Source organism: Thunnus albacares, chromosome 17 (genome assembly GCF_914725855.1).
Source record: "Thunnus albacares chromosome 17, fThuAlb1.1, whole genome shotgun sequence".
Taxonomy (NCBI): domain Eukaryota; kingdom Metazoa; phylum Chordata; class Actinopteri; order Scombriformes; family Scombridae; genus Thunnus; species Thunnus albacares.
Genome location: NC_058122.1, coordinates 5232121 through 5376299, shown reverse-complemented (window position 1 = coordinate 5376299; position 144179 = coordinate 5232121). Strand labels below are relative to the sequence as shown.

General features: G+C 38.7%; 4 protein-coding genes and 2 long non-coding RNA genes across 13 annotated transcripts; 2 read left to right on the top strand and 4 right to left on the bottom strand.

Moving 5' to 3' along the window:
* Positions 1-10178: 10178 nt before the first annotated feature.
* Positions 10179-36787, bottom strand: LOC122967458. 3 transcript variants are annotated; one of them, XM_044332132.1, is made up of 15 exons: positions 36456-36787; positions 34249-34288; positions 31063-31131; positions 27824-27889; positions 26466-26519; positions 26244-26327; positions 25894-26008; positions 24063-24092; positions 23800-23838; positions 18253-18276; positions 17675-17695; positions 13905-14008; positions 13639-13698; positions 12727-12777; positions 10179-11311 (listed from the first exon to the last, which is right to left on the bottom strand). In XM_044332132.1, exons 3-15 carry the CDS (start codon positions 31093-31095, stop codon positions 11219-11221), a joined length of 774 nt encoding a protein of 257 aa, XP_044188067.1. In that variant the 5' UTR covers positions 31096-31131; positions 34249-34288; positions 36456-36787; the 3' UTR covers positions 10179-11218. The 3 variants fall into 3 exon arrangements, with proteins under 3 accessions (XP_044188067.1, XP_044188066.1, XP_044188068.1); XM_044332131.1 differs by lacking the exon at positions 34249-34288 and having other exon boundaries at positions 36456-36786; XM_044332133.1 differs by lacking the exons at positions 34249-34288; positions 36456-36787 and adding an exon at positions 35576-36094.
* A 4864-nt stretch (positions 36788-41651) lies between these two features.
* Positions 41652-79977, bottom strand: cpt1a2b (carnitine palmitoyltransferase 1A2b). The gene is made up of 19 exons (XM_044332109.1): positions 79796-79977; positions 72378-72520; positions 71221-71360; positions 69178-69355; positions 68796-68897; positions 67114-67251; positions 65163-65240; positions 64712-64819; positions 63889-63976; positions 63454-63649; positions 59254-59442; positions 57018-57123; positions 54966-55082; positions 48708-48872; positions 45343-45471; positions 44965-45120; positions 43731-43844; positions 43546-43638; positions 41652-43109 (listed from the first exon to the last, which is right to left on the bottom strand). The coding sequence occupies exons 2-19, from the start codon at positions 72516-72518 to the stop codon at positions 42981-42983; spliced, it is 2367 nt and encodes a 788-aa protein (XP_044188044.1). The 5' UTR covers positions 72519-72520; positions 79796-79977; the 3' UTR covers positions 41652-42980.
* A 4931-nt stretch (positions 79978-84908) lies between these two features.
* Positions 84909-112912, bottom strand: brsk1b (BR serine/threonine kinase 1b). Of its 3 annotated transcripts, XM_044332104.1 has the most exons (22): positions 111766-112912; positions 111213-111307; positions 109243-109328; positions 108777-108917; positions 107414-107530; positions 106761-106794; positions 106611-106679; positions 105696-105842; positions 102525-102556; positions 101059-101223; positions 99436-99533; positions 98551-98701; positions 98271-98331; positions 96485-97097; positions 96067-96115; positions 94326-94449; positions 94090-94191; positions 93171-93279; positions 91748-91858; positions 86825-91647; positions 86190-86290; positions 84909-86052 (listed from the first exon to the last, which is right to left on the bottom strand). In XM_044332104.1, exons 1-20 carry the CDS (start codon positions 111851-111853, stop codon positions 91424-91426), a joined length of 2616 nt encoding a protein of 871 aa, XP_044188039.1. In that variant the 5' UTR covers positions 111854-112912; the 3' UTR covers positions 84909-86052; positions 86190-86290; positions 86825-91423. The 3 variants fall into 3 exon arrangements, with proteins under 3 accessions (XP_044188039.1, XP_044188038.1, XP_044188040.1); XM_044332103.1 differs by having other exon boundaries at positions 84909-86290; XM_044332105.1 differs by having other exon boundaries at positions 84909-86290; positions 91769-91858.
* Positions 112913-123272: 10360 nt separating this feature from the next.
* Positions 123273-136046, bottom strand: LOC122967466. 4 transcript variants are annotated; one of them, XR_006398602.1, is made up of 4 exons: positions 135919-136046; positions 133280-133425; positions 124746-124858; positions 123273-123618 (listed from the first exon to the last, which is right to left on the bottom strand). It is a non-coding gene; the product is annotated as an uncharacterized LOC122967466 (long non-coding RNA). The 4 variants fall into 4 exon arrangements; XR_006398603.1 differs by lacking the exon at positions 135919-136046 and adding an exon at positions 133906-133920; XR_006398604.1 differs by lacking the exon at positions 135919-136046 and adding an exon at positions 133741-133755.
* On the top strand, positions 124868-127899 carry LOC122967467. The gene is made up of 2 exons (XR_006398605.1): positions 124868-127327; positions 127625-127899. It is a non-coding gene; the product is annotated as an uncharacterized LOC122967467 (long non-coding RNA).
* A 4610-nt stretch (positions 136047-140656) lies between the features above and the next one.
* prl (prolactin) lies at positions 140657-143943 on the top strand. The gene is made up of 5 exons (XM_044332139.1): positions 140657-140771; positions 141735-141847; positions 142418-142525; positions 143344-143526; positions 143620-143943. The coding sequence occupies exons 1-5, from the start codon at positions 140657-140659 to the stop codon at positions 143806-143808; spliced, it is 708 nt and encodes a 235-aa protein (XP_044188074.1). The 3' UTR covers positions 143809-143943.
* The last annotated feature ends 236 nt before the right edge of the window (positions 143944-144179 follow it).

Here is a 144179-nt window from a genome sequence, read left to right as displayed (position 1 = left end):
TTAAAGGGGCTCTCACCTCAGGTCCGGCTTTAGCACACACACACTGCAGGTGGGTGTCTGTCCACTCCTGTACGTCCTGTGTCATCCTGGGCCAGTAACAGCGCTGTCAAGGTTCTCTTGCCACTAGGATGGCCCATCTCCTCGTGGTATGTCTTCCATATGTCCTTGGCTTCCTGCTTTGGCACGATCACTTGACCCAGTTGGAATCCACCGGTACCATTTTTGTGTTCTGCTCTGGTAACCAGGACAGGGCATCGGCATTCCAGTTTTGGGTACCTGGGTGGTACTTGATGGTGTACTTGTTGCAAGCTGTGCCGCCCACTGCTGCTCCACTGCTCCCAGCTGAGCGGTCTCAAGATGCACCAAGGGGTTGTTATTTGTGTAAACAGTAAACTCCACACCATAAAGGTAATCTTTAAATTTTTCAGTAACTGCCCACTTCAGAGCCAATAGCTCAAACATAAAGGAGCTGTAGTTCTGGTCATTGTGCTCCACTGGGTGTAGGCTACGGCTGGCATAAGCAATTACCCGCTCCTTGCCTCCTTGCGTCTGGGCCAGCACTGCTCCCAACCCCTCAAAACTGGCATCTGTGTACAGTCTGAAAGGGAGAGAGAAGTCTGCATATGCCAAAATAGGTGCATTTAACCATGCCTCTTTCAGATGCTCAAAAGCCTGTTGGCACTCTGGGGACCAGACAAACAGAGCAGTCTTTTTCTCTTGTACAGTGGTGCCATGGGTCAGGGCATTCAGTGGGGCTGCAATCTTTGAGAAAGCAGGTATGAAGCGGCGATAATAGCCAGCAAAACCTAGGAAAGATTTTACCTGCTTCACTGTCTGGGGCACAGGCCAGTCCCTCATGGCCGCGGTCTTAGTTGGATCTGTAGCCATGCCTTGCTCACTGATGACATGCCCCAGATAGGTCACCTCTTGCTGGAACAGATGGCACTTCCTGGGCTGTAGTTTCAATCCATGCTGATGGAGTCTCTGGAAAACCTCTTCCAGGTGGCGCACATGGCTGTCAAAGTCAGGAGAAAAGATCACCACATCATCAAGATAAATCAACAGTGAATCATTTACCATGTTTCCCAAGCAGTGTTGCATCAGCCTTTGAAATGTTGCTGGGGTGTTGCACAAGCCGAACGGCATCCTTTCGAATTCGTACAAGCCGAATGGTGTTGTGAAGGCTGTCTTCTCCCTGTCGACGGGGTCCATTTCCACCTGCCAATAGCCGCTCACTAAATTCAGTGTGGAATACCATTTGGCTGATTTTAGCCCGGTTAGTGATACCTCAAAACGGGGTAAGGGATAGGCATCTTTGTGTGTCAATGCATTCAATCTCCTGTAGTCTACACAAAATCTCCAGCTTCCATCTTTTTTTCTGACAAGCACAATAGGGGCCGCTCAAGGAGTTGCACTTTCTCTCACCACACCACTGTCCAGCATGTTCTGCAGCAAGGTTTGTGGTTCAGCATACAGACTTGGGGGGACAGGTCGGTACCTCTCACGGCTTGGGGTGCCGAACTGGTAGGAATCTGGTGTTTCACCACACCAGTGCGGCCAAAGTCCTCATCATGGCTTGAAAACACCTTTGTCCACCTCTGTAGCAGGCTCGTCATCTCCCCCTGCTGGTCAGGTGTCAGTCCATCACCCTGTAGGGACATCACAGGATGCGACTCAATATTGCCTGCCTCTGCAATCCCCACCCTCCTTACCTCCACCTCCACAATGTCTGGGGCCACACTGCTGAGAACCAGCTCCTGTTCTCCCTGTATATTAGCTTTGGCCACCTCTGTTACCTGGGCTAATGGCTGACCCTGGGGAATTTCCACTGGGTAAGGGTTGGGGTTGAAGATCCGGCAGGGCACTTGTCCTCCATTTAGAGTGGCCAGAGTCCGCCCCACATGCCACTCCGCATCACCATCAGGGAGGGGTTCTACTATCACATTGCAGGAGGGTTTGGCTGCACCTTCAGACACCTGTGTCCAGAGGACCATCTCAGAGTGAGGTGGGACAACAACTGGTTGCTGCCGTGGTAAATTTTGCCACACCCTGGTATAGTGGGAGAGGACCTCTGGTGGTGACTCGTTGGCACTCTGCAAATGCTTCATCCCAGGCCTTTCCTGCTGCAAGAGGCATGGTGGTTTTGAATGCAGACAGCTCTAGGTGGTTTCCCTGAGTGAGAGCAGACCGTCGCATCTGACGGTTCAACTCCTGCTTTATGGGTCCAGCTGCGAGTCCGACCATCAGCTGGTCAAGCAGCAGATCATCCCCTTCTTCAGCTTCAACTCCCACTCCTGCCATCTGCAAAAGAGTTCTCTCAGTCTTAATATAAAAGCATTCACAGTTTCGTCGGCCCGCTGCCTGCAATTAAAGAAGCTGGCTCGTAGTCGTGCTTTAGTGGCTGGTTTGGCATACAGTTTTTCCAAGACATCCAGAACTTTTTGTCCAGTGTCTCTATCCCTTGGGTTAACTAGCTGCAGCTCACACTTAGCCTCCCCCTCTAGAGCACCCAACACAAAATCAGTCTGTTGTGTTTGGTTCAGTCCCTGTGCTCTTATCATGGCCTCCACCTGAGCACTCCATTCTGTGAATTTTCCTTTTTCAATACCAAATTTGGGAATCCAAGCAGCCCCCATAAACCATGGCATAACAAACTGTGCAGTTATGGGTGCATGAGCATTAGTTTGCCGTTCCGCGTCCATTTTTTAACAGTGGAGCTGGTATCCTGCCAACAACGCCAAAATAAAATGTCACACAAGTGTGAGGTTCTTTTAAAAATACCAGCCTAAATTTCCACTGTTAAAAAAATACAACGCACGCACAGTGACAGTTCAGGAATTTTATTCACAAGTTATTAAAACAGGGCGAAAAATGAGATATTTTAAAAGAAGCTTGAGGTAACCAAAAATATTTAAAATGCAATAAAAAAGTCCTTAAAATGTCTGTTCCAATGGTGAGGGCCAATAAATAGGTAGGGGAAGGGGGATACTCAAGTTCTCTGTGACACGAGGGGGAAAGGAAGTCCTGCAGCTCTTTTCTTCCCTTCCTCGTCCACTTTTGTTCACCTCTCACACTCAGCCAAAAATCAAGGAACTCAGTCCAGTCCGCCAATCCTGAGTGAAGGGGGGTGTGTCATCCAATCACTCACTGGTGTTTTCACTTAGTCCATCACTTGATCAATCAGAGTTCTATTCACTCAGTCCAAGTCAAAACACAATATCAGAAAATATAAAACCATATAAAAAAGCATGCAGGGCAACTCACTAAAACCAGATGCATATAATAAAAATAAGACATGCAAAATATAAGATCAAGTATGACTACAATTATGTCTCACTTTGACACACACACTTAGTGCAGAGACGCCCATTCACGTGTGTGTGTGCTACACACACACACATAGTACAGAGACGCCTACTCGAATTTGGTCAAAGTCCAAAATTAAGTGAAATTAACAAATGTCCTATTCTTCTTTAGAATTTGAAGGTGCCAAAGAGTCTGGCAAAAACAGGATGAGACTTGTCACGCAACACGAACACATACACACACATAGCCTGTCTTCAGTATAAAAAGGCATGTCATGTTCTGTAATGTTGGAATTCTGTCTGTCTACGTTGTTGGTGAGCTGTTGTGAAATAAAAGAGATTCCCCATCTGACACCTGTGTCTCGACCATCTGATTCCTCTGTCGTCCACCTCTTTCTGCTACAACAGTCCCTTTCAAAATATACTGCAGTTGGTGTGAAAGGAGAAAGGGTGGATGTTTCTACTTGAGGTTTGTTTGTTTCTGATAGAAAGCATTTACAGTGGAGATGAGAGAGGAGAGCCAAAAAGGTAGTTGATCTTTGGGATACTACTCATTTTCACTGAAGCTATTTGGCTAAAAAGGAATACCAAACAAACAACATCAGAATAGAATGACTTTATTTATTAAACATTGTCATCCTTTATACACGTTTTAAAGCCATTATACATAGAATGTGATAATTTTGACTTTGACCCCCAGTGGTAGGATCAAGAAAGACACTGCAGCAGTTAGTAATGTTAGTGACCCAGTTACACAAAAGTGAAACAGCTGAAACCAACACAGACTATAGGCTGTGTCAATTCCCACCACTCATTTTTCTACACATTGTAAGTTTCATCATCAGCAAGAATACATTTCTTCACATTTTTACAAAAAAAAAAAAATACAACACAAACAATGCCACAGAAGTTAAATAATACAAGTAGGGACCAGTTTTAATTTACAGCATGATGAAGCACTGTCTATTTTATCTCTGAAATGCTGCCAAAATTATTGTTATTCAGAAATCTTCCTTTCCGAAAGTTAATTTTGAGTCTTTATAAGTAGGAAAACTACGGATAAAACTGATGAAAATTACTACTATTTAAGCCTATAACAATACCTCTTGGTAGCTGGAATAATATGGAATAAGAAGAAGAATAATTTAACTGACTTTTTTTTTGGTAATTCATGCTCCACCCACTGAAATTATCATTACCTCCAGGGCAGCTCTGGCTCCGCATCTTTCTCTCACTTCAGTCTTTACATGAGCATTCAACATCAAGCATTATGTACAGTACACAAATCCTAGCTGCAAGTGTAAAACCACAACAAAATACGCACACACACACACACACACACACACACACACACACACACACACACACACACACACACACACACAGAAACACTGTAACAGTCCTATTCTATAATAAAACACCATAAATAAATCGGATGACTAAAAAAATATAAAAGCATCACTCTTATTAAATGGTTGAACATGAATTAAACCATGAATGTATTCAAATACAAAAACTGTAACAAGCACAAGACAGACATGACTATAAGACTATACATTATTCCAAATACAATGAGGGCCAAATGGGATGTAAAATTACATGTTTTTATTATTATAATGTCACAACAGGCTGATAAGATGTTGGAAATATATCTGGAAGGCAGAAAAGAGTTATATATGTAATTCATATGCGATCATATATGTTTGAGAACCTTTGTAACACACATCCAAAGAACAGAAAATCAGGTTAAGTGGATATGCACAATATACAAATATTTAAGTATTTGACACTATATTGGTCATCAACAGTAAGTGACAAAAATACTGTTGCTGACGATCTCTAGTTATTTTCTAACTAACACAAAGACTGTGTGTTCTGTATTCATGTAGCTTGTCAGGGAGGGAACCTGTCCAAAATAAGTTTTAAATATGTTCTCATAGCTCATAAAATAACTGGTTATAATGTTATGGGGAAAGAGATAGCAACAATTTGTTAAAGCTGCGAGGGCAAAATACTTTGCTGATATCATTTCAAGGAATTCCCACTCTCCCAAAGTACTCTTCGACACAATTAACTCTGTCCTAAACCCTGATACTTGCCCTGTGCCCTTGCTGTCCAACAGCAATCACCTGCGATGAATTTTTCACAAGTAAAATGAATAACATCCGTTCTGCTATTTCACCTCCTGCCTACAATGCTCCCGCCTTCCCTCGTTATTCTGCTGTCCTTAGCAAGTTTGAGCCTGTGTCCCTCGATCATATCATAGACATAGTAACACACACTGAGCCACCTTCTTGTCCTCTGGATATTCTCTCACCATGCCTTTTAAAGGAAGTGTTTGACACTGTTGGTCCTACAATATTATGCATCCTAAACAGTAGTCTAGAAACTGGCTCTGTTCCGTCCAGCCTTAAACATGCAATAGTACATCCCATTATTAAAAAGCCCAACCTCGATTCAACCATTCTAGATAATTTCCGGCCTATTTCAAAACTGCAATTTCTATCAAAAGTCTTGGAAAAAATTGTCTACTCACAACTCCTGTCCTTCTTAGAAAATAACAATATGATTGAGAAATTTCAATCAGGTTTCAGGGCCTGTCACAGCACAGAGCCAGCTCTGCTGAAAGTCTCCAACGATCTGCTCTTATCTCTTGACTCTGGAAAATGTGCCATCCTGATTCTTCTGGACCTTAGCTCCACTTTTGACACAGTTGACCACACTATTCTCCTGCACCGTCTTGAGCATCAAGTCAGTATTCAGGGCAGCACTCTCCAGTGGTTTGCCTCCTACCTAGCAGACTTCTCCTCGTCTGCTCCCATCACCTGCGGAGTCCCTCAAGGCTCCATTTTAGGGCCCATCTCATTCACCTTATACATGCTCCCTCTTCACTCCATCTTCAATAAGTACAATATCTCCTATCATTGCTACGCAGATGATACACAGCTATACCTCCCATTAGAACCTGGTGATAACAATGATAACGCAGTTAGGTCCCTTCTTGACTGCATCTTGGATATACAAAATTGGATGGCACAAAACTATCTTCAGACAAATGCTAGTAAAACAGAAGTGGTTTTATTTGGTCCCTCCAACTCCAGCGGGGGTATAGCTAATCTCTTAGGGCCCCTGGCCCCTTACCTTCATTCTCATGCCAGAAATCTTGGTGTTATTTTTGATTCGGCTCTAAAATTTGACAAACAAATTAATTCTGTTGTCAAAGGTTGTTTTTTCCACCTACGAAACATTGCCAAATTGAAACCACTCCTCTCATTCAACGACTTGAAGACTGTCACAAACACTCTGATTTCCTCTGGTCTGGACTACTGCAATGCCCTTTATTTGGGTGCCAGTCATCCCTGTCTCGCTTGCAACTAGTGCAGAATGCTGCTGCTCAGCTAATAACTGGCACAAGGAAGAGAGATAGCATCACACCTATACTGGCCTCCCTGCATTAGTTACCAGTCAAGTATAGGACTGAGTTTAAGGTACTTTTATTTGTTTGTAAGGCTCTACATGGCCTGGTGCCCCAGTACATCTCAGAGCTCATCTGCCCCCTTCACAACACCAGATCTCTTAGATCCTCTGGCCAACTGTTGCTCGCTGTCCCTCGATCACAGCTGAGGGGCAAGCCAAGAGGGCATCTAGGGACCCTACAAGCTATGGTGTGATTGATGTTGAGTAACACTGTGTTACTGTCACAGTTCTTCTGCATGTGCTTTTTTATGTATTTTGTTTTTCCTATCTGTCCATTGTTTAGCCCTTGGAGCCTAACTGTAGCATTACTGTTACACTTACTTTTGTTGTTCCAATGCATTAAGTGCTGAGAAGACCTAGTCATCCTTATCAGATGTCTGCATCTTTATGACATGGTGATTAATACTGTAAAATGAAGCAACGAGGGTGCTAAAATTGTATCATGGAACATAGCAGACTGTCGTAATGTGGTGAAAAGGAAAAAGATTCTGACATACTTCAAACAGAAAAAAATGGATATTGTTCTTATGCAGGAAACACATTTAAATGAGGAAGAATGAGCCAAACTGAAGGGGGACTGGGTAACTCAAGTTTACTACAGTATGTCTACTTTACTTAGGAAATGAGGGGTTATAACTCTGGTTACAAAAAATACTGATTTCATTGTACATACCTGCCTCTCACATAAGGAAGGTAGATGGGCATATTACATGCCACCATGGAAGTTATACATCTAACTATCGCAAATAATCATGCACCATACTCTGCCTCTCCAGAATTTTTCCATGAAGTTTGTAATGTAATTAAGAATGTTGGAAACAGCAATGTAATTATTGGAGGAGACTTCAACCAAGTTAGGGATTTATGTATGGATAATACATCAAGACCTAACCTACATAGTATGTTGTCCATCCTAGCTATAGACCAGTTGTCAGAAGAGTTAGGGCTAATTGACCCCTGGAGATTATTACATCCAAATAACAATGACTAAACTTTTTAACTCTCCCTTATCAGACTTATTCTAAAATTGACTATTTTTTTTTATCTCCCGGTCTTTAGTAAGTCAGATAATGAGTGCCACAGTTGCCAGTATAGTTCTGTCTGACCATGCAGCTGTGGATATAGTCCTTGCCTTATGAGGGAACATACGAAAAACAGTGCAATGGCTCTTTAACAACTTAATGCTGAATAAGGAAGAATCATGCACATTCATTAAGTCAGCAATCCAAGAATTTTGGGCTAACAATGAGGGCTCAATCGATGAAAATGGTATAATATGGGATGCGTTCAAAGCTTGTCTGAGAGGATGCCTCATCCAACATAGCTCTCATGGGAAAAAAAGGGAAGACACAGAGAGAATGTTAAAATTAGAGCAAGACATCAATAAGATAGAAAAACACTATGTATAAAACAGAAATCCAAACACATGGAATAAGTTGAATAAACTTAAATGTGAGCTCAACAATATATTACAGAAGAAAACTGAATTTGCACAACGCAGAACCTGATTCCTTCAATATTTGATAAGGACAATAACCTTATCATGGACACAGAAGAATAAACAACACATTTACATGGTTCTATCAAGAGCTGTACACGTCAGAAGGAATTGTAGAGGACGCAAAACTGGAAGAATTTTTTTCGTTGATTGGACTCCCCATGTTAACAGAAGTCCAAAGGGGGTTATTAGGAGGGAATAGTTCTGTTGAAGAAGTGAGACAAGTAATTAGCAGCCTTAAAATAGAGAAGGCCCTGGGAATTGTTTATATAAGAGATTCCAGGTAGAGCTTGCCCCCGAGACTACGTGTTTTCTTTCTGAAAGCATGAGATCAGCTGTTATCACCCTTCTCCATAAGAAAGGAAAATATCCCCAGCAGTGCGGTAATTACTGACCAATATTTCTGATTAATGTTGATGAAAAATATATTATTACTTTTCAACTAGACTAGAAAAGTAATAATATAAATATAACTGGAGTTAAGGTTGGTCAGGTACAGCACAAACTTTTCCTCTGCGCTGATGATTTATTATTGATGGCTAGCGATCCTGAAATTGCGGTACCAGAAATCTGCTCTGTCATTAACTCTTTTTCCAAAGTGTCTGATTATAGAATTAACTGCGCAAAATCAGAGGCCATACCACTGTCTAGTGTATGTCCCCCAGCTATAAGAGCCAACTGGCAGTTTAGGTGGATGCCTGAAGGCATCATGTATCTTGGGATGAGGTTAACACAGGGCCTCAAAAAAATAATGGTAACTAATAGCATCCTTCAAAATATACAGACCATGTTACAAAATTGGGCCAGGATGAACATATCTCCATTAGGATGAATTAACTAACTAATATGATGCTAGCTCCTAAAATAAATTACATTTTATACATGCTCCCCTTGTCCATCACTGGAATTCAGGATCTCTTCCTAAAAAGGAAGAGTCTGGGGCATCAAAATTTTACAAATATATTAGAGGCACTCAGTTGCCATGGTTGGCAGGGTTAAAAATGGGTTGGGAAAAAGACACTGGTCAAGGAATCCCAGATGACTCTCGGAAGAACCTTATAGCTTATTGGCATAGTTATTCACATGAAGCGCAATCTCAGCTAATAATTTATAAAATAATCAATAAAAGTTTCTGGACCCCCTGTAAATTGTTAAAACTAAAAGGAGATGTGGTAAGGAGGCGGGGACTCTTGTTCCCCTATTATATTTTTGTGAAAAAGCAGAGAATATGTGGAAAGAGACTGTATATTTCTTGAATAAGATGTTAGAAACACTCTTAAGCAAATCCCCCACCTTGTGTCTATTTGGATTATTACCAAATAATTAAATTGTCAAAACACGGGAGGTTGTGGTTTCGTTTAGCCATGGTTACTGGTTGTAGAATCATTTTACGCCGTAGAAATCTTCCACTATTTCCAATTTTAAAGAGTGGATTGAATTAATGTGTAAAATGGCTTAATACAAACAGGTGACATAAGACTGCATGGGAGAGAAGATATCTTTAACGGAGTTTGGAGCTTGTTTCTGTCACAGTAAGAGAAACATTGACTGTAGAGCTGATCGACTGCTTATCTAGGGCCTCTGAATCACCCATGTTTGAATACTATATCTAATTGATCCCTGTATCTTGGAGGACAATATAGATTATCAATTACACGGTGTGGGTTATTTCCTATTATAGCTTGTCATTATGTCATTAAAAACTCCTGGTCTTACTGTTGGCTGTTACCTTTTTTCTCTCTCTTTTCTCTTTTCTTTTTCTTTTTTGTATTGTTTGGTGGCTGTCATTTTTGCTTTGTTTTCTGTTAATTGATTTTATATGGTCTTGTTTCTGTTTGTCTCTGAATCTCTATTGTTGTAGATATTGGTCATGTTACTTGATTTATATTTATCAAGGATCAGAAAATCTGCAGTTTAATTTACATGCATACTTATTATGAGTTTTGACAGAGACCCAGAGGAAGAAGCAATGACATGACTGTTCTAATGGTGAGCAGACATTAAAGCTGGTAAGCTTATTAATTCACCCTGATATACCAAACTGTAAAGTTGAGTAATGTAGTAATGTGAAACTTAAACCACATGCACATTTACAGAATGTATAGTATTGATGGGCCTGTCAAGTCTGACCTATGCTGCCAGTGTTGCATGCATATCGCATCATATTTTTGTTCAAAAAATCTACAGCATCATGCATCAAAAACAAAAATGATGCAAACAAAGAGCAGTGCACATCAGCGAAAACTCGATTTTACTGTAGTTCAGATATCTTTCAAATTGCCTACCTATTGTCTACCTGCCTACGCTCAAACAAAAGGGTATGGTGTGATAGGGTGTGCAGCAGGTGTGCCAGTTTCTTTTTGTGTTTGTAACACCATTCAGAGCATTTGAGTTTCACATCAAATTTACTACTTTTTTTGTCTGTGGTAAAACAGACTCCCTCATCATAGTCTCTGAGTAAACACCTTTTCTCAACTATATCTGTCTGTTTCTGTTAGGTCATCTCTGGGTCATTGAAAACTAGCATGGAAGAGAAACAAACTTGTCCCACAGGGCAAAAAAATTCCTCAAAATTTTGATCTAGACAATCCAGACAGCTGAAGCCTATACATTGGTCTAATGTGACCTAATGGTCCTGTTGCACTTAGTGCCTTTGGCTTAGCACCAGGGTAATAAAATATTCCATCTTGATTAGAGATCGCTGTGCAGTTCAGTGCATGCTGCAGCTTGTTCACTCTCACACTCTTCACATTTGCAGTGAAACCTCACTTTCTCTGAAGTGGGCCCCACGGCAAAATTGCAATCAATCAGTTCTTCACTCCTTCATGTCCTGTTATAACAGTTTAAAGATATTCCTCCTGGCATCCTGATACTTTGTCACTTCCCACAGCTTTGCTACAATAGGAATATACAGAAGCAATGTTTCTGAGTTGGGTCCTTAAAGCTGCGTTCCACTTTCAACACTGCATTCTACATCAGCTTCAGCATCAGCATCAGCTGAGGGTGCGACGGCAGAGGGATACTCCTCAGGCTGCAGAGAGAAACAGAGAGAGATAAGTGTTTTTCTATGAATAAGTATCATGGCTGCAATCAGACCAACATTAGTGCTGCATGAAAGCCCTCTCATTCTTTTGAATTGAAGCTCTTTGGTGGCAAAAATAACACTTATACTGTCTGGAATCTGTAGATACAAGTAAATGGTAGATTTTCCTCTGTAGTCTACTAATCAAGCTTAAAACTTTAACAGTAACTATGAGGAATTTTGGAAATTCAATGGGGTGCTAGTCAGACAATGTATCTTTAAGCTATATTTGAATGCAGTCATTAGCAGATACAAGCAGTATTATCAAGATTAAATGTTACCCTTCAAATGGCTGTAAACATTCTTCATTTAAGAATTGCACTAGCTTGCACTGCTGGGTTACACAACCCTAATCTTACCACAAATGATTGATAAAAAAAGACATATTAACAAACAGTAACAACAAGTGATAATGAACACTACACAGAGAGATAAACTGCTCTCAACAAAGGCAAAGATTCAATAGTTCAACCTGCATCGAGGAATATTTTTTATATAAAAATGAAATCCAATGACTTAATGTAATGTGACATGTGTTTCTCATTATGTCAAACCCACTGAGAATCAACACCCAACTGTGTAGCTCTTTGCAGCTTTTAGCCTATTTTTACACTTGGATTTTCAGCTGCACATTGAGTGTATAATCATAATAATAATATCACAGCTCTCATCCACCCTCCAGATAAAACTCAAACAAGCTCACACAAGTCAACTGTACACTACCATGGCTGACAATAAGACACAACATGCTCAACTCCCAATTAGATCTTTAAGACTGAGTGCTGGATCCTCAATGTAGTCAATCATAAAAAGTCCATCAGCTACAGACACAGTGTAACAATATTAATAAGTCAAACTGGAGTGCTGTCCTAGTCTCTCTTTTTATGATACACTGCTATGGCTACCCAGCTGAGGGGTAAGTCCAGCTAAACTGATGCACCACATGATTTGTTACATAGAACCATCTGAGAAGTCAAGTTGGATGAACCATCTGTCTATCACCATCTATCACTGTCTTACCTTGCACGGCAGCTGGCTTTGCGAGATCACACGAGAATCCTCATAGGATGCTGAGTGGTCTGAACCAGGTTCAGACACAAGCACATAACTTAAAGCCTGACAAGATGAATTCTCACGTGAGCTTGTGATGTTGTGATCTCGCAAATCCAGCTACCTTGCTGGATAAAAGTCCAGCAGCTTGAGACACAGATATTATTTCTGGAATTGTTGGATAAAGGTTGCTGGACTTGGACCTTTCTGTCTAATAGAGAATTCAATACAATGTATTAGTCACTATTGAAACAGTGGTAAAAGTATTTTTAAAAGCCCTCTTGTAGTTTAAGTATTGTATGCTCATAAGTTACCTGCATCAAACGTGTTCGCTCTACAATTCCATTTGCATGTGGTGTGTCTGCCTGAAAGAGAGATAAAAATTTAAAATGCTCATTGCAGGGCTTAAAGCAAGGAAAATGTTTGTGCCTGAAATGTGTTAAGGGGTTAGGAGAAAGAATGGAGGGAAGGGGGGTTCACGAAATGAAGATGTCAACTGATGCCAATAAAACAATACCGAATGCAAGTGCACATTTTACCGCTACTGCCATACACAAGCTTTTTCAAGCACACAGTACAGAAACAAGAACCAGGCTCTGCAAATTTCTGGCACCAAGTGCCAAGCTGACTGATTAAATTTTCCACTTCAGTACACAACTTAACATTCAATTGATCCACCACAGAGATTGGTATAACATGAACTCTCACAAATGGGATATGTAGCTGTGTAGTGCTAACACAGTCAATGTTTTGTTTTTTGTTTTGTTTTTTGTATAAATGCTGAGGTTCTCAGATTTTCCTGGCCTATACAGTGTTTTTTTTTTCTGTGGTCATGGAAAACAATTTATGATAGAGGAAGGAGACCTCCTCCTTTTCTCTCTGTTAATAATTCATTCCAGTTAATGGGAGTTTTACTTGTCTGTTATTATATTTCTGCCCAGTCATAGAGGAGCTTAAATGATACCCACAGACAGTTTAAAGGAATTCTTCAATCTTTCACCCCTAGGTTTAATAATCCAAAAGTCCATATTTTAGGATCATATAAAAATGGTGGCCAGATGATGAGCAATAAATCATCAATAAGAATAGCATATTACAACATCAATACTGGAGGCGTAGCAGGAACTGCTGGACTCCTTTTAACAGGAAAACTGATGTGAATCAGGTTGAAAAAGAGCATGCACAATATATTTTCACCATAACTGAAATATTATCTGCAACAGTACCTGCAACTCTATGATTGTTTCAGCTCCTGGCATAGTTTCATTGGACACATGGGTTGCTCTCTGAAAATAAAAGGACACTGAATTTGTTTGTTGTTGCACTATATGTATTTTTGGCAAGAAAAATTGCTATTTGCACTATGAGCAAGGGTTCATTTATTCATCAACACGGTCTGAAACATTATATTTTTGGTTATATCATGGAATATCATTGGCTTTTATACTGATAATAGGTTTTTGCCTATATGGACCATTGCATTCACACTCACCCGTATGTTGAGCCTCCTTTGTTTACGCATGTAAATGTAAACAAGCAGCAGAAGGGCCATAGCAAACCCTATGCTTATAGGCAACAACCTCAGGATTAAATTGTCTGGTAAAGGAGAGAACAGAGATATCTTTCAATGATGATACCAAACATCAAAAAACAACATAAATATATCTCAGTCATTTAGTTTTGAAAACCCCAAGCTAAATTACTAATGTCATTAGAGATACAAGGTTACATCCAAAAACATTTCAAATCTTATTTTTCTTGTATGCTTTTCAAATTTGCCAGTTATCAAACTGCTGTGAGGAACTTGCCTTGTACCCTGCTATGGCTTCTTTATATTGCCAAGCTAACTACAGAAGCATTAATTTACTGTAATTGACTGTTACAATGTGCTATAGAGTGTATGAGCTAATATCACACAGTGTAAGTTATTTTGACTGTTGTGAATATGTGATTCTACACTTATTTCATTTTGTATAAAATACAGAAATGTTGGTGGATTTCTAAGTTACTGCAGAACAAATACATATAAATCAAAACTACACATGAATCCACAGTGAAAAACCTTTTCAAATAAAATACTTAAGTTGCTTCTTATACATGTGTATGTGATAACGGTCTTCAGCTGATGCAGTATTATATGTATTTTATGACTGTCAAATAAATCTCTCCATCTATCTACGTACAACTGCAAGGCAAAAGGTAGGACAATGAAAATGTATATTGATAATGTTCCTTTATACCTATGACAATGGATACCTTGTGTTATACAAAACTTAGTAGTTAAACACATGTGGAACTAGGCCCCCTTTAGTTCTTGGGATGATTAATTTTTTGTATGCAATTCTGGGCTTATTTCTATTACAAAGGAATTGAGTGAAGAGGGAACATATCTCTTTGAACCAACTGTCAGGAAACTTAAGAGGAATAGAAGAAGTTATGTATGTAAACCTAGGTAATATGTTCATTTACAATATTTCAGCTCTGCCCCATAGAGATAGTGGTAAAGATACTAGTGTGGATCGAACAGGCTAAAGGCTCAAGAGCAATGATGAAAAGTAGGGGGCTGACAGGACATCCATGCCTTACTCCACATCGAAGAGGGAAAGACTCTGAAAAACAGTTAAGGCCATTCGATTCTATCAAACGCCTTTTCTGCACTGAGTGATGCAGCTAAAGCTGGCTCGTTAAGGGAATCTGCCCCCAGTAGTACATGAATGAGCCTCCGCATGTTGTTTGAGGCAAGACGGTCTGAGATGAAACTCACTTGATCTGTATGAACAATGGATGGGACTACCCCTTCCAAACACCAGTATCTTATAATCACAATTCAGACAGGCTGGTAGTTTCCCATTTGTGTTGGGTCTTTTCCTGGTTTTGGCAAAAGGGATATGATAGCTTTACAAATAGAGAGTGGCATAGATTTACTTTCAAAAATCTCTTCATACAGTAAAAGTAGAATGGGGATAGCTGCTTTTTAAAGCTTTTGTAAAATTCTGCACCAAATCCATTCTCACCTGGAGTTTTCCCAGAGGCTATTTTCACAATTGCAGTTTCAATATCTGACTGTGTTAAGGGGGCATCCACCGCTTTATCTATCTCACTGACAGAGGGCAGATCGAAATGCTCAAAGACGTCATCCATCTCCTCTTTACTAGCTTTGCTCTCTGTTCTGTATAGTTTTGTATAATACTATTTAAATCAATGACTGATTATTTCTACATCACATTGAAGTCTTACATTTACATCTCTGATTGCTAGAATACCTCTTTTTACTCTCCTTTTGTTAATATCTTTCCACTGCAGTTTAACAGGGAAACACAAAAGGGCCCTATTTTAACGATCTAAAGCGCACGGTCTGAAGCACATGGCGCAATTGCATTAACGGTGTGTCCAAATCCACTTTTGCTATTTTAATGGCGGAAAAATGGTCAATGCGCCAGGCGCATGGTTCAAAGGAGTTGTCTTTGGTCTCCTAATTAATCATGGGTGTGTTTTCCGCGTAACATGCAATAAGCCAATCACAGTGTCATCTCCCATTCCCTTTAAGAGCAAAGTGCACTTGCACCTTGGCGGATTGCAATTATGATGGCGCATTTGCCAAGTAGTAAGAAGGAGCGCTTCTCTGCAGAGGAAATGGATCTGCTTGTGTGCAAAGTGAAAGCGCACGATTCATAACGAGCACACTGCTGCTCCTGGACCCTCCCGTGGTCAGCCACAGACCACCAGTTTAAGATCCTGTTCATTAATTTGTTGCAAAGTTATCTTCATTTAGTTTTTGAAAAGGTTTATTTTTTTAATTACAGCTTTGGTTTCTTTAAAATCGTTTTGTTCAGTCATGGAGTAACAGGTCAAATCAGCAGGGTTTTAATTGCTGAAAGTATGGAAACCTGATCACTGTACTCTCAGAAATGTTAAAGAATATTTGTTAAATATTGTTCAAAAATTAAATCATTATTTTTAATTATGTAAAGAATCATCAGCACAGTTATCAGGACTTGATCAGCTCTCCAAGGTTCTCATCTGGCTGCTGGCAGCAGCTAGAAGCTGTGCAGATTTATTTCCTCATGTGTTCCTCATGTCATCATGTATTGATACAGCAGGAAAGTCAATCTGTATTTGATCCATTGTTGTCCGCCTGTTGAAATACCTACATGTATTGATTTGGTCAAATAATTAAACAATTTAATCCGTCATTACTGCGATTAGTTAATTCTGATAAATATTATGACTAAGCATTATGACATGTATTTTTAAAAATATATTAATATACATAATAATAATCTTTCACATTGTAATCCTTTTATTTGTTACCTTTTGCATGTTTGTGCGCTGTTGCGTGTCCTGTGTGTGAAACAGGCAGAGTGTATGTTGTACACCCGCCTGTGTAGGCGCACATTACTGTCTTGATAATGTGCCCTTAAAATAACGGTGAAACACTGCGCCATTGACTTTAGACTAGGTTTTTGTTGGTCAATAGCACAATCGCTCTCTGCTGCCTCAAGATAGCAATGCGCCAACAATGCGCCTGACCACACCTTACTTTTAGACCAACACGCCCATGGGCGCACTGATGGGCGCTAGTGCCATTGCTGTTTTAACAACGTGGGTGCTGGATGGGAAAACGACAACTGCGTCGGTCCTAAAATAGCAAAGAGACTGCCCCAGGCGTAAGATAGGGCCTAAAGAGTTAATTTTGCATTAAAAACACAATAACTTTGAAAGATATCCACTTGGTTTGAGATATTGGGAGCAAGACCTGCTCTGACATGCTCGAAGTTGCTCTGTTCGTTCAGGAGCAGCTAACAGTACAGGATGCTTCATGGATTCAGGTCATACATGTGAAATGAATCCAAGCTATCAAAATTTGGGACCGTATCCAAATACTCCAAAATAGAACCATTTTGGAATGTGTCCTCACAGAATATGATGTAACACCTGTTATCTTTTAATTATGAGATTGTATGTCATAATTATGACATACTGAGGATATAGTTACAAGATAAGGTCTCTAATTTTTTGTTTCTTTGTTGAATATAATGCACTTCAGTCATAACCTGTAGAAACCATGTCAATTAATTGTTGCCTTTTTCAATTTAAAAACTAACCAGCAATATTTTAAATATTAGTTCAGTCAGAATTTTAAAAAATCTAAATATTGACTTTCTTGGATGTCCCTCTAGAAAATCTTCTTGGACATCTCTGCCTCTAATATTTGTTTCAACCCAAATCTGCAAACTGTAATGATAGAACTGAAAAGCTTACCTGGACATGCTTTATCCACAGCTAGATGGAAAAAAAACAACAAAAAAAACTCATGTCAGTAAAAATGTCAAGGATACTGTTGTTTCACTACTCCTTTCAATGTATTCCCTCTAATTATAATGCACATAGAAGAGAGACAGCTAGTCTTATTTAGTTATTGGGACCATGTGCAGTGTTAAACATAAATGTTACCGTTTGATGTATTATACCAGAGTTAGCTTATAGCTAATTTTCATTTGCAGTCCGTTACAATTAAAACATATAACAGCGCAATAATAGTACGAACTAAAAAAACACACGTTACCTAAACTTATTCTGATCCAAGAAAATAAATATTTTCACTGGTGAAATATTATCATAGAAACTGAGTAAACATGCAATCAGTATTTCAATTAATTGGACACTTTGTCATCAAAAGTGGGGATTTTGGCCCACATACTGTAGCTGTTTGTATGGTGGTGTGGTTTAGCTCAACCAGTCAAGATTATTTCTGCTTGCAGAGCAACTCTATCTGCCTGAAATACCTACAAATTAAATTTGAGAATTTTATTGATGGAATAAAAATGAAAATAACTTACCAACAGAGTTTTGAGCCTGTTTCTCTATGGAAAGATAACAAATTAAACAAATAAGTAAATTGCAAATTTACAGTGTAAGACAAAGAAACTACTGTTTAATCATTGTTTTCAATGTATTCCATGTTGTTATAATGCACAGAGGAGAAAAACACATTCAGCTACATGACTTAATTCTGACCAAATTAACCACCAAGGATTACCGCTGTTTTTTCTTTACTGTTTGAGAACCCCACACTACCTGCCTAGCACCAAACCGCAGATAAAGTTAGCAGCTAGCTGGTTAAAGCAGTGGAGCATTTAGCAGCTAAAGAGACAGATATTTTTTCTCAAGAGTTAGTGGAGATCCAAACAGACCTAAAATGAGATGAAATACCAGACTTAGACTCACAAGTTGCCAGAAACACAACACCAGAAACAACTTAATGTGAATGTTATTCTATGGCTGCTGGATGTGTAAACCCTGAAACTGTTTGCTAACACATTCACAATAGCAAGTTGCTATGGGAATAATATATCAATGTTGTGTTTACAGCTTGCTGTGATGCACTGCAACCTCTCCCTCCCCCCAAACAATGAATGCAGAATAAAAGTTAGGGATACAAAATAACATCTAAACATTGGATGTGGACCAAGGAATCATTTTTACAGAAATATTATAATAAAAGAAAAAAAATCACATGAAGCAAAGAAAAGAGAAGAAAGAGAAAGAAAGAGAAGAAAACAACAATTCTTGCACAATTTTCAGTCACTGCATGCAATACCAAAAAAGGCAAGGCCCAGGCAGCTGCAACTGATTGTTGGTAACAAATCCTGTTTCTACCACTGCAAAAGACATGGATGCTCAGATGAAGGACATTAATAAAGGTTAGATTGTTGTCTGTTAGTACAAGGCAATATGGAGTAGTAACAAATTACAAGATGTACAGCATGAACCACCTCCCAAAGCAGAAATCTGCCAAAAAACAGGATGAGCATCACAAAAACACTGATATCTGTCATTATCTATCAAGTTCATTATTTTCTATATCTATATTTTCTACATGTTAGACTGCATTATCACTCTAACAGCAGAAAAAATGATTCTGTGTGTAATTTGTATTTTATTGTTTAAGGTTTGATTGATAATAATTAGGTTATTTACACCAGCAAGTTACATGAACTACTAATGTACTGTAGTCTTATATACATATTTTAGTTTATATGTTTTTGTCTGAGTTACCTGTAATTTTCTACTCTGACTCAGAACGGTGGTTAAACTTTTGACAGGAGCTAATTTTGATATTTCCTGATCAGTGTTGGGCAAGTTACTCAGGAAGTGTAATAAGTTACTTTTTACTCATTACTCCTTTAAAAAGTAATAATATTAATTTACTTATTACTTGGTATCAGAAATAATTAGTTACGTTACTCATTATATTACTCTATTACTTTCACTACTTGCAGCCTCTCAAACCTGATGGGATGCAGTATATTTATATAGGCTATTTATACATTTAAAAAAAAAAAAAAAAAGCAACAGTCTGTCCCGACTTTTTAACTAATTTTTTTCTGCATATTCTGTCATAAGAGCAGCAAGGAGCATTTAATGGTTTTACAAAACATAAAATGTTGCATAACACCACATTTAGGCTGATATAATTTCCAGCTTGTTGTTTTGTTATCTCTGCCTTGGCATATTAAGCAAGGTCCTCATGTTCAGAAGTGAAATGATTGTCAGATGACAGTCTGTTCCTTCTAGGGGTGAGCACCAAACCTCCTAAACAACAAAGCCGCTGGTACATGGGGTTGGAGTGTTGTACATCATGTAAATGCTGGTGATGGAATCACCACATATTCTTTCGAAGTAGCCAGCAAATGTCTTTCTCTATGGCAGCTTGACATTGCTCTTCATGGGTATTTTCTCTATAATGTGCCAAAATGAGGATGAGTCAACTGTGGAAATAGGTTTCATCTCCTCTATGATATACCCAGTGACGAGCTTCTTCAGATCTTGTCCACTTAACGTCCCTTCACCATCGTGTTTTGCTCCGAAATCCAGTTTCTGTTGTTTAGCCAGAGTGCTCACATCACTGGCAGTAGAGGCCTCCCTGTCAGTGCTGGTGTTTTTTTCAAGTTTTCCATTGTCGTGTTGCTGTATCAGATGCTTCAATATATTAGATGTTGTATTTTTCTTGGTTGAAAATGGACATCTTTGACTAAGACAAACTCAAAAATAATGACAATACTTCCAGCTGTTGAAAGTATTCCTCTCTCCCTCTCCCTCATCCTCCATCCTTTGTTTAGCTTATTGGCTAGTAGCCAACATGACCTGCCCTAGATAGCTTACCTAGGTACCTAGGACAAAAAACAAATCGCCTTCTGGCAACACAGTAACGCAGCGTTACTTGGATTAGTAACTGTAATCCCTTATACTACTCATTACTGGGGAAAGTAATAATATTACAGTAACTGCCCAACACTGTTCCTGATAAATGATTTTAATAAACACCTTATAAGTATTTTCCATAGCCATGGAAACATAATCAAACAAAGAGCCATTAATATAGATTACCTATGCTTCCAGGAGTTGTTGTTGTTGTTGGTGGTGGTGGTGGTGGTGGTGGTGGTGGTGATGTTGTAGTTGGTTGTGGTGGGAGTGTTGTTGTTGTTGGTGGCTGAGGTGTTCTTGTAGGCTGGAGTGCTATTGTTGTTTGTGGCAGTGTTGTTGTTGTTGTAATTGTTGTTGTTGTCGTTGTTGTTGGTGGTGGTGGTGTTGTTGTTGTTGTTGTTTGTGGTGTTGTTGTTGGTGATGTTCGATCTAAAATTTCAGGCAACTCAGTAAAAGGGCTTTGTAGGCACCAAAAGTAATAGCAGTTTTAATATAACAGTGAGAAGAAGCAGAAATATTTGTAGAACTGGGCAATAGTTAAAGGTACAGGAAACTTGAAATAGAAAATGTATAACTTAACAGGTGAAAATGAATTAGAAAGGCTAGGACAGCACACCTAGTTTACTTTTTTTTAAATTGCCACACGGACGTTTTGGGCAAGATGCCCTTCTTCAGCATGTGTTCTGGCAATTTATAGAATCAACACAGGTGGGATTAGTTATAGATATCACAACTGGCAACTAAATAGGTTTTAATTACCATCAGCTCTTGGAAATGCCGCTGATCACTGTCAGCTGATTTCCAGTCTTAATTTCGACAGCTGATTTTGATTCAGTGAATAGTCTAGTTAGTTTGGACAAAAATGTAGTAAAATTTCAAGCTGGATTTTTGTTGGTGTTTGTTGGTGTCAACAAAAACAAAAGACGTTCTAATCTAGTTTTGTGTCAGTGTTTTAATGTTATCGTTTAGTTTGTATTCACTGAAAAAAAATGCAATACATCTTGTTTTCATCATGAAAAAAGGTTGTCAAAAACATTTTTTGTTTGTTATTTTTTATTTATTTCTGTGTTCCTTGTTCAGTTTTAAATTTGTTTTTATTTTGGCATTTTGAATCTTCCATAGACATGCCAACTTCTATCAAGTGTTGAAAGTACTATTACAGAATAAACGTGCATTTAGCTGGATTTAAACCCATAAAACTTTCAAGGAGCTCATTTAAGTGACAGAGAGAAAAGAAAAAGGATGTTTGTTTACAGCACGAATTTCATCCAGAACTGGATACAAAACAATCTAACCCTAATCAGCTTGTCAAATTGTGAAATTATCTCATCTCACTCTCTTTATAATGCAAATAAGATACACAGTGAGTGAAATCGAGCGGTTGTTTTGTCATTCATGATGCTGTTAAATTATAATTCCTTTTGTGTATTATACTCCATCAATGTGTTCTGTAACTTCAAATCATTTGTACAGTGTACAAACATGGAGGAGGCAAGATTCTAAATCAAGTTTACTGTACCCTTAATGGAATATTTATACCAAAATTTGCACTGAAAACAATATTCCACTGTAATTGCTGATTAAAGGTTTAATGTGTAAAAACTGGCCACCTGATCCAAACAAATAGGGGGCAGCATTCCACAACACCCTCACCCGCCACTCCCACAGACACACGACACCTCACCACCATTATCACTCACTGAATATAGCGTAAAGCCTACTGCTTACAGTGAATGTGTGCCATGGCTGGTTGAAATCTTCAAATCTAGACTCAAAACATACTTATTCTCGCAATCATATGACCTGCTTGAGCACCATTGGCGTAGTCTTTTCCCTCAAGCCAGTCTACTGGTGCGGCGTCTGGTGGCTGAATGCCGTGTATTGCACCTTTAATGTCTGTATGAAACTCATCTGTGTTTTGTGCACCTTCTGTATTGCTCTAAGCATTTGGGTGTGTCTGTGAGGCTGTGGAATAGCTAGACTGTCTCGCTAAAATCTGCATTCCTGCAATCACTGGAAGTGATGTGATAACGTGAGTCACACGATTCACTACTTTCAGATGGTTTTCTGTATATTGGATCCTCTTTAGATTTTCCTGTAATTTATTTACTTATTTATTTTTTGTGTTGTCCCTCCTCAATTCTTTTAATATTGTTTTACTGCTGTTAAGTGCATTGAGACACGCTGGTGTGACTTTACACTTTAAATAAACAAACCTTGACTTTGACTTTTGACATCTTAACAGTCCTATAGTGAAAATTTCAACAGCATTCAGCCTGGCTGCACAATTACTGGGCAGCACTACACTTCTTCCTCTCATGTTGGACTGAGGGCAGACTGGACGCTACAGTGACTCGCTATCACCCCTGTGGTACAAAGTGGTATTATGAGACGGTACAGGCAGGAGCTAGCTGGTTAGCATGCTAACTTCAGTAGATATCTCTGCAACACAATACATATAGGTCTGTGACATAACATCAAAACTGTTATTTCTTCACATTCTGTTGATAATTTTAGTTAATTTGGGAATATTTTAAACAAAAATTCTGGCCAGTTCTTACACATCATTATACCTTTAAATAAATTTGCTAGCAAAACAAATGCACAACATTGTAACTTTGCTATCATTTAACAGGACAAAGAAGGCAAAACATATGGTCCTCTATGTAGTTTTGAGTATGTTTTCGCCTTCATAAAGTCAGAGTAGAACAGAGTAGAACTCTGAACAGTTCTTTCATTACTTCATACTTATAATCATCAGCCTTTCTCACTCAGTTACATCACCCCAACCTCCTCCAGAGAGAGTTCAGGATATTTATTCTTCATAGTTAAATTTAATTTTAACATTGTCCATAAAAACCTGGTGCCTCATCAAATAACAAAAACAAAAACTAAGTAGGCAACAATAATGAGAAAAAAATTATGAAAAAAAAGTGTCAGCCAAACAATGCAACTGGTTCATGCAGAAAACATGTTCAGATGTGTTCCAAATCTCCAGCAGTTATAGTAACTAAACATATACATGATGCAGTATGTATCAGGATGGAGAGACAACAAGAATACTGAGACCCTCTAAAATGAAACATCAACATGCTTTTATGTGGTGACTTTTTTAATCAGTGGAACTAAAAAGCTTTTATGAAGGCATTCATGCATTTATGAATAAGTATGTTACTTACCACTTTTTGTTGTTTCTGCAACGAACTGGCATACCGTCTCTGAAAGAGATTAGATCCATATAACATCAGAGAATGTAAATTTACATTAAAGCAATATAATGTAAAATATCTAAAATTTATACTCTGTAAAAATGAATAGCTGATAACAGGACAAGCTGAAGGTGTGTTTTTTGTGCCAGCACTCAAACAGAAATACAGGCAAACAGACACAATAGCATAGACACAGACATACACACAACTCCAAACACAGCAAACATACTCACCATAATTTGTAATACTGCAGAACTCAGATACTAGAAATAAAGAAAAGCTACATTAAGAAATGTTAACAAATTTGAACAAGCACAAATTTAATATTCAGTCCCGGTGATGATTTTATTGCAATTGTGAACACAGTAAACACAGTCTGAGCTAAATTTAAAATACAGGATGTTGGGCTCAGTCATCCTTTGACACCAAATGTAGAATTTTGTTTCTGCCAATTTTATTTGAGCAATACACCACAATTATCAAGCATTTGTTTCAGACCACAATAAAGCTTCGGGTGAGTATCAGTTTTAAAAACGACAAAAAAGATCAATTTTGGGGCTCAACATCTTCAGCATGGTGGTAGTTGCTTTGCTTGTAGACCTACTAGCAGCAGCAATAAAAACAGTGATTGTAGTATCAGGAATAATTATAGTGTTAGTAGTGATACTGATAGTGAATTAGTTCATATTAGTATTAGCAGTAATAGTACTAGTGTCACAATCTACTCCTCAGTCCCTCTCTGCAGCCACACTCTCTCATCCCGTCTTCTGCATTGCTCTCTATCTCTGTTTCCAGCTCCTGCTCACTTTTTCCTGAACCTGTATCATATCTGCACCTGCATGCTTGCCAGTGAAGTTTTGAATCTTCTTTTTTGACAGAAAACTCACTGAATCATCCCTGCCTGTCTCCACTGTCTGCACTTGGGTCCACCTCCATGCATGCCACTGTGACAACCAGAACATGTTGCAAAAACAGATGGAGATTGATTGTCTAGAATGTTTCCGAAGTAAAAGTTAAAAACTGAAAATCTAAATTGTGTTTGCACTTGCAAAGGCACCATCTCGGGCATACAATACACACTTGTTTAACACTGGGTTACCCTGATCTCAAGAAAAAGTTTTCTGCACCCTAAATCCATTAAAACAATTACTGAGTGATTACACATATTGAGTGTATGTCGGACATCGAGAGATAAACGTAAGAATTGTAGCAATTATATTATTACTTGGCCCGATATTTGACATTTACATTCATAACTCCACTATCCAGTCCAATAGATGGCAATGCAATTGAAGAAGAGGAGTCAACAAAAAGACAGCAAGATCAGCTTAAACAGTAACTTAACAGCAGGCTGAAAAGGACTTGTTGCCCTCTCTGGTTGAAAGTTTCAAGCCTGTTTCACCTCTGTGCCTTTTCTGTTTTCCCAACCCAACACTGCTTGCTGCATACTGTCAAGGTGTCCATGAGTACACCAATATACTGCAGCGAGCTGAGAAGTTAAACCACCGGAGGTTAGTCAAATCAAGAAAATTGATTTTCAGTGGGTGTTAAGTTACTCTTAAATTAGCAGATAGTGTGGTGAAGCTCAAAAGCTGAGTGAAGTTGAACAATGACAGAAAAGTTTAACTCTCTATAGCATCAGAAAAAGGATGAAATGATGAATACATTAAAGTTCTCCCCACTCAAAAAATGTGTTTTTTACTACTTGGAAAAAGAGGTAATTTTGAGTAGATGTCATTTTGAGGATTTTAAAGAGGTAATTGTAAATTGTTTGTGGAAAAACCATAATAGACACATATTATCCTTCAAAGCAGAGTATTTTTATATGTCTTAAAACATGCCTGGAGGGGTCTTTACACAGGCAGATGCTGCTGGATGGATAGAGAAGAGGTGGGTGGTCAGATGGATTTCAGAAATGGAACTCTCACTACAAGATTTTGTGATTGTTTTGACTAGTCGCTGAACACAAGATTGCATATGTGTGTGTAAGTAGAGACAATAAATGTCTGTAGCTTCATACAGAAAAAAATTCACCTGCCACAATTGATTGTACATGAGTCTTACCTTCTGCAGAAAGGCTGACATTAGCCTTTTTGTATACCATACACATAAAATGATAGGTATGGATGGTGACATTCTCAGATTTTCCCAATTGGGGACTGCACTTTTCTGTTTGGTTCTAAGGTGGAAAAAGAAACAACAGATTAATCAGTTAAGCATGAAAAATGATATTGCAACTCATTCTAGGTATTAAAACACACACACACACACACACACACACACACACACACACACACACACACACACACACACACATACACAGAGCAAGCATTCTTTAGTAAGAAGGAAAGACACAGACTTTCCACAAACTAAAAAAACCCCAGACATCTAATGGTAGAAAATGGCTGACTCACCATATCCTTAAAGCAGTCAAGTAGCAAAAAGCATGTGTCAGGTTTGTTTTTACAATATGTATCCAGTGTACATTCCACTACATCCTGTACAAGAAACACAACATACTTACACTAAATGAAATGTAACTCAGTCGGTCCCTATTAAGCAATATCAATTTACACATACTGGGTTTACAGAGAATCTCAACAAAATTAATTTCTGTCCACAGCAAGTTAGCCTACCTTGGAATTGTTAGTTGTTGCGAGGTTGATCATACCAATTGTAAAATTATTTTTCTGTGTGAAAAAGAGAAGTGAACAAAAATCAGAAGATATTGTTAGTTGTTCACCTATAATTATTATTATGTTTCCAATGGCAATGAAATACTGTAAAACAACAGTATTGCCTGTTGTGCCTCAAACACAATGGCTTTCACCATGTAAGATTCATGGTTGTTTGATATGGTCATGTAATACTTTGTTGCAGTTTTCACTGTATCCTTCATATGCATGTAGTTACTGTAACTGTTGTTACAAAAATCTTTCAGTCTTCATCATGATATCCTGTGGAGGTCTATTCTGTGACAGTGTCATTACCATTAACATTAAGTGACCTTGACTGGGTTGCACCAGCTGTTCGTAAATCATAAATCTTGTGTGTAAAGTCTTTCTTAAGTTCTTCATGAGTACTGACTAGTGTCAACCTAGTGATTTACTAAATCAGGTTGCACCATGAAAACTTAAGAAATGTTTATGTAGTAAACATTAGTAATGTGTAAATCAGTTGCATTGTCACTGAAGCATCATAATCTGTGACATAACAAAAAATGACAGTTTTAGGATCCAAAACATATAAACTATAACTGCAACATATAAACATAAACTTAACTGCCAATCCTTTTTGAGTGTAATTATTATTTTTATTTATAGCTACATATGTGTTTTAGAATCAATTGTAATCTTAGTAGTATTCATGCCATATACAGTGAGAGGGAAATATCCAATTAAGATAACCTCTTAATCTAATCTTAATCAAAATGTGTCATATATTAGCCGGTTAACATTAGCCAGTTGGTTTATTCAGCTAGCTAATGCAACAGTTCCCATTGGCAGTTTGTAGGTGTAAATATTTAGTAACAACTAGTCTCTAAATAACAACTAGTTAGTGTGGTGCAACGTATTTTAATGTAGTGATGTGTAGATCTCCATTTAGTAAACACTTACATTACAGCTAGGCTATTTCAATTTACGAACTGCTGGTGCAACCGGCCCCTGGTACAGCAAAGGTACTTCCACATTCCAAGAGGTGAAATTTAAGAGGTTATAAATATTTTGAATAGAACAACAACTTAACAATTAAATTAAAGAACGATGGTGTAAGAACATTTACACCAGAAAAAGCCTTTTTATATGATATGGAGACTGTTGTAATTGTTTATTTAAGCAAACAAGAAACCACTTTTAGGACAGTGGTAACTCTTTCTTCACTTCCTTGCCGTTATCATTTTACAGGTGACTGATTGTGCAGAAGCTTTGCAAAAGCTTGAAACTTAAAATAAGATAAAATATAGAAAATATATGGAAATAAAATATAGGCCTACCCAATAATTAAAGGTGAAATAGTCGTCACAAGCCTCCTTTGACAAGTTAATCAAACTCAGGAACACCTAGAGGACAAAACATTTAACAGCAGTATTGAAAGTCCAGTCTGAGGTCACATATCACAAACTTTTGGCAATTCTGTCAGAGCAGGTCAAATACATACAATAAAAATGTGTATATTACCAGCTAACAAAACACCTACAACCAGTCTTTGCAGTCTACCAGCATATAATATTTTTAATATATCTTTTTAAATAAATCTAATATGCAAAATTATCTTTTTTTATGGCTCACAATTAGAAAACTGTTTGCATTGTCTCTCACAACAATATAGAGAATAGAGAAATGTAAAAACATTCCTCCCACTTCTGAAACCATTCACTACTCCCTACACAATATCTATGTAATATCTTGTCTTTGTCTCTTAAGAAGTGTCTAGACAAGTGTGTATTTTCCTTTTTTTCTTTTTTAATTAACTTTTTATGAACTCTTTCACCAAGGCATTTTTAGGGGGTGATTTCTGAGTTAATATCTCCATATGATATTTATCAATATAATGATCAGCTACTTTGCTACTTTGATCTTCCTCCCATATAAATAGTGTCATCTAATAGGTTTCCCCCCATTGTTAGAGATGGGTTAACCCAAATTGGTATCCACGGGGACTGTGTGACAGATTCTTTATTATAGCTATGTAACTTCTTCAAAATATAGTATACAAAGCTTAGGCATGGGTGGGGAAGACCTTACTGCGATGTTTGATAAAAAGGGAATGTTTTAAGTGATTGGATGTTACAGATTGCTGTTCAATACTGACCCAAGATGGTTTAGATTGACTAGATCTGTCTTAAGAACTGTGTGCATAGAGAAAGTCGATTGAATATTTGGCTGAACCCTCCTTTGTCATTTGATGTTTGCAGAGTTGTGAGCCTAAAATGTATTTTTATCCTCTCCACATAAAATTAGTTGTTAGTTTATTAACTTGATTGTATAGATTACCAGGCATTGTAATTGGCAATGTATTTAACATGTAGAATAATGATTGGATGGCCATCATTTTTTATGGCAGATATTTTGCCCCAAAGGGAAAGGTTGAGACCTTTCCATCTTTCAAACATATTTTTCAATTTCTCAAGAATTGGGGTAGTATTTACTCCTATTATGTTATTTAAATCAGGAGAAAATATAATGCCAAGATAAGTGAGGCCATTTTGCAAAAACTTGACTATATTGAGACTGCTCAGACCTGGCTTTGTATATGGTTCACAAAGAAGAAGGGCCTCTGATTTTGAGCAATTCACTTTATAGCCCGAGAAAGAAGAGAAACACTATTATACTGAAGAATCTCTTGACTGATTGTTGTGACTGGGTATGAAACAGGACAACATCATCTGCATACAAGGAAACCTTATGAACCTCATTAGCTGTAGTGACACCATGTATTTTTTTATTCAGCAAAGGGGAAAAAGGGCATCCCTGTGTGGTCCCTCTGTGGAGTTTAAAACTGAGGGTTGCCCAGCCATTTGTTTTAACTGAGGCATTAGTCCCTGAATATAGGCTTCTAATGCATCTGATAAAAAAGAGACCAAATCTGTAGGAATTCAAAATGTTGAGTAGATATCCCCACTCTGTCAAAAGCCTTCTTGGCATCTAAAGACAAAGCTATGGTCAGACTGAGGGAGGTACTTGTGCACCATTTTATACTGTGTGGGTGCCTGATATTATCAGCACCAAAGCAACCCAACTTGGTCAGGATACACTAGGTTAGTTATCACCTCCCCCGATCTACTTGCTAATATCTTAGCCGAGATTTTGATATCACAATTCAAAATTGATATAGGGTGCCAGCTCTCACATAAACTAAGGTCCTTATCTTTTTTAGGACAATTATTGATGCTGTATTAGAGATTCCAGAAAATGAATCTTCTTGGATAACATTATTATTATTTGATATTATTATTATTATTATTATTATTATTATTATTATTATTATTATTATTATTATTATTATTATTACCATTATTATTGTTGTTGTTATTATTATTATTATCATTATTATTGACTCACAAAATACAAACAGAAAGACAAAAGATTTACATTTCTGACAATAAATCAACGTACAAGTGAGTCCTACCATTTCTAAACCCCTCCAAACCAATTTACAAATCTAAACCAATCTTTTACTAATGCACTCCTCAAACATGGAACAACATTCCATTGTCTTCCCATTTATTCCATTTTATGACCTTTTTGTTTACTGTTGTATTTGAATTCTGCCATAGCAGTGGATTTATTGACGTAACTGTGTTAATTCCAATTATCTTTATACATGATTTTAAGATGTTAAATGAAGCTTCGATTGGGCTTTGCATGTTTTCTTTTGGGAATATTTTCATGAAATAGAGATTTCGATATTTCAGTATTTAAGCGTTGTAACATATTTTCTTCAATGCATTTCCAATCTTTGCTCAAAGAGGGATCAAATAACTCACTAACTTGCTGGCAACCAAAGGACAGATAATACTGAAAAAGGTTGGGTTGCTGTAGTCCACCTTTTTGTATGAGTTAGACATCCTTAGGTATGAACATCTTGCCTTTTTCCCATGCCATATAAAGGTTGAGACTGTTTTATGCAAATGGTCAAACAAGGTTTTTTTGTATTGTGTCAGGCAACATCCTTAGAGTGTCATTGACGGTAGGAAGAATGTTCATATTTACTATGTTCAGTTGGGGTCAACTGAACATAGTAAATAGCTTGATTTCTATTATTAATCTGTTTTCATCTTGGTGCTGCTTTTTAATGCTTTTTAATTAATTCCCTTCTAAGGCAACATTTTAAAGTTTCCCATATCAGTGGAATGTCAGGGATGTAGTTTTGGTTAGTGTCCATAAATATGAATGTATTCACTGATTTGCTTTTTAATTTCTGTATCTTCAAATAGAGAGTTATTGACCTTCCACTGTTTAGATCACAGCAGTGCTGAAGTCAAACTGAATGGGACTATGATCTGAGGTAACTATTGGACGTATTAGACATTGTGTCACATTTCTAACAATTTCTTGGGAGATCAGGAAAAGGTTGATTCCTGAGAAGGTTCAATGTCTGTTGGAGTAGAAAGTGTAGTCTCTGACATATTCAACTGTACTTTCTTTTAAGTCCAAGTTAGCAATAGCTCCCTGACAACTTTTTTGCTGGTTGCCATGCATAAACCAAGCTCCAAGTAAAGATGCCACTTACTAGGAGAAACAGTAGGGAGTCACGAATATCCATGATGTCATGCTGCCACTGTGAACATCCAGACTCACACTATGGGAGGAGAAGCAGAGAGTAGAGGAAAGGTGTATTATAGAGCACTGTATGGTTGGGTCATCTTTCTCACACACATAAGACCAAACCAATGCCACTAGCATCGCTTACATACCATTAAGGAAAAAAGAAGCATTTCAATCTTTGTGCATAATGCACCTGTTACTAATCCTTTTCAAAATTCTTTGAGTTAACAAAGACTGAATACAGCATACGAATAATTACCTAACATGTTGTCCATTAACAGAAATTCCTCATGTTGATCATGAACTAACTGCTGTTCCCAGCCAAAAACAACAGCATACACTAAGGACAAGGAAATGTGCAAGGGTGAAGTTTCGTTTTTCAGAGAGGAAACTACTGACGCTACTGACATACAGCCACTACATACAGTATAGTCACTTTGCAGCTCCCTCGTTTGATGCACTGCTTAGACCTGTAATCTACTACTGTATCTGAACTGTGGCATCATGTTACCACATGAGCACACAGGACAGGACAAGACAGAGCTCGTACACACATCAGTGCATAATGTACAACTTACACAATAGCCATAAAACACACTTTGCTTTACAGACATTGGAAATGATAAATTGCTTTATGTTCACTATAGAGAACTTTAAATGATGGTGAGAATCTTAATGACTTCAGTACCTGCTTTTCACAATAAAACTTTAAAATATTCAAGTTTCACTTTTTGCCAGCACATTGCACATGTGCAAAACAGGAAATTATTCTTGAAAAAAAAAAAAAAAAACATTTATATATTTTCAATGTGAGATGTTCTCAGTTAATAGAGCTACTTTCCGATGGCTGTGTAACACAGTGAGCCTGTTTTAAGTGGTGAATGATGGGTTGGTTGTAGCCTTAATGTTGCTAGGCTAGCAAATGTCTACCAGTCTGTCAGCAATAGCTGTCAGCAAATGCCAAACCTGCCCTTTTGTGAAAATATTTTGCCCTCAAAAGAAATATTTTTCCTTTATTGGTCTAAATTCAAGCTAGACATGTTTCAAAAACTGAATGTAGAATTCAAAATAAAACTATAACTAACACCCCCATGTGGAGAGCAAACAGTTACTAAGCCTGATCATACTATGGACAGCTCCTGGTGCTGAAATGAGGAGGATGCAGCCTATAGCTTGTCATGTTCAATGTTATTTTAGTTAAGCAGTAAAGCAGTGGTTCTCAATCCCTGGGCTGTGGACCAGTAGTGGGCCTCAGAACATGTGCTACTGTGAGCAGTGAGGAAATGATTCAGCTGAATAATAATATAGACGTTTACAGGCTATTATAGGCTTAAAAAATCACCCTGCATCACAGCAATATGCTGATTTTTTGAGATAGAAGATAAGTCATCAGTATATGAGGTAACCAGTCAATCACCACCACAACCTTTCAGTGTCTAGCATGAAATGTGTGAGGACACTACCTGAGAGTTGTAATTTAAGTAAGTAACCACAATGAAACGCAGATCAAAGAAAGTTACACTTTGGTTTTTGCTTAGTTTGTAGGGTGAGGAAGTCGTAGCTTTAAGTCAATTACACCCTGACAAATGTGACTTCAAACCACAACTGACTTCATTCTCATATTATAACTTTTCTCAAATAAAATGCAACTTTATTCTGATGTGATTTTTTTTCAAATTTTGTCTGACAGCAGTCCAAATCCCACCATGATCTGTTTTTAAATCAGGAAAACTGTTCCCACAGTTCTGTGATTTTGGATGAGACCATGAGACCATGAGACCATGTGAATTAGATTTCTATGATGAAATTAGTACAAAATTTCAAATTAAGTGAATTCTCATGTGGCTCATAGAGATTATAAGGCTATGTGGCAGGCACAGAAAAACATGTTAAAACTATATGAACATTATAAGAAAACTAGAAAAGACAATTTCTGAAGAAAAGCTGAAGGGGTATGAATGATCTGGAAAAGTGGAAAATGGGTGGGTAAATTTAGGAAATCTTAATCAGCTGTGTTGAATAGTTTCAAAAAGTATGAATGGGATTTAAAAATTGAATAAAACTACTAATGTATGAAAGATGTGGAACATTTTAAGGTTTGAATGGAGGATGACCCAGAAGACAAGGGTTGAACAACTAGTAAAAGGCCCAAATAGGATTGCAAAATGCTCCAGTACACAAATTGATCTAATATTTACAAAGAAACCAGAAAAAATAACTACAATCATCCACTTGTGAATGACAGCTGACAAAATGACTGCAGGAACTTCAAAACTAAAAGCACCAAGAAAAAAATGCCACAAATTATGACACATTAATTTAAAAAAAATTAAGGGTCAAGATATTTTGTGGTTACCTGTCTGTATACAAAAAATAATTATATATAAAAAAGTAATTTTATGCATTATGGAAAGTTGGAAATTTAAGGAATCAGCTTTATTCTCTATTGTTTTGTTGTTGTTGTTTTTTGTAAAATCCAAGTATGTATTCAGGGATTTCTCAGGCTATTCTGAAAATTAATTAATAAAGCCTGTTTTGAGGTAACGCTGCTTTGTGTGACTAGCAGCAAACCCAGCTTCAGTATTTACCTCCTCAGTTTCCCTCAGGACTGTCTTAAAGTACAAAAGCACCCTTAATTTCTTTGAATTATTACTGGAATCAGAGTTAGCAGTATGTTGTGTGTCAGCAGCTGCACTCTCATGTAACTCTGTGGCTATTGCTACTGCTATTGCTGCTGTTATTATTATTGTTATGATTGTTATTCTGTCTCCCACCCTCTCCCCCCTCCCCCCTCTTTCTTTCTCTCTCTCAACCCAACCAGTCAAAGCAGATGGCCGCACACCAGAGAGTACAATCTAGACCTCCTCTATATGAAAAGTGCCCTGAGATGACTTTTGTTGTGATATGGCGCTATATAAATAAAAATTGATTGATTGATTGATTGATTGATTGATTGACATTTGGGGAGGCAGCAGGTTACTTTTATTATATTAATTATCCAGCTGAATAATTGATAGATAAGACTGCTCCTCAATTCTCAATAATCCCTGACACTCAAAGTCACGTCCTAAAAATACACTAAACTTGGATAGTGATCCTCCAAATCTGAAAATGAAATTAAAAAGCATTTTTTTGGTGTTATACAACATACCGTATGTATCTGCTCTGTAAATCACTTGTCCTGTGTTGTCCTTTGAGAAAAAAATCAGAAAGCAAAAGCGAGAACTTTATATTATTTTGTTTTATGATGGCACCCCTTAGTTTAGCATAAATTTGATGAAATACTGTTCTGTTATCCATCTACGTAAATGGAGACCTTTAGCCTTTAGACGGTCACACTGAGCCTGATAGCATCCTGCTACACACCACAAGAGCCATAGACTCTGAATAACCCTGTCTCCTAGAAATTACATTCATATACAACTAAACTGCAACATCAAATAGCCTATGTTTGGCTAGAATCTCAATGCTGGCTGAATTACGTTTTCTCTTAACATAATGAGAATTTTTTTTTTTTTTGATTAGTGCACCATATTTGGCAAGTTGCAAAAATGTTGATACTGAATGTATGAGTGAAATGTTTAGAGACAATTTACCTAGTTGGATATTTTTCCAGCAAACTTTTGCAGCACAATATCTGCTACTAGAAACTACCACAATATTAAACTTTTTATGGTTATATTTAGGCACTGGCAGCACTTTGTTAAGGTTGGGGTAAGACCGTGGTCTTGGTTTCATACAGAGCTAGAAAATGCAATTTCTGTAGAAATTATGTGTGATTGCTGAAAGCGGATTTAGACTGCATAACTGGAAGCTGAAGAATATTGAAATATCTACCAAGATTAAAACCAGCAATGGGTGGAATTGAACCTACACCCTCATGTTTGTAAGACAGACATGCTATGCACTAAGCTAACATGTCACACAGCAATACCACGCCAGATTCTGGTATTTAGTCTGTCAATTGCATGAAATTTATCAGTAGCAGTCTCATTAAGCAGATTGACATCGCCTGTACTCCTTCATCCCTCAACTCCACTGAGTTCTGCCCTAAACGGGGCTCAAGCTCACAACCTTTGGATCTAAAAGGAGTTCAGAAGTGACATGAGCATAAACCACTTGACTACTCACACATGCCATGTAGGATGGGGAAAGATGTATTTAACAAGCATATCAATCCACATTTTAGGTAATAATGTTAGAGTAAGCTAGAGAGGAATTGACTTATGGTACATGATAGAGATGTAAAGCAAGTTTGTACATGAGAGCAATATTATGAGGAGCACTGCAATGAGCAGGTATCGAACACACAACCTTGTCATCTAAGGTGAAGCTGCACAGATTGATGTTTGAATGGTTTTTATGGCACAAAGTATGCAGCAGTTGAAACGTGGCAAAAAAACGTAAGGAAGACGGAAAAATAAGAATAAAGAGTTAGAAGCTTTCAGCAATCACACAAAAAGTCCATAATGACTTACCCCGTGCTCAGACAGCAAATGCAGCTGTGAGCAGTATGTCAGCAGTGAGTGCTCTGTCTGTGTGTCTGTGAGGCGTTCAGTGCAGTGTTGAGTGTAGGTCACACGCGTGTTGGAAGCGCTCAGAGCCTACTACAAATGACTGCAGTGACGCACGTAAAACGAAGGAAAACAGACTTGAAGCGTAAATGAACGCTTCAGGTCGCGGTTACGCCCGCGAGACGCGGCTGAGACGCGAGCCCGCATGGAGCCGGTGAAGACAGTTGCATAGATTAAAATGAGAGCGTAGGCTATCTGTTGCGCGTGACATGCGCTTGAAAAACGTGTCTGACATGTTTGCTGTCTGGACAGTCACTACAGTCGTGTGTATTGGTCTCTGAACACTTCCAACACTCAACGCTTTATCCTGAACGCCTCCAGTGTAAAGACACAGACGGAGCACTCACTGCTGCTGCTGTGCTGCTCACGGCACGTTTGCTGTCTAGACTCAGGGTAAAACCTAACATGAACCCGGGTCTCTGCTGTCAGGGTGCATCTGCATCTGCATTCTGTACGCTCCTTATCCACCCCCTCCCCCCTGGGACTTAAGACATTATATAAACTATGTGCATGAGGTTTTTTTTAAGGTATCTCCTGGTTTGGAGAATACTTGGACAAAGTGAGAAAGCCCCAAGATTCCTGACCCATGTTATTGCTTACACCGCCCCCTGCAAATATGCACACCTCAGGGACTGACTGCGCACAAATGAATATCACCGCAGCATTCTCTTATCTCCTGTCGTAATAATGCATTAAGTTATAAAGTTGTTACAATGTCTCGTAGGCTCCCAGCCCAATTTAAACAGGTCAGTCGTAAAGAAGAATATATAGCTGTACAACCTACCGTGTTGTGGTGTTGGCAGTTCTGCTATAATTTTACGGCTGCATTCTCCCTCTGACTGCTTTACTTTCACTTTCTACCTTTTCATACGCGTTTCACACTCCTCCGCTCCCCCCCCCCCCCTCTTACGTGCTTCATAAGTGATCTCATCCCCGGGGTTTCCAAATGAGAGACCAATATCAGTCCCGGAGTTTCCAAATGGGGCTTGGGCCCAGTAAACACCGACACAGAAAGGGTTCAACCTAAACTCGAGGGAAGAGTTTAGCAACAGGTTTGGTGTAAAATATCAAGTGACCTGGCTGAGTCGTGGTGGTTCGACTATTTCAAATGTTTTTTACATACTACACCCAAAATATTATCTGTGAAGTATCAAATATATTTAATCATCCCGTGCTGGTCTGAAATGTGTCATCATGCTGCGAAAAGTTGGTGTCTGGCACAGGTTAAGAGGTCAAGGGAAAGTGGGGGGAAATGTAAATGATTTGACTGTATCAGTTGCTGCACTTTTAATGGTGAAAACGTGCTAGATATAGTATTTAAAGTCATATAGCTGTTTAAATCTACTTTCAGATTTGTTAAACTTTTATACTATTTATGGAAACAACAAAAGTAAAAAAAAAACAAAAACAAAACACTCTTTCCCTTAGTTCTGATGCCATGCAAGCATCTGCTAGAACTGGAAACTTGAGGCACAACCAAACTTTTTATGAACACTGGCGGCAAATTGAATTACTTGAAGAGCTGATGAATAGATCAAATCCAGTGTTTCAATGGAAGGAATGCAACTCATGGAAATCTGACCTTTTGTACAAAGAGTTAAGTTGGTCAGTTCCACAAATTTGCTTAAATAGTGCAGAATCTTATTTAATATTTCTTCTTCATTTTCTATGTCATAACTTCTTATGTTTTTAAATGTTTCTGAATCCTCAAACTTTATTTCCAGGTTTACGTGAAAATATTAGAGATTTTCAATGTGGCCTAAGACTTTTTTTACCCCACTGTGTGTGTGTGTGTGTGTGTATATATATATATATATATATATATATATATATATATATATATATATATATATACACACACTTTTTAAAAAAGCATGCAGCATATCAACATCTCTCAAGGCCTAATTTTAGCATAGGACGCATGAGGCATGTATGGAAGCCCATTTCTGGCAGTAAAAAAAAAAAAAAAAAAGTCCGGATACATCGTAAGATTGTCACAAGTCCAAATATTAAATTACTGAGTCAAAATTTGGAGATAAGACAAAATGAATAATAAAAATATCAAAATGTTGATTTACCAAGTAGAAATTTCAAAATGATGAGATTGTAAATCAAAATTATGGCTTACCATGAGCATTTTTATTTTTACCACGACTAACTTTTCATCTATTTTTCCTGGCAGAAATGGGCTTCCTTACAGCTGGGGACAAATGTAATTACTTTTTAAAATGTTATCAATATGAAGTCTCATACAGCTCATCTTTCAAGTGTTAAATAAATAAAACTGACTCAAGTCCTCACTCGTGGGATTTTATTTTTTCTCTTATCCATGTACATACAAACAAATCCATCATAAACTGTAAAGAATTTAAGCCATTCGATTTTTGTTTTCACTTGAAAATTTCTGCAGTGAGCCATGTTTGCTAAAAGCCTGGCAATATTTGAGTTATATGGTTAATAAATTAAGTCATCGATGAAGAGCAAACTAAATACAGATGCACTGCAGGGTCAGTAAGTATTTTATTTTACATAACATGCCATCACCTTTTGTAAAAAGCCTTCTTCACAAAGTCCACAATTTACATTTAAATATGTTTTAGAATGAAAACGACTGGAAAAAAACAGCAATAATTAGCATATCTTGGAGTGTAAGATCAGTAAACATGGGATATCAGATCATTTAAAACTACAATACCCACAAATCCATCAAAAACGTTCAAGCATCACTATTGATCTAGAGAAAAAAATAGTTGTACCATAGTTGTTACATTGATATAAACAATAAAACGGTACCAAAATTTAAGAGTGTTAATGTTGATGTCAATCTTTAACCCTCACACAAAGCTAACTGTTAACCTGCAGCTAAATGCTAGCTTTGCTGCTTCTCTTTTTTTGTGAGAGGCTCATTGTCCAAACTGTTGAAAGCCGCTGATACTGATTCCATCGCGTGTTGTTTGATAATATACGTGGCACAGTGGAGTAGGCACAGAATTGGTTTGACTGGGTTTATGTTTACAGGCAGGCAGAGGCATGATGTGAAGAATGATACATAATAATGAGAGTTAAATGACTATCAAATTTGATGCATTTAACTGAAGTTCTTATCCAGACTGCAACAAAGAAGCAATATTAAATGTAGCAACATTATCAGTAACTCTTACTCTTAAAAGGCACCAACGGACTCTTCATAATATTCTCTAAATTAATTTACAATAATATTCCTACCATTCTTGAATGAGTAACTTTTTTTTGTTTACAAGTTACCATGTGTTTGATCCTAACATATTAAATTTGATTTCTTTTGATCACAATAAAATATCTTGTCTTAGTTCATGATCTCGTGACTGTCAACACTAGTTTTCTTAGTTGTTTTGTCAACTCAGCGAACGTTTCAACATTAATTATTAATTTTGTGATCAGGAAAACATAACTCTGATATGTTAAAATCACAAAGTAGTTATACTGTGATAAAAGGAAAATAAAATAATAGTACCAAGCAGGTTCTTTCAGGCCTTCTACATGCACGTTATACAGAAACTGTTAAAAAACAGTCATCAGTGGAGAGAGGTAGAGAAGCTGTTATAGTACATTCTGCAGCTGCTGACATTGTCTTTATAGAACTTTTACAAAACTGAGATTAATGCTTCGTGGCTGTGTAACAGAATGACTAAAATCAAATGATTGGTCTGGCAGTCAACTGTTTGGGTAATGAGCCATTAAATGTTGAATGTTGTTCTTAAAATACTAAGCCAAAAATTTCTCTCTAAAAAAACAAATCATTAAGTCAGAGTACAGTTAGAATACATGAGCAGAGATGTAGTGGAAAGTTAACGCTACCTTAACAAAACATTAAAGTTGGCATTCTCACTTAGTGTTTTACCACTACATCACTGCACATGAGAACATTATCCTGACAATGCTAACAATAGCTAACTGGCCAACTGTAGTACATTCTTATACACACACACAAACACACACAAACGAAGAAGACAATTTAAAAATAAATGTTACAAAGTTTCCCTTAGGAATTGCATTGATTTAAAAATTGCATTGAAACTGTTTTACTGACTGAATACTTGAATTCAGGCACATGTGTGTTTTTTAAATGCCATAATTTAAATACCAGGGATGTGAGAGTATCAGAAAGAAAGGGAGGAAACAATTAATTGACCTCCTCCCTGGCAAAAAGTATCATTGGTCCAAGTATAAATTGAAATCATGATCATTAAAATAGAGTACTTAAAACTTACTGTCTGTCTTTGCCCTGATCATCCTCAACACAACTGAGTTGAGTTGTGCATAGCTTGACATTTTGGGAAAAAGCATTTGCTTTCATGCTGAGAGTTTGATGAGAAGATGGATAACACTCTGCTGCTGGCTTCACTAATGTGAAGCCATCAGCTGGTTAGCTTATTTCCCAAAATGTCCAACTATTCCTTCAGTCAAAGAGTTTTCAAAAGCCTCTTATCCCTTTCATGTTCCCCTTTCTCTAACCCACAACTACAAAAACTGAATTTACTTCATCCTCCTTTTTCAGTGGCGTACACAGATTCAATATGGGCAAGGGGGAAAGTGAAAAAGGGTCATCTCTAGCGCATGAAGGGTTAGGGTCATGTTTACAATAAATGTTCTAAGAAATGCCAACACAGAGTGGCAACTGAGCCACTGAACAGAGGGACATTTTGGCAAGCCAAAGGAGCACTTGGGGACACAAACAAAGAACAAAGAAACACACATCATCACCAGTGGACGCTTGTGACCCGTGCCCAAGGGTGTGACATTTGGAAAAGAAAGAAGCATGGATGTATCCTATTTGAAAAAAGATTTTCAGAAAAATACAAATAAATGACTGTTCCAGTGACAGTGAAATTAAAGACAAGGCAAGGCAACTGTATACCACACAGCAAAAGTCTACTTCCTGACTGTCCTCAACACTTGGTGTTTCATTCAACAGCAGTAAAAACAACTACGTCTGATAAGCTGAACCAAGCATATCTTTACAACTATTATTATTATATCTACACCTTATCAAATTTGAGCTGAGCTTAGCTAACAAGGAAAAGTATAAAAACAAACAAACAAAAAACATAAATGAAAAAGTCATTTGCACTTCTTTTCCTTTTCTTCCTTCCTTGCATACCTCCTATACATGGCTATAAGTAAAACTCCAGTGTTACATTGAGTTATCCCATGATCTCAGTCCAAATACATCCTGAAAAAATATGTTGTCACTTTTATGAGTGACTGAATTCAAACAATTTCAAAACATTACCTAAATGACAAAGTCACATTTAAATGTATAAGACATTAAATGAGATGAATGTGGTTTCCTTGGGGCTTGTGTTAGAACATGATGCTGCGTCACAATGCTCTAGAAGTTGGCAGCCTTCCAGCTGGCATTCAGAGACACTGAATCATATCTGATAACCCTATATCTGAAACTGAAGTTCAAAGTCATCACTAACCACTTTCAATTTCAAGCTTCATTCACATGCTCATTGAATCAGATAACAGATTTCTCAATTTAACAGCTTAAAATACAAACCTCAAGTGTCCTGCACACCATGAAACAATCACATATATCATCATCAAAGCAATGTGAACAGGTTTAAGACTGGCTATAAGCACATCAACCTTTTACCCTGCAGAGATTTTAACCACCACTATCTCTATGGAGCAATGTTCCTGCAACTACTTATTCCAGTTGGTAGAAATGTAGTGGCAATGTGCCAGCAAAGCCAGTGAAGAAGACTGCAAGCTAGCAAACATGGAAAATGTTATGAGGAAGGAAATGCATTCAACATGAATTCACACAATGCATTTTGGTGAGAAACATTTAAAAAGGACAAGTGTGTAAGATTTAGTGGCATCTAGCAGTGAGGTTGCAGATTGCAACAAACTGAATGCCCCCCTCGCCTTTCCCCTTCCAGGTGTGTAGGAGAACCTATGGTGGCTGCAAAACTTGTGAAAAACTTGAAAGGCCCTCTCTAGAGCCAGTGTTTGGTTTGTCTGTTCTGAGCCACTGTAGAAACATGGCAGTGCAACATGGCGTGCTCCATGGATGAGGACCTGCTCCCTATATGGATGTAAAGGGCTCACTCTAAGGTAACGAAAACAACAATTCTTATTTTCAGGTGATTATACACATAATGAATATTATATTCCATTTCTGCCAAGTCCGTTCTGCTAGATGCCACTAAATCTTACACTGGTCCTTTGATGTAAACAGAATTTTATTTGTCTTTGAGATATGTTCGTTTGTCTCTGTGCAACCTGTGTGCGTGCCAATGTGAGGGAAACATTCAACACATACATTACTAGGTGTTGGATAAAAGTACCAACAGTACCCTTAAGGATGTCTTTTACTGTGGCTGTGTCACTATTGGCACCATACCATAACATGTACTTGTAACAACAGCAAAAACAACCAGTAAGTCATTGAAAATTTAACTAAAAAGATGACTATTGATTCAGGCTGTGGTACATGGCTTGACCAGAGATCAGGTGAAGGGTAAAAGTAACAATGACCTGGAAAAAAAACATTTGAATTTGCCATTCCCAATTCCCACCAGTCTGTCGTAGGGCTGTCAATGTCTAGCATGTAAACTTCCAGCTCCATCTGATACATCAAACTAACTGACAATAAGGAAAATGGGGCTAATTTGGTTGGAGGTCTCTAAGCAACTCTTCCCATGTTCACTTAGATCTTTATCTTTGCTTCATTCTTATCCGCCCTTTTATACCTCCTTTCTTCCTTCAGCTTTTACAGTTTTTAGCAGTAAATTTGAAAATACATTTTTATGAATTGCACTGCACGGGCACTTGAGTATTCTTAAAAACAAAAAAAAAAAAATTCCACTTCACTTTTATTGCAATTTAGGATAAGTTAATACTTTCCTCTCACAGGAAATGTGTAATTCTTCTCTGCTTCTCACTTCTCCCCAAATGATCTCCTTTCTAAGTGCTAACCTCTGCCCCCTCTTTCTGAAAAATCATCCAAGAAAAGTTTCATATTCTCAGAGGAAGTAGTGTCTAGCTGAATTTCTTTGACATGTGTGTTCATGCTGAATAGCTGTCAAATATATTTGTTAGTGAAAGCTTTTAAACTCCATGTTTTTTTAATAGAGGAATGCCGATTAGATGACGTGGGAGAGTGCTGTGATGCAACACAGATGACCTATCAAACAACAAAGGGCTTGTTGTGTCTTCAGTTTGCCAAGGTGTTATGGTACTACTGTGCCTCATTCAATGAACTTGACAGTTTAATGATTTTAATTTTAAGAGCATTGTGGCATGTTCTCAGCCGTCCTTAGAGGAGTTTCTTGGATTGAGGCTTTGCTGTGCCTTTGGAGGACGAGGAAAATTTGGGGTCAGCAGAGAGGAGATTCATGACGTCTTGCAGAGCTTTACTTATCTGAGCTCCAAATCTGTGGGAGTCCTAAAATGAAAATCAGAGACAAGAATTAAGAAGAGTATGGAAAAAGGGAAAGAGAAAGATGGTTATAGGCAGAAAATAAAAACCACAGAGAGACAGAAGTGGTTGCAATTACATGAGTCAGCTACTTTCTTAAAGGCAGGATTCCTGAATAAAAATGAGAACTGAGAACAGACTATGAAGCAATTGCTTAGTTTCTGTTATGTTCTATAATGTCCCCTGTGGTCGGAATGAAAGGTGATGCAACTCGAAGATGACCACCTACTCTATTGCAGTTTTAATTCAATGGACCTTACTACCCCAGCCTGAGTGAACATAATAAAGTTGAAACTGTCCTTTCAGTGTTTTTCAATTTCAGTGATATTGGATATTAGTTGAACATCTTGGTCACAAATGTGCAGTTAATATGATAAGTGTGAAAATGGTAGGCTTTACTTACAGTCTCACTGCAGGAGTATTTGGATGACACATGGAAGTTGATCATATCTTCTCCCACAATGATGTATGAAACCCCATAACCATCATCAGCAACCTGATATGGAACCATAGAGACCACATGAGACACGAGTTAATACACTGCTCTGAGCTTGTGACTATGTGGGAAACTATGTGTGTGTCACTCACAGGTCCGAACCCTCCGCCCAGCGATATGTACTCTGGGTTGTTCTTCAGATCAAACAGTTCCATCTGCTGAACTGGGGTCTGACTGGTGGAGAGACGCCAAGGCTCCGACAAAACCTGGAATGGAGGAAGAGAAAGGGATGAAGTAGGAACAGGTAACGGCAAATCTGCTCTGCAAGCAGCATTTACAAATCGTCTTATCCCACACACACACATCTCTCTTTTAGCTTTAATCGCAGGTGGATTTTGACTCTTCGTTTCCAGTGATGGTTTACAGTATCTTCTTCCATGGACTGTTGAAATTATACTTCAAGGTTCACTGAACTATAATTGAGCTGCAGTTTACTCTGTTTTACACTGACTTAACAACACTCAGCAACTCTCAGAATTTGGATAAACATATAAAGCTGCATTGTCACTGTGTTTGCCAAAGGTCTTTTCCCTTTCAGTGTGTGAACAGAAATCAGTCTAAAACCTGTCTGTGTGCATATTTAAGTCTTGTCTCATGTGAAGTGTGACGTTACTGTTAGTCTGCATTCCAGTGTTACTTTATTTCTGTGGTGATGCAATCTTTAGTCATCCTCCCTCTCTTCGTTCTTCAAAGGACATCTACGTGAAAGGTACAAGAGTCGCGTAGCTCCGTCAGGGAATAAGGCAGTGCGTGGGTATGTGTGTGTAAATGTGCGCGTGTAGTTGCGCGAGCGCAGCGGGTGAGCGGAAGAAACATGACGTGAACGCGAGCGGAGCAGAGGAAAAGTTTAGCAGTAAGTTGTCAATCTGGCAGTAAATGTACAGTACAGGCTGTTTGTCAGTTAATAAATGCTGCAGCTCCTCAAGGCAAAGAAAATACACACCTATCAAAGGGGGTTAGCCCCGAAGTTAGCAACAACGCGTTAGCTTAACCTGACCAGGCCCACTTCAGGTGGACTGACTTTTAAGGTGGACCAGCTATTCTCATTTTAGTGTCAATCTCAGCCGCTGTTTAACAGAGAACAGAGAAATGTCTAGCCGATGAGTCTCTGTCTTGAGTTTTTCATATGTCCCCCACATATGACAACACCCCCCATCTATATTCCATCTCACCAAGCTCTTTTGTACTTCATGCTGCTGCACATACATGAGCCAAAATAGCAGGTAAATTTTGAGAGCCCAACATAGCCCATACACCCAAGGAGATTAAATATGGGGCCACAAAATAGCAATGAAACACTGACAATGAACAAAACCAAACACATACCTCTTTGAGGAAGGGTGACTCCACCCCCAGGTATTTGGAGACCACGTACAGGCAGAAGAGGTGTCTGTCAATTCCATCTCCAGTCATAGCCAGTCGATAAAGGTTCTGGTGCCTCTCTGAGGCCAGTCGGAAGAGACGCCTGCATTGGTCCTCTGTCTGTCCAAACAAATCACACTTTCACTGACATACACTAAAAAAACAAACAAACAAACAAAAAAAAAAACTACTGTAGTTCTTCTCTGAACTAAAAAAAAAAAAAAAAAATCACCAGAAATACAGCACAAAAATGGGAATTTTGGACTTCAGTTTGTACTGACGTTGAGGTCATCAGATACTAACAGTTTGAAATTTTGCTTAAGCTTTGACTTTTATCAGTACCTCTCCACCCTCTAAAGCTTTAACGAAGGCACAGCTATCGTTGGAGCAGGATCGCACAGTTTCTGTACGGCCCTCTCTGAAAAGACGGGTCATTGATGCCTCATAAGTCAGACAGAAACCACCACGATCCTGTAAGAAGAGAAGGAGGAGGTGGAGAGAAGAGATTCAGGGGAAGATGGGGGAAGATGAAAGAGATGCAAATGTGGTTATTGTTTAAAACACATTTGAAGATTGAAAACAACAATACTGTCTCATCTAAGCTAACATTTATGGTTATCTATGGTAATATAACTAAGATTATTATTTTATTATTATTATCAAGCTATGAATTCATCAAATATGTTACAGTTGAGTCAGTAAAGTCAGACAAGAAGGGAGGAAATAGATAAAACAATTTTCAGGGATGGAAAACAAGCTCATCAGAAGTCTGGAGGAGGAGTAATGACCTCAGAATGACATGTGAATCTCAAATAACAGTCCAAGAGAGAGACACTACATCTATAAACAGGAAATACAAACACAGAGATCTGCACAGGAAAGGAGTTAAGAAAACTTGAGATACAAAGCATCAAGACAGTGTGATTCCAGATTTAAAGTCAATCAAAGGCGTAGGTTTGTTTAACTTTTTGTTGAATGATGGCCAAAATAATTGTGTGTGTGTACTTCCTCTCACTCTTTTCACTTGCGTAGGCATGGGCACCCACACATAAAGAGCCTGACTGCCAGATGTTTACCAAATATGTATTTGTTGATTTGCCTGAAACCGGACTTGTATCATGTTGTGTTCTCTGATTTTTACGTTTTATTTTATTGATAGACTACTTAACTATGAATCTGAGACCAAAATGAAAATTGAAAAATAACATATCACAGACTGTCAGAATAAATGAAACAGACCTGTGATATGTTGCTCTGTAACTCGCTGCTGGAAGGTTTTCAAACCTCACCTGAGATTCTGTCCTTACTTCAGTTTGTGGATTGTGTGGCAACAACACAAGAGTTTCATGACAGAGCCACAGTGATGATCAAACTTCTTTAAATCATCTTGAAAACTTCTATTTGTATTATTTTTCATTCAACTCCTGAACTTATGGCTAGATCTTTCACTGTGACATCAGAGCTCACCTGAGAGGCTGCAGCTCACCTGTCTGTGTGTGACAGTCACAAACATATCAGTTGGACAAGCTACGGCTAATTTAGCTTATAAATTATGTTCATGTCTTAATGACACATATGCAATAATAACTCTGCTCTTGATCCACTCATGGAAAAGGGGACAGATGGCATTAAATAGTAAATATTTCTTCCATTAATTTCAAGATTAATATTTGGATTGATTACAGAACATTCTTATTAAGGAAGCTCAACTGTTACTGACGCTTTGGTTCTTCTTTAAAAAAGGACCTGATGTCTTCATTTGCTTTTGGGAGGAATTTTCACCAACAATAATAAAGTTATTTATAGTTATATACCCAAATCTACACTCATGTACCAGAAGAAAGTCAGGAAATAGGAGCAGAGAGGAAATGACTCTGTTAGGCTGTTGGGTTTGAAAAAAGGTGAGTCAATAATGAGTCATGACCAGCTATAGAGAAACTGCAGGTTCATGTTGTTGACTTTGCTTTTTGTCCTATGACACCTGTAATCTCATACATACAGACGATCATTAATGATTTTCTCTCGCATACTGTGCAACACCCTACGTTATGGTGGATTTTTTAGTCATCCTCACTCTCTTCGTTCTTCAAAGGACATCTACGTGTTTTCGCAAGAGTAGCTTTGCTCCGTTAAGGAATAAGGCAGTGCATGCGTGTGTGTATGTGTGTGTAAATGTGCGTGTGTAGTTGCGCGAGCGGCAGAAACATGACGTGAACGCGTGCGGAGCAGAGGAAAAGTTCAGCAGTAAGTTGTCGATCTGGCAGTAAATGTACAGTACAGGCTGTGTGTCAGTTAATAAATGCTGCAGCTCCTCAAGAAAATACTCATCTATCGAAGGCGGTTAGCCCCGAAGTAAACAACAACACATGACAACTTGACCAGGCTCTCTGTCCACTTAAGGTGGACTGACTTTTAAGGTGGACCAGCAATTCTCATTTTAGTGTCAATCTCAGCTGCTCTTTAACAGAGAACGGAGAAGTGTGTGGCTGATGAGTCTCTGTCATATGCCCCCCACATATGTGTTTATATGAAATGTGAATAATGGAAAACATGGATCACAGTAAACTTTATTATTGCATAGATGATTCTTTCTTGACCCTGAAGTAAAGTTAAGTAAACATTTGCCCCATGTGTTCCAGTATTCTCCTTTATTATTACACGTAGGTGAAATTAACAATTGAGACACAACTTGTGCAAAAAAAAGCAACAATGTCTTGATGCAACTGGCATTGGCTTCAACACTCAGCCATGGTGGCTGCTTCTTGGTTTGGACATAGGATTGGACAATAAGCCAAATTTAATAACAGGTTAACAACTAACCAGAAGTTCAACCAACCAATCAGTTTGCAGTCCAGTCATAAAGTCCAGAGTCTTCAATTTGTTACACTGTAATCGGGATGGAAATGATCTAACAGGAGAAGGCAACAACTGAGCACTTATTTATTTAAAATGTGTAGTGTAGATTTAAGGTTGTATCTTCCAGCCCTATTTGGATAGGACGAATATATATTGTAGTAAGTCACGGTAGATTCAGGTACATGTGTAAAGTAGTTACATGTATTACTGTATATCCACAACATGGTGAATCTGACCTACTTCACAAAACACAAAAAAGGCCCACAGAGTTGTCCAATCAGAAGAGAATCTTTAGTGCTGCTATCAAAGCTCAAACCTTGATTTTTTGCTATCGAAATTACTAACTTAACCTTTTAACAAACAAAGAAAATGCTTTCACAAGCATCAGTGTTGTGAGGATGTTAAAACCAAACAGCACACATTGATATTGCCAACATAACTGTAGGGAAATACAATATATAAGCCTTTCTCCCGTTTCATATAGTGACGCATGCAAGTGTGGGAAATGATGAATAATGAGTCATCTTAATCATGACAAGGTATGCATGAGCTGTGATGCAGTCATGGCACATCACATCCGGAGGCCTGCTATTGGCTGATTCAGTGCTTCAGTACACCATTCCCAAAGATATTTGATGTAGTTTAGAGTATAATTTATCAGCATATTTTCCCCTGAGTCAGCAACATTCAGCTGACCCAGGGGAAAATGTTCATGTCTCATTTCTACTCTCTCCATGATCTTTCTTGATGGAAATTCCAAAATAAAATATAAATTTCTGCCACTAGGGTACCTACAAAGGTGCTCTTTGAAATATTTTAGCTCCAAGTGTGTGTGTATATGTGTTAATTACCCTGTAGTATGCTAGCTGCAAGCCGATCTGTATGAATGCATCAGGGCTGACACGAAGCTTCTTGATCCGTCCTTTTCCAAACTCTCTGAAGGGAAACACATGACAGTCCACATCATCTGCCAACGCCTGGGCAACAGCTAGAGAACTGCATGCCTGAGCCTGAACCTGACAGACAAAGAGAGAAACAGAATTAAAAACTGGAACAAAAGTTATTTGGTCTTTCACTGACTGTTTGGCACTTAGGCAGGAAGCCAAAAGGAAAAAAATTTTTTTTCTGTCATTTAGGTTCACCCTGCTCATCAAACAAGTAAAAATCTGTTAATAAGATGTCATAAGAACATATAATTGACTCTAGTCAAGCATGATACAACTGTCAGCACTCTTTAACTTACCCTCTGTGTTAACAACACATTGTGACAATCAGTACAAAATGTGTTTGTTTTTGCTATACTTGGCCTTCCAAGACTAAAAACTGCTCCCAAGACCCAGCACTGCGTTGGTATGAACCCTTTTTTTTTGTCCTAGTTCAGATTATTTTTACAGTGCTGGGAATTAGTGTGACATCATCAGATTTATACTTGAAAAACCCCCTTCACTCAAAAATGTATTTTGCATATTATTACTTCCTTATTTAACCTTCACTGCGCAGAATGATGTATGTACATTGAGAATAGACTTGAAATGAAACATATTCGCATATTCATAGATTCTGAATTTTTCAATGAGGGAGAATAAGGATATGTATGGTAATTTTAAGACTGTTTAACTAGGTAACTCAACTTCTATGTGGGAAAACCATATCAGACACAAATTGTTATTCCAAGTAGAATATTTCTGGAGGGGAGCTTTAAATACAAGAGTCAATTTATGAACTTTAAAATGTCTAACTAACACATCAAGGTGAATGCAGCAAACTCAACAGTGCAGGGACTGGCAAAGACAGGACATGTTCATGTTGTCAGTGAAGTGTTTATTGAACTTTGGATCATATGCATTTGGGTGCCACCCAACAACCACAGAGAATGTTTAATGAGACAAAAAGAACAGTTCACAATAGACACAATTATCACTTACCTAGACATCATACAGCATAGTGCCCTGGGTCAAATGATATGTAAGCAAACACACTCCACACGTAGTGACTGTATAAAGTGGCCTGGCTGTTGTGTTGTATGCTTCAAGCAGACATTACATGTGCCAATTAGGCACATTTTGAAACAGATGAGAAAAGTGCAAGGAAAAAGAACAAAACTGAGAGGCATGTAACCTCTATTTCATTTTTAGCCATGCTAGCAGCATGGCACTAGCGCCGGCAATGTGAATGGGGTGATCACCTGATATTCACTCCAGCGCCACTATAAAGTTAACATTTTTGTTTTTTAGCAAAATATCTCAATTGGATGGATTGCCATGAAATTTGGTACAGACATTCATGGTGCCCAAACACTGAATCTAACTGACTTTGGTAATCCCCTCAGGATGTATTGCAATAAATTGGGTAATCTCCTGACTTTTCACCAACATCAGTTTCAAAATTTCAGTTTGCCCATTAGGCATTTGTCACTGAACAAACTGCTCTCTATCATGAACAATCCATCCCACCCCCTCCATGATGCACCACAGAGACAGAGGAGCTCATTTTCCAGCAAACTCATTCAGCTTAACTGTCATTAAGAACAATACAGGACATCATTCTTGCCGTTCACCATAACACTGCACAACAGCTCACCTCTGTGTGACAGGTCAACATTCCGTTGCACTACATCTATAAATATTGTTTTTCAATAAAAAACTATTCAATACCTAGCAGACCTGCAAATCTGCCTTTTAATTTAGTTAGTGATTAATAATTCTCTTATTAGTTGAAACCAGGCCCTCAGTTACACTTTCACTTTAAAAATCCACGTGAGACATTTAAAAAAATGTTATTGTTAAGCAGTTGTTTTGGGCCCATGGTTAGGCAAAAAGATAAGTACATGTTTAGAAAGGTTACAGACAGCATGCACTGCAACACAATGAGAGGAAAAAGGTAGACAGTGGTGAAAGGACTGACTCAAAACGAAACTTTTTGTTCTTTAAAAGTCTCACTACAGCATGTGTCTATGTGTTGAAAGAAAGGTTTTAAACGTTTCTGTGGCCCGTTTCCTTTTCCGTTTGTTTTCTCAGTGAAAGTTTCTACTAAAAAAAACAACTATCTGTCCCGGTAGTCTGTCAGCTCAGACACAGGGTACGAGGGAAGATCCCTGCTTCACCCGCAGCAGAGCCGACTCTCCTATTGCAAAAGTGTGATCATCGGGACTTTTACCACAGGAAACTACACACCAGATCATGTCACGTCATGCATTTGTTTACATAGTTACATCACTGATTACCACCCAGATTAACAGTTACAGTTACAGATAACAATTACTCTCACTGAACTGCAAGCATCCATGATCTGTAAAAACATTCACCCTATTCAACCTGGTCAAAGTGGGTCAAAGAATATGTTTTTTTCAGTGCTGAAACTAAGAGCGATTATTAGAACTCAAGGAGATCGATAACTGATGTTAAGAACCGATACACATTTGCAGTAAAAATAAAAATCTTGGTGTCAAAATTTAGAATGTATGATTTTAATGCACAATTATGCTTCATTTATTACAGCAACACTGCTTTGGAAAGCCTTTAGTTGGTTTCAACTATTATTATTATTATTTAAATACAATGAGGGAAAGTAACACATTTACTCAAGTACTCTACTTAAGTACAATTTTAAGGTACTTGTACTTTAGACTTCCACTACACTAAATTTCAGAGGGAAATATTGTACTTTATTTTACTACCACTACATGTATTTGACAGCTTTAGTCTTAGTTACTTTTCAGATTAAAATTTTACACAAAATAAAATAAAGATGAGTTTATAAATTACAACACATTGTTAGAGATTAAACTAGTGGTTCCCAAACTGTTTGGCTCGTGGCCCCTTACAAAAAAAAAAAAAAGTGTGCATTTGTGTGTCTTTGTCATGTTTCAGATGTCTTTGAGTTGTTTGCAATTCCACCAACGAGACATTTCCCCTCACATGGTTTGAAATAAGTAAGATAAAATCCAATTTTATGCAGCAGGACTGTTTTTTCTTCGTTCCCGCCCAATCTATCATCTCAACGCCCCTCAGATTTATCTCATGACACTTACAAAGCAGGTCAAACTAGCTCCACCTCGAGCACCAACAACTACGGCCTCTAGAGTATAATGGAAACAAGCAGTTTCCTGTGTTTGTTACCACGACTAGAAAAAAGTTGAAGAGGAAAATTCCTCCTTTCTTAGAGTCAAACAAAGGTGGGCTATGCTAGAGGAAAAGGATATAACATTTTGACTGAAACACTGAGTGCAAAATGAAAGTAATTCAAAATTCATCTGCAGTGAACCAGATGCTGGTGGGATATGGCATTTCAGTCATTGGTATAATAGTGATTTATGGCATGTAAATCATGTAAATACATCTTAAGTGGGCAGTTTATAAGAAAACATGAAATATTTTTAAGATTTAAATGCCAAGCCTGTGGTCTGATTTTGATCAAATCTGACCTACTGAGGGATGCCTGCACTTCACATTAGGCTAACTGTTGGTATTTCAGTCCCTGTGTTCTACATTCTCCCTAGCGTCACACCTCCATTGTGACTGAACAGAGGAAGGCTGAATTAAGTCACAAATCCTCCAACTGTTCCTTCTTCCGACATTGGCTGTAACCTGTTTCCATAAGTGTCAAAACACACATTTTCAGCAAGGAAATTTGTGAGACCTGAATTTGCACCCATTTGAAGTGATACTGATCTAGTCTGTTACATACATGGGATGGGATATGTACAGACTTATTACTGACCCTTTGCTTGTGCGCTCTCCCCCAGGTTGCTGGATCATTTTGTGTTTAGCTAACATGTCTATTAAGCACTACTCACATGTCATGTTTTATCACTGCACTCATTCATCCAACCTGCCTTAAGGGACTAGTTACAACATATTTTGAGCAATTCATCTTAATCTACAGTATCGGGCTGACCTACTTTATGATAGTCTACGTTATCAGTTGACCTTAAGAAGTAAAGTAAAGGTAAGGTACAGATATGATTTATAACAAAGACCGATTTGTATTAAGATGGATATGAGCCACAGACATATTGAATACACGCACACACTCACACGTATGTTCACACACACACACACACACACACACACACACACGCACGCACGCACGCACGCACGCACGCACGCACGCACGCACGCACAGAGTGAGACCTGATGGGTTTCGTGATTGTGTGGTTGAGATATTTCTTCTCTGCCTAGTCTGAGATTCGTCATGTTAACAACAATTGGATCCTTTACCCCTGTTCTCTAACACCTGAGCTCAATTCCCCTGATGTGAATACCGTAAAAAAGCATTGGACAGCTGCTGACTAAACCCCATGATTTACAGTTGTCCCTGATCCATCACAGCTGGATTGTTTGCCCCTCCCTTCTGCTTCCAGATAACCATGGGCCCAGAACAACTGCTTAGCAATAACATTTTTTTTAAATGACTCAAGTGGATTTTTAAAGTGAAAGCGTAACTGAGGGCCTGGTTTCAACTAATGATAAGAGAATTATTAATCACTAACTAAATTCATTTGGCACCAATTCAAATTCACTTCCTAATTTTCATCAAGTCTATTTTTTAGAAAAGGAAAGACTTTTAACCCACATGACCTGGTCAAAGTTTGATTGACATGTGAACTGTCAGGTGTGTAGAGACAATAAGTAACTGCAGCTGGACACAGAAAAATACTCATATATTTGAAGGTAGAGTGTGAGTGAACCTCTAGGTGCTCAGGCCTTGATAAAGGAAAAACTGCAGTACAGAGCTCCAAAATGTAGTTATGATTTTATTTTCTACTGCACTTCATCACTTATCAGTCACCCTCACTCCATTTTTTCCCTTCCCCTCATATTGTGGACTTCCTGTTGGATTTAGGTCAGGGGTGTCGGCGTACGATTTGTAGGTCTTGATGAGACGAATAATTGAGTTTTGGTTCGATCTCTCTACGACATTCCTACGGGCCGTGGTGGCCATATTAGATACATAGTTGGCGCTCTCAAGCACATTAATTTTTATATTTTATCACATTTTTCACCAGACCTAATGTGCGTGCCAAATTTGGTGAGTTTTTGAGCATGTTTAGGGGGTCAAATTTAGGGTTTAAGTGGCAATAGTAAGTTAAGTGGTAATAGTAAAGACAGAATAAGAAAGAAACAAAACACATGAAATAAGGCTCAGGCCCTAAAAAGAGAAAAACTACTACAGCTCTCGATTGATGAAACCTGAGGATCTTGTTATTTACTGGCCTCCAGAGATTCATCCATTTTTGCCACGGCACAGTTCGCTTGTTAAACCAATGCATCACAGCTGTTCAGTTGTCCTTTCACAATGTGCAAACAGCAAACAGTTTTTTTTAACTGTAAACATTTTTGCCTTATCTGCAGTCTTTTTACAGCACACAGCAGACATTGTGAGCAGGCTCTATAATAACTCATAATCACATTTACATAAATTCTGAATATATTTATGTAAATGTACAATATGTGTATTACCATAACATGCTTGTCGAGTCCCATTGTATTGTTTAGTGCCACTTACATACATATGTGGTACTAAATAAGTTTTACAGTGGTATCTTAGACCGAATGGATTTACAAATTTTGACTCTGATCTAACACTGTTATCAAAAGTGATGTATAAAATAGAAAGGAAAACTAAATGGAAACAGACATAAAAACAACCCTGACTGTGAGCAAAGTGATTGGATTTGATTGATTTTTGGATAGTTCTGAACCTTTTGTGGCTTTCTAACAATTATACAGTATTCATGGGCTTCTAGTACTGCAGGTGCAATTTTCTTCAAAAAAAAAAAAAAAAAAAAAAAAAAAAAAAAAAGAGGAAAACTGACATAATACATAGCATAGCATTGTCTTAAGAACTGCTCAGGAGAGCCCCAAAAGTCAGCATGGTATGAAGAAGACATGCTCCTAAACTAATGACAAATAACAGTAAAAAGAATCAGGCATGTTCATAATAAAAAACTGTGGCAGATAGCTTCAAAACCAAAAGCTTGTACAAACAATAGAATGAAGTATTTTCAATAACGTTGAACAACGTACACACATGGTCCGTCTTCAGTGTTGAGCTGGGATAATGCAGAATATTTTGACAAACACACACACATTGCCTGCTGCACGTACCTCTGCGGGGATGTCCCAGACCAGCCTTTGAGGGTAGTATAGTGAGCGGTCCACCTCGCCCTTACAATGCCCGTCCTCAGTGTAGCCCAGCTGGAAGGCATCTGTGGCCAGTGTGTACTGAGGAAGAGGAGAGACATGTTCATACACAACATACAGCATAAAAACACACTGAAATTACCTAAACATCTCTTTAATTAGTTGTCTCTTGCAAAGTACAGAAGTACAGAAGAATTTAAGTTGATTCTGCATTATTACTACTAGTGATGATACAGGTTCTTTGTACTTGTACTCAACATGAACAAATTAATTTGTCTGCTTAAGATAACACCATGAAGAATTTATTGACATGAGCTGTGGGTTGAAACACCACCTTCCACTGTGTGTATACATGTGAATTCTGTTGACGCACACACTTTCTATAAGTGTTTAATTTCATGGTAAACCACTGACAGCGGTTTCGTGGTCATTCTGGAAAGTTCCACTCTCATGTGGGCAGAAAGGCTACACTTCCTGTGGGTATAAAAATGTAACATTTAATAGAGAGTTTCACCGGATATATGGCATATTTTCACACATCCGCTCTTGAGATAAGAAAATGAGTCATCAGACCATGTGACTTTATTCCACTGCTCAGAAGACCACTGCCTGTAATCAGATCATTGTTTACTAAGTAGCATTGATATAGGGGGAAACATGGCATCAGAACTAAGTGAAAGTTGCGGAAGTCAAATTGTTATTCTGAGCAAAGAGGAGGAAATCATGGCTAGACTAAAGGTTTCTAAGGGGCAAGCGCATGGAGCTCTAAAATGCTTTGCAGAAACTGGATCAGTTGTATCCAAAGCACGATCAGGCAGAACAAAAGTCACCACACCAACAGAAGATCAATACATCAAGCTTAGTTCCCTGAGAGATAGAAAAGAAAACTGGTCTCAGTGGACGAGTAGCGGTTTCTCAGCCACTTCTCAAGAGGGGAAACAAGGCCAAATGCTCTGGGTGGGCTAGGAATTACCAGAATTTCACAGTGGATGACTTTAAAAAAAGTTCTATTTACTAATGAATGATGAAAGTTTCCGATTCATGGCAGTAACAGAAGAGTGTATGTAAGAAGACAAACGGGAGAGAGAAGGTATCGATAGCACAGCGTATCAAACCAACAGTGAAACATGGTGGTGGGAATATTAAAGTCTGGGGGTGTTTTGCCTACTCTAGAGTTGGACACATGCGGTAAAATTGACTCCGTCCTGACCAAGGAGAAGTGCCACTCCATTCTTCAGAGACATGCTACACCCTCTGGTTCGCATCTTTGTGGTGAAGGATTCATACTGCAGTAGGATAATGACCCCAAACACATCTCAAAGCTTTGCAAGAACTACTTGAAGACCAAAGAAGACCAAGGAGTCCTGACTGTCATGGACTTTCCTCCACAGTCACCTAACCTCAACCCCATTAAACAGTTATGGGGCTACTTGAAGACTGAGAAAAACAAGCCTTCTATGACATCACAAGAAGCTCTTTGGAACATTATCAGATCATCATGAGGTAACATGGCTCATCAGGTTTTGCACAAACTTATGGAGTCCATGCCAGCTTGAGTGCATGCTGTCATTAAAGCAAAAGGGGGACATACCAAATATGATATTATGAGATATTCTGAAATTCATGTACATATTTCAAAGATTCAACTCTTCATTCAAATTGTTAACCTGATATTATCATTTAAAATGAAAAATAAAAACTGTATTACATTCAAAGCAAATGAAAAATATAAATATCTTGACCATCGGTTTCAGTTTTTGGGACCCCACTGTATATGACATACTGAGTGTGATATTGCCTTTGCCAGGTTTGTCTTTTTCCAATGCAGCAATCAAATGTGCCTCAAAACCAGCTATCTGTCAGTGGGATCTCTTTTTTGCTTCCTCTTTAATCCTGTTTTCTCTAAACACTGTTTCACTTCCTTGTCTTGTGCGTAAGAGAATGTGGTGGATAAACGCTAGTAAGGCGAAATTCACATGAACAAACACAAGCCCATGAACGCAGACAGACACACACCTCCCAAAGGTGAGCCACGGTCGGTGCATCAGCCCAGGAGTGCTCTGCGTTCAGTCCATTCTTCCCATTCTTGTAGATCACAATGGAAAAGGATTTATCAAACCATCTGAGAGACAAGAGAAGACAGAGACAAGAAGGAAACAGCAAAAAGAGAGCAGGGGGTTGAGAAAATAAACGATCTTGTATTTAAAAGCAGCATTTAAGTGATGAAATGTGCAGTTGCTGTATATATTCAAATGTTCATGTTCTATTTGAATCATAAAATAGATACTGTCAATAATAGTACTGGTCAATATTCATGCTTTTGTTTCCAGGTAATAAAAAATGAGCAGCTTTTTCTCTGAAAACAGCTGCCTTCTGTGGCCCAAAACAACACCATTAGACAGGTGAGAGTGAACCAAAACAGTAAAGTTACATGCAAGAGATTCCAGTGATAATTATCGAAAATCTATATATCAAAATTTTACTCAAGTTACCCATTCAGTGCCCACTGAGCTGCAGGAAAACTGGTGTTGTAAATTAATGTGCTTACATGTGAATTGGTGGCAGTAAATTGAATGTACAGTGTCAGTGGTTGCTTGTGTTGATGGCATTTGTTGCAAACTAAAGGACAATGTAGCTGTTTCTTAAGAGTGCTCTACTGTCTTTATTTTATACATAAATTGGTCAGTTTTGGTTTTTTTTTTTTTTTTTTTTTTAAAAACACAAAATGTGACTGGTAAAGGCTTCTTGTTGATGAAGCATCATATCACATTAGAGAGCAATATGGCTTTCATAGTGACAGCAAGCACTGGAACACTCAGGCCAGTGTTAGTGGTTAACATGCAAGTACGTAAAAGCAGAGAATGTTTTTGTTGTCCTGATCAGTGAGACAAGGATTGTGACTGCTGCCAAGAGTTTTAGAGGATCGTAGGAACTGGCTGGAGGGAGGGACAGAGGAAGATAGACTGAGTGTGGATGGAAGTTCCCTAAAAAGAGCATTTTTCAATACATGCAACATTATATACAGCAGAGATTAAATGAGACTGGATATACCACACATCTGTTAACCATTAGTTTAGCTGAGCATTAAGACCAGAAACAGGGGGAAACAGAGTCTCATTCTCATCATGAGGAGGTTACTGCGAATGCCACAGAAATAACTCAACCTCAATGTGTTGTTTTGGCACTGGTTTTTTATGTGGAGTTGGTGGTTGGATTTTATTAGCTTTGGACAGAGTAGTGCAAGCCGTTTCGCCTGTTTCAAGTCCAAGCTAAGTTAACCCACTATTGATGGCAACTTCACATTAGCCAGACAGGAGAGTAGTATCCATCTTCTCATCTAAGTCTTAGCAAGAAGGGAAATCCCAAAACGCCAAACTATTCCTTTAAGAATCATATTTAGTGCCAACTTTCAGCACTAGACACAGTACAATTGGTACTCAAATATTGCTGAACATATATCTAGCTATCTTTATCACTATAGACCAGATGCATTCCATTGTTCATTTCTCCATCTATCTGCTTTCTTCCAGCCAGTGCTACAGCTTTGCCAAAAGGTACAATCCCAGTAGGAACATTACAACTTTCATTTGTTCATCTATGTTTTACACATAAAATTTACGAGAATGGCAAGAGGCAAAAATTGGATCAGAATCAGATTGTCTCAGACTAAGACAGACATTAAGATAGAAAGATAAAAGGATATGCAGACATACTGGTTGTATGATGCAGCAGATTGCGGTAGGTAGCCAGAGAGGGTGACATAAAGAGACTTATACAAATCATGCTGTAGATGGAAGATCAAAATGAAAGACTGGAAAACTCTCTTTTGTAGATGCTTTCACTTCACAACTACACTGGCACTAAGGGAGAATGCTGCTGTACTAACTTTTGGGATGATTCTGACAGTTTGGGTATTTTGCTACAGTTTTGCATCATTACGTTTTTAATCTGAAGTTTTCTAACTTGTTTTATGAGCTCCTTTTTTTTGAAACTTTTGTAGGTACAGTACTGTAGAAGTGAGGCTGTGTGTATGATCCAGGAATACACTGTTTAGCAGTTTAATCTATCTTAAATATTGATTTCTTTATTAATTTTGCTTTGGGCATTAGAGGTGGAGGTTGTTTAGGGATTCAGTAGCAGCCAAAAAGCACTTATGAGATTAATACAACGTGATGCACCTCTGGTTGCAATATCAGAACCTCTGATGATTTCTCAATGCCTGTGCACTTTCTTCCCTCTGTGTCCTCCTAACCTGTCATAACATTTGCCATGGAGCAGGGACTTGGCGTATCGGTCCAAATTTCCTGCTGGGTCCTCTCCCCTCATGCCTTGCTCTTCATCATCAAGAGTTACGAAGAATGCTGCCCTCTCAATGACATCCAGTGATCGCTTGTTGACACCAGTGCTGAAGTACTGCCTCCTCATCTGAGACCAAGGAATCCTGGGAAAGGGTGAAACACTTTTAAGAATGAAACGCTTCAGACACCAGATGAATATTATTATGGTCATCAGCCAGTACTTATGTGTCATCATAAAAAAATTCTCACTAAAAAGGAAAAAGGCATTTCCCAAGTGTCCCAAATAGCACAGATGGCCGAACAAGTCACAAGAACACAAAGGTCATGAACAAGGAAACCGTTGTGGTTAAGATGATGCATTTGACTAAGGAAACGACTACTTCCTCTAAATTCTTAGTTGGAAACTCAGCTATGGATGTTCATAACTATGGTGAACCTAGTAAACATTACATGTGCTAAACATCAGCATGTTAGCATTGTGTTTTTAAGTACAGCCTGATAGAGCTGCTCGCATAGCTGTAGACCAGTAGTTCCCAAAGTGGGTGCAATGAGGACAAGCCAGGGGTGCCATGAGATTAATGAAGAAAATCAGCTACATTTACATTAACTTCTTTTAATGTTACATTTTCAAACATATATAAAAAAAATAAATACATAAGCAATAAATATTCAAATCACTATATTAAAAACTGTTTAATATGCAGGTAGTTGCAGCTGACCCGACAACTCAGAAATACATTTAACATATTAACGTATTTGTTTATTTTAGGTAAAATTATCAATAAATCTCCACAGCATCTTTTATTCTGAGTGATTGAGAATGAGTCCATAATATAATAAGCTTCCATGTACATATAGGCCATGCAAGTTATATTGGTAGTTGGGTGGCTCGGGGTGTAATGACTAAACATTTCCTTTGAACTGGTGGTGTGGTCTAAAAATAGCTGCTGTAGACTAATCTTATTTTTTTTTATACTGAAAAAAATCTAGATGAGCTGACATGAGAGACATTAGAGCCTGGCAGTAGCTCCTCCAGTGGGTAACTCTGAATATCTGTGTCACAGACTGGATGAATTCATCACTAAAAAAGCTTCAAGACAAGATAAGGTGAACCACAAGATGTGGTCTGCAACAAGTAGGTGCCTGCTAGAGACACCTAATCTCACTCTACTATCAGTGAGAAAAGGGAAGGAGGTGTGAGTACATACATACTCACTGCCAAGACTAAGAGTAACTGTCCTTTAAGAAACAGTGTAATAAAGGTTATTTCTGTGGGAAAGAAAGAGGATCAGTTGTGTGTCTATATTTCTGTCACTAAACGAAGGCATTCAAAAATTAAAATAGATGTGTGTGTGTGTGTGTGATTGTGTTTTATGTATTCTTTCTGAATGCTCAGGCAAAACTGCTGGTTTATCTCTCCTGTCCATGAGCACGAAGACACTTAGGCTGCAATGTGTAAGGCCTAACACACACACACACACACACACACACACACACACACACCTCAAATTCCTTCTCTGACTCATTATTGTTCGTCAGGTTTCAACACCTCACCTTATCACGTTGCCACACCTCAAAGACACATATCATTCATCCTTATACGAGTTAATTTTTTCTTTCTGTCCCTTGACTTCGTTTTATTACTCTGCTACATTCCCTTGTTTGTGTTTGTTTTGTTATCTCTCACTGTTTTTCCACAGCATAATGGACATTGAAAGTGTGAAACTCATGCAAACTTAAATACTGTGTTACAGCCAATCCATCATAGAGTGACAAAGCAAAAACACCCAGCTGTCATTCAGTCACAAGCTGCTACATAGTCTTTCTCTCATGCTACACTTTTATACAGAACAAAGCAGCTTGAAGAGCTCTCATGCTAATGCTTCAACTGCTGTATTTAATCTGAAATGAAATATGATGAAGACTTGAATGTTTTTAAATAATTTTTAATTTAATGGAAAATTATAGATACTTTAGACCATAGTGAAACTTAAATTCATAATGTTAATATCACTATAACAGAGAGCACTGTAGCACCTTCATTTTTTATCCTCTGCTCTGCTTTTATCATCTGCTCAGTTGCAACTAGGGATGGGTGATATGACCTAAATCTCATATCCCAATATAGGTCATTTAATATCCCCATGACAACACCTATCGCTGTATAGCACATTTTAATTCAGTGAATGAATAATTGGGCCGTGCCCCATGTCTTTAGCACATCTACTCTTCATCAATGCTCCTTCTTTCCTTTCTCAGCCAAGTGTAAATACTTCACCGAACAGGTGAATAGAAATGTATTTAATAATCCTTATTATCTTTTACTGAAATTTTGGAAAAAAAAATTGCAAAAACTTCAGCAACATCCTGTCAAGCAAGTTTCAAGTCTTTACAAGTAGAACAAATACAGAAACTATTGGTTGCCTGAAAAGAAGGAAATACAATGTTGGAAATGCTTTGGAAAATGGAAGTGATGTAAAGCATTGAAGAGTTAGGCTGAAATAAAAACACAGATGTGGTATCTCAACTACAAGTCTTGAAATAGCTGTAAATTTCAAATGTAGAGTCCTCTTCTTACATTCAGAAAAAATGCTATTAGACCATCTGAAAAAGCATCATTTTAGTGGATGTACATTATATGTCTGCTACTGGAAAACTGAACTATTGACCCTTTTATCACATACAGACACATTCTATTTCAAATTGTTTTTTGGCAGGTTGTGGTTGTGCAATGGACACATAATCTCTTGGACCACACATGAGTGGAACATACGTCATTTACAGAGCAACTGTAGCCAACATAATCAGTTTCTATAAAAAATGCACTGCGTCTAACACCGGCAATACACAGTGCACACAAAGTGCAGGATACTAAAATCCCACTGCTCACATGGAGAGATCTCTTTGGCAGACTTTAAAAGAATGAAAGCTACATGTGTTAATTTTAAATCATTTTAAAGTTCAAAGTGAGTGATGTTTACTGAAAAAAAGAGATGGTGACAAGTTACAAATCAAAGGGAAACACTGTACAGACTTCTAAATGCTTTCCTGTAAATATCAGATTTTCCTGGCATTCAACCAGCAAAGCACATGACTTTGTTTACTTAATTGCCATTTTTGTTTATCTTAGTCTGTGCTCTGGTGCCACCAAGTGATAAGACACACCACAGCTTGTGTCAATAATCCAGCATCAGGGCTGGTGTTGGTTATTTTTGCATTTCCTAAAGTTTTGACGCAGATGATTGGTCCTCTTTAGAGATATTTTTGTTGTGCTGCTGTAGCCTTAGTTGTTTGCGTTTTTTTTCCTGTTTGGTTTGGTCAGTTCCTTTGAATGGTCCTTTCACTTCTAGCTTTCTGTTGGCAAGGTGATGAAATCCCTTTGATACGTTGTCACCAGATAACAGATTTTAGGCCTGCCAATGAATGGGTTTCCGTGGTATGGGTGAACAGACCTTTTAAGCCCCAATCCCTTTATGCAGTCTTCTACTGTGTAAATTTGAGATATATTTACATTTATAATTGAATAGTTTAAACAGTACTTACTTCTCTGTTTTAATTCTGTGTTTTTACATGCTGATGTAAACAAATCTTTAAAAACAACAGAAAAAGCAACTTAATTTCCTCTTTAAATTTAGCTCTTGTCTAGTGTTGGCCCCCGTATTCATGATGTCTGATGGTGAGGTGACTCCTTTGTTGACATGTTAATTAGTGTATAATCCCATGAAAATAAGAATCTTTGTGTTTTTGTTACCTTAGAATGAGCCCTTTATATCTACATAGAGAGCGGGTCCTCTTCCATGGAGGCAGCCATGTTGCACTGCCATGTTTCTACAGTAGCCCAGAATGGACAAACCAAACACTGGCTCTAGAGATTTTTTGTGAGTTTTCAGCTACCGTAGATTCTCCTGCATGCTTGGAAGGTGAGGGTATTCAGTTGGTTGCATTCTGCAACCTCACAGCTAGATGCCACTAAATCCTACACACTGGTCCTTTAATACTTCATAAGAAATAAATACAAAAATCATGTTTCCTAGCTTTGTCTGCACTGGCAAGAGGCACACTAAATACCAAACACAAGCTGCAAAGAATGAGAATTATTCAAGTATTTCCATGAATACATTGGGATATACCAAAATGTGTGTCATTATTCCTACCTGTCTCCAGCAGTGAGAGCTCCTAGTTTGTCTTCTCCGGGTTGTGGGGGTGAAGGGTCATCCAGGATTCTCTGGATCTGATACTCGATCTCCCTGGGAGACAGCAGCCGGCCAGCCTGGTACACCCACAAACGGAAATAGCGGCCCTTGTGGTACACGGCCACAAACTCGCTGTCCTGCCAGTGTTGGAGCACATCTGTGGAGAAGAGGAATTTTATGGATTAGGCACACAGAATTTTTTGGATTGTGTTTGTGTCTGTGTGTGTTGTTCCTAATTCACTTCTACTTTACAGCTCTCATTTTATGTAAGATGAAGATTAGCTCAGTGTAGAAACATCAGCTAACAGAATTTCATCTTATAAACAATAAACTATGGACCACGCATGCAGCAATAAAGTGTGTGTAGTTGTGTGTGTGTGTGTGTGTGTATGTTACCAGTCTCATCTCCTGGTGTGCGTGTTGTGTTGAACATCCTCTCACACTGAGCAGCACACAGAGGGATGACGGTACCTGGAACACGACTCTGACACACAGAGACACACAGATCCATTATTGATCTCCATTGTTAATTATTACATTATCTCATTTTAATGCTGGTTTCACTTCGGTAACATTTCTTTCTAGACCAGAAAAGAAAATACTGAAACATATACAAATATAAAGACAGTCCACAAGTTCAGAATATTCCTTTAAATTTTGGGACATATAATAACTAAAGGATTATTTTGACTCTGCAGCATACTGTACCATTATGATATTTTTTCCTACATTTTGTCATATTTACTTGATCTTGTTTAACCTATTAATGTATTTTTATTTCCTATAATGTTAAATGAAAAGCATCTACATCCGCTTATTCTTGATGGAGAATTTAGGAATATACATATATGGCATTCATGTCAACAAAAGCATGTTGAAATGAAACTAAACAGAGAGAAAGACATTATATTTCTTTGATATGTTTTTCACAAACTAGTTGCTTCTGATGATCTTCACTGCCACCAGCTGACAAGTTCTCAGTTCACCGTAAATCTTACACAAAAAGATTTTAATGGAATATGGACTTTTATGACCGATGATCTTGAAAGTTTAGAAAATTCGCAAAGAGAATGAGTTCTGAAAAAAATAATGGCAAAAATACTCAACAACTTAGATAATAAACACCCTTCCAAACATGCCATCTTTCCTCCAAACACACATCCACAATGCACCCTATTAATCCATCAAGTCTTCATACAAGACAAATAAGTGGTGTTACCGGTTTGAGTTCCTCCCGGTTGACCTTGCGGCGGTACAGCAGCAGAGCAGTAATGGTGTTGCCTGCCCTGGCTGCCTGCACAGAGGTCGGGGTCACATACAGGAAGTCCTGTTAAACACAATGACAGGACATATAAAACATTCACAAACTCTCATATCTGCTGATGCTTTTGAAGACAACTAACAAGGGAGTAAAATATCATGTAATTCTCTTATATAACTATGAACAAGAAACTTTAAGGGGGCAGAAGTTCAAAGAATGATTGCTGAAATAGGGCAGAGGACAAGAAGTTTTAGTGAGGGATGGGAGGAGGACAGGAAGGGGAGATGCAAAAAAAACAAACAAATAGAGAGAAATGCTTTCATCTGTGTTGGTTCAACCTCAACTCCATAATTATGCTACAAAAAGATATGAGACATTTCAAAGAATTGCGAAAAAGCCAGCTGGTTACCATGCCATAGTAGTTACTGTTGACCATTATGGGACCTCTGCTCCTCAGGTAGATATATTCCTCCCACCAGTCACTCACCTGGAATGAAAACAGGAGATTAAAGTTTGAACTTTTCAAAAGCAAAACAATTCCCTTTTATACACAAAGAGCTACTATACACAGACTGTATACAATTAAAAAAATGTCAAAGCTTTCCAGAACTATCTGTTCAATATCAAAGACCAACAGAAAAGAAATAGTCATTTATTTACATGAAAATTTATTACTAGCCTGTTTGGGAAACCCATGTAAAACTAATGAAAGAAACCAATGGGGGGGAGGGGGGGGGCTGGTGGTGGTGGTGGTGGCGGTGGTGGTGGTTAGCGTTGCTCGCATTTACCGTTATTTTTCTGCCGCTCACTCTCTCGCTTAACCACTCACTCACTTACAATCTGCCCTATTCCTTAAAAAGGAGTTACGCTACCGGCAGTTTCCCAGGCAACAACACAGACATTAACTCACATTTTGAGACAGCGCTGCTCAGAGGCTCCCGAACGCTACTGATTTGCAAATGAACGGATATTTGGCGTTATTTTTGACGTGTAAAAAAATATTTTTTGGCCTGGCGGGGGTTCTCATTGGCCTGGCGACCCACCAGTCCTGTATTATTATAGGGGAAACACTGAAGATGATGCAAATCTTTGTGTGTTCTGTCTCCTTACTGTACAATAATAATTTTTAATCTTCAATCCTGCAGTGTTTTGTGTATTATTTCACGTGTATTTAGTGTTTCCAGACAATTTCCACGACACCTACTTTTATAATTATTTTTTTTTAACTGTTAGACGTGACATTATTATACCTCTGCAAAAAAAAGAGGTTATATTAACCTTAATCACTGATTAAGCTCCCTGGCTGCGCTCCATTAGACAGCGCTGGTGTGCTGCTAGTTAGTGAGCAGCGAGGGCTGTGGTAAACCTTACATTAATCTTTTCACAATTTTTAAGTGTTGGCAGAGACCAACCTTTTCCATTTGGATTCAGCCTCTACTAGCTACAACATGTCAAGAATGTGATTATTTGTCATTATTGTTAGGATGACGTCGGTACATGTCAGTTTTGTTTACGTAATGTGCAGAATTGAAATAAGACGGTTGACTTTAGTCAGTTTTTGAACACACACACTATTTGAAAGACAAGTGCTTCAAAACTAAAAACTATTTGAGGAGCATGTTAGGACAAGAGAGATGGTGTGGGCTGACTACAAAGTATTTAAAGTGATGGAATGAACGAGCTAAGACGTTGGATGTAGGGCAGCTTGTGGAAAACTTTGTGGCTCACAGAATGCCATTCAAATAGATGAGAACAGAAATACACTTACACTATTGTCATTTGTTACTGACGGGTTGCAGCCCACTCCACAGAAGAAAATGTCAACAACTATTGCGCTGCATAGCAACATGGCATTGCATGTGCACCAGGTGGTGTGCAAAAATTGCAGCTGCTTTTTGCTCATACTTCTGCGGGTTGTCAGCCTTGGTGATGCTCTATTCAACACTTGATGATTGTAACAGGTATTAGACTATATTATTTTATTTATGCATTTACACATGTGGCACTCTCTGTGTGTCAATAGCCTTTTTTATTTATTGTTGGTAAATTTCCTGTTTAATAATGTGAGTTTTGTATGTGCTCTTATGTGATTCATTCTAGTAAATATATGCAGGAAAGTTGATGCATATTTATAACTGACAGTAAGCTGTATGCATAGGCTGCATCTGTAAAAAAAGAAATTGATATTTGGTTTGGAAAAGTGCCCAGTAGTGTGTTACACTACCACCAGCGGGACAAGACCTGACATGATCTTGTCTTGCTGGTGGTTGGGTCAAATGTCTTCCCAAATGTACAAGGCTATGTGTGTGAGAGTGTACATATATGTGTGTGTGTGTGTGTGTGTGTGTAGATACACTTACATAGTTGGTGGCCCACAGAGCTTTAAGTTTAAGGTAGCGCTGCAGGCGGTTTCCCAGATTAGACTCAAACTGATTGGCCAATTCAGTCATCCTTTTAAACCCTGGATCAGTCAACAGAGGGCGAACCGACTCCAGGTACTGACAGAGATACAAAACAGAAAGAAAGAGACAAAACAGAGCAACAGTCAAAATCTGGTTCTGTGGTTTATGAAATTATTTTCCAAATTTCTGTTCTACAATACCCTGACATGCTATACTCTGTGTGTGTGTGTGTGTATTAACAGTTGCAAGAAAAAGTATGTGAACCCCTTGGCTAATGACTTCTCTAAGAGTTAATTGAAGCCAGGAGCTACCCTGCCCTATAATACACACATCAGTTTTGAGTTAGCTGTTCTCAAGAGGCATTGCCTGATGTGAACCACGCCTGGCACAAAAGAGTTCTCAGAGGACCTATGATCAAGAATTGCTGACTTACATGAAGCTGGAAAGGGTTACAAAAGTATCTCTAAAAGCCTTGATGTTCATGTGTCTACGGTAAGACAGATTGTCTAAAAAAGGAGAAAGTCCAGCACTGTTGCTACTCTCCCTAGGCGTGGTCGTCCTGTAAAGATGACCGTAAGAGCACAACTCAGAATGCTCAATGAGGTGAAAAAGAATCCTAGAGTGTCAGCTAAAGACTTACAAAAATCTCAAGCACATGCTTACATTTTTGTTGACAAATCTACAATAAGTAAAACATTAAACAAGAATGGAATTCATGCAAGGACACCACGGAGGACACCACTGCTGTCAAAGAAAGTACTGGCAAAATATTCTGTGGACAGATGAAACCAAAATTGAATTGTTTGGAAGGAACACACAAAACTATGTGTGGAGAAAAAAAGGCACAGCACACCAACATCAAAACCTCATCCCAACAGTGAAATACGGTGGAGGGAGCATCATGGTTTGGGGCTGCTTTGCTGCCTCAGGGCCTGGACAGATTGCTGTCATCGATGGAAAAATGAATTCCCAATTATATCAAGACATTTTGCAGGAAAACTTAAGACTATCTGTCTGCCAAGTGAAGCTCAACAGAGGATGGGTGATGCAACAGGACAATGACCCAAAGCGGGTCATTGTCCTGTTTCTTTCAAACAGTGAATCAACAACAGAATCAACAACAGAATGGCTTGAACAGAAGAAAATACGCCTTCTGGTCCATTCCTCCTGACCGTTATGCAAGTCTGATCTGCAACTACAGGAAACGTTTGGTTGAGGTTATTGCTGCCAAAGGAGGGTCAACCAGTTATTAAATCCAAAAGATTCACATACTTTTTCCACCTTGCACTGTGAATGTTTACATGTTGTGTTCAATAAAAAAATGAAAACATAATTTTTTGTGCAGTATTAGTTTAAGCAGAATGTGTTTGTCTATTGTTGTGACTTACATGAAGATCAGAACACATTTTATGCCCAATTTATGCAGATATCCAAGTAATCCCAAAGGGTTCACATACTTTTTCTTGCAACTATATGTATGTGTGTGTGTGTGTGTGTGTGTATATATATATATATATATATATATATATATATATATATATATATATATATATATATATATATATATATATATATATATATATATATATATATATATATATATGCGTAGACATGTGTTCATCATGTGTGTATATATTTACCCTGCTCAGTGTGTCTTTGATGGCAGGAACGGGTAGGTGAGGTAGAGAGGTTTGATAGCTGTACAGCAGAGGCTTCCTGCTTGATAATAACCTCAACAGAGTCTGAGAGGAACAGCGAGACACAGATTTGTGAAATATGACAGACACATGTACATTAAAACATATAAAACACATATTTTATAATAAGTATATAAGTGACATAGCCAATTAAATGGTCTTTAGAATGTTAGAAATAGTCTCTGCCTTTTTTAAGCATCCTGTGTCAACAAAATCACATGTTAAAATGCTACAAATGTAGCACATTTTGCAATAGGGATCCTAAACAACCTCTGCAGAGTGGCCACTGGAGGGAGCTGTGATACCAAGCAGAAGCATGGCTTACCACCCAGACTTTGGTAGTGTTGGAAACTCGGCCATGCTGCTCAAACATCCATTGGTGGTACGAGAGCAGCAGCTTGAGGCAGAACCTGAGCGCAAGGATGAGGGAGAGCCACAGCAGAGTGCTGAAGACCAGCGCAGACAACATGGTCTGACCCTGGGCACTGAGTGAGACATGGAGACTGGACAGATATAGGGAGAAGGGAAAGGAGAGAGGGAAAACACAGAAGGATATACAATTATTTGAAGTGGAAATGACAGTATATCTGCTAGTGTCAAAACACCAAATCTAGCATTTCTTAAGACCTTTTTATTACTAGCCAGAGCTAAAAGTAAGAAGAAAATAAACCAAATCACAAGAACATTTGGAAAACCAAATTATTTCTGACTGAAGATAGCTAAATAATATTCAAAAACTAGAAACTGGCAGTTTAAGAAACAAGACATAAGTCAAATTAATTATCCATGCAGAAGAGGTCCAATTGTTAAAAAAAAAAAAGTAAAGCTGATATAAAGACATGCAAAGAGTGTTAAATTTACTTTAGGTTTATGGACCTTTGAGTATCCTGTACAGCAGATTACAAATACCACAGATACTAATAACAACAGCAAATGCTATGATGGTCCAATAGCAACACCTGCTGGGTAGAAGCAGAAGTTTATTTGAGATATTTTTTTTAGAATCATAGAAAGCAGAAAAAAACATGGAAATATAAAAGAGTATAATATGCGGACAACAGAACAAAACGAGACCAATAAAAAAATAAACATAATATGACAATATGAAATGCATGCATCAAACTGAAGATAAAAAATACTTGTAATGAAATCAACAAAAATGTGACTTTCTATGAAAAGCATAGAAGTCTTAGTGATGAGTGTTAAACATCATGTTTCTTACTGGTTGACAAGTATCTTGTCTTGAAAGTGAATTCTATATTAATACAGCAAATCTCCACAGCAATAATACTTGAGCTTCAGTTTACCAGGTGATGAACTGGTGAAACAGACCTGACTATGGCTTTAATGGGTTACAGACAAACTTTCAAAAATGCATGGCAATATAACAGTTTTTTCTTTATCCAGTGGTAAGTGGCCATGTTTTACGTGCTACACTATAATGCACACTGAGGTGTCCAAATATCCAAAATAATCAAATTAATTTTCATAAAAAATTGTCTACTTGTCGATTTCCTGCTCATGACTGGCCTTTTAAACTGGAGCTGTCATTTTCAACTAGCAGCGCTCTCAAGCATTTTGGATATTTAGACAGTAGCAACGTGAGTCAGAAGAAATACCACAGTTTTAAGTCACCATCACCTCCATCTCCTCCATTATTTTTAATACAGGATATCACATACTGTAACTTGTTGCTTATATATCACATATAATGTACAACAGACATCTACAGGGTGTGCTTATGTACTGTATTTGATATATGTGCATATGATTCAACATGTTACTGTATATAATGACAAGAAAAACACATTTGTGATCACTCATTTCTGAATGAATGCTATCAAGGTGGAATACGGCAGGTGTGTATGTGTGTGTGACTATGAGGTAGACAGTGAGTCAGTGATGTTGTTAAGTATCTAACAGTTAGTTAGTGAATGGACTGGTAGGGATGTAGGGGAAAGTTCAATTGCAGTCACCACACCCACGCTGCTATATTGTGACTCATTAGCTTTATATGCAAACAAATTCTGTTTGGATCAAACAACCTTTTACAAGTGGATGTCATTTAATGTATTTCCTGCCTGTAACAATGCCATATATCCATACCCAGAAGCCCTCGTGTTGGTTTCAATACCATATGTTCATAAGTTATCCAATTGGTGCTTAACAGACTTAACAGAGGTGTCATTTCCAGCTGGTTTCAGTAAATAATTCTTTCAGAAATTTGACTAAATAATTCAAACAACAGCAACTGTGAAACTGTAAATACTGATGTCCACCATGGACCAATTCCCAACTTCAAAAGGTGAAAAAAGAAAAGAACAATCTTATCCTCCATCATAAGAAGTCCCTGTGTGTGTCTGTGTACCTTAGTGGCAGGTGTTGCTGTATCTTGGCAATGAGCCCCATACTGGGATCCGAGCGCATGTACATGGTGGCCAGGATCGCTATGACGACAAAGAGCCAGGAGGAAGGGCTGGCGGGGTACACTCCCTTGATCACCCGGTTCTGTTTCCACAGAAGAAAAGAAAAAACAGGCACTGAATGAATACAATGATACAGTGAATTATGTGTATATTGGGTTAATTATTCAAACCCAAGATGTGTTTTACATGCCACATTGGTAAACTAAAACTCAAATCTTGGATTAGAATTTAAAACACATATTTGTGGGTCTGAACGATGTTAATCCATGCAACATTCACATGCATCAAAGAGATTTAAGAAACTTGTTTTTGAGCACTACAACATACAACTGCACATGCACATATTAACAGCTGTGTGTGTTTGTCACCCGCATGTCAGTACATGTTAGTAAATGCTCATTATCCCGAACCTATACTGATGGGAATTCACACCCTGTAATAAAGCACTTTTACATTCAGCTCTATACTGCACACAAATTACATCCCTACACACCTCCTCGAATTTATGTCACATACACACAATGTAGCAAAAAAGCCGAGGCATCTGTCCTTATCTCTACCAGGGATCTAAGGAACAGGAGTGTCACGTTGTACAGATTATAAAATCTTTATCTTTATCTTTTCTATGTGTCCAATTACCCATGACAACAACGACAAAAAACATGACCAAACATGCAATACGCATCGCAGACACCGTTTTTTTTTTTGTTTCACAGTGGATTTGTGGAGCTGTGCTTGGCACCATGACTCAGTATAACTCACAGCTCCCCTCACTGTACTGGCTGGCTCAGGTCAAACCTAATTATCACACATCAAATCTAATTAACAGCCATCTACATACTGAAGTGGTAAAAATACAGAACAGAAATAGAAATCATAAAATACAATTTTACCTCTATGAAAAGGATTATCAGTCAGAGACTCTATGATCAGATATTTGCTAATTTCTTGTTAAAGTCAGGTTGTTGTGAACAATATGGACTCTTGCTGACTTGAAGTGAAGTTGGACAGTGTCAGCTTCCCTAAATAACAACAGCATAGATGTGGAGATGTATCACACACATGTACACAAATACTGTACTGTTCATATGTTGCTCACCCTCATGCGACTGATGCGTTTCTTCCATGATCGTACTCCCGACAGGTAGATCTGGTTCAGGGCCTGATAGGACAGCTGCAGGTCAATGCCCTCTGGCGTTATGGTGAACTGGAAAGCCACGGCCTGATGGGCCTCCGCCATCGCTATGGGAGCACAAAAAGTGAACAAACATTGAAACGCCAATATCACCACTTGTTTGATGAAATTCTGAGTCATTTTTGTCAATGTTTTACATTACTTTATAGGGACAACAGCACGTTATAATATCAGGTTTTTATTGTTAGTTTCATGACATAAACTGCCTGTAGCAGCTGGTTTTATGCGCCAGCAGGCAGCTCAGCGTGTTTGTTGGCACTCTGGTATGAACACAATAATTCAGTAATTTAATGTGTCAGTGGAATGTTGTTGTCTCACTGAATACTGCTGCATCACCAAGAGTACTGAGTAAAAACTGCTCATGGCACGCTGTTCTACTATGTGAAGTGATAAACAGTGTAAAGCTCTCAGTACAGTAGGTTTCAAACAAATAATGAAAGACAAATATAGGGAGCACTTTACCTGGAAAAGAAAAACTCACACTATAAAACTGAGTATTATCCATGTCATCTATATAAAAAAAGACTAGGTCAAAACCTGTAAATGCTTGAGGGCTGTTAATTTGAGACAAGGGCTTTTAATTTGAAACGGACTCAGGAAGTAGTGGCATTCGGCTGACCAGTGGTGTAACTTCAGCACTCAGCTACTCAGCTACAGGGCTGGCCCCACTGTTGAAGTCCAGCCAAAAGTGTATACCAAGTTTTGAAAACAGCCAGTACGTCCTACACTGCTGCAATAAATATAAACATAGTGTAGACATCACGTGTGTCAATATACATCCTTACACTGCTGACATGGCAGTTGGTTCATCAAGGTTCCTGTGACAAATTCTGGCACATTTATTGTGCTAGTCAAACCAAGTGACTGATTCTTTCATTAGAGAGGTGAGGATATTATGCACAGGTAATGCTAAAACTACTGGAAAGTCTCATCTTTGTGGCAGGGTTGATTTAACTTATGAATATTAAAATTGCTCTCACTGTTCAGCTCAGGAGCAGTGCTGTCTACAGTTAATGTAGAGTGTTTATCATGGTGCTCTGCCTGGGTAAGCAGTTGTTGTGCAACTATTGGTGTCTTTCTGACATTATGAATTATTTATGACTTATGAGCTGTGAGCTCTGGAACCGCACTGGCAGCTAAGCAGCAAGTAAGCAGATTCAAGAAACTAAGTGGTAGCAAAATACAAAAGGTACAGCAAGGCCAAATTGTTTTCTTTTAAAATGCTGCACATCTAAGGACATCCAAAGGTCTCCAAGACTGTGTTTGAAGAGCAGCCTCCACCTTAATTGCTCTTAATGGCAAGCTAGGAAAAGAATATATTTTGATGTGTGACAGTAGGAAAAGCACAGGTGTAAATAATAATATGTAAATAATAATAATCAGGGTGCTGGTATTGTGCATGCTGCTCACTGTCACACTGTCACGACTTACTGGGACACTTGAACAGAACATTGTTAATGTCTTTAGTAACACCTGTGCTTCTCCTACAATGACAAGTCAAAATGTCTGCTGTAAAAAAAGATCTTACTTTCTGCAGTTAACTGTAACATTATGATTCATACTACAGTGACTATATAGATATATTGCAAAATTATTTAGGAGACGTCACAACATTCTAGAGAAAGATATTTCTACAGCGTAGTAAAAATCTGATTATTCTATTGTGGCTGCTGTGGCTAACTCTACCTACTAGTTCTACCTACTGAGCAAGTCCAAAACAAAAACACGTGATCAATCAACACTTCATGACTGAAGCAGAACATGTTTACAAGTTAGTGTGCCAGTGAACAGCAGGGCGTAGTTGAACAAGACTAGGTTAAAACCTCATATATGGCTGGACTGTGTATGGTCAGTGAGTGAAATCGTGGTCAGTTTGTCACAGGGATAGTCAACTGTAGTGTCTACAATGTGAATTCCTGGATATTAAATGTTTATCTGCAATTTTCTGTAGTGGTCCCAATAATATTTGCTGGTAAAGAGTGCTGAAGTAGCATATCACATGACATGATTAAGCTACATTTGAGACAAAAAAAAAAGGTTATAAATGCAGTTGCAAGAACAATACTTTCTACTCATATCTTGAGATGTTTGATTTGAAAGAAAACTTATTTCTATTTTAATTCTAACTATTCTAATTACCTATCTGTTAACTCCGCCTGCTGTTTCATCTGTTTCACTCTGCATTTTGTCAGAGTGATGGTTATTTATGGTGTTTTAACTGTGTGCTCTCCCTCATGCCTCTATGCAGCTTTTTTTTGCCTTCCAGTCAATGATCATGGAGGCTGAGGTGGAAATTGCAAATGAAGGTTTTGACAGCATATTGGTTGCAAATTCAGGAGGCTTATCTCCACCCCGTTACTGCAGTTACAGTCAAATCAAGCGCACCTGCGGAGCAGCTGCCCCACACTAAACTGATATTACATGAGTCTCATGTTTTATCCGCACGACTTGTGTTTTAATACTGTTGTTCATTGTTTGTGATGTGCGTCATCATCTTGCACCGATTCATTTTGAAAGAGCAATGGCGAATGAGGAAACACTTGGTCAGCCAACCAATGGTGAAACTTTATTGCTCACAGATGACCGCGGTCATAGGGCTGGTCCAACCAAAAAGCATTATACTATGGCCACTGCAAATTCTGATTGGCTGGAAGGTGTGGGTTAACTTTTAGTTAGACACCTATGACTAAATGAATGCTCCAATATTATACCGTGTAGAAAAGGACAGGAACAATACAAAACACATCTGAAGATAAATCTGTATTGTTCTCAATGAGATGCCATTGTGTTTGTTGGTGGTTGCACAAATATTACAGTTTTTAGTGAAGTTTAACTTATCATCCGTTACAATCACATACAATATGTCGGTATTACCTTCTAATTTAATGTCCCCTATGAACATATGATGGGTGGATGTTTGAAATAGAGCTGCAATGATTAATTGATTAGTAAGAGCAATTATTTTGATAATCGAATAATCATTTTAGTCATTTTTAAGCAAGAGTGCCAAACATTTGCAGGTTGCAGTTTCTCAAATGTGATGTTTTGAAGCTCTCTGTATCATACATGATAGTTAATTGATTATCTTTGGATTTTAGACTGTTATAGACATTTGGGATCTTAAAGTTTAAAAATAATTATAATGGGCATTTTTCACAATTTTCTAATTAATTGAGAAAATAATGGGTAATTGATTGATAATGAAAATAGTTGTTGGTTGCAGCCCTAGTTTGACATAGATGGTACCCCGTAGAGTTTTTGACTACTTGTAGCACTATGGATCTACGTTTTCACAAGTGTGTCCCTGTTTTTTTTGTTTTCTACACACACAAGGACACACATGCACAAAACATTGCTACCAATGCTTTCACATTATTCCGCTGATCTACAGATGATGGTAATGTGAAACATGAACATATGAACAGACACATAATAATACACCAGCAAAGCCAAGGAAGTCATTAAACATGGATGTAAACAATGTAGGTTTCCAAATATTTATTTATCATGTTTGTTAGACCTTAAGGATACAAACACTGCATTTTGGTGAGTAACACCGAATGAAAACTCCACAGGGTACCTTTAAAGAAAGAGATTCAGAAGTAAACTAGCTCACCTACATGCTGCATCACTTAGCCTACATTTAACTCATTTGTTTGTAATTACTGAGAGTCTTGAGACGTGTCACGATGAGTTTGCTAACAGAAAAAAGTGAGAGAAGAAATTCTTGCATCTTGACAACATTAAACAATTTTCAACACAAAAACTTCAGCATTTAGGTTATACCAATAAGTCATTTTGAAAGCTAAACAACATTTATCCTCTGACGTCATCTTCATTGTTATCTTAAAAGGTTTTAACTCTTGGACGGACTGCACTGTTGACCCAGCACAGATAAGTTTTTTGGCAACTCCAGGCTTCAAAATAGGGCTGCAACCAATGATTATTTTCCATTATCGTTGTTGTTTGGTTCATAAAATGTCAGAAAATTGAGAAAACTACCCTGATGAGGTTTTCAAATGTCTTGTTTTGTCCACAACCCAAAAGATATTCAGTTTACTGTCACAGAAGACTAAAGAAACCAGAAAATATTCATATTTAAGAAAAGAATTTGGACATTCTTCTCTTAAAAGTGACTCAAAACAATTCAATAGTTGGCAATTAACCGATTAATCGACTAATCATTGCAGCTCTACTTTAAAATGTCTCTTAACAAGCCTAGAGTTGATGTCACTGATACAACATCCCTGTTGTTTTCAGCAGGGTACAGTTTTGCATCTCTCAATTTCTGATCTGGGTTTAGGAAGCTTGGACAGCAACACGGGGCGACGACATTCAGCCTCTGTACACACGGTGTCATTGCATCATTTGGTTTCTTCAGTGCACTTCCTGCATAATCTACTGACAGCAGTGATGCCTGCAAAAAGAAGATTGCTGTGTGGCTTTATTCTACTGGCTACACAAACCAAATGGCTACTCAAAAAAAAATATACCTGTCCGTTCCAAAAAGCTCTGTTTCTCCTGGCAGTAGTCTTTGACTGTGTGTGTGTGTGTGTGTGTGTGTGTGTGTGATAGAGACAGAGCTCTGAACAGTACCAGTAACACAGCTGTTGTAGATGAATGTGGAAGTCTCCGCCACATATGATGACATGACAACTATACAGTTACATTCACACAACCTATTGAAAGTAGGTCAACATACAATCCCTCTGAGGTTGTGTGCATGTGTGTGCATGTGTGTGCATGTGTGTTGGTATGTGCATTGGCTCCGTGTGCAGACCGTCACCCCCCCCCCCCCCCCTCTCTCTCTCTATCACCCGCCAAGCAACTCTTTGCTGCATATTTCTCACTTTACTGTGTTAGTCTTTGCTTCTCACTATTTCACTGTGCATACGTGTGTGTGTGTGTGACTGTATAAGACCGATAAGAGCGAGAATGAATGTGGGAGGAAATTGTGGGTATGTTAAACAGCTCACAATGTGTGCAGTTGCTGATGTTGAGAGGATTTTTTGTGTACCTCAAAATAATTTACAATCATTGTCCTTGACCCTAGAATAAACTTAATTCCAGTCTGAACACAAAAGCAGACTTGTGACATTTATCTTGACTAAAACTCTAACCAAATTAGAACCTAGACTACTATGTCAAAGAGCAAAGCAACTTCACTTTACAAAAATAACTTCTGTACGGAGCCCAGTTTATCCCTCCCCCCACCCCACCTGGGTGGGAAAGAGTTAACCAGTCAAATACTGCAGGCAGGGTTTAAAAGTCTCTCCTGACAGCTACGTGTCATTGAGCTTTCCTCGCCTGCTCGTACAATACTTAATATCATGACACATCTCATCCTAATCTAGCCCCAGTTTGTGCCTCTCTTACATTCCAGTCACAGTAAAGCATCTGAGTTTCCTAAAAATATAGATGTGCACGGTGATATATAACAGCAATGTGACTGCACACAATAGTTTTGACAAGAGTCGCACCTCGGAAAACTTCTTTTGTATGGTGCAACAGTTGATATGATTTTTCCTCCAGATGCTTGGCTGAGTCTTTGAGGATTTTGGAAATACCTTCAGATATTTTGAGGTCTGGTGTATGTTTTTAGGAAAATTGGATGCTTACCTCTGTGACTCAGATGTAATAGTGTTACATGGCACAAACTTGGGCTTTTCCAAATCCAACTGTTGTTGTGGTCACCGATTATTCATTGTGACTGCAGACATTTTGTCTCTAAGGAAATGTTGATTTCTGGGTCCAGTGAGCAACCGAACACATACACACATATGCACACACATGCAAGCCCACCTCAGCAGTAATTTGACATCAACCCGAGAGAAGCTGGTTAAACCCAAAGACGTTTAATTAATTAATCCTTGCACTGTTTGGATCCTGTTTGTTGTTTACAGACACTGTTTCACTTGTATGGACATTATGTGTTGTTGTCCGCTTGTTTCTACAGTACCAGTCAAATGCTTGGAAACGCTTCCTCATTTAAGGAAATGGGAAGGTGTGTCCAAACCTTTTTACTGGTACTGTGTACGTACAGTAGGGATCTATTTTTTCACCCACTTGATTGCACGTAATAGTGATAAGTTTGTTTAATTATCTTTGTCGGGCTTGTTATCTGTGCTTATCTTTCAGAAGTTTTTTGTGTGTAAGCACACTGAGAGCCACTAGAAACCAGAGCCACAGTCCTTGTATGGGTGCACTTTGGTGGCCAATGAAGCTGATTCTGACAATGATTCATTGATATTAAACGCTTTACTTTGGAACCAATAGGTTATGCTCAAAGTTATGCTATAATATACACTTAAATAAATACAAGAATTAGCAAGCGGTGCCAAGTTAAAATTGAGTAAATGTTGAAGATGAAAAAAATGTTACAATGCAACAGTAATTCAATTCATGACCATAGAAAGGCCTGTTGAAGTGAGAGGCTTTTAACTCTGCTGCAACACGTTTGAAAACGCAGTAAAGTTATGTAGTAGAATCTGGTAAAACTACACATTAGTATTTGATGTGAAATTGTCGAGAAAATGTTGACGGACAGGTTTTACCTGCCAGAGCACAACTGGTACAAACATAAACACACACACACACACACAATATACATGTTTGCTAGACTAATGTTTAGTGTACTGTAGAGTAAATAGTCTGTTGTTGTTTAGTCGAGGCTCCAAGGAAGATAAGCTCTTACGACAATTGTTTTTGTTTGTTGTCTCTAACAGAATATTTGGCTCAAATATTTGGCTACCATCTTGTGTATAATTATGTGTGTGTCCTGTGATGAAAAGCATTTCCGAGAAATGGAATGCAAATTCCTTTTTTGACACGATTTCCCGTAGAGAAGTGATGTCAGGGTTGTTTCAGTGTAGCTCGCAGGTTGTCATGTCAACGGCTCGAAATGTTTTTCACCCTCAGCGGCGTTTAAGTGACATTATAAAACACAAACTAACAAACAACACATACAAAGATAAGATCATTCATTTCTCGGTCACTGTGTATCCTCGCTAGGAGGAGTCTGAATGTGGCTGTTACCAAACCAGTTTAGTAACTGTGCAATGCAACCATGCTTCTCTCCATAACGACACCACCGCGCATTAAAAACAAACCAGAAACTCAGCACGCATATACAATACTTGTGTGAAATTACAGTGAATTAGCAGCTATTAAACACAGTGGTGCATTCATGCTCAGCAACATCTCCAAGCCCGCCGCCCCGCGCGATGCACAACAGCCGACAGAGAGCCAAACGAGCGGGATTCATTAAATGAAGGGAAACTAGCAGTCCGAGAAGAGTTAATTAAATACGTTTGAAAATTTACCTGAAGTGTCTTTCGAGGAGCTTTCTCGGCGAGAAGGTTGATACAGAAGCGTCTGTTTGTACCCCTCCCTTCCTCACTCGCAGTGAAAGCAAGCTTTTCCTCCTCCAACAAGACAATCACGGCCAGCGGCCAAAGATAGTTTGAAAAAGAGAAGATGAGGCACTCTGTACTTAAAGCTAGGGGGCCTAACTTTCGCTCTGAAGTGTGGGCGTTAACTTTGACGCGTATGCTGTCGCCTATACGGCATACGCTGTGTACACAATAGTGGCTATTCAGATCCTTTACTTAAGTAAAAGTATCGATACCGCAATGTAAAAATACTCCATTACAAGTAAAAGTCATCCATAAAAAATCTAATGAGTAAAAGTATATAATATTAGCAGCAAAATGTAAAGTACTGCAGTAAAAGTAGTGGTTTGGTCTCTCTGACTGATATATTATCATATATGACATCATTAGATTATTAATACTGAAGCATCAGTGTTAGAGCAGCAGGTTACTGTTGTAGCTGCTGGAGCCTGAGTGTAAAGAGCTAACACAACAGCTTTCCAAAATTGTTATCAGGGAAGATGATTGTTAAGTGACAAAAACAGCTTTGCAACATATTTGACAGTGCTGTACACAGAAAGACTAAACATAGTAAAACCGCAGACACCTCACACCCACTATACTCAGAGTATGAGGGCCCCAAGGGCCAGCCACAACATGAAGTATTCCCTATCCCATACAGGTATTGAACTCAGAATGACTGCATCAGGGAATTTGTTATTTCATAAGATCTGCTCTCTGGTATTATTTATACAGCCTACCTGCTGCTACCTGCCCATTTTGCACTATTATGTTATGTATATTTTGTATGTTTTTAATGGGCGGGTTATGTGTAGTGTGTGTATTTTGCTGTACTTTGGGAGAAGTCAAAGATAAATTTCCACTGAGGTGGACAAAAAAGTCAATCAATCAATCAATCTATTAACCTGAGGGGTTGTGAGATGATTAATGGGAGAGGAAAGAATAAAAAACAAAGATACACAAATGTGTTTTCAGTTTTTGGACTTTTTCTCTAATCTTTGATTTTTGGTGAAAAATTGGATCATTTGAATATTTATTGACATGAAAGCATGTGAGAAGTTTAGAGGAAAAAATCACTATTTGGTTGAGCTGTTAACAACTCATAGACATGTGAAATGTGACCCCGACTACACACTGCTTTATGTAAGACTCAAAAGCCAAAAAGTTTGGAAACCACTGGTTTCATCTCTAACAATGTGTTGTATTTTAAAAACTTGTTATATTATCCATTGTGTCAAATCTTCATCTGAAAAGTAACTAAAGCTGTCAAATAAATTTAGTGGAGTAGAAAGTACAATATTTCCCTCTGAAATGTAGTGGAGTGGAAGTATAAAGTAGCATCACATGGAAATACCCAAGCAAAATACAAATACCTCAAAACTGTGCTTAAGTACAGTACTTTAGTTAATGTAGTACATATTATATATAGATTTGCATTTATATGTAGATTAATGTGTATGCATAATAAATACAATATAATCAAACATCATGTGAAAAATAATATGAATATAAAATATACAATATATATAAATAGTGGTATGTGACATATCTTTATGTAACACTTATCATAACATATATCTATATTACATACAGAGTACAGTAGCATAGTATAAAAATGCTATGACATAATATATATGTATAATATATAATATTATTGTACTCTCTAGTATGTAGTAAAGTAGTATGGTATCCTACAATAATAACAAAATTATAAAACCATGACCACCACCCATTTTAAATAAATCAGTCTGAATCATACATCACATCACATCACTGTATCCTCAAATATATATACATGATCCACAAAAGGGCAAAAAAGTAACTAAACCGTTTTTTGCAGCACTTTTACTGGACTGTGAGGTAAATGCATCTGCACTGGAATTTATCTGTTAAAAATACAGTCTGTGTCGTTGAGTTCTGCTTTAGCGCCTCTCATTATACAAAAACCCCTCTGGATACTTTGCTGGCGTCAGAGTGAGACCTCTTCACTCTCCTTTCCTATCTGCAGAAAGCTACAAACGACGTCAGCCATAGAGACCATGGGCGTAGAGAGCATTGCAAATGTGGGTGAGACAATCTTACTGGGGTCTTGCTGTCCCCCCCCCCCAGAAGATTTTTAACAGAGTAGCTGCTATCCTGGTGCCTTTTAACAGGTGGTTGGATACTTTTATCTATATGCTATACTAGCATGAGAAAAATTATTTTGTAATTTCATCCAGAGGAGGTGGCTGACCCCAGATCACATACCTGAAGATATTAAACAGTAAAAGTACAGAAATTGATCTGATGATTAATTCAGAGCCCTCTTTAATAATAACCACTCGTTGTTTATTTAAACTTGAGGATTCCTTTATGCTTACATGCAACTGCAGTTTCTGTTAAATGAATTTCTTTAATGTTATCAAATCAATGAGTAAAGCGGTGAGGACAGCTGTGGTCAAAGGGGCTTTATGCATTCTCCAATAAACTACATTCATCTTCCAATCATTTCTTCCATGAAGAATCACAGGACCTGAGGTCTGTGTCTCAAAGTTAGATTATGTTGTTAGCCAGTTATCTTGGTGGCTTTGTTTACACATTTTTACACACACAACACTGCTAGTGAGCAGCACTCCATATAAATATTTAGGACAACATTTCATGACAAAAGGCATCAATATCACAACCATCTGCCACCTGTCATGAAAAGAAATAGTCTTGAATTCATAAGTGTTAAAGGTTTGAGGAGTTTGTGTGAGCAAATCCATCAAGTTAACTGGAAAACATCAAAATAGCTTTGTGGCACAGGCCCCTGATTTATAGTTTTTTGGTTAAAAATACAGATTTGCTAACATTTCAAATAGCAAATAACTTCAAATCCAACACAGAACCCAAGAATCTCAGAAAATATTTGACATTGATATTATGACTTAAGGGAGTTGATACATTTTTTATTGAATAAATTTCATAACCTCACACCTTATCAGGTGCCCAGTTGTATCAACTAATGTAATGGTGGCACTGCAGTAACAGTTATAAGATTTAAAGATAATAATAAAAAATAAAAGCTTACAGCTATAGCTCCTCCTTCATTGTTTGCTTCATTATTCTCTTTCGTCCCTTTTTGTTTCCTTGCTTACTCCACTTGATCCTTCTTTAGCTCTTCATTTCATCCCTCTTTTTCTCTCCTTCTCTTTTAGTCTCATTTGCCATCTTAATTTCTTCTTTCCTGTCATGTTTCCCTTCTTCCTTCCTAGCGTTAGTAGTGCGCTTGTGTGTATATGTGTGTGTGCTATGTGAGAATCTGTTTGGGTGCACTGTGGCAGTGAAAACATGGTATGGAATTTCATTGATTTGAGCATCGTCTACAGAAGCCCTGAGAGGCAAGAGAGAGAGAGAAAAATGTAATAAAACAGTTTTGGCAGGAGAAATTTTTTTTCTTTTACTTTCGGTCAGGATTATTTTTTTACGTGTTTATTTTTGTAATACTCATTTCGACCACAAGAGGCTGAAGTGCACCACTACCCCATCACCTAAATAGGAGTAAACGCATTCATGTTTTCTTCCAGGTGACAAAAGAAAGACATGACAGTAAATGTTACATAACTTGTTAACACACATGTGCTTTGTGTTTGGAGTGCATGAAGAAATTAAAACTCACCTGGAAGAAAACACGAATGCTTTTAGTTCTACTTAGAAGATGGGGTAGTGGTGCACCTCAGCCTCTTGTGGCCAAAATGAGTATTACAACAGCTAACACTTAGAAAAATCATTCTGACAAAAAAAATTCTTTTACCTGTTCTTAAGTCATAAACACAGGAAAGAAAACAATTTAGATCATACTCAGAAAGTGGATCACCAGATTTTTTTTTTCTCACTTGCCTCTCAGGGTTTCTGTAATTCTCTCAATAAGCGAGCCCAATGGATATGATAATGAGGCACTCAAACATCGCACTGAAAAGAGTGCTGAGTGGATAGACCAGTGTGCTGATTTTCAACATGGTAAAAGTGGGGGCGGGCGGAGGGGTCTAAATTGATCAGTTAAAATATAATAGCTGTGACACCCGAGATGGAGACCCACCCGTTTCAGGCACATGGAGAATACATGTTTTAAAAGGAGCTCATGCAGGATAAGCAGGTTTTCACCATGCTGTTGATATTGCAGTTCATTAGTCACAAGGATTTGGGGGCCCTCCCAGTGCGACCTTCATGGACACAGCCCTAGTCACCACACAAAACAATGTAGCAGGAATGCTGACACATATTTATTTAATTCTTCAAAAAGCTTCATAGTTTCAGAGTAGTTGCAGCTCTTCTGTCACCGCCAGCCTCCGTTTCTTTACCCTATCCCGACCCAACACTAAACAAAAATGTGACATGAGAATACATTTTATCACACAGAATGAAAAGCTGATCTTTAATAACCCTTTTTAAATAACTCTTTTCTTGAGAATCCTCATTATGATGTCACACTGCCGTACTTTATCCCTGAATATTACCACCTGTTGCTTAACTTAAACAACTGCAACACTTTTGTCGTATTATAGGCCTATGTTTATAAAAATTTAAATAATTACATTTATGACAGTTTTCTGCAAAAACACCACAGCAAAACACCTCTCCAACTGAGTGTAGAGACCTTGCTTGAACTGGGCTGTGGCCAGAATTTTAGAGATACTGATGTCAGGAGTCCAGATTCTCCATGCGTAACCCAACCCCTTTAAAAATGTCATGACTGGACACCAAAAAGCTTGTTAAATTGATTGATGATGATCTAAATGATGTTTCAAACACTTTATGTTTGCAAATACTTCATACTTTATAGTACCACACTGAAAAAAGACATGCATTTTCAATAATAAATTTCAACAATTCAATATTTTGAGAAATATGCTCATTCACTTTCTTGCCAGGAGTAATATTTACTGTATATTCTCATCTAACACGCCGCAAGAAAACTAATAAGCACATTTTTCACTACCATTTTTGAGTAACTGCAGAATGTAACCTCCCAAACTAGACTATTTTTATGAGCGTGCCACGAAACAGAACACAGACACCCACATATATTTCCATTGTTGTTTATTGGTCAGTATTTGTCACAGGCAATAATAATCATTGTCATAATAGTGCACTTTTCCTTTTTTGTAATTATACTACAGACATTTCTCTTCGTCGTTGTTGTCGTCATCATCGTCGTCATTAATCGTGTTAGCTGTTTTCTCGACCCACCCTCCCCCACACGCCTCCTTCTCCCTCCAGTTTCAGACGTCACTAATTTCTCCAGAGGAAGAAAAAAAACCCAAACTTTTTCTACTGTGTGAGTGGAGGGTCATAAAAGTTGTGGGGTGGGGAGGGGTCACGGGCGGGGTGTGGCGGAACAGGACGGGGCGGGGATGAGGGAATCATGGGCGGGAGACAAAGTGATTATAGTCGTACAATTCTAACTGCAGTAGAAGAATGAGACATAATGATGAGGAGAAGAGTCGTATGGTGACTACAGTGCCGATAAAAGATAGTGAACGCTACATAGATACGGATGGCATACAATGGAGACAGAGACAAGCGTACAGTGTATACAAATGTATACAGCGTCTGCGTTGAAGTATACAGTGTATAAAATGTATACAAGGGGAGGGAAGTGGGGTTGATTATATAAGGGGGTGAGATATGTGCAGCTGGATGGAGGGATGGGCGGGGATGGAGGGCAGGAGCATGATTCAAGAAATACAAAGACAAGAAGAGGACCAGGGGGTGTAGAAAATGTGAATGGGTGGATGGGGAGGGGGGAATGACAGAGGGAGGGGTGAGATTTCTTTCAATAGGAGAGTTCTGCAAGCGGGGGAGTCTCTTAGCCGCATATGGGCCGAGGGTCCCGTTGTGTCTTTGAATGGATATTGATGCGGTTTGCTCAATGTAGAGAAAAACCTGGAGCAGCCTTTTTTTTGTCTTACTTTCTTTCAATGTTCTTCTCGTTCCTATCCTTTAACTAAATTCTTTCTTTCTAAAAGTGGGTGTAAGGTGAACTTCACTCTGACCTTGTGTTTTAAAAAAGACTATGACATAAACCCTCTCGTGTCTGTGTGTATGTGTGTGTGTGTGTGTTTCTGTATGTGTGTGTGTGTGTGTAACTTTAAACGTCCCTGACCTGTGACCTTTCAGTTGTGTGCACCTCACTGTTGGATTCTCCAAGGGGCCCTCTTTTAGCACTGGGATGGGAAAGGAAAGTAGAGCATGTGAGGAGATGTCTTGATCACGTCTACGTCTAAGGCTGCTGTGCCTTCAAAGTGTGAAACAGTCAAGAACAGTTTTCTTAGCACTCTAAAAACCATGCCAAAAACCTCACCTGATGCACTATGATGCATCTACCAGACTGAATATTCTGGAAAACCTCAGTTTGCATTTGGATTTTAATCCTTTTCCGCCTGTTTCCAGCTTTCCAAAAGACTACAAAAGTAGAGAAAATGGCCTATTAAACATCAAATGAATATTGTTTCTTTCCACTGTGTGCGAGGAGACTATTGAAAGTCAATTAGGAACATGTAATGGTTCCAATGGAGTGTTGGTTTGCATGAATGAACAAATAATGTTTCACATGGAAGGAATATGCCAAGAAAATACATTTGTGTTTGCAGTTTTGCAGGTTGGCAGGTTAGAACTTTGGCCATAAACCAAAGTTCTAAAAAACTGACATTTGGACCTAATGATGGCGCCAGATGAAAAGTCAGAGGGTCACCAAAGTCATTACAATTCATCCTGAGGGGGAAATTAACGTCTGTACCACATTTTATGGCAAGCTATCCAACAGAGATGTTTAAGTCAGGACCAAAGTGGTGACCGTCAGACCGACATCGCCATCCCAACAACCATGTCACTAGTGTGGCTAGAAAGGACTTCTAATTTGTAAAGCCTCTGTTTGTGTGCGTGCGTGTGTGTGTGTGTGCGTGTGTGTGTGTGTATGTGTGTGTGTTTCGTACATACATGCACACACAGATGTATTTGAAGTAATTCTGTTACATTCCAGCAGCTTAGCATCCTGTTCTCTTTTGAGAGTGTGAATAAATAAGTCAACACCTGAATGAAAGAATAAACAAAGTTAACAGAACAAATGCCCAAAGGAATGAATGACTCAGCGCTGACAAATATCTGGAGGTCAGAACTTTTGTTCAAACCCAAGAAGTCCTCTGGATGAAGCTTATCTGTCCTTATCTGTGTGTGTGTATGTGCGGAATGTTAGTCTTCAGAGTTGTAAAATGTGAAAACATCTATAGTAGCAAACAAGTGATATATGAACAAAATGAAAATGGAACAGGGAAAAAACACAATATAAAGCTGAAAGGTATTTTTGCAGCATCAATTTTTCAGAATGTTAAAGAAAAAGGAGAGAAGTTTTTCAGTTTTTCTCAGGGAAAGCTGGTTTGCTCTGCCGTTGTCAGACATCTTGAAAGTGACATTTCCCTGTCTTCACCCACTTCCTGCTTTTCCATTCATGAAAAAAAAAAAAAATATCACACTTTCAACAAATACATGGCAAATAAATGAATAAATAAATGAATAAATAAATAAATACATAAATAAATAAATGGAACAAAATATGCTTACACTCTTGCGACAATTTCAAAAAAGTTTTTGACATTCACATGGTTAGCGCCGCCCTCTGTTTTGCTGGTGGCAAACATGAAAAAATAAAAAAAAAAACCACACACACACAGAACAACCAGAGCAGAGTATAAAAAAGAAGGAATGGAATGTTAAATAAAAAAAAAAAAAAAGCTGAATTTCATTCTTTATGTGTGGCTTAATTTTTCCGTTGCCTTCTCCTCCTCCAGGCTGTATGTGCAGAGTTTTTATGACAACAGACACACCCGGGTCTGTTTTCTTTCTCTCAAGCTTTCTTGTTTTCCCTCTTGTGAAAAGTACATTGTTCGTCTCCACCTACATTTCTCTGTCCTCCCTCCGTCTCTTCTTTCAGAGAGACAGAAAGGGCTGAGGCTTTTGTTGGGGCTTTGGCATCGCCCTGCGCCGTTCTCATCCAAAAATGAACACAGGAAGGGTTTTGGTTGCCTAATTGTGGGCCTAAAAAGCTCTTTTTTTCCATCATCCTCTTTATTTTAGTTCCATCATCTTCAGTTACTGTCACTTCATGGACTTTAATTCTTGTCTCAGTTAGAGGATAGATTTGGACTTTTTTCAAGTCTTTCTTAATACAATATTCACATGCCCATATATACATTGAAAGAGTTACTGGTTAGTGTAATCATGACTTCTCTCCATACTAGCTGTGAAGTGATCATTCCTTAATGGGAAGCTAGCAGTCTGAGTTAGCAATATTGAATTTTTTTTTTTTTTGTCCAGGCAGTTGTGTGTAGACTTGTACCACATTTACATCATATCATTCAAACCATAATTACAGACAACAGAGTCCAAGAAAAACATTCCAGTCAGCTTCCTGGTTGTAGTTCTGGATCAGAGATATCAGGAATTTTTAACAGCTAAGATATCTCCCACTTGGTAAAAAGAGCTACAGAGAGTCAATAACCTGCTATCAACATGTCAGCAAAGCCACCATTGCATAAAATCTATTATTAACACTAATGTTAATACAATGGATTCCGCTGAATTAAAAGCACACAGTTTGTTTATCTTGTGAACAAACTGCTCCAAACATAAAACAGAAGCTAACTTAGCCTACTTAAATAATACCTAAATGCTCCTGTTAACATAGTGTAGGGTTTCCCCGTTTTTTACCATCCTGCCAACATTACCTGAATGCTGCATCATTCGGCTCAGTCATGTCATATGGGATAGATGCTAGAGATTTTTAAGACTTACGAAGAATACTGTGAATTAACAATGTAGCACTTTATTCATTGAGTTTGGGACAAATTACCTTGAGCGATGAACTTTGGCTTATGGTGGGCATCCCTATTTGTTTGGTTTTCAGGAACTTAGTATTAAGTGCCAAAAAAATGAGTTTCCCAGTCATAATTATGACATGGATATTGATGTGAATGCTATTTACATGTAAGAGGCTTGTAATTATAATAACTCCAAAAATGTTGCTGTATTAGCAACACCCACGACTCAGCAAGGAAACAACATGCCACGAAACACAGAGGGAATTTTGTACAAAAAACAAGACTGTATAGACTGTAATGTAATATTAGAAGCTCCCCAGAAGTGAAGCCAAAACATCTTGATCGCCCCCTGGTGGCGGGCTGCAGTATATGTCATAAGTCCCGCCCCCTCCATGTTAACGGATGGGACATGAGCCAAACTAAAATCAAAGTACACATCAAATACATTTTTCCCAAAGACCATTTAAGTCAATTTAGGTAGTTTTTATCATACTGATGTATGTTCAAGTGCAAGTCTCATTTTAAAACGAGAACCTTTAAAAGGATCTTCAAGATTCCCTCCAGACATTTTAAGATGTATATGAAATATTATGCTTTAAATAATAATTTGTGTTTGTTCTGGTTTTTCCACCAAAAAGGTCAATTATCTTGTTAAAATACTTCAAATTACATCTCTTGCCTCTCCCTCATTAAAAATTCAAGAATCTATAAATATGCAAATATTTTCATTTCAGAAGTTTGACTGCTGGACACAAGATGTCTCCTACTTCACTGTAAAGTCCATTTTTAGTGTTTGTGCACTGGAGGCTTCAAGTTTCCACATCACACTTGTGTAAGTTGAATATTGGACCAGGATTGGCTCCAAACTAGTTGTCATGTCACAAATCTTGCTCATAGGCCCGTCCCTTAAAATTGGATTTTTAATGAGCTCAGAGAAACTTTCCACTTTCAGCATATGAATGTGAAAACAGCCTTCTAGTGTCAAACTCTGCACATACATCATTCTGCACAGTGAAGCTCATACATCCAACTGTAGGAACAAGAAGAGAAAGATGTTTTTGATATTGCATATTTTTTAAATATGCAACTGATGGCTAGATATATGGTATTGTACTAAAAGAATGAAAAAAGCTAAGTATCTGTCTTATTACAGCCTCATGCACACGGCTTCTGCATGTTGAGATATCCGAAGTTATGCTAAGCAATGATTGGACAACTGTTGTCTGAGGGAAGGGTTTAGCAAATGTTATGTTAACTCAGACTGGTGAAGCTTCATATTAGCTTCAGTTTAATATTAGAATGCATTTTTTGCACAGAAAAAGACTGTGAATTTTGTCCCCTATCCCTCAAAATGAAGTCGCTCTAGAAAACTTCACAGCCAGTAAGTACAAGAGAAAAACTACAGCTAACAATGACTCTTTCAATGTACACATGGCATATTAATGTTGTATTAAAAAAAAGTCTAGGAAAAAAAAACCTTTAACAAAAACTGACTTTCATTGTCATCTCTAAGTTAGCTTTAGAGAATTTGGCTACTTGTTCTTCCTTTATCCTTCCTGTGGCTATCTATCCTCTGTTTTGTCTCTATCTATTCATCTCCCCCTCTTCCTGTGGGAGTTCTCACTTATGAGAGATTCTTCCTGTGGTGTGCCTAGTGTCCTGAAATGGGGCTAAATCTAACTAGCTATCCACTTTTTCTCCTCCGTTAAAGGCAATACGGTATCATAGCTTTATCAGTGTAATTCAGAAATAACTGTGGGACTTAATGCTTCTCGTACACTCACAGAAAAGTTGCATCTGTCTGTCTTATTTTGATATACACCTAGCTGTAGGGCTACATTACGTAGACCACATCTGATCCATTCTCTGTCATCTCTTTGTGTGTTTTCCTCTCTGACTCTTTGACTGTTAAAGTAGGACACTAAGTTTACTGATTATTTATAGATAATATCCGCTTTAACGATCAAGCCTAATCAAGACTCCCTCAGTAATTCTCCTTCCTCTCTTTATAAGACATCCTTATTTTGTTGCTTTGCTTGAGAATACACATTTTCCTTCAATTAGAATGTGGGTAGAGGAGAGCAGAGCAGGCTTCCTGTCATGTGACTCATCAGGTTTGGTCAGGTGACGTTGAGGATACTTGATGATGCAGGTTGGCTGGTCAGGAGTTGACCAGACAGTGGAGATGATGAATGAAAATGTCTTGAGGTGCTCTGTCATTGGCCTGTATCTTCCTGTGCCATTTTGACTGACTGATGGGAGGTTTCCTGTTGGGTGTGAACCATGTGTTGCATCTGATTGGTCGGTGGGAAGATCGTGTGCTTTCTTGATTCGGAGTGGGTGAACTATGCGTTTCCCTGGCTGTGAGCTTTTCCTGTATTTCTCTGGTAAGGTGGGACTTTTTGGACATCCTGTCCTCTGACTCGTCCCTCCGGGGTGAAGCTGCCCTTGAAGGCTGACTAGAGATCAGCTCAACCTGCCTCCGTCACCCCTACAAATATACATTTCTGCTAAAACCAGCCATTTGTGGGGAATTTTCCATCATATCCTCAGATCAGCCTCAAGGAAAACCTTCCCCCTCCTCCATTCCATTGCTAGGGAATGATGGTAGGAAGCAAGGCAGGAAGGAAGGAAACAGGTAAGGAAAGATTATGGGAAGGATAGAGGGAAGGAAGAGAGCGGCCGGGCAGATGACCCTCGCCTCTCTCCCACAACATTCTTTTCAAGGATGAGACTGCGTCCCGTTGGACGACGAGAGGAGTCTGGTCTTGTCTTTCCCCGAGCCCCGCCTCTGTAAGACGGTCCCGCTGCTGCTCCCGCTCCCGCTCCCCCCATCTGCCACACGGTCCTTCTCTCCCCGCTCCCGTTCTGATCCACTTTCGGAACGCCGGGAATTCTGACGCGAAGGAGTGCTGGGCTGGCGGGAAAGCTGACCATTCTTCTCATCTGAGGGGCAAGAGGTAACATCAGGGAGAGAAGTGAAACAAACACTTAACCTACTTGTAGATGTAGTGAGTGTAAATGGGTTAATGTGAGAAACTATTACTTGTATGGGTGTTCTCCTCACCAGCCAGTGCCTGCACAGAAGGCTGATCGTGAGTACTTAGGAGCTGAGCCTGAATGGTTTCCACCACTCTCTTGAATCTGCGACTAGGACCTGAGAGGAGAGACAATCAATCATTTTAGGTTGTTTTTACTGAGAGAGCATTAGTAAAATGCATATAGTGCAAAATTGTGATTTGTAATTTTAAGTGCCAAAAAAAAGCATATAAATTCAAAATATAGACTAAAACTGAAACAAGCCTGAATTTGAACACAATTCAAGAGTCCATAATTTTAGTCTCATATTCTATACACTCACCAAGCACTTTATTAGGAACACCTGTGCAATCTAATGCAATCCAATACAACAGCTCTGCCATAAATTCTATTCTTATGAAGTTTAAATACATTTTCAGTTTTTGTTGACATTATCAGAAAGGTGATGATTCTGCTTTAGCCAATGAGGAAGTGAATTACATCTGCATTCTCTCTAAAGGCCAGCAGGGGGTGACTCAACTGGCTCCAAAAAGAGGTCCAATTGTATGGAAGTTTTTAAGAAAATAACCCTACTTCTCACTTGATTTATTACCTCAGAAAACAGGTTCCTAATGAGTCTTCTTCAATACAGCATGATGTTCATTTTGTAAATTATGGTCCCATTTAAAGCAAAATAGATGATAAAACAGGGTATGCATAAGGACGTGCCTACCTTGTGATTGACAAGTCGCTACCACGGTGACAACATTGGTAAGGTATCGTAACCAAGGTGTAACCCCTTATTCAGAGTATAGGTGAAGCCGTATATCACCGTGTGTTTTCAGTTCATGAAAGTTAATTGTAATATTTTGGTCACTAATAAAGTCTTCAGAGTTTGGTCATACTACAGACCCTCTAAGGAGTTGGATGTTCAGTTTTTCCAGCAAGTAAATTTTTTGCTAGCGAAAATTAGCATTAGCGTTATCACAGTCAACCATAAACAGCAAACGCACCATGCTAACCAAGCTAGCAGCTAGCATTAGGGTCTGCGCCACCCTCTCGTCACTTTTGGTTCCAAAAATCCAAGATGGCAACGGTCAAAATGCCGACGTCGAGGCTTCAAAACGGGAGTCCACAAACCAATAGATGATGTCACGGTGGCTGCGTCCATTATTTTTTTACAGTCTATGGGTGGACACCACTATACCACCACCACACACTATGATCTCAATAATAAACATAATGTAAAATTATCACCTTTCTGACAATGTAAACAAAAACTGAAAATGTATAAGCTTTGTGAAAGTAGAATTTATGGTAGAGCTGGTGTATCGGATTGCATTACATCCATTTACTTGTATCTGATTGCAGCTAGGTTATGAATGTCCTCATCTCCAGCTTTGTGTCTCTCTCTGTCTCTGTATCTCTCTCTAAACACGTCCTCCTCGTACCTGTTATTAGAGTGAAGGTGACGCTGTAGATGCCCATCTCTCTTCTTCCTTCCCTCTCTGCTCGCTCCCTCTCACGCTCTCTCTCTCCCTCAGAGAAAGCAATGTCCACCTACAGGAGAAAAAAAAGCACGCATTCCTGAGTTAATGACTGACAATGTTGAATTAATAAGGTTTACTCACAAACAGAGGTCAAAGATTGTTCGAGATACATGCATTCTTAAGATGAACTTTTACCTTACAGCCTGTGATTACAGCATCTATTCTGATGGCCTGAGTTTTGTTCAGTTTTGTTTGTACAAAAATAAAGCAACAGATCCTGGGTTGAATCTGTTGGGTTTTTGATACTATGTGGAAATGTTAGATTTCTACAGCGTTGGTTCATGGTTACATAAAGAATTTTGTAAAATAGATTCAATGAATAGCTCTCAATTGTTCTATGTAACTGCATTCAAAAGAGAACAGTATGTAAAAAAGCATGCATGCTGGAATGGAATTTCTCTTGCCCTAAAACAAATCATCAACAAATCAAATAATTTGCACATTTGACTACATGGTTGTATTGTTGATGTATTATATGTACAAACATACAATACATCAAACATACATCGTTAAAAAGGAACCTAAAGTGACCGCAAACTGCACTTTGAACCACGCATTCTGCTTAAATTTTCCCTAAAGCTGCTCAAAAGAACATTGTATGCCATTATCAGATGTAAAATCTCCTTCTTTTAACACCTCATTATATAATGCTTACATTGAAACATTCAAACTCTTCACAAGGAGCACTGACATGCTGACTAGAATTTAATGTAATGTTCAGTGAGTTTGAAACTTGCATGGCCAGCCATTATGCATTTTTTATAGATGTAGCCAGTGTTGGGGTCAGTTAGAGCTGAAGAAATTAAAAATGAAATAATACTTGGAACTTGACAGGCTTCTGGAAGACAGAGGGGCCGCCGGAGGACTTGTACTCTGCCCGGAAACTGTTCTGAGACACCACACTGTGGCTGAGGGATGGGATCTAGAGAGGCAAAAGAAGAGAGTGACACTCAGTGAAAAAGATGAAATCTTAAATCTGTGCCTTTAACGACACAAGTGGTGTTATATAGTAATGCTGGAAGTTGTCAAGACTTATTTGAGCTCGATTGTACTCACGGACAGAAAGGCATGGACGATGTCAGCCTTGATAGAGCTGAGTGGCTTGTCTCTAATCAAAACAAAGATCTGCTCCTCTTTCTCCAGGTTGATGAAGTTACCGAACCAGGACCTCTTAGCCAGTCTGCAAATACACAAGTATTTCATATGAGACAGTGTAGTAACGTTCACACATTTCACAAGTAAATTTTAAAAAATGATCTAGTATACAAATAAATCCAAGATAGTTTCAACACATATTTTAAGCATTTCGTTTGGCTAAAAAGGTTCTGCTGTTTCTTTTAGAGAGTGAATGAAGCAGCAGAGTAACACTGAGAAGTATCAGGATATGAATAAAAGTGTGAATAATCATTTCTCGCTCACGTTGTGATACAACAGACCTGAGTTTTGCAATATTTCCTAGTTTGAAAAAACATGTACGTGTCAGTGATTTAATATGTTGATTGAAAGGTATAGCCTGATCAAATATAACATTGAGATTTCTTAAATTAAACGAACAGCTGGGGAAAGGGACCCAATACTCTGAGCAACCTAGGGAGCTATACTGTCTCAAGCTGTGGTAAGAACCTCCATCTTGACTGTATTAAACTGTAAAAAGTTGTTGGACATCCAGTCAGAATGGCAGTCAGACAGTTGTGCAACACAGACAATTTGTCGTTATTTATCAGGTTATCAGGCTTAAAAGGCTTAAAGAGACATAGAGCTGAATATCATATATCATGACAGTGATAGGATATATCTCTAAATTTGCTAATAACATAATCTAGGGGAAGTATAAAGAAAATACAATAGGACCCAAGACAGAACCTTGAGGCACACCACAGGATAGAGTAGCAGTTTCAGACATGTAAGGACCAAACAACACAGAAAAACTCCTATCTGAGAGGTAGGAAGAAAATCAGTCCAAGGTGCTCCCTGAGACACCTACTGCCTAAGCCTTTCAGTCATTATTCTGTGATCCACAGTGTCAAAAGCTGCACTAGGATCCAGCAGCACCAAAACGGAGCACTCACCCATATTAGAAAACGTTATCTCAATGGAGACTCTGAGAAGAGCAGTTGCTGACAGAAACCCGATTGGAACTTATCTAAAAGCAGTGCACTGTTTGGCGACAACTTAAAAATCCAATAATGGTGGTGAGATTAGTGTTGTTCTGAGGATTGAAAAATATGACCAGAGTTTGTACTGTATACAGGTTTTGTTATAAATACAATGTGAGTAAATGGGCCTCCAAAGATTTTTAAGATAGAAAATGACAAAATAAACCTTGGGGTGAGATTATTTTTGTCAACTTAGATATAAAATTGATAAAATGAATTGTTTTCTGCAGGTGTTTGTTGTGGTTATGCTCAAGGAATTTATTATTGTACTTCTATAAAGTTGGAGGACCTGCGAAAGACAGACTAAAAAAAGAATAGTCAAAACCAAAGCAACAAAGTGCAGCGATATCTTGACTTTTAGTCTCTAGAATGGGTAAAACTCCAGAAAAACTGGATCCTACCTTTTCCATAATGCAACTTGATAACATCTTTCATTTGCGTGATTGTTACCTGTGTCATTCATACCAACATGGGCTCATTAATATGAGAGGATGTTAGGATGTTATTGGATGCTACCTCTGCTATAAATTGAGAACATGTTGATACTAAGAATTCGTAGAACACTATGTCTAGTCTACAGCACTGCTCAAGTTAAAGTCATGAAGATAGAGAAAGACAAACTGAGACATGCATGTTCTTACTCTGGACTTGACTCTGGAGTCAAACTGGACATGTCCTCTGATGTGGGGACTAAAAAAAGAAAGACAGACAGAGAGAGGAAGAAAAAGTGAGAAGGGCAGTGAATCTTGATGACAGGCCTTAATTCAATTGCCCTAATTGCAGATTATCACAGAATCAGACATTACTCAACACAGCCGCAGGCTGCAGACTGGGACACGTGCTAGTTTCTTGGTAATAATAGATTCTATCTTGGATGCAAATGCAGAGTAGAAGAACTCTGATTGTAGAGCATTAAATTCACAGTGATGGAGAAAACTGTTGCTTTATCTCACAGCTGGAACATATTTTTAGCATGTAATATTATCTCAACCAATCAGAGGAGAGGAATCACACCAATTCCAGTCATCATTAACTTTGTGTTTGTGTCGCTATATTCACCTTGCAGTTTGCGCCGATGGAAGCGCGGCGAGCCCAGCAGGTTGTTTTTGAACGAGTTGAGCCTTGTTCTCCAGTGGGCAGAGCTTGAGGCAGCCAGACCGCCACTGCCGCCCGGGCTGGAGGGCGGGGTCAGTGACAGTGAGGCCCCGCCGGCTCCGTCCGCTCTGGAAGAAGAAGACGAGGAGGAAGAGGAGGGAGGGGTGGTGGAGGAAGGGTGTTGGATTTGGTGCACAGGCGTGCCCAGCGGGGTGGGCAGCGGTGAGCCCTGCGGCGTGACCTGCGACACAGGAGGAGGGGTGGCAGAGGAGTTAGAGGACGAGTGGATGTTCTTGGACTTGAAGACAGATGGTGAGGGGAAGTTGAAAAAGCGTGGAATGGGGGAGAGGAGTGGGGAGGGGGACGGGGAAGGGGAGCGTGGAGTCTGGAGAGGGAGGGACTTCATGGAGTGGAGCTGGGGTCGGTCTGTGGGGCCCTTTGAGGGCAGGGTCTGGGTTTTTGGGTCAGGCGCCGGGCGGGTAGGCCGAGGGGTGGTGCTACTCGCTGGTTTGGGGTCTTTGGAGGATGAAGCGGAGGTGGATGTGACTTCTGATTGGCTGAAAGTGAAGACCGGGCTCTGATGGGCAGACAGAGAGAGATGGGGAGAAGACCGAGGGAGGCATGAACAGATGAGAGAGAAAGCAATGGTCATGAAATATGATTCATGGAAACGATTCTTCAACAGGTCTGGAGTAGATGCACCAAACAGAAGATGGATTTGATGATCTCTGCTCTTTAGCACAGTATATTAATATATCAGCATGTGCACACAGATGTTTGTATGAGGCAGGATGGTGTGTCTATGAAATGGGAATGTGCATGGCTGAGAGAGTGACAGTATGATGGAAAGGCATGACCGGCAACAACAGTCTGAGCAAGAGTTATCAGAGAGAAAAACTCACAGCACAGGAAATTTGGTTTTGTGTTTTTGATGGCCAAAGCTGATATTTATATATTGAAGCTGCTGATAATAAATATATTCTTTACTATGATGTATATATACTGTATGTTCAAAAGGAAAAGCCTGGAGAGACAGGCATGGCAACAAGATAACATGTTCCCTATGATTATTAGAATTTGTAGTGGGAAGAGAGCATTGTACAGTTAATGTAAAAATATTATTCACCCTGTTACTCACTACAAAATGTAATACTTGATATGGTTTTAGTCAACGGATGCTAAAAATGAATGAACAGGGCAAAATGTGCACATTAACACAGCTTTTTCTGCCAATCCCCCATGTTTGTGAGTGTAATCATTATGTAATGTAAAGCGCAGAACAGGACATTTTAATAACGGGGCCAGGTTCGTTGTGTCATAAGGGGGATTAAAATGGGTCAGATTATTCTAGACAAAGCAGGTATCACATGTTGTCAGCTGTGTAACTTCAAGATCTTACAAAAAGATAAGAATGGCTGAATTAAGTGTAGACGTATAGGTTTTTTGGAGCCCAAAAATGTACTCTGTGTCTCAAAAGAGCAGGACAAATCATATTTATCATGATGCAACTAGCTCAGAGGTAACAAGTAGTTCTGCATCATCAATGTTACAAACATACCCAGATCCCATTAAATAATGCACCATAGAGAACTGTGGCATTAATACAACAGTTACTTTTTGTTACTGAAATGCTTCCTTCATGTAAACCAGAGTAAACCAGAGTAGAATAAATAAGAGCTCTGAATTTGGAGCTTCACTGCTGTTATATACATAATGTGAAGTACAGAATAGAGTAGAGTGAAGTTCTTACCCTGGGACTGCTGAGAGGACTAGAGGACAGACCTGTGGACGCTCCGCTGACTGAACGAGACCTTTTGAAGGCAGCAGACAGCAACAATCAATAAGACTCATCAAGCTGAATGGAAGCTTTATGTATAACAATAAAAATAGATTCTGTAGTTTATTTCTGTAGTTATTCCCAAAATGTCATGCTTAACCTTATATGTACTTGTAATTGTGATATTAACTTGGCTACTGCCCACAATTTGAATCAATAAAAATTGTCATGATATGTCAGTGCTGGTTCGTACCTCTGGCTGTGTGCATTAGTGTCCAGGGCCCTGCGAGGTGGGGTGGGAGACCCCTGTTCTGTGACACTGAGGACCTCCAGGCTCTTCCTCTCTGGGCGACAACGGCCGTGACGTGTCAACATAGGGGAGTCCACGCGCTTCCTGGGTGGGTCTTGGAGGACAAAAATAAACATTTTAAAAGGTGAAAACACAGTTCAAAGGACTAATGTAAGATTTGCTTTCATTATAAAGCTTTTTGTTCTGTTGTTGGTTAGATCCGGTAAACGGTAAAAGGCCCAAACGCACTAAGGAGATAATTGATGCACATCATTTGATGCTCCTATGAGCATCACATTTGAAATGCCAACACCACAGAACCAACACAGATTTGGCCTTTTGTTCTTTTTATCAACTGCTGCATTAGTTGGTGGCAATGAGTGAATGAAAAGGAGAAATGCACAGGAGGAAAAATAAACTAAGAGTGTCTGTTTTCACAGTAAATCATCTGTTGAGTGTTTGATGGTTATTTATTTGTGCTGTAGAATGTAACTGCTGTGAAATAATCAGAATATAATGTTTTATTTCTCTCATTCAGAGGCTTTGTTCGCACTACCGCTCGCTCTCCTTGCTCGATGACTGCCGTGCTGTCTCTCTCTCGCACGCGCGTGCGCTTGCCGGTGCTCAGCTGGTTTGCACTATCTCTTTCTTTTTCAGCTGCAGAGAAAACAGCTTTGGTCGCTGGGTCCTCATTTGACACCGAAATCGAAACAAGGTCAGAGTTGGCGCATCAAGGCAGTTTGGTGTGCTTCATAACACTTTTGGTGCATGTTCGGCCATTTAAAACAATAGTTGTACTTCAAAACATACACGTCAGATTCTCTCAGTGCATTTGGAGCAACTGTTTACCTATGTCATTTCTGGGTGGCAGGTCCTCATCCTCACAGCTGGGGTATCGCTCTTTTCTGTCCAACAGGAGGTAGTAGATCATCTTTTCCTGGTTCTCCCTGCAGTAAGAGATGCAGTAAGACACAAAAACCGAAGCTTACAAGGAGAAAGAGAAGAGACAGAAATACTTAGTGTTGGCTGGAAGAACTGGAGAAAAAACCACACCACAACTGTAGCACAATTTAAACTCGCTCTAATTGATTATTTGTTCACTTGGGGGTCAGAGCAACAAATTGTAAACACAACACTGACATATTATCACCTTGACATGGCTGAAACGTTAGCAAACAGTTGCCTGTTTACACATCCATCAGATAAGGAGCAACAACAGCGTTCATTTGGAGTTGTGCAATCTCAGAACCCATCTGCTATCAGTTGAAAACAATTTAGCCTCTGGAGGCAACGGCCAATGTTTCAGGGCTTCCGGTGTATCTGCTAACTACAGCAGATATTCGGGCCAAGACTTCCTGTGCTGGTCATTGTTTACAGTCCGAGTAGCAATTATCTGTTTATAGAGATCAGGAGTTGTATTTCACGCCACCTGAAGAATTAAGTCCAATATTCTCTCTGTCTCCTTTTAGCTCAGTTTTGGTCTCCACCACCTCCTAAGGGAAGTATCTGACTCTTTAAGTCAAGTGAAGTTTATTTATATAGCACATTTCATACGACAGGTGTAAACTCAATGTGCTTTAGCTGCTAAGTGCTCCACTACTGTATGTTAACCAGCTAGTTTACAATATTGTCTGCTGTTTGGTGCTGGGCAGGTAGTGTAGAGTGGGCTTATCAGAGCTTTTGCACTGAAAACAGCTGCCTGCTGTGGCTGGTAAAGGGCTTGACAAGAGTGGTGAAACTCAGTCAGACAGTAGATTTGCAGATTGTGAAACCAAAACAATGAGCTGAAAGATGCTAAAACGCTCCGTGGAGCAGAGGGGAACTACAGAGCCAGGTGATGATTCACTGTTGGTTCATCACTGCAAGCGACACCTTTCACATTACACATTGTCATTTTGATCTATTATCAATACAAAAAAATGATTAATGCAGCTTTAATATAAATGCTTCATGTTTGTTGGCTTGTCCTGTTTAACAGGGCTGCACTGCTACCACTGTTACATTATGGGTAGAGAGAAACCACATCAATTTGGCAGAGAGATGGGACACAAGTGATGAGTGGAGAAAGAGAGAGAGAGATAAAAGAGGCATTGTTGATTTTGTTGCTCTTGTTCCTGCCATGTCAGGCAGATTAATGATGAAAGTAATTGACTGTCCACAATGAGACAAAAAAGACTATGAGAGAAAGAGAGAGAAATTACCCACACACAATTATGTAATTGGGGTTTTTTCAGCATACATACAAGCAGAGCTGTATTTGCAAATTGTCTTATGTTTATGTTTTGAATTCTTTCATTTGTCTGTTCATATTTTGTATTCATTCAAAAATTAAACAGATTTATAAAACTGCTGATCAATGATTGAATTCGTTCTGCCATACATTACAGCATATTTGCTTTAATTTCAACATTGCACATTGATGTATTGCCATCTATTAAAAGTGGAAATGTTGTATGGGTTTTATTTACTCACTCCTCACTTGTAAGGTCCTGTGTGAGTTTGACCCGGTCTCTGAAGCACCCTAAAGAGTACATGCTTTCCAGGACGTCAGGGTCTAGCTCAGTTAAGGATAGGATCCTCTTCACACACACCCGGCGAGGGGGCGGCTGCTCTGGGCAAGGCTCATTACGACCACCCCTGATAGGAAAACATCAGTGTATGTAGTTAGCATATAAGAAACATCTCAAAGTTTACGGCGCTAATAGACAATGGGACATTACACAAGTTTAATGTCCAGGGAGGGATCATTTTTCACAGTCTGATATTATGGTATGGTAAAAAATTCAGTCAAAAGAAGGTCATTGGTTGTCAACATATCAGGCTGATTTTGGCAGTAGTGCGGTACCTTACACTGCTTCCTTACAAAGTTGATGATGACACCATTTTAATGTCTTTGATTGACAAGAAGAATCCTTTCAACCAGAATAAGAGTAGTAGTAATAACATAAACTTGTCATTTTAAACATAAAAACGACCATATCCAAATTACAACCTATGAGCACTGTCAGTATAGTACTGGAGGATGCGCCATGGTAACTATTTTGGACTAAAACACACAACAAACCAAAGTGGTGATTTCACAGAGTAATGCTCCACTTTTTTTGTCTCTGTACTTTCACTTTTTTGCAAGAAGTGGCAGACTGAAAAGGTAAAATCCAAAGTGGCTCACAGCATTCACCTTACATTGTTAGTCTAACTCATAACATATTGTATGCACAGTATAGTATGAGGTTTGTTGAGTGTTAGAATATTGACTAACCCACAATGCAGAGAGGCTGGAAAAGTGAGTGTGACATTGGAAAATAATGCATAAGGGCTTTTCACACTGTGATCATGTGTATGATAGATACACTTCAGAACCAATATTAACAATAAATACCCTCATGAGAATTATAACTTGTAATAATTAATTTAATGACATTTAATGACCACAGTATGAAAGTGCAAATCTGCAACCAATCAGGCCACTTTGGTCAGTTAGTTATGCTTTAAATCTCTTTTGGAAAAACATATATACTACATCAAACAAGATGATTCAGTCAAATGAAGCAGTCATCACACACATAAACACACTATTTAAAACAATCACAGGTATTATTAAAAATATAAGTAAATATAAATAATGGTAATTATAATAAAAAATATAACTAAAACTTTAAGTCTCTTGAGTGTCTCTAACTTCTGTTTTGCAGTTCATGCCAGTACTTAAGGTGTGTCATGGTTACACCTTTACTGTGTCATGGTTGTTTACTTTGAACTCAAAATTAACAAATATAGAAATGACAGGAAGTAGAGAATTTGCTTTGAAACTGTTATCACTTTGTTGATATCAGTGTAGGTAGCTGTAGCATTTTGAAGTAATTATTGGGTGGAGAAAGGAAAATGCAGAAGCCAGAGAGATGAAAGGGGGAAAAAGTTAGAAAAATGAATGTACTTACTGGTACCAGTTGTGTTTCTGTATTGCTTCTAGCTGTAATCAACAAAAATAGAAGACAATATTAAAGCACTGACCAAAACGTGTCTTCTCATTTTTACACCTGATTTAACCCTTTTGAGAGATAAATCTGCTGTCCAATTGGGTTCTGTGTAAAAAAGAAAAGTCCTGACTCAAACCAGAAATTTTCCTCATGGAAGACTAAAGCCAGCATTGCACTTAGACTCATAATTCTAAATTTAGCTCCTGTCTCAGTGTTTTCCTATTCTCTATGAATGATGCACCATGTTTTTGTTTGAGACAATATTACAGTTTTAAAGTCCAAAGCAGTCCTGCATCTCCACTACATCTACTGTACACTGCTTCACAACATTATAAACTCTGTAAAAGTTCCCTCTCTGCATTAGGACTGCATACAGTAGCAGCCATTGCATCAATACTGCAAAGTATCTCTCGGGGGGTGGGGTAATGGAGCAGCTGCGGTTCTGCGGGCATGTAAAACGTACAAAGTGGGCCTGCTGTGTACGCTGTATTTGTACATCTGCAGAGAGGAAACTAGTGAGCAGCCTCACAGTGAGAGCTTTGCAGGAGACACTACAACATTCCAGTTTCCATAGCTGAAATGAATGTCGTGAAAAGGGGTAAAGTGTATATATAAAGGGGTAAACGATGTATTTCTGTACTGGACTGAAATCTGTCTTCTTGCGTGGTAGGTGGTTTCCATGGAGGCAACTAGCAGACAGACAGGGACAGAGAGAGACAGTCTGACCTGGTTTCAGGCTCCATTAATCAACAGCTCATCAGACGAACCCACAGCTTTGATTAAATCTGCTCTGTTGTAGCCGAATGACTAACTGACCAGACTTTCTCTTCATCTCCGTCTTTATTTTACGGCACATTGCGAACCACACTATCACACTTTCCTCTGTCTCTCTGCCTCGTAGCCATGGACTCATTTCCACCCCACACGCCGGCTTTATCCTAGCTTCAATTCATGATCCGAGTGCAGTGGAATTTCCTCTAACTGTCCATTCATTCACTCACTCATTTATTCATTCACTGTCCTCGAACTCTCTCTCAACTGTCAATTTCTTTCCAAGCCTTGCTTTCAGGAGGGACAGCTGGCATTTAGGTGAAAAGGAAGAGAGGTCCTCATCTCTTTCACCCTCAGTGCCTCCATCCTTATTTCCAGCCACCGATGAGACCACTTGTCCATCCGTTCACACTGTACATACATACATATAATGCATATGGTTTCCTACATCTTGGATTCCACCAGTCTTTTCTCCTAATCAACTGCTAACTTGTGTTTGAAGGCAGAGATGTAAACTGACAGCTGACTCCTCTCCTGCCTTTAAGTAATACCTTCAACCCATCCCTCTGATCTGCTCTTTCTGCCTTCCTCATTTATCCTCCTCCCTCTGTAAGGTCTTGCGTCAGGGTGAATTTCTCTCACATCTTGAAGCAAAGCCTGGGGCTGGGTCTTTTCTGTTCTTTCTTCCCTGCCTCCTAAATGCCTGGTTCATGCTTCATGCACTGTGGTTCAGTGTGAACGGCAACAATTGACCATTTGCTAAAGCCAACTCACTTACTGTTGCTAAACCTTTCCATTCATGCAGTTTACAATGATAATGGTGGCAGATTTACCAACAAAATTCTTAGTTATTTAGAAGCAAAGGGTCCTTTGCTTCAAACAGAGGTGGATAAAAGCAGCGTTCTCATTTCTAAGCGGCAAAGGTTGATTCCACCGGCTAAAATGACAACTGTCACTGAGATTTTATCAGCTGTAGCTAATTACAGCTAACATTAGCTCCATGAGTTGGTTGAAAACGCTGTCTCTAGCTGACTTTTTAATGTTTCCAGCTGACTTGTTTTAAAAGAATAACCCTGTAAAAGGGTCGATAGCTATGATATTTTTCTAACAGACGGAAGCTAAAGCTGTATGTTCTGGGTAAAAAGTCATCCTCACCAGTTCATGATCTATGTAGAAGACGTGGAAATAAAGAAACACTATTGCTCATGTATTGTGGTGTAGGGTTAGTCAAAAATGTAAGATCAGACCTAATTCAGTCTAACATAACCCTGTCTGACTGCTTAGCATAATTATTTTAGCATACTTCTACTTTTAAAAGTTATATTTCTACTTTTAATTCTACAAGCGAAAAGGCTTGTAATGCTACGTAATGTAATGCTATCATGGGATAACATTGGTTGGGATTGCTGGGGTGTAAACTTCCTGAGATCTAATAGAGAGCAGTAGCTCCTAACATGCAGAACTGGTGCTGCAAAAGGCAATGGAAATACTATTTGGCCTTGGAAATAACGCCCGGTTACTACTGGTCTGTAGTTTAGCCAGACATGCCAGCAATTGAAGCTTACATTAGAGCTTAAGAACACACTATTTATCCTTGCACTCTTGCTCCTGTGTGTTTGGTTTTGGAAAGGCTGAAAAAAGACACCACCCTCCAAACTTTTTATAGCTCTCTTTATATGTTAGTGCCTCTCTTGCTACATCCCCATGCACACTGATTTGGCTTGTGGACAAATCGAAAGCTTGACAGGTCTGCCAGTTGCTAAGCTATGATTGAACAATCACTGTTGGTGGGAGGGGAGCTTAGAACAGTTAGTTATGTTCATCATAGCCACCATTGTAGATGCTGACTGTGCTTCAGGGTCCTCTGTGAGATGTGCACTGAAAGAAATAAACCTTCAATTATGTTTGAGTAGATTTTTTTTCACTTGCTTAGTCAAGTAATGCTGAAACAATACAGTCAACATAAGCAGACATTGATTTTGACTGATTTTTTTTTTTTTTGATCACAGACTCAAAAAGCCATATCTCGTCAGTGCACTGCAATGTATTGACACTACTGCAGTTGTAGAAATGTGTATGTCATCAGCTTCTACGATAGAGTTCTACTATTGGTGTCCAATGATGGTGCAAAAACATACATCCACAAACAACTCTTGCTCTACAGTAGGTTTTGGTTGGGTAACCTTTAAATTTTCAGGTTTCAAATTAAAAAATATACTATAACTGGCCAGGTAATCACAGGAAAAAGCTGTAACACCTAAAAAATGATGGACCCAGAAATTCAAAGCCATCATTAGCTATTGTTTTTAAGGTGACTTTTTTCCTCTCCCACCATAATTCCCATGGTCCCTCCCTCCTCACCGTGAGTCTCTTGTCAGGGTTGACTTCTATCATTCCTTTGAGCAATGCTTGGCAGTCAGGAGGTATAAAGTGTGGCATGTGGAATACCCCACTCTTCACTTTCTCGAGAAGCTGCCGCAGGTTGTCATGGTCAAAGGGCAAGGCACCCTGGGAAGATGGAAAAAAATAGAAAACTATTTTTAAAAAACAGAGGTAAAGAGATAAAACAGAGTTGGTTGGCATAAGAGGATCAAAAAGAGACACAAAGAGTTGAAAGAGTGCAGGTAGTTTTGTCATTTTATCACTCATTTATGTAAACAGAACTATGTAACCCCCTCCAGTGAATGTAGTTAAAGGTACCCTGTGGTGTTTACTTGTAAACAACCAAACAATTTAGTGTTTTTCATCAAAACACAATGCATGTTTCCTTGAGGCCTGACAAATATGTTTTTGATTTTTAAAATTTTTTCATGTTTGCTAGCTAGCAGTTACACTGTTCCCGGCCTTTTGAGGGCAGATTGCTACATTTTTTTTATGTTTTCTGGCATGCTACCACCTCCAACTGTCCATTAATGGAAAAACGTGAAACAGTCAGCAGTCATGTATCATGTCATCCATGTCGAGTGCAGTAGAGCACGAAATACAAACAAAACAGTAACCCACTCATCACAACATTGCTCCATGGCATCACTAGTGGTCAAACACTTCACAGATTTAAGATTTAATGCTGATAAGTTGACGGACTAACTTGAGAGAATACTGTGTGCGAGGTTCAAAGTGAATAATGCTCTACGTGAAATTAATAATGTACATCAAAGGGCAGGGAGGAAAGATGAGTGGCTAAACACTGAAAGAAAAAAGAAATAAAAGAGAAAAGAATAAAAGGAAGGATGAAGTTTAGAGGAGATCAGTGAGAAGCAGAAAGGATCTTCTTACCACAAGAAGAGCAAAGAGGATGACTCCACAACTCCAAACATCTGCCCTGCGACCATCATACTTCTCTCCCTGAAACACAATGACACGGTAGCATCAGACATGCACAATCACACACACACATACACACACACTGAGAGGCAAGCAACTTACCCTTATGACCTCTGGGCAAGCATAATGAGGGGATCTAAAAAGAAAGGAGAATTATTAAAAGATTCAACCAGATACAAACAAACATACACAGAGATAAAGGAGGCACTGAGTTAATGTGTGTGAGTGCTGACTCATGGAAAAAAATACTCCTGCCTGAGTATATAAAAGCTGAGAACACCTGCTCTTTTCCATGGAATAGATTGAATAGGTGAATCCAGGTGAAAGCTACAATCCCTTACTAATTTTATCTGCTAAATCCACGTCCCGCCTGACGGGCAGATGGTTTAAAAAAATGCTTTTAATGAAAACAGCCATTTGTTATGAAAACAGCCATTATGTAAAAAGAAGCACAATAGAGCTTTGAGAGGATGTTCCTGGTGGTTTTGTATGTATCACTAAAGGTTAAGTCCTCAAGTCTTTTAAATACTAAAATCACAAATCACTAGATAGATGCATGACTAACATTTTAGGAAGTTACATATCATCTTTATAGAGTCTTTACAATACAGTTCAATTAAAAGGTAATAAGATAATTAAAGATAATCTCTAAACAGTTACCTGACCAAAGGGCATTAACAAAGAGTTGCATATACACAAAAACAATTTTAGCCCGTAAGAACATGCGACGCTAAGCTATTGAACCCTGTACTCACCCACAACTGGTTTCCAGCAGGCTATCCCCGACTTGTAGAGAAGCCATGCCAAAGTCTGCTATCCTGATGTTATTCTTCTCATCCAGGAGAAGATTCTCTGGCTTCAGGTCTCTGTGACTGAACATACACACACATATTCTAAATCAAAGTCTTTTTTCTAGACCATAAACAGCAGCTAAAGCTTGGTACACATAGCATATAAACAAAGTGAATGGGAGAACTTCTGTTAATTAAAGCATAGTGATGTTGAATAGAAAACAGCTGTGTGTGTGTGTGTGTGTGTGTGAGTGTGTGTGGTCTGTCATAGGCTACATTTGGGGACAAATCCAATACCTTACAAAAAAGAAAGGATTGCAGAAAAGACAAAAACATGAATACAAATTTGCGTAGCAGAACTTTGTTTTTTCTTCTTCATCGTCCCATTAATCATCTCATGACCCCCCACCCCACCTCCTTTATCTTATGATAAATGAAGCCACTGGACTAAACATGCTAACTAAGTGAATAAAATGCTACATACGCATTGATACATTACTATTAAAAGTCTACAACTTTTACTTTTGATACATGAAGTACAATTTGCTGGTAATACTTCTACTTCAGTAGGATTTTGAATACATTTCCTTATAATGCAGTATTTTTACATAGTTGTTTTGGTACTTTTACTTAAAGATACTCTGCTTTGACTAATCATTTCTGTCTAATATGGTTTTTCCACAACAAAGTTCAGTGACCTCTTTAAAAATCCATTATAATGACATCTAGTCCTCCACCCTCATTGAAAAATCCAATTCTATGAATATTTTTCTGTAAATATTTTTCATTTCAGAAGTTTAACTTTTGAACACAAGAAGTCTCCTACTTCACTGTAAAGTCCATTCTCAGTGTTTGTGCATTGGAGGCTTCAAGTTTCCACATCACACTTGTGTAAGTTTCATACTGGATCACAATTGGCTCAAAACTAGTCACGCTAAAATCACACCTTAAACTCAGATTTAACGGTGAGCACAGACTAACTTTACACTCTCACCAGATGGATGTTACAACAGTCTTTGAGTGTCAAACTCTGCACATACTGTACATCATTCTGCACAGTGAGGCTAAAACATTCAACTGAAGGAAGAAGAAAAAAAAAAGGAGACTTTAAGGAGCTGAATACTTCCACCACTGATTAAACCTGCTTCAAAGTCTTTGAGTGGTTCACTAAGCTCTTTGCTACTCAGTATGCAGAACATTGGTATCCACCAATGTGATAATTCAACCAGACTAACAGAAAAGCTAAGAAAAGAAATTAATCGAAATCAACATATACAAGTAGAGAATGATTTCAAGATATAAAAGTTTCCTATAGCTTCTCACAGACCATATAGAGTGATTGTGGCAGAAGTCGAGGGCGGAGATAATTTGTCTGAAGAACTTCCGGGCCTCTTTGGGAGTCAGCCGGCCCTTCTTCACCAGGTAGTCGAATAACTCTCCACCAGACACATGCTCTAACACCAGGTACCTGAGAGACAGAAGGCAGAGAGATCAGAATAATGAAAACAGGTGAAGACACGTAAGGATCCCCGGAAACTGAAATGTGTTTAAAAATAACGGCCATCAAAATACAGAAAATCACAGATACTTCTTCCATACATGCAAACTCATACACACTAAGATGTACGTGACATATCTTCAATGTCATATGGTTATTTATCTCTGTTTTGTCTTACAGAACCTCTTTTTTCCCTTTCAGATTCAAGGTTGTTTCTGCTCTGGCAGAGATCCAGAGGCAGAGAGGGAAGATTAAAAAAAGTCAGCGGAAAGGCGAAAGATGAAGAGATACTCACAGGTATTTGTTATTCTCATAGACATCATGCAGCTTCAGAACGTGAGGGTGCTCTATTAGTTTAAGAATAGCTATTTCTCTCTCCACCTGGATGGACAGAGAGAGAGGCAGAGAGATGGAGGAAGAGATGTGGAGAAAGGTTAACAGAAAGGGAGAGAGAAGAGAAGAGGAGGGAGGTTAAAAATGATGGGGATTGAGATGTCAGAAGGAAATAGAAGATAAATATGATGTGAGGGATAGAGAAAGAGAGGAAGCATGTATAAAGACAGGGACAGTGAGGAGCAGAGGGAGACTATATGCAAGTGTTCATTTCAAGGTGAGAAATCGTTGCTAAAATTAGGACAACATAAGTAATAGTTGTAGACAGACGGGGGCAGAATAGGCATTTAGTAAACAAGTAGGAAATTACGATGACAAAGTGCGTTTTAAAATGAATATAAAAAAAAGATGGAAGGTTGTTATAAATTATGAATAACATCCAATGCTGTCACTGTCAATTTTTCTTGTAGCTAAAAGATTCAGGGCAGGTCATGGCCTGTACAGTAAGCTAGTTAGTTAGCTAGCTGAATTAAAACTCATGTAACAAACAAGACTTAAAGCTGCACTAAACAATATTTCTATATGAACAATGAACCAAATGACTATGTGTAATGTGAATGGTGTCACTCCATGTGATGAACCTACAGAGAATTATCACCAATTCTGAGATTTCCCTCCGCTCTACTGAGCGTGTTAGCATCATTTAGCTCACTGTTCTGGCTCTTTACTGTTTTGATTCAGTCTCACTGCTCTCATCAGCTTCGCCTCCAGAGGAAAAAGGCAGCTGTTTAGCAAAAATGATCTGATAAACCAACTGTACACTACTTATCCAGCTCCAAATAATAGATGGACAAAACTAGCAACTAGCTGTTGAACATATGTGGAGCATTTAGGAGCAAAACAGCCAGATATTTCCCTAAAGAGTTTAGTGGAGACCAAAACAGAGCTAAAAGTAGAGTGAATACAAGGCTTATATTTGCTAGGTAGCAGGAAATAGACTCACAGAAAATGGGACTCTGTTTTATTTGACAGAAAAGTGAGGCATCGTACTGCTATAAGCGAGAAACATATGAGAAGACAAAAAGTGGGCAGAAACTGCACAGAAACTATAATATTTCTTTTTAAACTGTGCCTCTGTGTCATGGAGCTACTTCAGTTCATTGTAGTTGAATGTGCATTAGCTTGCCTTCCCAGCTTAAGCTAACAGAAAGAGGCCCCTCAATGCGGTTACCGACATTCAGCACAGAGAGTAGATAATGGGCAACTTTCCAAAGCAATATAAACCTGAGAACATGGGGACCAGTGGCATGTGCAGGGGGCGAGTGGTGGCTTATTGTCTTTGGTGCAAAAGATGTTTATTGTTCTTACGTTTGTCACATGTCTGTCATCTGGGCAAAGACAGAAAGCCCTACATTTTAAAAGTCAAAAGCAATCATGAAAACACAATAGGAACAAATGTATGCTGTTTGAGATGCCAGACCAGACCTGACCATTTCAAAGACTGTAGGCACAATCAGTGTTATTAACATACTGAGATATTTTTGTGTAACACATATGATGCCATTCCTTATGCCTTAAGTTTTCCCTCTGCAACATGCTGTATTAAAGACAGACTGCACAAAGCTGCAAGTAATCAGCCACAGCACCAACATGAAAAAGCTATTTAAATTCTCTTTTCAGTTCAGGGTATTTCAGCTGCAGTAGCTTTCATCGGAGGGCTTAATTAGCAGAATGAAATCATGTCTATTGTTCAGTATACAGAAGCAGTGCCCACACACTCGGCAGCCTCAACTTACAACACACAGTCGGGCTTTTCTTGGCAAAAATAAAGACTTTATTTCTAATGCTGTTTCTGCAGGTCGGAGAGTGCAAGCTTGAGCTCTGTAGCCACCACAGTGGCAGTTTGGTCGACAGATGAGGTAAGTTTTGTACCTTCATTAGGACTGATTCTGAGAGTTTCTCTCTGTTGACAATCTTTATGGCCACCTTCTGCCCGGTTATACAGTGGACACCCAGCTTCACCAGTCCTGAGAAACAGACAGACAGAGAGGGGAAGACATTGTTTGGATGTCATAAATCATCATGTAGCGTGAAAACAGAAAGGAAGTGTCATAAGTGTCATAATGTCATAAATTATTCAAAAAGTTTTACTGACATTGTCACAAACACTGATCAAAGCTCCCAAAAAGACAGATTGGAAAATGTGTTAAGAGGCCTGCTCTGATATCTTCTACCAAATACTCAGAATAAACCTGCACATCCTGTGATGAATTTAAGGAGACCCTTTAAGAAGATTGAAGGCAAATAAAAATGGAAGATAAGAAGATTTACAGGAAGAACACAGATTAAACCGTGAGCTCTGAATATCATAAGAATGTCAAAGTGATTTTGAATGAGCGAGCAACACCCTGGAATCAGGTGATGCACCTTGCAGACGTCCTATTTGCCTCGCTACACGACTCCAGGTAATTTAGGAGGTTCCTACCTGTCTGTCCCTTCCCGAGGGTCTTCTCCAGCCGGTAAGGCCCCACATACTGGCTGGACTGGCCCAGCGTCAGCTCCTTGCTGCTCATCTTTCAAGTGATGAAATTATATTCCTGATATAAGGCAGATCAAGATCGGTCCTGCTCGGTGCGAAATGCCGTAACGCACATCACAGGCGGTTGTACGGCGATGTAGAGGAGAGGACTGATCGTGATCTAAAGCCGGGCCCTGCAGGCTACTCCCATGCACTTATTTGTCATGCGGTCAGGCAGCAACCTAAACCTGCGTGCAGGGAGTGAGAACCGGCCCGAATCCCACTCTGTAAGGCCTAGAAATCTTTTTCCACTATCGGGTTGTGTCTCTTTTACTACAGCAGAGAAAGCAGCATCATTCAGAGGGAAGGTAGAAAACGTGGAGAGGACGTGTGAGGTTTGACCGGTGCCAAGTGATGGGAGATGTCCAGAATGATGCGAATAATCGCCGCCAGTCAAATGAAACCCACCCCTTGCTATAAATAACAGTAGTTTAAAGCTGATTGATCCTTTTTTTTAGCTTATGCAGCTGGCCCAAAGTGGAGCAGAACAGAAAAATCTCATTCAGACCTGGACAGGAAGGCTACATTTGCCACAGATTGATTTCTGTAAGTGCAGAGTCTCAAATATCCCAAGTCAGAATGCCCTGATTGAATCCATTCTCTGATCGATATCAGGGACCCCCCTCCTCCCCTCCTAACGTCCAAAAAACAATTTCATAACCCTTCCAAGCTCGTTCATATTCCCTTTCCTTCTCAAGTCCGGCCTCGTTTGGTCAGGATCTGCCTTTCTGTGCAGATGCGGCGTTGTCCAGATAATAATCTATTATCACAACAGCATCAGCAAGAAGAATGGGTTTTCCAATATCCGGTGCACACTTTGGCTCACCCCCTCCCCGGCCCTGCATCAGGAAATAGAGGAAGAAGGGGGAGAGCATCAAAGAGGCAAACAGCCGCGGGCAGACCGGGCCAGACAGGCAAAACGCGCCCACGGTCAGGACGGCTGCAGCGGAGCGAGGTGCGCTCGGTGCACCGGAGGAGGATCAGCGCTCAACCCGGTGATTAATCCTGTTTCTAGAAACAACAAGCATCCTCAGCTGGCCTGGTGGCAGCCGACTCCCCGCCTCTCCTCCCCGTGCTCCCTCTTCCTCCCTCCCTCCCTCCCTCCCTCTCTGCCTCTCTGTCTCTCTTTCTCTCTCCCTGGCCGGCTATGCTCATGATATCACCGCATCTCCTCCCTCAGCCGGCTGCTGCCTGCCGCACAAATGACAAAACAAAAATCAACAAAAATCAACGAGAAGATAATCTTTCAGGGTTTCAGAAGTTGCCCGCATCCACAGGGCTGCCCATCATTCACGGGATGGTCTCCTCCACTCCGCTGCCTGTAGATAACATCCCCGCTTCTCTTTCTCTTCCCCCCACACCCCTCACACTCCTCCTCTCCTGCTTCCTTCTCTTCGTCCGATACGGTCAGCATCAGCATCCGGGTTCCGCTTCTCCCTCCCCCTCCCCTCCTCTATGTCTCTCTCTCGCCCCCACCCTTTTTTTTTTTTTTTTTTTTGTTTAACTACAGCAAAGTTTCATTTCAATTATGTGATTGACTGCAACAACTGTGGAAAAAATATCAGCTAATACCACATGGTCGAAGTCAGAGTTAAACATCACACTCTAAACCTGTGAATGTGGAAATGTTAGCGTCACTCCCCATTCAAAAATGTGTTTTGCTTATTGTTGGATGTTTGAGCTTCACTGGAGAATAATCAGAAAGTTTCTCTGTGCTCACCTTGGATGTGAGATGAGACATCACAGCTAGTTTGGCTAGCCATTGTTCCAGTATTAGATTTACACAAGTGTGATGTGAAATATTAAGTCTCCAATGAGGGAGAGGGAGTAGATGTCATTTTAAGATTTTAACTGTAACTGAACTTTTCTGTGGCAAAAGCAAATTTGACACAAATTATTATTTGTGGAGTAAATTATATACTGTATGTGTCCTAAAACATATTAAAGGATCTTTAATATAAATTGTCACATGAACATACATAGGACTATTATAGAAATATCAAAACACTGTATAATTTAGTGTTGTCCTCCAGGAATATGGTTATATTATTGTGTTTTTAAGGCTAAATAAACTCATCATTTTCTGAGGGAGAATCATGAAAAACACAAAGCATTCAACTCAATTGTTCTGGAGCTTTCAACCTGTATCACACAGTCTTCATCAGCAGCTGCAGTCTGCACAGGATTCCATTACTTTAAAGATCCCTTCCAGACATGTTTTACAGTATATGAAAATACTCTGCTTTGGATAATACTTTGTGTCTGACATGATTTTTCACCCAAAAAGTTCAATGACCTTGTTATCATCCTTAAACTTATATCTCATGCTCCTCCTTCATTAAAAATTCAGAATCTATTAATATGAAAATATTATTAATTTCAAAAGTTTAACTGCTGGATACGAGATGTCTCCTACTTCAGTGTAAAGTTGATTCTCAGTGTTTGTGCACTGAAGTTTCCACATCACACTTGTAAAAGTTGAATATTGGACCACAACTGGCTCCAAACTAGTTGTGATGTCAAAAAATCACACATGTAACTATGGACCTTAATCTCAAATTTGAGGTGAACACAGAGAAACTTCTCACTTTCACCAGATAAATGTGAAAACAACCTTTGACTGTCAAATTGTACAGTGAAACTCAAAACATCCAAGTGAGGTAACAAGAAGAAAAACCTCTTATTGGGCGTAATAGTTGTTTTTGAGCAACATGGACAAGAAGTCCTGAAAGAGTTTGAGCATCTATGGTTCCATAACCACTAAGGAACTTAATGTTCTGATGAAGGCCATGTGTTAAAGTGGCAGAACAAGCAAGGGCTGGGCGATATGGACAAAGTCAAATATCACAATACCCAATACCTCAATATCAATATTGCAACAATATTGTAGGGATGACTATTGGTGCTAAATATTTACATAATGAGATTTTTGATAAATAATCATCAGTAATGTGGATATAATGACTAGGTGAGTAAATGCAAATAATAGAACAGCTAGAACAGTCTGGTAAGAAAATTACATCAATTTACTGTAAATCAGCCTTTAAAACCAGGAAAAGACAACATGTCATATCACGATATTCCAATATCCTAAATCTAAGACGATATCAAGTCTCATATCACGATATCAATATAATATTGATATATTGCACAGACCTATGAGTAAGTAAGTAGTAGAAGTCAGTGGACCTTGAGTGAAGTTTTTTTTGACAACTGTTTCCAAGGTCCTGTTTAGGAACACAGTCCACTGTTTGTACAGTATATATACACACAGCAAAACACTTGATTTTGTCATTTCATTCAAGTCCCTACTTTATATTTGTCCTTGTTTAATATATTTGTGACATGATGTTTATACCAAGAGAGACATGTTTAGAGGGTGGATTAGATGTCAATATGTGTTCTGTCAGAAGGTGTATGGGGTGAAAATGGTAATACTTTGGGAGAGAAATGAAATATTTTTAAGGAACTGGTCTTTATGTGCTTAATTCTCTTTCAATAAAAAAAAAATCAAATAAAAATATGATCAGAAAAAAAAGCACTTTGTTGATGAAAATCCACTGACCTCAGAGACAGTACGTGATGTGCACCAGCATAACCCCTGGCTGCTGCATCACTGTATGCTGTGATTAAGGTTCACATTGTGATATCTGTATGACGTTGACTCACAAATCTTAATCCCCTTTAATCTTAATCTCTTGATGCAGTCAGGTTGATGTAGCTCAGATTATCTAATAGTGCTGTGTGTTAGTGTGAGTATGTAAGTCCGTGCGTGTGAGTTTATCTCTGTGTCATAGATAGACGGTGTTCCGCAAGGACAAAGCAGAAAACAGAGAAAAGAGAAGAAATTAAACATCATTTTGTACAACAAAAATCTAGATTTTCTTCTTAACTAGACGACAGAACAGAAGGATGCACATTCAAAAAATCCATTCATACATGCCTTATATTCAAAAATGTGTCACGGTAGTAAGAACAGATGTCTGAGGACTGTTGACATTCTTATAGAATGAACTCAGAAACACGCTATTTGGAAGAACATGTAAAATCTCTGTTTTCCATCACTGAAGTTATTGCAACTGCTAATGTAGTTACATTTTCTAACCACAGGATGGTGCTATTATTATTGTGTTATGCCACTGTGTGTGCTGCCATTTTCTTTACACTGTAATAGTATTTTCTTACCACAGGATGGTGCTGTAGTGGTTGAAGTTTAGGGTTACAGTCAAGCTTGTTTAGTCTGTGGATGACGCTAGAAAACAGTTGGCGAATAATGTGATTGTTTGCTTCTTTAGTTTTGTTAACTCATTCACAGCTTCATCAACATGCTGCTGCTCTGCTGCATCTGTAACACAAAAACAGATCTGTCTGCATCATACTGTATACTGTCTGAGCCTTTGCTTCTGAGTACATGAGTTATATGATTACAAATGTTACAGGCAATGTTTTAACCTTAAATTCCAAACACTTCATGAAGAATATTGTAGTCTGTCTTTTTCTGTCTGGACTTATGTTGTGTTTTATACGCAAGTATATCGTAGAAATAATCAAATATTTCTGGGGGTTTTCTGGGGTCTCTGGTCATACTGTCATGAAATGCACCCAGTAATGGTGCTGGTTCATTTTTGAGATTATTTATCATTGTGCAGGACAACAGCCTGAGTCATTTCCAAAACCACAAGAAATGTTTCAGTGTGAACAGATTTCCCTCCTTAGTTCCAACTAACAATTTGCCAGTTAATGAGTGGTTCTATCATGAATCTGCCTAAACTGAACTAACAGGACTAAAGTGTCCAAGCATTAACTTTCTTCCTGACTGACTTTAACTGAATGTACACCAAATAAATCCCATATTAATTAATTAATGACAAATCATGTTGATGCAGTAATGGAGTAATCAGATAATACAGTTCAAAGTAATACACTGCAAATATCAGTTTTATGCATTTTTTTTAATTTCATTGTTTTGTTATTTTCTGCATATTGCTCAGTGATAACAGCAGTAGGTAACTTTGCATGAAACATTTTGTCCAAATTATTAAAAAGACATGAAGACATTTTCTATTAACATTTGAAAAGTGACTTGGGACGTTAAATTTAAGTTACAGTGACTGTAAGTTGTTTACAGCCCTGACACTGAGATGAAAGCATTCATGCTTTTCTTCCTTTAAGAAAATCTAATTTCCTTGAACTTTCACAACACAGAAAGTTCCAATGAAGCTTCTCCCATTTCTGCCAAAATAAATAAGGTTTTGATTTTGAACTTCTCGGATACACAGAAACATCCCAGCTGGTGGGATGGAATGTTTTAGCTGGTTGAGTTAAAACAGCTGATTCAAAATATTTTACATATTTTATAAGATGATTATATGTTTTACATGTTAATTATTAATCTGTAAAGTAGCCTCTGAAACATAGTAAAGCAGAAGGAGAAGGAGCATAAAATGGAAGCACTCAAGTAAAGTTGAAAATTTACTTATTACATCACTGAATCCCAGTAATGAGAGTGTTAGCGTTAAATATAAAAACACAGTAAATAAAATCATTGGGTAATCTGAGAACCAGATTGGGAATTTTTACAGCATCAGAAGTGAAAACAAAGCCCAGTGCATTTTAAAACACAGCATTCATTCATCTGATGCTTCTAATACATAAAGAATGATTATAAAAAAGAAATTTATTTCCAAAGCAACTGGAATATTAAACATGAAATTGCAGCTTATTTTTCTTTTATTCTCACTTTTATCATTACTCCAGTACTCTAGAAAACATTTTATAATAATATAAAATAATATTTATGTTAATGTTATCATGATCGAACCAAACACATTACAAAAGATGAAGCGTCACACTTTTTCACACCTAGCCTCACATATTTGTTCATACACTTATCTTAAAAAGTTACAGCCAGCTGTGCTCAGGATATAGCAAGAAGGTTCTCATACAAAATTTTCTCATGTATTTTAAGTTAGGTATTAATAAACAGTGAGTCAATATAACTTACTATTTCGAACATCATATATTGTTGATCTAAGAAAAAAAACCCAACAACCTTTCTTTATTTCCTTTATTGTGTCCAGGTTTCTTATTACATATTACACCTGTATCAAATTACACCTGCACACAAAAAGTGAGTGAGCTTTGGCAGTAAATAAGAAGCTATGAGTTTTATTATACTCTTCCTCGTTGGCACCATGTAATCAGGTGTCTTTGTTTATGTACCATCACAGATGTGTTGATAATACTGGAATCCAGTCCAACACACATGACGAAAGTATGTTGATTAAGGTAAATAAATGAAAGGTGAGTAAGTGGCTCAGAAAACACATTGTAATTGTACAAAGGAAGGAACTGAGTTTGAGTCAGTTCAGAATGTACATAACCTGTATACCACAGATCAACCCCTGGTGTTAGTGCTGTTTCATGTGCATTGATCCCTCTGTAGTTGGTTCAAGTAGCATTGTTCCAGTTTAATTCACATTGTAATGTAATATAATATAATAGAATATAAATGTAATCTCACCAGTCTAAACCTATATCACAGTTGGCACTACCAGCCATATGACCAATGCCATTATTGGCCAGAGAGACCCCTACTGGAGACAGACCTTCCTATTCCCTGATCCCAACAGCAGCTTCATGCTTGTGCAGGACTGGAATTAAGCACAATGTGATCCATGAGGCAGGTGTGAACTACTGGGATTATTATGTGCCACCCAAGTGGTTGCAGGAGCCGTTAACCAACTGTACAAATGCAACATGCTGCATGAGGGTTTTGTCAAGATCTACTACACTTGTTAGACTTACAACTGAGCTGTGGAGAAAAATGACTCCTTCCAGGAAATGATGACTAGTATGACAAAAGTATAACTCATATGTACCACAGTTGAGGTTGATTATCTTTGATTGCCTTTTTCTGACGTCTGACAGCTGTTATCCACATGAAATATAAAAGTAAATCTACCAGCAAGGAAAAATATGATTTCGTCATTTGTATAACTTTTAACTAAGAAAACTATTTGTCCCTTTGTCTTTTGCTTTTGTGTAACCAAACTATTTACTAAAAGGAATGATTTGGTTCTAATTTTGAAGGGGGAAAAAAAATCAAATCAGCTTGGCAGAAACTTCTTTGGTCAAGTTTATTTATTAGAGCGCTGCACGACACACTGTAACAATGCTTTACATAAAAAAATACGTTTTAAAAACACACAAAAAAAACCTCCAAGATACATTGGTAGAGTTTACACTCTGATTTGGAGACCTCCCAATGTCCCTGGAGAGGACTACCCCTCAATGACCACTAGACAGTGTAAATGACCAGCAACACCTATCTTTTGCAGTTAATCAGGTCAATACAGTTGTTTTTACATGTTTGGTTTAATGGTTTAATGGAATAAAATGTGGCACATTAAGAAACGATGCCTCACCAAAATACATTTTAGAAGTTCCCATCTCTAAAGGTAAAAACAAAAACCCTGCAGTCGTGCTAGTGGCTCAGTGAAACTGTACTGTGGTTTGAGCTAAATGCTACCATCTGTATGCCAAGAGGCTCACAATAATAATGCTAACATGCTGATGTTTAGCAGGTGTTTGCTATGTCAACTGTCTTAGTTGATTGTGTTAGCATGCTAACTTTTGCTAATTAGCACTAAACACAAAGTACAGCTGAGACTGATACAAATGTTATTTTTGCAAATATTTGGTCAAGTTAAAGTTGGAAAGTTGAAGGGGCCCTGTTGAGTTTTCTTGTAAACAAACAAAAGTTATGTTTACATTCAGTGTTACTCACCAAAATGTAATTGTGTGTATCCTTGAGGTCAAACAAAAGTGTTGAATGCATTTCTTACCTCATAAAACACTTGCAAATCAGATGTTTTAAGTATTTTAAATTCAGCATTGTTTACATTCATGTTTACTAGCTTCCAGTCGTCTTCTTCTCTGCCTTTGTTGGCAAGTTTCTTGGTGCATTACAGCCACCTTTAATTTTCATGAACTTTTCACTAAGGGGAATGATTCTGCTCTGTTTTTGAAGGATACAAATAAAATCTCTTGCTCAGTTTATTTTTTCAAGCATTGCTAAACAAGAGTATTACAAAAATAAATGACATTTTAAACACATACAAAACAGGACATTCGTAAAGCGTCCTCTCTGTCAACCAACTTCTCGAAGTTGAAATCAAGACAGAAGTGTCTTAAGCTTCCTTAATGGCTGGTCGCTAATTGCTCTAAGAAAACATTAAATGTTTATCTTAAAATATAAAAACCAGTAAGACAGGGTGCTTGACTGACATGTCTGTCACAGTCAGCTGAGATGTAAAAACTTAGCCATTCTGGCTGCAAGATGGTGGCAAACCAGAAATGTCACTCATTGAAGGTTTCCTTCAGTCTACCTATACCATCAGAGTGTCCTCTATTAAGGTGTCAGTATGATTCAAGCACAGTGCCTGTTGGATTAATGATATATTAACAATTTTTGTAATTTTACAAAACTGATGTTTGGTCTGGTGTGCAGAGGTGTGAGGGTAGACAGGATTTGAATTTCTCTCTCAAGCTTTCTGTCACAATTAGTTGCAAAACAACAGTTTTAGTCCTTAATTTAGAGATTGAGACCATAATGACACGTTGAAAAGTCAAAAAATTATTGATGTAGTATTTGTAGAGAGAAGTTGGTGCTTTTTGAATGGGAGTCTCGAGGAGCCAAGGAATTTTTGTAGCCAGCATCCGATGGCATTGACTTCAGCTTTAAGCTGTGGTAGTTGCCACTTGGTGTTGGCATTCAGAAACAGCTATGAACGTGGTCAGACAAAATGATGTGCAAGCTCTATCCTGCTTGAACCAAGATGATCTTGTTCAGTTGTTTTGGCCTTTTAGTCCAGTCTGGAAAAGTGTCATTTTGTTTATACAGACTGGACTTTTTAATGGACTTTAGCTCTATGGAGCTTTTTAGAGTGTTTTAGCTCATTGTTTTGTTGTACATACCGCAAACTTAGATAGACACTTGTGACAGCATGTTGGAGGTAATAGGTTATATACATACATACTTATATATATATATGTATATTTAATATTAGATTGACCCCCCCCCCCCCCCCCCCACACACACACACACTGCCATGCCTCTCCTTTACCCTTTGCCCTTTAGGCTCTTCTCTGCAGAGTCAGAAATACTGTATCCCCCCCACACCCGCTCAGGCATTCAGCTATACGCCCCTCTGAAGTGGTTGGATGGTATATCTGATGTCAAGAGCAGAGACTTGCAGTTTGTTGCTGTGTTCATGTAACTGCAACATGTGTTGCCATTTACTGCAAATGAATGATTGATGCTACCATTTCTTTTGTTCAACAGGAGTCCTGTAAAGATAAGGTTAAAAATTAAGCATTTAATAAGTCAGTCAAAGGAGAGACCTCGCCAGCAGGACATACGTACATGCATGTGTGTGTGTGTGTGTGTGTGCTTGTGTGTGTTTGTTCTTTCACATAGTGATACCAGGGGGACATTCCTGGAACCACAGCACACCTGTTTACACAGGTCACATAAGCTGTGAGTTACATCACATGTGCACACCTTGACTGTCTTATGGGACACTATGCTGGTCACATGTTGTTGTAGTGTAGGTCACAATGCAACAACAAAATGGCCTAATACACAGTGAGTACTGAAGGTACAGCTCCCTCTTGTGTTCACTTTTGGTTACAGTATTCAAAAATGAGAGAGATCATAACTAAAACTGTAATTATTTTTTATATGGAGATATATTTTTACTTTGGTTAAGCTTGGAAATAGAATACAGGACTAAATTATTAGTGTACTGCATTGTCTTGAATCAGTGTTAACACTCACTGCACAGATACATTTTATTTTCTATTCTATGTCTTAAGTTATTACAACCATGCTCATATTGGCTTTACATCCAAACCTTGACAGCAAGGCTGTGAGTGAAAGCAGATGACAGGCTAATCTGGGAATGTGTTGGTGCGACAAGAAAAAGAGTCTGAATTTACCCTCTGGGACTGGATTAGAAGAGCAAAACCGACAGCTGATGGTAATGATATCTGTTTGTCAGTGTATGTCTGTGAATGTGTGTGTGACCACAGACTTCTCTCTTGACCACTCTGTGCATGACCCATCACCTCTCACATGGTTTCTCTAGGCAGTGCTTAGCTGAATACCTCTCAAGAAAGTTTCTGTCGATGCATGTTGTGGAATTTACTCCATTCCTCAACTTACTACTGACTGATTTGCAACATGTTTGCTCACCAAAACATATTTTAACCTGTGTAAAATATATATTTTAACCATATTTTGTTATGAGATTGATTTGTCAAATAACGGTTTCCAAGGTAAAAAATGAACTTTCAAATTAAACTTTTAAGGCAACATGGACAAAAGGTCTTTAAAGTGCTCAGAAAAGTGGAAATTTGAACACTTGAACATTCCTACTCCAACTGCTGAGGAAGATCTTGTGATACGAATGTTAAGATGACTTATCCAATACCTGAAAACTCAATCCTCTTTTCTTTTCCTACTCTGACAGTCATAATAGCTCCAATTAAATAGTATGGTATGGCTATTAAGTAATTACACTGGACAAAAATAGTATGTTCTGCAACTTTCACTGAACCTGCAGATATACATCTATCTGTGTGTGATAATAAATATATACAGGTAGTTCAATCATACCACTGTATGTCAAGAAAAAAACCTCCACATTCACATCAACTGCATACTCTTTGAAAATGTGCAAGATAAGACATATTTCACCATGTCCATGTTTCTCTACTATCAAACTAGAAATATGTGGTTATATATCAATTTTCCAACTGTGTTCTGCTCAGTAGGTCTACATATCTTGGTCACAATTCTTAAAATGTTATGTGCTCATGTAAAAAAAAATGTCTGGTGTATCTTTTAGCAGATTTTTTACACCCTCAAATATTGGTGGATAGGAGGAGGATGAGGATGAGGAGGGTACATAACCAGGCTAGCTGTTTCCCCCTGTTTCCAGTCTTTATGCTAAGCTAAGCTAACCAGTTGCTGGCTCCAGCACATATGTACTGTACCAACATGAGATTGGTATCACTCTTCTCATCTAACTCTTGGCAAGAGAGAGAATAAGTGTATTTCCCAAAATTTCTAACTACTCTTATAATTTACTGTTTGGGTTTTCATGCTTTTCCTTAACAAGTCTTACCCACTTATGCAACTTGTGATTTTGAACAGGAATATGAGTTTAAAAGAAAATTAATGAATCTGTCATGTTGTTTCATTTCAGCCATGGGAATAATAATATATATACACCCAAAAACAATCTAAGAAATACAAACTACACACAAGAAAGTGACTTCTCCAAACAGCAAAACAAATAAGGCAAAACATAAAAAATGTAAAAAATCACAATTTGTTTTTATACGAATTATTTTATACTTTTATTTCCATTTATAAGTATTCATCTCAAGTCGACAATTTACATTACAGCCCATCGGCTCTACGGAATTGTCTACAAGTCGATGTACTGTAAGTCAGCCATAGAGGGAGAAGGGGAATGGCGGTAAGACTGAGGGACGCCAGATAAGGCTAAAACAGGGGGGAGGACAGGGGAGGAAACTGGTTACTGCCGCCAGATCCCAAACTCAGCCCGAATCAACACAATGTTAGTCACACCATGATCATCCTCATCATCACTGTCGTTGTCATCATTCAGTCCAGTGCTGTTGTGCAGAAGGGAATGCTGGGAACTTGGAGGATTCAGTGCAGTGGACCTAGAAAAGAGGAGAAAGAGGTGAGATATGAGAAGGTGAGAAGGAAAGGAGTGTGGGGAAATGTGCTTTTAGGCTCTAGCTACACTTTTTTATTAATAACTGTTTTGTTATCTCAGTGCTGCTCGTATTGTGATCAGATCTCAATAAATGAATAGCTAGGCCGGGCTGGCCATGGATGGGCATCAGTCATTTTTAAATCACTTTTTGTGAGGGAAGATTTGTTTGCTACGCTACTACTTGTAGTTTTTGCAGCACTTGCTTAAGCAGGTAGGAAGAGGTGGAGTTGGATGATCTTTCAAGTTGGCTGAGATCTGATCACAACAGAAGCCAGTCCACCTCCAGACGTGGTCTGGACAATCCGATCGCATTCTAATAACAATGTGTTCTGAGTGCATTTACACCTGCATTAACATGTGTTTTTCCTTAAAAATCAGACAGATACAGGTCACATGAATGGAGTCTTAGTTCAAAGTTGCAGTCCAAAAGCATCACTGTGCTTTGGTCTTGTTTGGCTGAATGGACTCATTTAGTCTTGCAGAACAGTGTTGTATTTCTGGTTTTGGTTTTACTTCCACCCTAATACAGTTGAGGTGAATGGTATTTCATTGGAAGCTCTCAAACAATTGGAAAATAACTTGAGAATCCAGTCGACACGATAACCCACAGACATTTCTGTGAACTGTTTTTAATGGAACGACTTTCTAACAAAGTTTTTCAGACACTAATGAATCAAAACTTGGACAACTTAAACCAAAACTATCAGTATGGTGAGATACCACTGAAGTGGTGAAAATCATTTTTTATCTTTTGTAATTTTAGTGTACCAACCCTTTAAAAACTTCTCGCAGCATTTTGACTTGTGATAGTAGTCATGACAATGTGACAGTGAACCAACATGCACAACATCAGGACCCTGAAACTGAAGCAGCTAAATGGAAATCAGCCATAATTAATTTTATTATTGACACATTTTCTTTTCCAACTGTGACATGTGTCAAGATTTCAATCAGTGTTGACTGAATGTTCTTCTTCAAACGAGGCATCATGCTACAGTATTTTATTAAACCCTAATTCAACGCGCTCGCTGCTGACCATGAATGAATCAGCAAATGATGTAACATGCTTACATTTGAGGTTGTGGGGGGCGACTCCTCATGACGTCCCCTCAGCCGCACTCTTCACACAAGCAGCAAAGGCCTCCATCAGATCTTTGCATCCCTCGGCTCCCTTCTCTGCCACACTGGAAGAAAGTTTAATGACAATTAGATCACAGTCGATTGCAGTACCTTATGATTTAAAAACGGCTGTCGCATTTCAATGTCACCTTCTCAAACAAATGGCACGTGGCTTGGAATAGAAAACAGAGAGAGGAATGGCAGAGAGAGAGAGAGATTTAGTCTGGCTTTTGTCAGCAGTAGTGGACTGGACTAAGTCCCAGTACAACTAATTCTGTTGACAAAACAGATGCTTGTTTCATGTGCTAACAGATTTTAATGGAAGAAACGGCAAAATTAGAGTAATAGCAGAATCACCATAGTCTGATTCCTCTTTCTCCCTCATGATGAAGGAGGATGGATGAGGATAAATAAATGAGGAGATGTGTAAAGGATCACTTAAAAATGATTTTCCTGCTTTTGAGGATTATATGAACTAAAGACTAATACTGTCAAGGTGACAAGTGTCCTCCCTCAATGCAAGATCTCCCTCACCAAGTTTGATCAAAACTACTTTTTATTTAGCAACAAAACAAACATATCCATTGAAATGGATTCTAGGAATTCACTCTGTAGCTGATTAATGAAAATCAAATGAGATGTGTTGGCTGACAAAGAAAGAAAAATGAACAAAAAGGAATGAAAGGGAAAGAGACAGAAAGGGTGAGTGCAGGCTGAGAGATTATTTCAGGCTCCCATGCAGGAGCAAACACAGCAGCCGACACTGCCACAGAGCATTAGGGTGATGAAGCGAAAGGGGGGGAGGAAGGGAGGGAGGACGGGAGGGAGGGAAAGAGACAGAGAAAGAGGGGGCAGAGGGAGGAGTGAGGAATACAGAAAGCCCATCTGTTTGGTAGGACACCGGAAAGGGAGGTTGCGTGATAATGCAGAGATGACAAGACACAGAGGTAAAAGGGTGAGCCCACAGGAGGAGGGGTTTCATGTTACGTGAGTGTGAAGCCATCCTTTAGCTCCTCCCATCACTTTATGATGTCTACACTTCCCTCTGTTCTGCTTTTCCTCCATCGAAGAGCAGGTCTCCTAATTATTCATCCTGACTTTTATCCAATATCTAGAGGCCTTAAAGGACAAAAGCTGGTAATATGGTCTTTTTGGTCTTTTTACAGGATTCGTTGACATTAAGAAAAATATAGAATAATACTAGCATGATCCCTTTAAATTATAACCCTGTAGATTTTCATGAACTCAAACCCCATTTGATACCATCGGCATATTTTCAGTAATAGCCACTCAGTTGATTGACGGTCAGTAATTATCTTTCTAGTAGTAGTAGACAGTAGTTTTGATCATTAGTGGCAGAGTCCACCATTCTCACATCTTCACATCCATAAGAGATTCATAGCACATACATGTATGTATGTTGCTGTTTGTAATTTTGCAATATTATTGATATCGACCTCCCTGTTTACTGTTCATTCTCCTACAGGTGTATCAGAGCATGAGGTGTATTAAGTTCCTGCTAATGCAAACTGAACACTTGCTATGTTAAATGCATTCAGCTGGGTGGCTTTTATTGTGAAGCAGTCACAGAAAACCTGCCATTAGTCACTGAGGTCAGTTAGAATAGTCGAATCAAATCAAACATTTTTGGCATTTTTTGATAGCGAGTCAGCCTTAAATACTGCAGGGAGTAATAAAACTCCTTATCTCCTTTTATGTGCCCTCTGTTGGGTGGAAAACTACTCGCACTGTGTGCAGCATGAAATCAGATTGCAGTTGCTCCTAATATGATGGAAAAAGGCAGATTATTGACTGACTTCTTTAATAAAAACAATATGAGTTTGTTTGGCTGCACTATAAACAGATGTAACAGTTTATGCTCAAGAAGCATTTGTTGCCCCCAGAGTTCTGGGACCTGTAGTATCACACTACAGTTTCATTTTCAGCCCTGTTCGATCACTCCAACACACATTTGAATAGAATAAAGTCTATTCCGTTTTCTCTAATTCTAAAGAGTGTGGAAACCAACACTATCACATACAGTGTCACAACCATTTCAATTTACTAGTTGAGTTACATGGGGCCGTCTCTGCAGCTTTATCTCTTTGTATTGTGGCTGGGTGCCTGTTTGTGATGTAACACACAGCTGGCCGCTGCAGATTATCACTCAGCACTTTACTAGGAGGGACGGAGCGAAGAGGGTGTATTGCTTCGTGAGTGTGCCATAGAGGCAGAGGGTGAGTGAGGAAACGGGAGCCATTGCGTTTGCGTCACTGCAAGCGTGCATCCGGAGTGTGTGTGTGCCAAAGACAGAGTCAATGGGTGCTGATGACCCAATATCAGTGCTGCAAAAAGTCTAACCCCGAGGGTGTGCAGTCAGATAATTCTGCCACAGCACCACTCGATCACCACAACACACACACGTATGTATGTACTCCTCATTTTCAATCCCAAGAGCAGCTGACTGCAACTGAGGTGGATGGAGGAACCATATCGACTCAAAGGAAACTGTCATTCCAATGTCATCTAAACCCGTAAGATCTTTTATTATGTAACACTGAAAACAGAAGCCCTGTCTCAGCATTGTCATGTACAAAAATAGAGGAAGTGAGAATTGAAGAGACATATAAGGGCTGTGAATGGGGGCTCTATTCGGATTTGTATTTTTCAAAAAGTAGCACGGCTCTGTTTCATCCTCTATTAAAATTCTGACTTTCTTTTAACGAGAATATCATTAACCCTCAGGCTTTGCTACAAATTAATCCAATTCCACATTTTAAAAGCTACACAGCCCTAATTTGTACTCATACATGTGTATTGTGTTCACACAGGGGGATTACAGAGAGCATCAGTGCAGGGCGATCAGATGTGCAGGCAGAGGAGAGAGAGGAGCCGATGACATCACCACCAGCATAGCCATCACACAATCTCCTGAGAGAAAGCACGACTCTTTAGCAAGGTCATGTTACAGGGTCATGGGGCAAAACTGGGTTGTCATGGCAACCTGTGGCAAGTCTCAACTCAGGCCATGAACGTTTGGGTAAATCCAGACTGAACACTTATAGTTGCAAAAACAGGAAGCTAATAAAGTTATTTGTAAATTGACTATCGTGCACTAGTTGCATCCTGACGCAGTGACACAGCATGTTCAATTCTGACTGATCAACACTCAGGCCGGGTGGAGAGTGATGTCGTCCTGTCTTGGACACAATCAGGAAATGAGGGTTGAATTATTTAGGCTGTTGGCTGGAGTCTGTCCTCAGGGATGAACATGCATAATAGATCACTGAGCAGGTGCGGCAGTAAAAGATGATGTAGAAGGCAATCATTAGTCAAAAAATCATGTGATTAAGGCTGAATGTGCCATGTTATTATCGGATGAGGAGCTGAGGGTCCACAAGAGAGCTGAGGGTCCCTAAGTACACAAGAATCAGTAAAGTTTCCTCTTCTTAGAACAGTGGTTCCCAATCTTTTTGGCAGTTGTGATCGATTCACAAATGACTGATTTTCTTTCCTAGTTTAGTTTGAATAATTTGTAAAAGGCGTGAAAACCCAAAACTCATTGTTCAGAAAAAAATGAATGTTTGAAAACAGAAAGCAGAAATGTTCTTTTGCTTAGTTTCTTCTGCTTTCTCAGCCTGTTAATGATCTCATGCCTACTCACATTTAACTTGTGACTCCTTATGGGGATCCCTAACCCCAAGTTGGGAACCACTGCTTTAGGAAGCAGGAAGGTTGCTAAGGTCTACCCTAGCCCCATTTGTGCTTTTCATGTATTACCATTACATTTGAACAGTTTTTTAGAAAGATATATAACTGTCAATCCAAACGTTATATAACACTTACCGTTGTTCTGAAGGTTTGTCATAATCCTCAAGGACACTTTGAACTATCTGGATGAAAAACTATTCTATTTGCCACACAATAAAAAAGGTATTTTCCAAGTTGCCACTATATTTCCTATCCAGGTAGCTGAAATGACGTGTCAATACTCATTTTATTACATTTTTTTAATGTTACTTTGTATGAAAATATAAAATAATACAGTGTAAAATCAATATAGACAAATATAGCAGATGATAAAATGGACATGTCATTTCCAGTTACCATGTCTGTTTGGATTTGGAAAAAGTGGAGATACTTTGGAAATTGGTTAAAAATCTCACTTATTATGCAGAAGACAGAATATTTTGTTATCCAGATGGTCAGAAATGCTGTAAGTGTTCTGGAAGATCACCTGGTGTTTATTTTTCCCAAAATCAGACACAGATGATGTAAGTTTCATGTCAGTACCTCTGGTTGGACTGGATACTCTTGCAGTTACAAGAATAGCTTGCAGTTAACAATATTTGTTAACCACACTGAAGGAACTTCCAACAGATCTGACAAGATTCTTCAAGTGACACAGAAGTGCAGAAGATCAAAGAAATTATAACTATAATGTCTGTTGACTACTAGGATTCATGATAGATGGTGCAGCATATGGGGGTTTGAGGAGGACTGGTGCCAGTCTGACACAACTATAGTACAGCACTCAGATTACTGACTTCTGCTGAGTCACCAAATTCCACAATGGAAACTAGCGTAGTTCCCACTAGCAAGAATGTATAGTACATGCATGTCTGCACATAGAACTACAGGCAATCAGTAACAGAGAGACGGAGTGTGTGTGTATGTGTGTGTGTCTATGAAGGGAAAAGGAAAGGGGTGTGTATGTGTATGTATGTTAAACTCATGAAAGAGCCTGGAGTCTCAAAGTATACAGGCTTACCACCAATTAACATGTTAGCTATAGGCGCTTGAACATGGTAAATATTAGCAAAGAACTGACGGTTCACTAAGTCACATAAATGGGCACTATGGATCTATTTGTGTGTGTGTGTGTGTGTGTTTGTGTATTGATTATCCTGATTGACTATTTACTGCAAAAAAAAAATCATCCTGCAATAGCATTTCTGTCTTTAATTGAGTCCTAAAAATCATATTTTCTTAAAACTACTGAGAAAAAAAATCAGCCTGCACAACAAGAATGTTTTAAGCTGTTTTCAATAGAAGAAAGAATTTTCTAGAAACTAGAAAAAGTAAGGCTGGTCACCACATTAGAGTAAATACAAATGAAACTAGAAACTAGAAAATACTGGGAACAAGTTGAGTTGCTTTAAAAAAACAAATGAAAATATTCTGACTGCACTGCATTCTTTCACTTGTTTAAAGAAAGTAAGATTTGACTTAAAGGACATTTTTGCAGAGCAGATAATGAAACAAATGCATTTGTTGGACTATTTGAGTAATACTGCTCTAGCATTTTTCCAGCAGCTGGAGGTGCAGAATTATTCACCTCTACACGTAGCCAAAAACCTTAGTTATTGGGATTATAGGATTAATCAAATGACTGACGTAAAGGTAAAAATATTGCACATGTAATGCAATACATGTAATATATAATACTGTCTGTTAGACATACTTATAGCCTGTTGCATATACTTCACTTTAGTGTGACTTTGCGAGTGTGACCTTGACAAGGTCATAACTTCCACAATAAAATAAAATCTTTAAAAATGAAAAAAAAACCTCCCAGCCTGAAATGTATACATATATATAAAAAACTGTCCTAAATCCACTGGAAAAACTCGAAATTTGACTTTGGGCAAGTATTAAGAGACGTTTATCACCACCACATGGGTGCCTAAAGCCAATATGGCCGCCTCTGTATGACTCTGAATGTGAGGCTGTCTGCTTATTTGGCTGTCCTTAAAAGAAGCGAGTGTCAGGTCAAGCAGTAACGTGATCTATAGCAGGGAACATGTCATGGTATCCTACATATACATTGTCAGTCATACATACTTCTATCCATGACTTTTCTAAAGCCGCTGACTATAAATACACAGAGGTTCTCGTATACATTACATAGGCAGCCATGTTAAATCTATAGTTACGTTGGAGTGTGGCTCGGTTGGAATAAAATGGAAAGACCAGACAGGTCGGCCGCGTGTTCTGAAACAACAGTTCCTCGGTGCTTCAGTTTAGCAGCTGGTAATATGTAGAAGCATTCATCACATCATTGGCCACATGCAGAGCAGGAGGCATTGTCAGAGGGGCAGCTGAGTATCTGAATCTGAACACACTTTCCCTCATGCAAACCTAATTATATAAATAATTACAAAACCTGGATCCAGATGTTGCACTTTTATAATGATCACCATGCCTTCAGGGCAACATGTCTCCCATCTTCTTAATCGAAGTTGAATTGTTAGCTTGCCCCAGCAGATTTTAAAGACGTTCACTTGAATGGCACTTAAGATGGCAGTATCCAAAATAGAGGTCAATGACAGCATATTAAATTCACCACTGGTCAAAACAAAACAAAACTTTTTGGAACATGGTTACCTTGCAAAAGATGAGCAGAGACTTGGTTTGACAGTTGAGGTATTTCTAGCTGACAAATTAGACCAAAGTTGTGTTAAAACATTTAAACAACCATTGCCAGCTTGGTCAAATGATAGATGATAGAAATCAGAGTTATAACTCCTGAGTTCAAATGTCTGACTAGCAGGTCTTTATCTTGATTTTAATTTGTCCAATGGGCCACGATGTGAGTTTGCTCAGGTTTGATCCTGAGCCTGTTGGACAAGGATCCAAAATGAGCAAGGTTAAGTATGTGATTGTATACCACTGTGGCCCTCAGATTAACACTTGCAGCTTAACATGTATGGCCCCATTTGCAAGTGCTGGTGCCTCGTGGCTTTCCACTTTTCAAGGTCATAGGTTCAGGTTCTCCTGACACCAGCTCTTTGTGAGAAAGCCCACATACAATAAGGTAATCACCTGAAACTATGATATGTTGCATGAGTGACCAAACACCCTATTACCGTAAACCTATTATACTGTCATTTTAAACACCCTGTAGAGTCCCGACCTTGACCAGAGCTCCCAGATAGACCAACTTGCACTTTTACAAGCTGCAATAAATGGCACCGCTGCTCAGCATGCCTCCACTGGGACTGAGAAGAAAAATGTGGCAGCTTCAAATCAAGAGCAGCTAAAGTTATTTATCAATGATGGATCAGTTTTATTCATATAACCTGAACATAAAGCTGTCAAAGATTCATTTAGACATTCTTATCTAAAACTAACTATCAAGCCTGTTGATTCAAAACAAAGTTCCACTTGTAAATTTTTTACACAAGATTACCCAATCACCCACGCCTTCCCTGCCCTGCCAGCCCTCCCTCCTTCACCTCAACTTGCTGTCTTATCTAAAAGCTTCACACACTCACCGCCACTTTATCATGGCCTAACAGCCTGGCTGGAATAGGCTGGACAGCCTTTACTATCAAAAAAATTGTTTATCTTGCTCAGTTATAATGAATAAGAACAGAAAAAGGGAAAAATTACGAAACTCAAACTATTCCCCAAGCATTCAAGACTGTAAAGATACTAACAAATTGCTCATGATAATCCATTTGATTAGAGTTCAAAGCCCCAGCCTGGCTGCCATCTACAAAAAAAACCCCTATCTGTCAAAATGGACTCAAGAGGAGGTGTGGAGGGTTGATGGTAACTGTATGTAGAGATGTCCAGCAAAGTGTCATGTCCCTGAGCTGCACACACACCGAGCGGTCATCCATGTTGTTCTGTGTCTGCTGAAAATGTGTGCAACAAAAACCCAAACCCAAAAATATCCCTGAGCTGGTGTCTCTGACCGTTGACACAGCAAGATGCAAGAAGTGACAGCGGTGACGAACAGAACGAGCTAACGCAAGGTTTTCTGGGTAGGGAAGGGTAGTGACGTAAGCAGATTCCCAGCCTCCATCCATGCGTACAGGCGAGCATCAAACATCACCCCGCTGCCACATATCATTAACCCCCAAATCACTCTCCCCTAAATTGGGTACCCAAAGTTTTCATAACCTTTACCCCTGCACCCTGCTAACATGTCGAATTCAGTTACATTTCAACACGCGAGAATTCAGATCCAATTCATTCTCTCTTGGTGGCTTTCAGCGCCAACCACAGTGTCCTCTGAAGAGACTCCATTTTAGAATGGCGCATTTTAGGATGCTGCGGTCCTCCAATTTAATCGCCAACCCCTCCCTGTTAGCCCTATGCATTGTTAAATCAGCTCAGAATTTTTTTGCATTTCTGCTTCAAACTTGAATGCGATGCTCCCTTTCTTTTTGGCTGTTACATAGCTTGTTAGGTAACGTTCAAGCAAATCGACGACTGAAATAATCTGGTTTTTGCTCAGGGCCTCTCTACCTTCAGATGATCTCTGAATATAGAGCAGAAGACAAGCTTGAATGTTTGAAGGCAAGCCTTGAAGCCAGAGAAGAACTTGCAAAACCTTCAGAGGTGGACCAATGATTGCAAGAGCTTGTCAGAAGGACTGAAGGACTGTTCTTCACTGAGGGTTGTGCAAAAGAAGAAGAAACACATTTAGTCTTTTTCTTTTGCACATCTCTTTGCACATGCACACCATCACCTACCATTTGTCCAGGTCAGCCTTGATGCTGGCACAAGCAGCGGGGACGGGGGCCTCAGCAGGGGCAGCGGCGGTCTCGGAGTCCGACATGTCTGTGGTGCTCTGTGTGTTGAGGGTGCGTGTCCTGTCCTGTTCCTGTCCTCCAAACGCCTATGGATCCGAGCGCCACCAACAGAGAGAGAGACAGAGAGACAGTGGAAATGAGAGTGAGTTGGTGAAAGGGGAGGGCGCACAGGAGGAGGTGGGAGGAGATAAAACATGTGACAGGGCAGCACACATGTGTACACAGAGGTCGGGGGCGGGAGGGGGACTCAAAGGTGAAAGGGTAGTGACCCAAACTAAAGTTCAGAGGTAGAAGATTGGGAAACACATTCCAGAGATAGCAGGTTGGAAGGACAGAGGAGGGGAAGTAGGAGCTGTTGAGGTTCCCTTGATGTCAGATTCATTAAGTGGTTTGATGCTTACAGTGCTATTGCAATGCCAAGAGGGGTTCTTGGTTCCTTCCCAACTGTACAACTCAGGCACAGACACATTAGCTTAACACTGAAGTCATTGAGACATGTGATTAATGCCAGGCTGAATATCTGCTTATCAAATACTAAATGTTTCAGTAGAGGGGGAAAGACTCACATTGGCTTGAAGTCAGAGTCATACGTTTCAAAGCCCATGCACAATGTGATGGAATCAATTAAGTGCCGTGTGTGAGTGTGTGTGTGTGTGTGTCAGGGGGTGGAACATGATGGTAGTGGAAGCCAATCCTTCAACATGATCTGTCCATTGAGTTGTGCCACCTAGTGGCAGCTTTGTGCATCAGGTTTTAGCATCTTGATGCTACTGCAGTCTTCCTCTCAGCACATGGCAGCTAGCTTCAAAGGTCAGGAAATGTAATGCAACAAGGGTGAGCAACAGAAGCAACATGATTTTGGGCTAAACAAAGTGGAAGGACATTTGTCTTTCAAAACTGACTTTTATCATTAGTAAACAATATACTTATATATTGCATTTATTCAACACTGTGCAGCATGGGAGCAGTGGCCACATTCAGCCATATGTCCTTGTCTGAACAAACCCAAAGTTTTTCCAAGGTCACAGAAGATGACTCAACAAGACATCTCACAAAGAGTTTTGAGCCCAACAGCTGCAGGAATGTGATTTTTAGCTCAGTTTTTTTGGTAAGATTTTGTGCTATTTTCTGCTGAAGCCCAGTACCCACTAGATTTTTCATCTTGAGGCCCATTTATGCACCATTTGAGAACATGTGTGGAATATTGATGGCCACCAAACTGAACAGTTTTCAGTATTTCCTACCTTTGGAAGAAAATGATTCATATTAAACTGTTGATGGCCTCTTCATATTCAATGCAATATCAATGCTAAGAGCACCACACATGGAATGAATGCAGCTCCATTTTATTAGATTTCTGTGCAAAAACTCCACAGTGTATATTAAAACATGGAAAAGTTGAGGCAGAAGAACATTTGCATCCCTGGGATTTTGATTTTGATTGCTGGCTCTGTGGAGTAACCTCTACTCACCTTATTTTGCAGAAATAATGCCACTGTCCTCATACATAAATATGTTTTGTTCTACAAATAAAAGTAAAATCTGCATGCTGTGAAAATTAGGACCTAAATATGACTGTAGATTATCCATTACTATTGCAACAAATTACTTACACTTGAGTAATGTTACATCCATCACCATGCAGACATTATGCAACAAACTGCACCAGCAGTCTGAATGCTGCAGTATGCTGCTCTATTTCTTTGCACAAACTGTGAAAACAGGTAACTCCTTTGCAATGTTTGCACTATGAAATAAATCTCTGATGATGAACACATTTATTCACTTCCCAAAGACACAAATCCCTTTTAAAATAAACAAACTAAAGTAATTTAACTAACTTTTCCTGGCGTGTCTCAACCAAACAGCTTTTTGTGATTTGTGGCCATCATTCCCCCTACTATTTACCTGCCAAAGGTTGTACACGAGACTATGAATTATGGTATATGCAGTCCTCAGTGAAAATGCTTGTGTTACCTGCCAAAGACAATTTTAACGCAATCCACAATCCACTTTAATTGCATGGCCTCTGCTGTTTCCTAAAATAGTGCTAGCTGCTCATTCATATTCAAAAAAGAGAGAAAAAAGTGTGCAGTGTCTAAATTACATTAGCATCAAATGTCAACCAATTAACTCTGGGTGGAAAAACCTCTTCTTCTCACCTTCTCTTGCAGAAATAATGCTTAGTAATTCAAAATTTCTCTGGCAGAGGACACAAGACAAAGCTAGAAATCATGTACAGTACAAATTATGACTCAATGGCAACATAAAATAGAAAAATAACTGTTAAAGTAATGCTTTGTGTGTAATATATTTTGAATCACTGTTCTATTCATCAAAGTACATGGTGTTCAAATCATGCTGGTTGTATGGAAATAAACTTTTTAAACAACAAAGAGCTTCTCTGGGAAGCATATAGAAATGTGCTTTAATGGGAAACCCATTCCTCACCTCTTTGTGAGTCCATGTGCACCAGGACACAAGAAGGAACACCATGTACTTTAAGTAACACAAGTGGTTTCCTGTGCAGAAACCCAGCATATGAGACTGAATTCATCAAACAATGCCATTATTCCTACCTATCTGCAGATGGGACGTCTTGGTCCTGAGTAAGACAGCTCAAAAGTGGGTCTAAGTGTGTGCAGGAGTCACCAGAAAATGCCAAGGGGGCTCAGTGTGCTGCAACTGCTCTGTAGTGAATGTGATCTCACTGAAAGGGGGTGTGTTGCTGTGGTTTATGGCCGTGCATACATGTGTGTGTGCATGTATAGTGCCGGGGGGTAGGGCTGAGAGGGGGAGGGGGGAGACAGAAAGAAAAAAAAGAAAGAACCACAAGGAAGTTTAAGCCAGGAGGGTGACAGACTACAAAAGAAGACACTCCCGTTTGAGATTCCATGAGGGTTGACATAGAGCTAAAGAGGGGCAACATGTGTAACATATATGTCTGCCTGGCTGCAGTGCACTGCAGCAAGGTTGACATCTCAACCCATAAAACCGTGAAATATGGCTCCTGTGGTCCTCACGTTGGTTGCTCACAATCCTTTCTAGAGCCTTCCAGCCTTCATTTCCTTCTTATCTCTGTCTATTATGTGAATGTTCTTTGCTGATATGCATAAGCCCCTCAGGCCCAATGCTGACTAAGTAACACTGTATACATGTTCAAACACCAAAAACACACACACACCCTCATTTTTGCTTTGTAAGAGAAAGCCAGCACCATGCAACTGTTTTCCTGTCAACAAGTGGACATTCGCTTGCAGCAGTTGGGTTACTTGAATACAAAAAATGTGTGTGTGTTTGTATGTTTTTGTGTGTGTCCCAAGACACTACCATCACTGGAGGTGGTACCTTGCATGTGATAGAATCAGAGGAGAATTCAAAGTCAGTCTGTAGGTCACACATGGGAGGCCTGCTGCGCATGTGCATGTTGGCACATGTATACATGATGTGTGATAGATTAGAAGGAGGAGGCTCATGGCTGGTAGTAGAGCACAGACGGGTGTTTAAAGCAAAGTGTCATAGGTGATATACAGGGGTGGGCGGGTGACCTTGGTGCTCCTAAACAAAAAAGTGTCCATGTGAAGCAGAGGGCTCCCACAGTTTATTCCACAGTGAAAGAATGTGTCGACAGTTTCTGTGTCCTTGAAAGGAGAATGGATATGTAACTTTCTGAGTAGGTTTCCTGTAAAGGACAAAGAAGTGATGAACTTAAAGGTACCCCAAAGAGTTTTCTTGTGAACAAATAAAGTTATTTTTACATTATTGTTACTCACCAATAATATATTGTGTGTATCTTTGAGGCATGACAAACTTATTAAATGCATTTCCTTCCTCATAAAACATTTGTGAAGACAATTTTTTGAATATTTTCAATTCTGTAATGTTTACATTTATGTTTGCTAACGTGGAGTCTTTTCCATCACATTACCAACACCAAGTTGACCAAAAGGGTGACTCATCCATAAAAATATTACTTCCTAGCACTTTTAGTGGTCAAACACTCTACAGGGCACTTTAAACTTGCATTAAGTGGTTTTTTGGCCACTTGGGGGCTGTGGAAACAACAAGTTGACACGGCTACCTTGTTAGCAAACAGTTACTTATTTACACATCCAGCAGTTATGGAGTCTGTCTCTTTAGCTGCAAAGTATTTACCAGCTGGTCACTAACTTTGTCTGTTTGCCATTTGGTCTTTGACAAAATGACACTAAAAAAGACACTATGAAAGTGGTGAGAATGAACCCAAACAGTAAAGTTGCAGCTGGGCAGCCAAACAGCTAAACTGAAACTTGCTATATAACTCTGTAAAGCTGAGGGGAGATGCAGATTCAGGTGATAATTTATGGCAGTGGTAAATGAGAGACCGGCATCGCTGGCCTCTCGTTTACGAAAACTGCCTTATCGATGACTAAATCACTTGCCAGCTTCAGCATAGATATAGGTGCCTCTAGGCCCTGTCCCCTGTTTTGCTGTGCTGTAATATGCAACCCTGCCATGAAATGCAACCCCCTCATGGGAAACATAGAGGTTATATGATTATATGACTTGGCACAGTAGAACACGTTACATTTACAGGACAGCTGATATTCTGGATCAGAAGGTTATTGTTTTTGACCTATGTGAGTAGCCTATATACAGGCTAACCCGACTGAGAGCACATACTTATTGTTGGTAAGAAAAGCTAGGATTATTTAGCTGTGTGAAACTCCATGTGAAATACTTTCAACTTGCACCAAATAAAATCCATTTCATTTTGTAATTATGGCTGGAGTATATTCCACAGAATGTGGTGTTGTAGAATTAGAAAGGCATTGGTTTGCATTCATTATTATCCATTATGAATTATGTGTTTTAAGGATTTTGTGTTGAGAAGACCATAAGTTATTTACACTCTTTAAAACTCTTCTAAAGACTGTAAATAATAAATATGAGATAGTTTTTCCCCCTTCTTTTGGTTGCAATATCAAAGCGAATGCGAGGGGCTGCATTTCACGGCAGGAGTGCATATTACAGCACAACACCCCTCAGTAGTCTTAATTTTGGCACTTTCCACACAGCATAATAACTCTGTGTAGGTTCATCACTATCAGCAATGCCTCTCACATCACACATTGTTATGATAAAAAAAATATCGATTATAGCTGCTTTAACTACGGAAAAGATGAGGCAGAACCATTTCTGTAACTTGAGAAAGTACATAGGATAACATGTCTTATTATTTTTAATGATTGACATATTTAACTGAACAGGAAGACAAAGTTAATATTGTTTCTTGTTTAGATGGCCTGTTGAGCACAGAGCAAAACATCATTTAACCTATGTTTAAGAGGAGTTTAAAAGACTTAGTATGATTCAAAAAATTAATTTAATCATTAAAATTTCTGCCAGGATCAACACAACCAAATATGCACCATGAAAGTTTAATATTTTATAAAACTTGCTCACAGCCCAGAGATACAGACTGTCTGTGTGCAATGTCATGTGGTAGAGTGTCCCAGCTGCCTGCCTTTTCTCTGTCATGGTTTGATCGTCTCCATCCTCCTCTTCCTTCTCGTCTTCCTCCATTTCCTTGGTAAGTCTGATTGCATTGTCATGTTGGACCTGCCATTCCACATCTGTCCACCACATGTCCCCATTGAGTTACTGCCTCTGTCCATTAACTTATCTGTCACCTCTCCTACAGACCTTTATACTGTTTGTTTAACCAGAAGAACTAATAGGCAAGATGTTGCAAATATATTTAGTTTTCACATAGTGTAAATGTATTTGCATCAGAATTGTATGGCTATTTTTGATCTGACACAACACATGGAAACATGGAGCAATTAAAAGAAATCCCTTTTAATGTGAGAAACTACAAAATCACATTAACACGTGCTGTGCTGTCTTTATAATAACTTCCTATAGGGTTTGAATTCACTGATTCTGTCCTTTTATGTATATTTTGGAAAATATATATTTATATATTTTATGTCTTTTTATATGTTGTTATTATATTTTATATGTCTTTTTATATTTATATTTATTTATTGTTTTTACTGTAATGCAGCATCACAGCCAAAGTATTTCACACAATTGTACTTGTATAATCGGAGTGACAACAAACATCTTGAAACTGGAAACATAACAATAAATGACATGCAGCTCTGAAATTACACAACTGTAAAAACAGTTGTGTAATGTCTTCTGTCGCTCTGTAGGGAGCTTTTCCAACATCCCGGAAACTCTGAAAGACATGGGTATTTATCAGGCAGGAGAAGTCTGATGAAAGATGCTACCAACTTGCATAATGGGAAACGTAGGATCCAGTGTTTTTGTAGCTTGTCCGATAATAGGGAATAAAAGTAAGGATATCTCTGCCTCTGTTTCTTCGATTTTGACCGTTCTGTTTTTAATCTGTTGCTTGTAAGTGCCCCAGCTTTGTAAAACCCCAATAATAAATCACTGATCTCTTTTACACACTCACAGACTGATTAATAGAGTAAATCATGGAATTTTAGCATTTAAAAACATTTAATTTGAAACATATATGAAGAAAACAGTCACATAGGTCACTAATGGTATTACTGCTACAGCATCTGCTTCTCCTACTACCAGTGTTACTAATCTACTATCTATCTACTATCTATCTATTTCATAATCATCTTTGTGCACCACTTTTCAGAACAATGATGAAGTGCATAACTGCTATTAAAACAAATGTAAAACTAAACTAAATGCCAACATGGCACAATTAAACTGAAGTAAAATATGATATATGGATGTAGATAAAGGGAGAGCACTGGAAACAATAATTGAGGCCAATCTGTAGTAACTATATCTCAGGATTTTAGATTTTCTATTCATATTAACATATTTTGTCTCTTTCTTCATCTCATTCATCTTCACTTGAGCTCTTTTGACCTTTCAGTTTGAGAATGCATGAAGCAGGTAATTAGCATGCTCTGCAACTACAGTAAGAAAAGGTCAGCTGAGTTATTGACTTAAACGATCACTAGTAATTTAACCGTCAAATGACGTTGTGATGAATTAAGACACGTGTCAGAGTATTACAAAACACTGCGTGAACATCACTGTTTTTATTCATCCACCTAATTACGATCAACAAGGAACTTTTTCCACACACGCGCACACACACACACACACACACACACACACACACGCACCTGACTGCACCCTGTTGCATCCATTCAAATCCCCTTGACTATGTTTCTCATTATGAACTGGACAAAACAAGTTCCAAACAATTAGCGCACACTCAGCCCACTGCTGCATAACCAATCTGTTGAAGCAAAGGAACTATAAAACAGAGGTAAGATGGAGCAAGAGAGAGAAACAGCAACAAGAAAAAGAAAGGAAGACAAACAACTAAGAGACAAAAGAAGAAAAATGGCTCACAGAGGAACCAATGGCAGCAAACTCTTCATGACAGGTGAGATGAGCCTGGCTTATCTATTTTATCTGTCTGTGAAATTATTTGAAAATGGTAAATTATTTGCATTTTTATTGTTTGATTTATACAATACCATCTATTACACTACATATAGAGAGATGTATCTATTTTTAAGGTAGTTAATAATTATTATTTCTATGGAAAATTGGGGGCACAAAATCCCTGTACAACCTGTGACTGTAATGAAAAGTATTTAATCAAGATTTTAAGCATTATGTACTCACTAGAGCAAGACAGGTAAATCACCCGAAATATCACCTGATATAAGCTCATCACAGATATATCACTATCAGCTGATTAACAGTAAAGTAGAAAAATGCAAAAGATAGATTTGAGGTGATTTAGAAACAGTGTCTCCATTACATAGTTTGTCCACCAGAGACACGTTTACTGTATTTTTCCAACTATAAAATGTCCCACTCACTACAGTACTTTAAAAAACAAATTAAAGAAATCCTTATCACAGATGTTTTCTAATGGTGTGTAGTCAAAAGTGGAGTAATTCTATTTTTTTAGCTGACAAGATTCATTCAATCATTATTCATTCATGCAGGTGTAGGATGGATTCAGGAGACATACAATATCTTGAGGGAAGGTATAAAAAATACTGAAATATCATGCTGCATTGATATCAGGTTGGAAATCCAACTGCAATTACAGCGGCTCATTAGGGTAGGCAAACCAATTTCACTGTTACGGTATATGTTAGCATCTGATCATACAACTTCTTGTTGTAATGTTATTTATTAATTGTTAATTGTAATTTAGCTAGCAGCTAACAGCTCATTGGTGTGGTTCACCTCTCACTGGGTGAGTGTGGCTGATGTGGAGTTGTAAAGCCCATGTGACATTAAGCTCAACAAATAAAATTGACTGAACTGAAAAAAACAAAAACTCTTCGTTTTTTGTCTGTCTTTTTTGTAACTTTTCCATTCTTGATAGTGTTGTATACGGTGGCAGCATGCAGTGCCATCCCCATCAGCGACCTGCTGGATCGAGCCTCTCAGCACTCTGACAAACTGCACTCCCTCAGCACAATACTCACCCAAGAGCTGGTGAGTATCTGTTTGTGTAATGCTTTAATACTTCAGTTGATATTTACTGATCTTGGCAGTGTGATGGGATCTGAGCCTACCCAAACCATTGTTTTTATTGTTGAATAAAACACTGAATAAAACCATTGTTTTATTCAGTGATGCTCCTGGCTTCCTGACTACCTTGGGTCAGAGAGCCTCCAAGTCTTCAAGAACTGCATGGGAGTGCTCAGACCTAGTTACACTTGCTTGCGGTTCTAGTTTTCTCATGTCTTTAGGATAGCTGGAAGAAAATACTGCATGAAACAAACAAACAAATTAAAAAAAGCAATTACTGTGAATCTTCTAAGATGTAAGATTTTGTTAAACCCTTAAATGTTCATTACCTTAAAAGACCATGCCAGTGATTGTGCAAGATTTTAAGCTTTTATATGATTTCCAGCTTTCAGCCATTGGTTTCCATTTATTTATGCATCAACATGCAGAACTGGAATGCTTTCCATCATATGGAAACATTTATTTATTCATCAGTTATGCTTTAGTTAATTGTCAATGTACAGTACAGTAATAATCACCCTCTGTCCCTCCTAGGACTCTCATTTCCCTCCTATAGGCCGGGTTATCATGCCCCGCCCTGCAATGTGCCACACCTCCTCCCTAGAGACACCCAATGACAAGGAGCAAGCTCTTCAAGTGTCAGTAAGTGACTGTCACTTTCAAAAAATCTTTCTGATGTGATGTCCTCGCCTTTACCTCTTCGATCTTCTATTTGCCACTTTCGCCTCCCTTTTATCTGCTCTCTGCCACTGTCACATGTCATATCGGCTCTCCTATCCTGTGGGAGTCAAGTGTTTCATCAGTGCAATGTTCCTAACTATTCTATCTCCCTAAAAGAGGAGTTCCCCCCCACAAATACAAATGTTTGCCATTATCTAATCATTATGATATCAGTTGAAACTTGACTGAAAGTTCTATGGCTACAAACTAAAGAGCTAAAAGGGAGATTAAAATAATCATAATCATATTTCTCTAGAAAGCAACATTTGGATTGCAATTCTAAGAGGTCTTGATTATAAATTCTTGCGTTGCATGGCAACTGAAGCAAGGATGTTTTAATGTTTTACAACTTTCCAACCTTTTTGTAATTTACCTGATTCAATCATAATATTACAAAAATTAAATTGCATTTATTGGTAAATGGATGACTACGGTTTGAAAAAAATTGCTACAACGAAGTACTAAATGGATTTTTTTTCATTCATTTCATTGTGATATTAACTTTTTAAGAAATCAGTGAGATTTACTGACCTCTGCTGGTAAAAAGTTGGAATTGCAGCATCTTTAAACAAGTTGATGACACACCAACTGGAATATCTGCACAGGCTATTGCAATCCAATCCAAAAGCTAAAACACCACCTCTGTAAAGCTTGACACTCCTGAGATCTTCCTGTTCCCTTTCTTTTTCTCACTTTTTTCTCTTCCATTTTCATCTCTTGTCTTTTGACTTCTCCTCCAGGAGTCAAACCTGCTGTCATTGGCTCGTTCCCTGCTCCAAGCCTGGGCAGACCCACTGGTAGTCCTATCGGCCTCTGCTAACAGCCTGCCTCACCCAGCCCAGAACAGCATATCCAACAAGATCCAGGAGCTGCAGGAGCACTCCAAGAATCTGGGAGATGGTCTGAACATACTATCTGGCAAGGTGTGCAAGTGTGGGATGAAAAACACTTAAACACTTAAAATGTATTGCTGTTTCACTCATTAAATCACTTTCCCTGCCTCTGTTGTCTCCCAGATGGAACCAATGGCTCAGACCATCTCATCACTGCCCTACAGAGGCAACAACATCGGCCAGGACAAGATATCCAAATTGATCAACTTCAATTTCCTTTTGTCCTGCTTCCGCCGGGACTCTCACAAGATCGATAGCTTTCTGAAGGTCCTACGCTGCCGGGCAGCAAAGATGCAACCCCAGCTGTGCTAAAGAGCGAGGCAGCCAGCTTGACTCTGAGGGGAGGTTTTTCTCAAAGCTTATATTGCCTAGTATAGAATAGCATGTACTAGGAATCTACAGCTAGTATTCTTATTGCTAAGTAGTGGGCATTATGAGCTTTCAGAAGGTGAGCATAAGGAGGAGTTACAGCCACACACAGGAAATCATCTTTTGTCTGAAATAACAAAACACTGACTATAATCAGATAGTCAGATAGGTGCAAAAATATAAGGTGAAAAACATTAAAAAGGGTGGTTTTAACCCTTACTGATGAAAGATTTCTCTTTACATTTTGGGGGAATTTGGTTTAGTTCTTATTTCTTTCTTACTGACTTAAAAGTCAGACATTGAAACAGGTTGAG

Excerpts from the sequence above, each read along its gene's own strand:
- LOC122967458 (XM_044332132.1), bottom strand. The coding sequence starts at position 31,095 with ATGGATATTCGTGACTCCCTACTGTTTCTCCTA. Across the intron at positions 14,009-17,674 it reads TGTGGATAAAGCATGTCCAG|ACAATTTAATCCTGAGGTTG; the intron begins GTAAGCTTTTCA and ends CTCCTTTACCAG. Across the intron at positions 13,699-13,904 it reads AAAGGAGGCTCAACATACGG|AGAGCAACCCATGTGTCCAA; the intron begins GTGAGTGTGAAT and ends TTTTATTTTCAG.
- cpt1a2b (XM_044332109.1), bottom strand. The coding sequence starts at position 72,518 with ATGGCGGAGGCCCATCAGGCCGTGGCTTTCCAGTTCACCATAACGCCA. Across the intron at positions 71,361-72,377 it reads AACGCATCAGTCGCATGAGG|AACCGGGTGATCAAGGGAGT; the intron begins GTGAGCAACATA and ends CTGTGGAAACAG. Across the intron at positions 63,977-64,711 it reads ACCGGGAGGAACTCAAACCG|AGTCGTGTTCCAGGTACCGT; the intron begins GTAACACCACTT and ends TCTGTGTGTCAG.
- prl (XM_044332139.1), top strand. The coding sequence starts at position 140,657 with ATGGAGCAAGAGAGAGAAACAGCAACAAGAAAAAGAAAGGAAGACAAA. Across the intron at positions 140,772-141,734 it reads CAGCAAACTCTTCATGACAG|TGTTGTATACGGTGGCAGCA; the intron begins GTGAGATGAGCC and ends CATTCTTGATAG. Across the intron at positions 143,527-143,619 it reads TGAACATACTATCTGGCAAG|ATGGAACCAATGGCTCAGAC; the intron begins GTGTGCAAGTGT and ends GTTGTCTCCCAG.
- brsk1b (XM_044332103.1), bottom strand. The coding sequence starts at position 111,853 with ATGAGCAGCAAGGAGCTGACGCTGGGCCAGTCCAGCCAGTATGTGGGG. Across the intron at positions 96,116-96,484 it reads CCATCGGCGCAAACTGCAAG|TCCCCACATCAGAGGACATG; the intron begins GTGAATATAGCG and ends TTCTTTTTTTAG. Across the intron at positions 94,450-96,066 it reads ACTCCAGAGTCAAGTCCAGA|ACTGGCTAAGAGGTCCTGGT; the intron begins GTAAGAACATGC and ends GTGTATTTGCAG.